Source organism: Eptesicus fuscus, chromosome 14, assembly GCF_027574615.1.
Source record: "Eptesicus fuscus isolate TK198812 chromosome 14, DD_ASM_mEF_20220401, whole genome shotgun sequence".
NCBI classification, from domain to species: Eukaryota; Metazoa; Chordata; class Mammalia; order Chiroptera; family Vespertilionidae; genus Eptesicus; species Eptesicus fuscus.
In genome coordinates this window covers 15,301,245-15,445,423 of record NC_072486.1, presented here as the reverse complement: position 1 = coordinate 15,445,423, position 144,179 = coordinate 15,301,245, and the positions used below count along the sequence as shown (strand labels likewise).

General features: G+C 39.1%; 1 protein-coding gene across 1 annotated transcript; it reads right to left on the bottom strand.

Moving 5' to 3' along the window:
- Positions 1–56,505: 56,505 nt before the first annotated feature.
- On the bottom strand, positions 56,506–120,748 carry MACC1 (MET transcriptional regulator MACC1). Its single transcript, XM_054726366.1, is given in 5 exon segments — positions 56,506–56,718; positions 72,906–73,094; positions 77,638–79,679; positions 81,403–81,525; positions 120,643–120,748. Coding segments are annotated over 4 exon segments (2,559 nt in total). The 5' UTR covers positions 81,518–81,525; positions 120,643–120,748.
- Between the last annotated feature and the right edge of the window lie 23,431 nt (positions 120,749–144,179).

Sequence of the window (144,179 nt, the reverse complement as noted above, 5' to 3'; positions counted from 1 at the left end):
CATTCTGCCCCACCCCTGGTCTCTCAGGGCCTCTGGGCAGCGTGGGAAGGTGGGGCTGGAGCAGAAAGAGGCGGCTCTGGGCCTGAGTGGAAAGGGGCTGGGTCAGAGTAGAAAGGCGGTGCCGGCAGCCAGGGAAAGGAAAGCCCATTCTAGCATGAATCTTCATGCATCGGGCTTCTAGTATTTAATATTCTTCAGGACATTAAGCTAAGTACTGCATGGATATCATCTCATTTATTTCTCACAACAACCCTCTGAAGAAATGCTCTTAGGTTTCCTATATTATAAAGAGGACCTGAGGTTCAGAGAACTTAAGTGACTCGTTTCCCATAGTTTACACAACTTTTAAATGAAGAAGTTGGGTCTTGAATTGGTTATATTCCAAAGACCATGCTTGCAAAAAATAATGTAGTGATTGTTGAAAAGTAAACTATCTGAACTCATGCCTGTATTACCTGAAGGTACTGACAACACATAATTCTGTGCAAGAATTTAAAGACTCTGCTGAAGGACATATAAATGTACTGCGAAAGAGTCAAGAATGGTAGTGAGGGTAATATTACTGGATTAGGGGGGTCAGAATAACTGGGTTCTAGTTTTCTGTAGGCTGCTGTCTAGTATTATAAATTGGAACTCAGTCTCATTTTCTATAAAGCAGGGAAATTATACTAAAATTAACGGTTCAAAAGTGAATAGTTCTAATTCAGTTCCCAGAAATGTTTTCTTAGGTTATCACTATCTTTCAAAGGAATCTTCTATGGTAGGGAATTTAGGAATTTGGTTTACTCCCAGATTGTCCCAAGGAGTTCCTTCTGTTTTTCGTCCAGGCAAGTTAACTTGTTATTATTTCTCACCCTGGAGGGCATTTGATTTTGTGACCTCTGAGCTAGAGTTCAAGGCAAAGCATGCTATCTATGAGAAGTTATCCATGGGTTAAATAGCAAAAAAATAATAATAAATAGTTGACTCATGGTTTTCAATTGTCAACCCAAGCATAAACTAATGCTGTTCATATCTTGCATATCTGTAGAAGGACAAAAGCATACTAAGTATACACTCATAATACATCTCTTCAAATATTTACTTTCAAACATCGTGGCTTGACAGATACATGGAAGATATGTAATTTGTTTCATTGCTGTCATTTTAAAATGGACTCTATTTTAAAGAATCATTATAAGAAACAAATGTTTCATATAAACAGCCAAGAGAATATGTCTGTGGTTGCAAAACATCCAGATGTCAACTGAAATTCAGTCATGTGACAGTTTCCGTACAGAATGCCAAACATCTGGAGGGTTCAGAGAACTTTACAATTACCTCAATATTTCATTTATCTGAATGTTTATTTTCCTGTAGCTTCAATCTAATCTGGTACATTGTGAGTAAGTAAGGGACAGGTGGAGTGAGTGTTAGATTCTAAGGAAAAATCTGAATTTTCCCAAAGAACTATGTAAGATATTGTTTTATTTATTTTTAAATATATTTTCACTGATTTCAGAGAGGAATGGAGAGGGAGAGATAGAAACATCAATGATGAGAGAGAATCACCGATTGGCTGCCTCCTGCACACCCCCATGGGAGATGGAGCCCACACCTGGGCACGTGCCCTCACCAGGAATCGAACCGTGACCTTCTGGATCATAGGTTGACACACAACTGCTGCGCTATGCTGGCCGGGCTAGAAGACATTCTTAATAAAACTAAAGAATTTCCAGGAATAGTTCCAGTGATGTAATCAGCATGTGGTACTTAAAAGAATTTATATGAAACTAGTCTTGATTGTTTAACTCACTCATAAAAATGAATGGTGCAAATAAATATTTTGGGAAATAAGTTTGAAAAAGAAAAATATTAGAAACACCCGAAGAAGGACTACCAGAAATTCAGATACCTAACAACTCAATCAAATCGCATTAACAAATATTATTGACAGAATTTTCTATCTTTTACCTAGTTCTTCTATTATAGTTAAAATGTGTGCTGTCAAATTAGACCATCTGGGTTTGAATCCTGCCTCTGCTACTATTTTTCCTGTGTGACCTTGAATTCTGAGCATATCCCTCAAAAGGAGATAATAAAAATATGGTTGTTGTGGTAATAAAATGACTAAACATGTAAAGAATGTAGAATAGTGTCTACTATATAGTAAGTTTGAAAACAGCTAATGATTGTTATTTTTTAAAGTTGCAGAAGCAATAACCACAAGGTAGAGATCATTTTCCATTACTAGTCTGACTAGAATTTAGGGTTCACCTTACTGCTCATAAATCCATCAAGAACTTGCCAATAGAATTACATGAGATGGAAATGTTCTCACCATAACATCAGAAATAAAATGGATAATGTGTGAGATGAAGGATATGCTACTTAATCTTACCATGGTAATCATTTCTCAATATAGAGGAATATCAAATCACTACATTGTACACCTTAACTTACACAACTCTGTATGTCAATTATATCTCAATTCCTACCTTATACACTCATCACAGATACTGAATGACTTAATATAAATAAAGTGTCTAGTGTTAAACGTCTAAGAAACAAAAGAATAACATGAGATGCTGTGTTTATAATCGCAGCCAGCATGCATGGTTAGATTAGAAATTCCTTGAGGGCAGAGACCTCATATGCCCATCATCTTCCTTTCTGAGGGTTAGAGGTGAGCTTAATCAGTCTAAGCAACTTAATAACTCAGGGATGTGCGGTGGTCCTATCAGCATGAGGAACCCAGGCACTGGGGAATAATCAGTAGGGGAACTTGAGCCAAGATGCTCAGCTCCCTGGATCAACAAGACAAAGATGATCTGTTAAATAAGGTAGAAGACTGTTGTCAACAGCATTTTACTTGGATGATGTAGATGGAGTGCTTAAAGCAGGATTTCATTCACTGGACCTTCACAATAGAATCCAGTTAAAAGCAAACAGGGTGAGGAGACCAGAGATATTAAAATCACATTAGTAAAACTAAGGATTGGAGTAAATGCTTCTATAGTTGTTTTTCTTTTTTGTAAATCCTCACCTGAGGACATCCTTAGGGAAGGTGGGAGGGAGGAAGGGAAAGAGGGAGGGAGGGAGGGAGGGAAACAGTGAGGCTACAGAGAAACATAGATAGGTCGCCTTCCGAATGTACCCAGGGATCAATCCCACAACCCAGGAATGTGCCTTGACTGGGTATTGAACTGGCAACCCTTCTATACACAGGATGATGCTCGGCCTGGCTCTAGCTATTGTTTTAATGCCTGATATTCCTCAGGCTGATGTGATGAGAATAAAGATTATATGTTTATCTGCCATAATGCCTAGTGCATATTTGTACATAGTAGGGTGTTAGTGACTGTGTTGTATTGAGCATGTGATGTGATAAGGATGAGTAGTGACAGTTATAGAAATGACACTCAGAGTCTCCCACTCCAGCTGTGGGAAAAGGAGAAAGCAGACAAGTAAACAAGAAACAGCAAATGAATAAAAACAGAGAGAAAGGAGGAACTGTCCGTTAGGCAAAAACAAGAGTTAATTCACAAGAAATGTGGTCTCTGTCTCAAAGGATTGAGTAGAGAGAGAGAGAGAGAGAGAGAGAGAGAGAGAGAGAGAGAGAGAGAGAGAGAGAGAGAGAGAGAGAGAGAGAGAGAGAGAGAGAATGAGACAGCCTTTGGCGACCAGGACTTCCTTCTTTAATCTGTTTGAGGAGAGTGCTCTGAAACAAGGGTATGAAAACACTGGATGTACAGCCTCCCGCGGCTGCCTGCGGCACTGGGTAGCTGCTATTTTTAGCCCAGGTTCCTGCTGATGCAGGTCAAGGTGGGGGGCATCTGCTGAGAGAGGCATGAATTCCTTGCAGTGAGACAAGTTTGATGAATAATTACTTGTGTTATAATGTGCAGTCAGGGCCTGCTCCATCCCACAGACTGAAAACGAAGACTTCCAGGAAGTAATCATGGGCAGGTCCTGGGTGGCTGCTAGGGCTTCAGGCATAATGATCCTTGGCAGCGTTGCCGGCATGACCAAGAACAAATTGATCTGTTGTGAACCCTGCTAAAGGTTAGCACCCAGGCTGCTGTTACATAGTGTAGCTACATGGTCGAGGCACGCCAGAATCATTAGTTACTTTTTTGTATCCATGTTCCAGAAAAATAAGTAAAAAATCCATTTTCTTATAATTCTGTTGTCCTTTCTACTTTTAATTTCGAAGCCCTAGACTTTCCAGCAAGTACAGAGGCTGGTTCACAAATCTCATGTCTCAAGTGTAGAGTAAGTAAAAATTTCTCCTGTGTTTATTCACTTACAGCTGTTTCCTGAAGCAGGTTCCCAGCTTCTTTCTTCCTCTACTTTCCTATAACCCACCGTTGCTAGCCCCTGCCCAGCTCTGACCTTGTCTATCAGAAGATCCTAACATTAGATTAGGTGTTTAGGTACTTCACTTCTGAATCTGGGTGCAGTTTTAGGGAATTCAGTCACAGCTTCTATTCCTTTAAAAAATATAACTCATTGCCCTGGCCACTGTGGCTCAGTTGGTTGGGCATCGTCTCATGCATGAGAGGGTAGCCGGTTTGATTCCTAGTCAGGGCACATACCCAGGTTTTGGGTTCAATCCCCAGTAGGGGGTGTTCAGGGAGGCAGCTGATTGATGTACCTCTCTTACATCAATGTTTCTCTCTCTCTCCCTCTCACTTCCTCTCTCTAAAAGTCAATAAAAAATAATTCAGTGTTTTTCAACTGGTATGCTGTGGCATGCTGGTGTATGGTTCAAATTTTTAAAACATGCAAATACCTGACTAGTTAGTCAGGGGCACTGACCTTGTTTCTCTTAGATTGTCAAACAAACAAACAAAAATGACAACAACCAACACAATAGCCATTGGTGTGAATAAATAAAAACCATACCTATTTTTTGTCAGATAAGCAAAAAATGTATTTCTTGGTGTGCTGCAGAGTTTAGATAATTAGTTTATGTGTGTCATGAGCAGAAAAAGGTTTAAAACCACTGCATTAATTGAACACATTAAATGAGAACCCACCAAATGCTAGAAATTGTATGGAATATTTGTTGACTTTTTTTCATTGTAAAAGCATTACATAATCCTTGCAAAAACTATTAGACAAAATATAGCCACTCAACATTTGGAAATATATCCTTCCTTTTTTTTTTTTTTCAGTGCATATATATTTACTAGAGACCTGGTGCATGAAAATTCATGCACTGGAGGCGGGGGGGGGGGGGCGTCCCTCAGCCCGGCCTGCCCCCTCTCACATTCCGGGAGCCTTCAGGGGCAGGAGGCGACCCGGCGATCAGGGTAAGGCGACACCCCCATCACAACTCTGCTGCTGCCACTGCTGGCAGCGCAAGCCTTGGCCATCCCTGGTTACCTGAGCCTCGGGTGGCCCTGGGCGGCTGGGCAGCTGACATCCGAGGCTTGCTTGTGCCTCAGGCTGGCCCTGGGTGGCTAGAGGGCTGAGGGCAGGTCCGGCCGCACTGTGCACTTACTGCCCCCCTGGGCAGGGCTGAAAGGACTGGGGGACTCCGGCGGGGCTGAGGGGACTAGGCGCCGCCATCTTGTGGCTATGGGCACCACCATCTTTGTGACGATGTGATGGTCAATCTGCATATTCTCTCTTTATTAGATAGGATATCGTGCCAAATCTTTTGAACCTGATTTCTTATTAGACATTTTGTGAGCTTTTTTACATATGCTCAAAATTCTCAGAAAATATGACTTTTTCTTTTTTTAAATAAATCTTTATTGTTCAGATTATTACAAATGTTCCTATTTCCCCCCCCCCGCCCATAGCTCCCCTCCACCTGGTTCCCACCCCACCCTCTGCCTTTACCGCCCCCCCCCCGCCACTGTCCTCATCCATAGGTGTATGATTTTTGTCCAGTCTCTTCCCGCACCCCCACACCCCTTTCCCCCCGAGAGTTGTCAGTCCACTCCCTTTCTATGCCCCTGATTCTATTATATTCACCAGTTTATTCTGTTCATCAGATTTTTTATTCACTTGATTTTTAGATTCACTTGTTGATAGATATGTATTTGTTGTTCATAATTTTTATCTTTACCTTTTTCTTCTTCTTCCTCTTCTTAAAGAATACCTTTCAGCATTTCATATAATACTGGTTTGGCAGTGATGCACTCCTTTAGCTTTTTCTTATCTGTGAAGCTCTTTATCTGCCCTTCAATTCTGAATGATAGCTTTGCTGGGTAGAGTAATCTTGGTTGTAGGTTCTTGCTATTCATCACTTTGAATATTTCTTGCCACTCCCAAGTAGGAGGGCTGGACCCTAACAAAGAGCCTGGCAACATGTGCCCACCTGTACTTCAGAATTTCTATGGAACAGTGACTGCTATACATGCAGATATCTATAAAAATATCTAGATGATACATACATACATACATACATACATACACATCCATAGGATACATAAGATTAGCAAATCAAGTTATCAACATAGGCAAATTAACCTCTCAATTTCACTCAACTTCACTTAAAGTGAGAAATTTCTCTTATTTAGTGATAAACAAGCTAGTCCATCATGCACAGGCTACAAATGCTCTGTGCAAGCCATGCTCAAATATGTTAGTTATTATTATGTCATCATTATTTTCACTATTGTTATCATTATTACTCCTAGCTCCATAATTTTGGCCAATTATACACTGAGTAGCCAGATTATTATGAACTCTGAACACATAATAATCTGGCTACTCAGTGTATATCCTATATAATAAAAGGCTAATATGCAAATTGTCCCCTCGACTAGGAATTCGACCACCAGGCAGGCTGGCCAACCGCCCATGTCTCCTCCCCCTGGCCAGGCTGGTCGGACCCCACCCATGCACGAAGTTCATGCACCGGGCCTCTAATATATACTGAGTGGCCAGATTATTATGCGCTCAGAGATCATAATAATCTGGCCACTCAGTATATATTCTATCTGTGTGGGTTAGAAGACATTTGTCTAGCATACATGTGAACATTTAAGTAATTATAAGCATGCAGTTGAATACTTACCATTACAGAGTTCTAAAGTAATTTTTATTGAAATAGGATGTTTAGATAAATCTAAAGTATGCTACAAATTTCCCTAACTTGTGAAAAGCACCAAATGTTATTTCAACTTTTGTTTACGTGTCAAGGTTAAACATTCATGTACAGTAGGTCCTCGGGTTATGTCAGAGATTCATTGCTACGGCGCAACATAACGTGATTTTTGCTGTAAGTTGGAACCCACCTACATAAACACCTACGTCACTCACATGGACACATATACAGCAGTAATGAAGTGAAACAGTAACAAAAATTTAAAAGAAAGATAACAATTCCTGACCTTTACTTGTGGTAAATAAATAATAAAAAAAACATAAAGCACATATGTATGTATATATGTTGAAATGACGGAACTTTTTTTATTTTTTAATAAATAAACTAGTGGCCTGGTGCACAAAATTTGTGCACGGGTGGGGGGGTGTCCCTCAGCCCAGCCTGAACTCTCTCCAATCTGGGACATCTCTCTCGCAATCCAGGACTGCTGGCTCCTAACCGCTCACCTGACTGCCTGCCTGATTGCCCCTAACCACTCTGCCTGCCGGCCCCCACCTTCCCCTGCTGCTGGCGTGCTCACCCCCAACTGCCCCCCCGCTGGCCTGATTGCCCCCAACTGTCCCCCACTGATGTCCTGCTTGTCCCCAACTGGCCCCCCCTGCCGGCCTGCTCACCCCCAACTGTGCCCCCCGCCAGCCTGATCACCCACAACTGCCCTCCCTTCTTGGCCCCTAACCGCTTCTACCCCAGCCCCACCACCATGGCTTTGTCCAGAAGAACATTCGGAAGGTCTCCTAGAAGGTCTCCCAGTCTAATTAGCATATTACCCTTTTATTAGTATAGATGGAGATGGCGACATAACCACACGTGGAGTCCAATGTAACCCGAGGACTGTCTGTACTATAATTAAAAAAATATTTTAGGACATATTAACTTGCCTTTTCAATAAACAACCTAGAGGACATAGCAACATTTCTCTGTGCTTTTGGTGTTGACTCAGTCTTCCTCCCAAAGGCTGGCAAGGTATATGGAACAGTTTATTCCATTCCATAGCCCATTGCTATGCATGTTTTCACGTCCTTCTACCTTTCTTCTAGCTATCTAGTTCTCTCAATGTTTCTAATCTGCCCTGATTCTCATTTTCCCCCCTTCTATTTAACTTTTCTGATCTCTTGCTCTACCCCTTATGTTCATTGCCATTCACTAGAATACAGCTCAGAATCACCTCTTCTCTTCAGGTTAGACATGTGAATTGAACAAAGGGAATTAGTGGTTTATTTTCCACATTCCTCACAGATTGACAAATCTCCACTTGTTTTGCACCTTTAATTCATTCCAAAGTGTTGTTTTGCCAAAAATTTCATCTCCCAACAAGTTAGCCATGTGATTTACAATATGTAACATATGTTACAACTAAAGAACAAAACTTATGTTAAGATTTTTAAAAATACAATACTGTTTACTACAAAGAGAAACTCATACAAGGAATTTCCACTTTAGATTCTATTCAAAAGTGTTTATTATGGAGATGCCAATATAAGTCCCTCTTTCTTGTACTGAATAAATGGCAAATTGTTAATTGATAATAGAAGGGATTTCTTATTTTTCACTACAATATTCAAGCCTGCTTTTCAAAGTACACTCACCCTGGCCGCAGAGCTCTTAGAAGCAAAAAAAGTGACTAACTACCCCTCATCTCCTTCCTTAGATTAAATGGTTCTTTTTTTTCCTTTAATTTTTTATTTTGAGAAAATTTTAGATTTTCAAAAGTTGCAATAATATTAAAAGAATTATATACCCTTCACCCAGATTTCCAAAATGTTAAATCTCTCTCTCTCTCAATATTCAACTATTTCAGAGTAAATTAATGTGACAATATGCTCATTTATCCCTAAATACTACAGAGTGTATTTCCTAAAAATACAAGGACATTCTCAAACATAATCAAAGTACAATCGTGAAAGTCATGATGACATAATACAATCTACAGACCTTCCTTGAGTGTTTTCAATTGTCCTATTAAGGTTCTAATAACCTAATTTCTTGAGATGGACCAATGACTTCTGTTCATTGCTAACTCACCATCAGGTATGTGCTGATTTTACTACTTTAGGGCTCAGAAAGGAGTCTTCATCTAAAATTTTTACAATATCTTTAATAACAATGGGAAAATGCATGCTATCTTGTAAAATCTCAGTGACTTGTTAACAATGATAGCATGGGATCAAAATGCCTCATTTCTTACTCTTCAAAACAAATCTGGGTCAGTAATAGTTCTGATTACAACACATTAAAAAAAAAAAAACTTTGTCAAATAAACCTTGTTTATTTTTGAAATAAATACGCCTAAGGAACTCACCGTGTATAAAATGTTACATCAGAGCATAACAGATATAGTTTATTAAGTATTATTTTACACAAAATATATAATAACAACATAAAGGAAGTCTCTTTGCCTGTGCTTTATAAGCAGTGTAAAAAAAAGCTGAGTTTATTGCTGTTAAAAGAGATGCTCCTTTGTATGCTTTCTCTCCAATGGACAATAAGTCAGTTACAGAAGTGTTTGGATTTTGACACATCTAGTTTCTTGCTGGGGAGTCAGATTCTAAATTGCCAGTTGCACATAGCAATTTAAATCAAAGCACATAGCTTCACTTTCCTCATAAACAAAAGTAATACTTCTGAGACTTTTTAGTTACCAAATTGAGTATTTATTGAGTCTTTCTATTATTGCAGGAGAGCATGTCTTGCCTTCCCTGTCTTTTGGTGGGGTTGGAGTTCTTGTGATATCCTCAGAAAAGGAATTTTCTGAGACTTGCATGGGAGGATGGGATAGAGTAAAAAGCTATCCCAATTTATTTCCATGGAATTACACCCCTGGGTTTTCAAAGTCCCATTTTTCTTAGTCCAGTCATAGAAGAACTGTAGCTGGGATTTCAGTAGAGCTAAAATCAGACCCTGTGTCCAAAGTTTCCATTCCATATTCGCATAGTCCAATATAGCATCAGGCTAGCTGCAGCCCATTAGTCCACTGTGCGTGGGGTCCACATAGCTGTGGGCCATGTGGGTGAGAACCAGGAAGCCAAGAGCAAGCCAGGAGCACATGAGCAACAGGAGTCCCAAAAGAACGAACCCCTTTGCTTAGGGCCATGGTCCGCAAACTGCGGCTCATGAGCCACATGCGGCTCTTTGGCCTCTTGAGTGTGGCTCTTCCACAAAATACCACGGCCTGGGCGAGTCTATTTTGAAGAAGTGGCGTTAGAAGAAGTTTAGGTTTAAAAAATTTGGCTCTCAAAAGAAATTTCAATCATTGTACTGTTGATATTTGGCTCTGTTGACTAATGAGTTTGCCGACCACTGGTTTAGGGGATTAGGTATTCCAAATATTTGCAAGTTTACAGTGGTCACATCCATTCTGGCCAACCATCTCTGTCCCCAGGTGTGACTGACTGGAAAATAACTTTTCTATGTCACCCCCAACTTTACTGGGCATGCATCTATCTTCCCTATGTTGGGCCCCTTCTCTACCTGGTAAGTGTGAAATTGCAGCTTCCTAGTGAAGGTGCCCAAATGTCATGTCTATAATATCTGGCTTTTCCTTTTTATTATGATTATTAATAACTAGCTAATTACAGTGATATCACTTACTACCTACAGAAAAGATAAACTATTTTTTCAATAAAATAATTTTCAATGAAAGCTATCCAGAGACATGAAGATAAGACCTAGTCACCAAGGAGATAACAAAAGTACAGGAGTTCCTTGGACACATTACTATATTTCAATTAGCTTTGTTCAAACAGATCAATAATATTTAATTATCTAATCCCGTGGTCGGCAAACTGCGGCTCGCGAGCCACATGTGGCTCTTTGGCCCCTTGAGTGTGGCTCTTCCACAAAATACCATGCCTGGGCAAGTCTATTTTGAAGAAGTGGCGTTAGAAGAAGTTTAAGTTTAAAAAATTTGGCTCTCAAAAGAAATTTCAATCATTGTACTGTTGATATTTGGCTCTGTTGACTAATGAGTTTGCTGACCACTGATCTAATCTGTGAGTTATTGCAGGTAGCCTACAGAGAACATCTTGCATATACCTACATATTTTAATACCATGCAGAGATCAAAACAATATCTCATTTGTATTGAATTAATTAGACATTATATTACTTTTAACTATAGAAAAGCAGGTGTCTATACCCTCAAAATAATACTTTTCTTAGGCATTCAAGTATGTAAAAACCCACTATGTTAATATTTGTCCAGAATATACCTCTAAATAAAAGTCCTAATAGTAGCTAAGGAAAGCAAGTTACAATGATCAAAGTGTTATAAAGAAACAAAACTATAAGGGATATATTTTCTTTGGACATGGTAGAATGAATTCATAATTAGAGAGAGGGCATGCACAGAGACTTTTGATTTAATTAGTTTAATACTTGAAATGGTAAAAGGAAAAGGTACAAAACAAAATTTAAGAGCAGGGCAAGTTGGAATCCTTGAAAAAAAATTCTTTGTTTCATCAAACTTGCTTGAATTTACAACTTTCAAAGTCTCATTGTGTGTAGCTATGAGACGCCAGGTGGCAAATATTAACTCAGTGAAACAAAGGCATAAAAAGTGAGTAACAATGAGTAAGCACTGTCAAGTATTAAGTGTTGCCCCTTATAGAGATGGTTTACTATTATTTGACACGTAATCTCCAGTAGCAGCTTCCAGGATTGGGAGAACATTTTCTCTTCCTTAAAGGGAGCACAACACAGAGGGTGAAGGAGAATACACTCACCCTGGAAACACACAGTTACAGGTAGCAACCACCTCCTCTTCCCTGTGCATTTATATTAAACTAGTGGCCCAGTGCACAAATCCATGCACATTGAAAGGAAATTAATTAGAAGAAATATTTTAATATTGCTATTTGCCGCCCTTTCTCTATAATAGAAGTGTGACCCAAATTCACAATCGACAATGACAGATCGAAACACACGCCAGCGAGAGCTTTATATATATAGATAAACTTGCTTAATTAGACCTGCTTTCTGATTTAGCTAAACGTTTTCTAGCCAAGTGAAGCACCCCAACTTCTCTTTCAGGTAATTGTCAGCAACACAGCAATAAATATCAACACGAAGTGGTTTATTGTTGTAGATCACATAACTGCAGCAGTGTTTGACTACATTCTACACAGTGAGAAAACCTGAAGTCATTTTCAAGGCTCACCATTTCTTACTTCTTTTCAGTTGGGTCAAGTTTCTAAGCTTTCTAAATCTCCACTTTCTGGCTAATGAAAAGAAAATAGAATTCCAACGAGTCACCTATGGTTAGCCCTGTGAAACTCTTGCTTTGAAATGTGGACAAAAGAAAGACCATGTTCAAGAAAAATGACTCTATTTCTCTACTTGGACTTTAGGATTAGAATACATAAGATTTTATGGATCTGACCCTTCTGTAACAGTTCACATAAATGAAAATCATTTTCAAAAGACTGCCATTCATTAGAGGTTAACAGTGAAGGGAAATGAAACATAATGTAATAAGGTTAAGATCTTTTAATTGTGGCTCTAGGTCCATCCATTTATGTCCAACAATGCCCTGGAATCACTAGTTAAATATCAGAAATGAGTTTTGAATTTCTCTTATTTTAGATAGTTTATGAAGTCAAAGTGTTAGCATTGGGTCTTAAGTCTTAACTCTGGTTACCTGCTAAATAATTCTTAGACATTTATAAGATATTTAATCTTTGTGAGTCTCATTTCCTCACTTTTGTCCAAAATGAATAATGCTAACTACGTGTTTAATAGTCATGAAGATTAAATGAAACAATGTTTGTAAAGTGCCCAACTCATAGGGAGGCTGAGAAAGATGAGTGTCCTTCCCTTCTACTCAGTCAAGGGAAATAGAATGAATATTTGTGAACTCAGAGACCAGAAAAGCCCAACTTCTGAATTCTGAGAAACAAGAAATACCATATTTTCTGGCATATAAGACACTTTTTAACCCAGGAAAATCTTCTCTAAAGTCGGGGGTCATCTTATACGCCGGATGTCATCTTACAGGACAGGTATATCCCAAACTCCATATTTTAACTAGAAAAGTTGGGGGTCGTCTTATACGCCCAGTCGTCTTATACGCCGGAAAATACGGTATCTTATTTTTTCTAAAATGGTCCCATAGATTGTATAGAAGGGATAGTAAAGAAAGTATTTATGTTAGCCCTGGCTGGTGCTGCTCAGTGGTTAGAGTGTTGGCCTGCACAACAAAGGGTCACAGGTTTGATTCCAGGTCAAGGGCATGCACCTGGTAGGGTGTGTGCACGGGAGGCAACCAATCGATGTGTCTCTCTCACATCAAATTTTCATGCACACACTCTCTCTCTCCTTCTAATCTCTCTAAAAACCAATGGGAAAATATCCTCAGATGAGGATTAACCCCCAAAAGTATTTACTTTAACCATTTAAATACTATTTCTTGAATAGAAGTTTGGATGAGAATGGGAAAAGCATTACACACTAATATGTACAACTTCAAAATGTTTCTTACTATCTAATATTCACACAAAACTAAGACAACTTGCTCCCTTTAAAACCTTTTAGCAATCTTATGAAGGACACGTAGTTGAGGCTTAGAAACAAACAGCCTACCCTTTTTTGAATTATGGGTAATGATTTCTGTTTTTAAGAACCACTCTTAGCTTGAGGAAAATTCTTTGTTTCTGATGCTGTGTTGGATGAAGCTACTAACAGTAAGATGAGGCAGAAACTTCCCTTGCCTTCACTTATGTACAGGCTTTTGATGCCAAGAAGTGTTAACATGGGTTTTCCCTCCATTTTCAAGGACACGTTAGCATGCCTAGGACTGGACTACCCAACAAAGGCAATCTGACATTGGTTTAATTTCTGGGGATTAACATATATTTTCTACTAGAGGCCCGTTGCAGGAAGATTCCTGCAAGAATAGGGCTTCCTGTGGCTGTCCCTGCCACCCCGCCTGCTTCCCTCCCTTCTCCGCCACCCGCCTGCTTCCCTCCCATCTCCGCCGCCCCACCTGCTTCCCTCCCTTCTCTGCCTCCCCGCCTGCTTCCCTCCCATCTCAGCCACCCCACTTGCTCCTCTGAAGCTTTGCTGCCTTCTGCAGTGCTTGGCTTCCTTCTATGCTGTCTTCAGTCTTCACTCTGTGCCTGGATATGCAAATTAACCACCATCTTGGTTGGGTTAATTTGCATACTTGCTCCTGATTGGCTGGTGGGTGTGGCTTGTGGGTGTAGCAGAGGTATGGTCAATTTGCATGTTTCTCTTTTATTAGTGTAGATGGTTTCCGGGCGTGGAAATGAAGAGTCGCCTGAACACTGTCCAATATGTGGACATTACAAATCTGCTCCTGAGTTTTGGCAACATAGTGGTCTAATCTGGCAGGAAATGAACCCCTTCTTACTAAAAGTATTTGAAATGCTAGACAACCAATATCAATAATAAACTTAATGGACAAAAGAGGAAAAGGTATGCCTGTGAGTAGGAGTATGTTGGGTACTCAATGTGAAGTGGGTAGAATTTGGCATTGTGACGTTCGTTCCTTCAATGTTCTCAGTTGACTGTTACAGAGGCTGGGGCCAGGATTGTAATTCCACTGAAGGTGAACTGAGACTCATGTGGGTGCTAGAAACCTTACTGCCTCTTCCAGGAAAGAGAAAGATTACGTAGTGGTTTCAAGCACACGTGGAATATTTATAAGGATTTGCCCAATACTGGGGCACAAAGGAAATCTGACCAATCGTTAGGAAACAGCAATGTAGATGCCCCCTTAAACCTTAAACTTACACAAGCAACACAATTTCCTTTATAAAACAAACATCTTGTCCCTGTCCAAACAGAGTCTATTGTCAATTTAACTTCCAAAAAGTATCTGAAAGACTCAATATATCACTCATTTAGGGGATAATTATTCATTATTCAGTACCTACTATTTGCCAGCCTCCTGGCTCAGAACTGGAGAGAATTAAAAAAAAAAAAGAGAGAGAGAGAGAAAGAGAGAGAGAGAGAATTTTCTAAAGTGACAAAAATTAAGGGAAATTATATAAATACTAGAGGCCCAGTGCACAAAATTCGTGCACTTGGGGGATCCCTCAGCCTGGCCTGCACCCTCTCGCAGTCCAGAACCCCTCAAGGGTAGGTGGACATCCTTGGTGCTGTTGTGGAGGCTGGAGAGGCTCCCACCACTGCCGCTGCGCTTGCCAGCTGTGAGCCCAGCTCAGGGCTTCTGGCTGAGCAGTGCTCCCCCTGGGGGAGCACACTGACCATCAGGGGGTAGCTCCTGCATTGGGTGGCTGCCTCCTGGTGGTCAGTGCGTGTCATAGCGACCTGTCATTCTGCCATTTGGTAGATTTGCATATTACTCTTTTATCATATAAGAGCTACCACATAAAATACAATGTAATGCTGTAAAATTTGTATAGATTGAGTGAAGAAGTAACTCTGGAGCTGGGACTGAAAGAACAGAGAAAATTGAACAGATACAGAGGGGGAAGAAGAAAGGAGAATTTTCAGATGGAGAGACTGGTAAGAGCAAATGTATGGAATCAGAGATTTGTACCTTTTTAGAAAAACAGCAAGTAATCCAACTTGGTGGAAATTTAGAGGGTGAATGTGTATTGAGTGGAAATTCTGAGAGCTTCAGATGCCATGCTAGTGGCTGAGTGGATGGGATAAGGAACTGCAAAACATCTTAAGGGAAAATGATGCAATCTAAATCATACTTTAGAAAATTTTATTTGGGTGAAGATATTTCTGTGCTCAGAACAGGGCCCATTGAGCTCGTGAAACACGTGGACACAGTGAGCATTGTGATGCAATGGGCTCCCATACAGGACCTGAGCGTCATTTTCAGTTAGTGTGAGGGAGCAGGCCACTGCAGAGGTGAGCTTAGGCAATGCCACATATTGGTTGTGGTCAGATGGTGTGAGTAGTCACCAAACACCAAATCATTCTTTAACTTAAAAAAAAAAAGAACTGTGTCTTATATAGGTCTAATGTCTAAAACACATTATTTTTTTAAATATATTTTTATTGATTTCAGAGTGGAAGGGAGAGGAAGAGAGAGATAAAAACATCAATGATGAAAGAGAATCATTGATTGGCTGCCTCTTGTAACCCCGGGCATGTGCCCTGATTGGGAATTGAACCATGACCTCCTGGTTCATAGGTCAACACTCAACCACTAAGCCACAATGGCTGGACTAAAACACATTCTTAGATTCTGAAAAAGATAAGCCACGTCATGCATTCCTGCCCACATCTCTGTGGCAAAGAGAAAGATATTACAGAGTCCCTTGTGATTTTACTAATTTCCAACCCATTAGAAAAGCTAGAGTGTGAGAACTCTTAGTTTCAGAGTAAATAGCTCCTGGCTTCCATCACTGAGAATAAAGAAATCTCTGTTTTCACCCCTGAACGGGAGGTCACTAAGTGAGATGAATAATGTTTTGCAATTACTGAGCCATTCCGGATATGCTGAGTAATATATTTATGTGCAATTTGCACAACTTCTTAATTAGTTTTAAATATCAGCCTTATCCTAGATGACATCTAAACTTGAATATTATCCGATTCAAGCAAATATGTGGTTTTGAATTTGCTTTGCAAATAGTATGTTCTTCAGGGTTGCTTATGCAGCAATATCCTGATCTCTGATGCCACATGATCTGTCTTAAGAATTTTGGCCAGATACTTCTATTTAGCTGCAAAAATAGAATACAAATCTCGGAATAGATCTGGTGAAATAATGATTCCAGAATATGATGTTCATCTGACTTTAAAAATTGCTAAAAATCTTTTCCAGATTATGATAAAAAGATCAAATAATCGTATGTAATTTAGCTTCCTCCAGAAAAAAGAACAACAGTCATTCAAGCTTTTGCAAAGGGAACTTAAAAAACATTCACAAAGAGGAGGTAAACAGCAGAGGGGCCCGTGGGGACCATGGATATTGTGTATGACAGAGGCTGGGAAGAGGGCCAGGGGATACAAAATCCAGCTCTTTACCCTGCCATCACCAAGTAAGACCTGTGTCTTCTGGAGGGAACGCTTTTTCTCAATCCACAAAAATAACTGGCTTAGCATGCCCATAAAGGCCCAAACTGAAGTCGGCAGTGGAGAAAACAAAGAACCAACATTTTTATTTCAAGGAGCACAGGGATCGAGCACTAAGTGGGTACTGAGGCGAGGGACTAGGATGAGTGCTATCTGAAAAGTTGGGTCCTTCTCCCACCCCATGCCTCGGGGGAAGTGACTCCCACCCCAGCAGAAATCTGGAGGTTTAGTCTTTGAGCAGGTGAAAAAGGGTCTCTGCTGGGGGGACCCCAGAGGAATTTCAGAGCTACATTTCTGACATGAGGATGAAGTGACCATTGACAGTCTAAACCCTGAACAGAGAACACCCCCAGCCCTTCTCCTTCAGTTGGCTGCCTGAACAATGTCAGTTTCAAGATGTTGATCCTAGGGTGTCCTCAGAAACAACTCACTCAGGTAAACCTAGAGGCCAATTTAAGCCACACAGAGTCAGCTTTCTGTCTCCCACTCATGCATGAGCATAATGCCAAGTCAGCTTTCTGTCTCCCACTCATGCATGAGCATAATGCCAAGTCTTAACTGACCTCTGAGGGATGAGATGTCTTTCATGTGGGCTATACAGTCCTGTACAAAGATGTTTGGGTCAACAAGGGACCGCATACAGTGGTCCCATAAGATTACCACAGAGCTGAAAAATTCCTATCGCCGAGTGACCACATAGCTGAGGTAACGTCATCGTGCTCCTGGCAGGGACCTGTAGTGTGGCTGCCACGCACCTGGTGCCTCGTATCTGACTTCCACTTAAGACTCAACCCTCCCTTCTTCCTTTTTCCTCCTCTGCCTCCTCCTCCCTACTTTCCTTCTCTCTCTGTCCTCACTGCACCAGGGCACAATCCAGGAGGAACCTGGAGCCCAAAGCCTGAAGTCACACTGCCAGGGCCTCAGACACCTTTCAGGGAACAGGTCTGGTAGCGCAATGTATTCACTACTCATGCGTTTGTGGTCATGTTGGCGTAAACAAACCCACTGCATTGCTAGTGATATAAAAATATTGCACTCACAGTGGTGTTACCATTGTCTACAGAGTTCAACCAGTAACGTGCTGTAGAGGTGTGCAGCCTAGGAGCAATAGGCTATCCCATGTAGCCTAAGTGGTTAGTAGGCTAGGGGTTTAATCACAAGGAACAACAACAGCCTGTAATTATTGGAATCGAGAGTCTAGATGAGTGGTCAGCAAACTCATTAGTCAACAGAGCGGCAAACCGTGGCTCGCGAGCCGCAGTTTGCCGACCACTGGGCTATACCATCTAGGTTTGTGTAAGAGCATTCTACGATGATCCCACTCTGATGAAATTGCCCAAGGACCCATTTCTCAGTATACATCTCTGTCGTTAGGCTATGCATGACTACAGTGATATAAGCAATCAAAAAGGAGACAAAACAAATTGGAAGAAACAGAAACTATGAGGGACAAGGAAGCACTGAATATGTACAGATATGAGAAGATATTGCTTATATTGCTTTGGGTTGCTTAAAAAAATTGACAAATAGGGATGCTTAGAAATTAAAATATATTATAGTAAAAATGAAAAATTCAAAAGAAGGTGGGTAATTGGAAGATATAATTGAGGAAATCTTCCCGAAGAGTACAGCAAGAAGACAAATAAATGATAAGAAAAAAAAATAAGAAATTAGAGAAGCAGACTAGGCAGTCCAACATCTGATAGCATTTTTATGTCCTCTTTCCTATTCCTGTAACTCTTTTAATGCTAACATGAAACAGCATATATTCTCTTTTGAAGAAACTTTGAAAGGCATATGTTGTCTTGGGTAGCAATAATCAAAGCTCGGAAGACCATCAGCCTAATGAGATATTCATTAGGGCCAATGCAATTCTTCTGTATAACCCTAAATTAGTACACACAGCATATCCACTTTCAGGAGCAGCACCATCCGTACTGCAAACCATCACTGTCACATACATGAAGTTCGCTCCTCCATAACTGAATAGTCTGATCCTGAGTCACTGCTGTCCCCATGTTTAAACTTGTATCTCTTGGCACATAATGAACACCTACTAACATTCTGAATAAACATTGAGTGCATTTCCATAAACCTCCATGTAGTGAAAGGATATGTTTTTCTCTGATATATATAGAGAGAAATTGAAGGTGACTCAACTTCAGCAGCTGCAGTTAATTAAATAATTACTGTTTCCTTCACTTAATGCCTCTGGTGAGGTCATGGCAATTTAGTCACAAAAATAAACAAATAAACACCAACCCGCTTTGCAGAATTTATTCACTGAGCTCTGCAGCTGTCGAGTTACTCTATGATGAATGCATTCAGCGTTGAAGAACATGGAAATATACCAAACTGGCCAGAGACAGGCTATGGCATTGATGAGGCCTGGAAGTTCTTTGGATTACTTAGTTATTATGTATTAAAATAATCAAGGGAAATCTGAGGTCCACCACAACTTATGCTGATGCCAAGAATAAAGTATTATCAAACTGTGGCAGCCCCAGAAGAAGCAGTAATTCTTCCTTAATGGAGGGGACTTCTGGTCTGGATATAGCTTCTCATTCCCTGCTTCTAGTTGCCACCATCAACATGAGAAGCTCACAGAATGGTTGAGCCACTAGTATGGGTCCCCACCTAACGTTGCCTCAGACAAAGGGACCCATTTTATAGTAAAGAAGTGGCAAAACTGGGCCCACAAGCAAAGGTTCTACTAGTGTTTTACTCCAGCAATTTACAAATAATCAACTGCAAGCAAGTGTGACTCAGTGGTGTCCCACCTGCACTGCTCGCTGGTGGCTCATTTTCTGCCCCCCCATGCTGCTCTGCTTCCACCACACAGGATGCATGCAAGAACTTGCTCAGCCATTCTGACACATGCACAGATCAGAAAAGGCAGGGAAGTTTATACCCGGGGGACGGGGGGAAGCATTTGACTGATGGCAGGAAGTGGCCAGCAGCCAGCCTGAGCCCCCACCCCATCCATCCTGACTCCTCTTCAGGGTATTTTTTTTTTTACATGGGTGATCTGCAGAGGTGGGCATCTGGAGGGCTGGAGGGGTGGTGAGGATGGGGACAAGGTGACAAAGGTTCACTCTCTGTCATCTGCCTGCCTGCCTGGCACCTCATATCTCAGCAGAGAAGCCAATGCTAGCCATTCAGCCTTATAAAGTCGGGTTTGATTTCTACAAAAATAAAAGTCTTTTAATTGTTCTCCCGAATTAAATGATTCATGCTGAATCATCCCTAACAAAAGTCCAAAGTAATCATGATATGGATTTAGAGGAAAATGATGGTCATTATGTCATAGACATATTATGAAATTAAAATAAAGTTGGGTTTTGAATATATCCAAGGAATCATTCTTATTATACTGAGATACAAATGTACCTGATTTATTGAGTCCTATTAATAACAGGCACTATTGTAAGCTATTAGGATATATAAATTAGTGAAGCAAACAAACAAAAGATCCCTGGCCTTGAGAAATGTACATTTTAAGGAAGGAGGAACACAGTAAACATTATAAAATTATAACATCTAATATTTTAACTGATGATATGTTACATCATCAGTAATTACTGTGAAAATACAGTGAAGGATAGGGGAATTGCAAATGCTGTGATGTAAGGGGAGGAATCATTCTTAAATAGGGTTTTCAGGATATAGGAGGTATGTGAGCAAAGTCTCAAAACTGGGGCTAGAAATAGCCTTGTAGATATTTGAGGGAAGAGTGATCCAGGGGGAGGAAATGACCCTAAGAAAACATGAACAACTTTAAGGAATCATAAGGAGCTAGTGTCACTGAGAAAACTGAGCAAGGGGAAGATATAAAAAGATAAGGTAGCACCCAGCAATACATCCAAAAAATCATACACCATGACCAAATGGGATTTATTCCAGGGATGCAAGGCTAGTACAATATCCACAAATCAATAAACGTGATATATCACATAAACAAGTTAAAAGACAAAGGCCACATGATCATATCAGTTGATGCAGAAAAAGCATTTGACAAAATCCAACACCCATGTTTGATAAAAACTCTCAGCAAAGTGGGAATAAAGGGATCATTCCTCAACCTAATAAAAGCGGGGGATGCAAAGCAAAACAACAATGAGGTACCATCTCACACCTGTCAGAATGGCTATCATCAACAAACAAGTGCTGGCGAGGATGTAGAGAAAAGGAACCCTCATACACTGCTGGTGGGAATTCAGACTGGTACAACCACTGTGGAAAACAGTATAGAGTTTCCTCAAAAAATTAAAAATGGAACTCTCAGTAATCTCACTTATAGGAATATATCCCAAGAAATCAGAAACACCAATCAGAAAGAGTATATGCACCCCTATGTTTGTAGCAGTACAATTTACAATAGCCAAGATTTGGAAACAGCCTAAGTGCTCATCACCAGATGAATGGATTAGAAAACTGTGGTACATCTACACAATGGAATACTACCCTGCTGTAAAAAAGCTCTTACCATTCACAACAGAATTGATGGACCTGGAGAGCATTATGCTAAGCTAAATAAGCCAGTCAGAGAAAGATAAATATCACATGACCTCACTCATTTGTGGAATATAATGAGCAACATAAACTGATGAACAAAAATAGACCCAAAGACAGAGAAGCATCGAACAGACCATCAAACCTCAGAGGGAAGGCAGGTGAGGGTGGGAAGTGGTGTGTGTGTGTGTGTAAAAGATCAACCAAAGGACTTGTATGCATGCATATGAGCATAATCAATGGACACAGACAGTATGGGGGTGAGGGCATGTATTGGGGGGGTGGGAATAGCCAGGGAGAGGTCAATGGGGGGGGGAAGGAGACATATATAATACTTTCAACAATAAGTAATTTAAATAAATAAAAAAGAGAGAAGGTAAAGCGGGTTAATTGGCAAGAGCAACTGAGAAGATGAGTTGGCATTAAATGAGATGGAGAAGGTTGCACAGAGACAGGAATATCATCAGTTTAGTGTTGTACATATTGATTTGTGATGTGTATTCCATATCCAAATGGAGATGTTAAATGGGCGTTTGGATATTATTACAGATTTGGCCAGAGATCGAAATTTGGAATTCAGTAGTGATTAGATAGAATGAGATCATCAAGTGTGTGGGTATAGGTGGAGAAGGGTTGGAAGAACTGAGCCTGGGGGCACTTCAGGATAAACTTATTGGGGAAAAGACAGGAATCAGCAAATGAGACAGTTAAGGAATGACCAGTAGGAAAACTAAGATCGTATGGTATCCTGGAAGGCATGTGAAGAAAGATTCTCAAGTGAAGGGTTGGTTACCTGTGCTAAGTATTGCTGAAAGGTTAACGTGTACTGAGAAATGAATGCTTAATTAAGCAACATGGAGATCTGACCAAAAATCCTGGTGCAGTGGTGAGGTGCAGAAATGTGATTAAGTTAAAAAGAAATTAGAAGAGAACTAATTTCAAATAGAGTATATAAACAGAGCTCACAAGGAAAGTGAATGAAGATTTTTTTTTTAAATATGGGGGGAAATAACAGCATGTTTGGATGCTGATGTGAATGATCCAGGAGACAGTGAAGTAGGGATAATGTAGGAGAGAGAGGAAAATTTCTAGAGATGCATCAATGAATTGACTAGAGGTGATGAGTCCTAATGCACAAGTAGAGAGATCACCTTAAGTTATGTCATCTACAGGAAGAGGCAGGATGGCAAATTAGGAAACTACAGATGCCCTTTTACGTATGTTTTGCTTTCTTGGACAAAATATTTTTTATTTCCTATTTAGGATTTATATATTACTTTTTCATGCTATTTATTAATAACCTTTCCATTGATGATGCCTATAAAAAACACCATCTATATATATGAAAACAATAAGTCAACCACTTCCTCCACCAACATTCTCTATTCCCCTGATGTCTCACACATAAAATGAAACCTTTAGAATACTGTAACTATCCCCAGTCTTTTAACTTCTTCTGCTTTCCTTCTCCCACCCCCCACACTCTTTCCTTCCACGCTTAGGGGAAATCTTTGGAGTCCTTTTACTTCTCTTTTTTCATCATGAGTCTAACCCAACTTTTAAATTCTACTGAAGTCACTTGACACTTTCAATTTCAAGCTATTATTAGAATCTCCCCACACAAGTTCAAGAACCTTTATTAAAGTATCTCAGGCCTCCAGTCACTATCTCTATCATTGTACATTCAGATGTAACCAGATACTGTATGGCTCCTTGCTAACCATTGTTCCTGTACTCCTTGTCTTTATCCTTTTTTGACTAGTTTCATTTATTTGCTCTTTGAGGAGAGTTTTTCCATTTCCAGATTAGGTAGTGATATATTTTCTAAAAATATGTTTATCTATAAATAGTCATTCCTTCACCTAAGCACATAGATACAAAATAGGACTGGCTGTGCATAGGATTTTTTTAAATATATATTTTATTGATTTTTAGAGGGAGGAAGGGAAAGGGATAGAGAGACAGAAACATTGATGAGAGAGCTGTCTCCTGCATGCCCCCCAGTGGGGATCCAGCCTCAACCTGGCATGTGCCCTGACTGGGAATCAAACCATGATCTCCTGGTTCACAGGCCAATGCTCAACAACTGGCCCAGCTGGGCATAGCATTTTGAGGATGCATTCCTTTTTCACCCAGTATTATATAGATCAGATCGCAATGTTAGTCATTTATTAGAAACACCCCGATATCTAAAAAAACACACACTAATTCTTTACTCACCTCCAGATAGTTTGATTTACTTTACCTAAGGTGGAGCATGACATCATCATTTTCCACAGCTATCCAACAATTCTAAGGTGCAGCTAGGATTAAGAACATATAGATGGTATTCTATTGTGATGTTCTGCTGTTGATACTGCTCTACTGTGGTCTAGCATGGGAGACCAGAAGCCCATATTCCAGTCTGCCTTTATAATTTACTAGAGGTCCAGTGCATGAATTCGTGCACCAGTGGGGTCCCTCGGCCTGTCCTGTGGGATCGGGCTGAAATTGGCTCTCTGACATCCCCTGAGGGGTCCCAAGAGGGTGCAGGCCAGGCCAAAGGACCCCACCGGTGCACAATCCGGGCTGGGAGAGATATAGGAGGTTGGCCAGCAGGGGAAGGACCACAGGAGGGCTCCAGGGCATGTCCAGCCCATCTCGCCCAGTCCCAATCGGCTAGACACCCAGCAGCAAGCTAACCTACTGGTCAGAGTGTCTGCCCTCTGGTGGTCAGTGCACATCATAATGACTGGTTGACCGGTCTACTGTCTGCCCCCTGGTGGTCAGTGCACATCATATCAAGCAGTTGAGTGGCCTTAGCATATCATTAGCATATTACGCTATGATTGGTTGAATGGCCAACCAGTCATTATGCTAAACTTAGCATATTAGGTTTTTATTATATAGGATTCTTTCCAAATAGAAACCTTAATCTTTTCTCTTCATGTCTATACTTTTGGAATTTTACCCAACTTAGGTATGAGGTGTTGTTTTTTCTTATAAATCCTGACTAGAAATGGGAAATTCTTTTAATTGGGCTTTTCTCCAACCCAGAGAAATTTTTCTTTATTATTCAATTAATTCATGTTTTGACATAATACCCTCCCCCCTTTTATTTTTCTTGAATTCTCGTTTTCTGACTATCTCCTTTATGTCACTTAGCTCTTTCCTTTTGCTTTCTAACCCTTTTATTCTGTGATATTTCCTTTACTTTTCCTTCTATGCTACTAATTTAGTAGTCAACAATAAACATCTCTTTCTATTGGCATGCTGAACTTTTAAACTTTTGAAGGTGGTGTTATTTAAGTGCCATAAATTGCTTTGTATTATCCTTAAATTTTACTAAATGCTTTTTATCATTTATATCCTCAAATGTCTAGCAGGTATGCCACAGCAGGAGTCTAGTTTGAGTGTTGATCAGTTACTTCTCTTTTTGTAAGGGAGTTGAGGTCTGCTTGCTCCTGTTGTAACAGATTTTGTTGATACTTCTTTCGTATAACCTTTGCCAATCACTTGTAAAGCTTGGTGCTGGGTAACATTTCATGTGAGTCTTATTGACAAGCCTGGCTTTTGTTATTTATTATGTAGGTGGAATGCCTGTACTTCCTCCTCATTGTCTCATGAGCTCCATGAAAGCAGAACGATGACTCTTTTATCTGACAGCTATATTCCTGTGATATGTCTTGGTTCTGGAGTGAAGGGTGCTCACTCTGGCTTGAATTAGCAAAGAAAAGCCTCTTTGTGTGGTGGACTGTGGTCTCACAGTTTACACATCTCATCATCTCCCAATCCTAGCCACGTGATTCACTGGCATTCAGCAGCACAGCTGCAGTTCATAAATCCATAACTTACAGATATATTTACAAGAAACAGTCCAGACAGATCGGGTACATTTGTTAAAAGCATTCCTAGTGACCGGGAGCTAGTGAATTTCACAGTCAATATTTGCAAGATGTATGGTTGGAGTTAAAAAAAAAAAAAGTGCCTCAGCCGTTTCCAAGGTGAAAAGGATGTTACAGACTCACTGTCAACATCTTCCTGTGCAGCACCTGATCAAACAGTCAGCCCAACAAAAGCAAACCTGACACAGTGGTGAGTGTCCCCAAGGGAAAGTGCATCCTGCTAGGAAGGGGAGAGCTGACAAGTCATGGGAGTCAGAGAAGATCTGTGTGGAAAAGTGGCATTTGAACTGAGAATTGAAGGCGACGGAGAGTAAGAGAGAGTTCTCCAGGGAAAGGAAATAGCATGTAGGTTGAGACTAGATTATGAGGATCAAGATAGACAATGGGGCAAAAATGCTTTCTGAGAGATCTGAAAGGGACAATCCATGGGTAAAGCAAGATAGATAAGTGATCAAAGAGAAACATTGCAGTAGTTTTAATGGGGGTACACAGAGAATAACGTAAGCATTGGAGGTAAGAAGCAACTGGAAGGAGATGGATGACCTCCTGCAGACATCTTAGGAGAGAGGTGATGGCATGAATTGGGATCATGTCATGTAGAGGAATGTGGTTTCATGCAAAAGATGGTTTGGAGGAAAAAGTGACTGAGTTGGTGATAGGTTGTATATGGAGTGAAGACTAGAGAGGTATCAATGACATCTCCGTGCTTACCTCCATGACTTGCATTAACTAGATGATACCATTCCCACCATAGGAAACGCTGGAAGCAGAACAGGTCTGGGCCACCATGGGAGACAATTCAAAACCAAAGGAGCCTATTCTTGGCCTCAGCACTCAAGCATGGTCGGTCTAGATGTGGGTTGAGGTTGTCCAGAAGGCTCCTTTGGGAAGCAAATTATGACTGCATTTTAAACAAAGAGTATGTGCAAGAGTGGAAGGTCAATGTTGAGATCAGCAAACAGCTGCCCAAATGTGAGAGAAATTAAACAGCAAATTGGTAATTGAAGTGTCATTGTATCTTTCATTTTATATATCTTCAAACAGCTGAAGGCTACTGGAAAGGAGGAAATAGGAGTGGGGTAATGAAAGCAGAGAGAAAGGGAGAGAATATTTTTGCTAAAATGTATGATACGTTGTGAGATATTGAACATTAAAGAGGGTAGAATGCCCTTGTTTTATATAAATAGGTGGTTCCTTTAAAAATTAATCACAAAGAAAGAAATAGCTATGAGCATAAGAAAGAGTAGGAGGGGTTTCCCAAACATTTGTCAAAGCTGTGCAATAACTCAGTTCTAGATCCCTAGCTGGCATGTCATAGCTATGTGATCTTAGACAAGTTGCTAATTCAATACGTGCTTATTCAGTAAACATTCATGTATTCAACTTTAAAATATAATTAATAATAGCTGTCCTATCCATATTAAATAAAATAGTGTATGAAGGTACTTTGAAAATTGTAAAGCAGTTTTATATTTATACATACATCAATAATTATAAAATACTGTTACTATTAGATATAATTATTAATTCTCAGAACTAACAGCTACAGCCCAGAAGAAGCTGAAGGAATGAACAGCAGATGAGTCTCTAGTTTAAACAGAGCAGGGTAAGTTCACAGTGGGAAATCCACATAAGGACAAATAAGGTGAAGTCAAGACTGTTTATGTTTTGGGAGGGTTTACTGGAAGTTCAAGTGCAGGAAAATTCAACTTTCAAGCAAATAACAAAAATCATGGAATTATCTTGCCAGGAATAAAATCTTAGAGGAGGGGACTTCCAAGTTTTTCTTTCTTTCCCAATTGTTTTTGTTTATTTAAAAAAGGTGTGAGGTCTGGGACAGCATACAATTTCCTGTAAATTGTGCAGAGTAAGTATGTGGTCACCTTTTTCTCCTCAAACTTAATCTACTGGATAGTCTCATGGATTCTTCAGTAATAAAGACATCAACAGCTAACCCTGGGAAGCTTTGAAGATCTGAGGGAAAGAAAGGTGGGTGTGTCATGAATGTGCAATATAGTCATCAAGAAAGGCTGGGTAGAAGGACTTAATGCATGTCCAGTCAATCATTTCTAAAATGCATTCCTTTTCAGTTTTTAATATTTTTGAAATTGGGATGCAACTTATGAATATTTTAGTGCATTATTTCTTGCACACATACACTCCTTCCACCATCAATAAAACCTTCAATTGTTAAATTGTCTTCATCTGGCATTTAAAACATATTTCAGCAAGGAAATACAATACTTCATATATTAACTTAGAGTGATCATAATTTTTAATGATCTTAGCAATAAAAATAAAACAAATCTTTCTTTTGCAAAAAAAGATATTTTGGAGAGGATTGTCCATCTTCTTTCATTCATTTGAAAAACTTCATTAAATGCCTACTATGTGCTGGCCCTATTCCAGAAAAAAAATTCGATAGGCTCTTAGAGGTGAGGAGGTCAGCTTATGCTGAAAAGCCATCACTCCCAGAGAGACCTGGGTTGCCTCTGGCATGTAGCAAGGAACTCACCCAGGAGGCATTTCTTTGCATCATCTCTCATTTCCTCATCCAGGCCTTTAATTCTCCAGACATGATTTATTTTAAGACCATGGAGTCTCTTAGAGGATACTCTTGACCAATTCTTGCCTAGGTTGAGATGAAGGTCATTGATTCTGACACTTCATCAGTAATCATGACCTACTGAGGTGTCCTTAAATAGGAACAACAATATGCTTTCTGGAAGATGCCCAAACAATTCTTCTAGTCATCAGTTCACCCCAATGATGTTCAAGATTAAGTGTTCAAGAATGGGATCCCCAAAGTCTACCTCAGATATAAGGAATAAATTTTATTTTCTCATCATGACATTTAAGTTTCTAAAAACTTAGTGTGAAAGGACATTTTCAACTTTTCCTTCCACTTACCTATTATATATATCCATCCAATCATCAAAATTATTTAATGCCTGATTATTTGCTTATTACTGCCTAACAACTTTAATAATTATATTCTTCTATTTCTTTAACAAAAGAGGAATAAAGTAAATATAGTTCAGTGCATAAACTACTCCATTTTTACTCAATATAAGTAAACCTATGTATTCACCACCCATTCCAAGGTACAAGGCATTTAAACACCCCATAAGACTACCTCATCTGCCTTTCCAGTTATTAACATCCTTAGAAATAATTATTTTTGTTGTGTGTTGCCATAAATTAGTTTTCTATAATATGGCATGACTTAATTATCTAACAAGAATAAAACAATGAAAGTGAAGGGTAGTATTGAAAGGAAAACATATTTCAGTTTTTTCTGACTGGTTCCCTCTTTCACTAGCCATTCTACAACATACCAAGAACCATGAGTTGAACCTGAGTTATCATTTAGCGATAGCAATGCCTCAAATTAATAAATACTGAATCCATAGTTTTACTGTTATCTTCATCTCTTCCATTATTTTCCCAGTAGTGTCTATGAAATAGGCTGACCAACATGTGATCCAGGAAAAAGAAAGAATTTCACTCTGAGAGAAGTGTCTTAGGAAATGATTTATTTTATTTCACATGAAGATAGGAAATTATAAAAGTGTGTTTGAAGAGATCATTAAGATTTTCCATGTTAATAGTATATTATTGAGTACTTTTAAATGATGATACAAACCAGCCTCTAGAATGCTGTTCTAATTTGTGCAACTCCAATAGAGAAGTTCCAGAATGGCATTCTAGCATGCTCTCTCACAAAATAGCTTTCCACTGAGCCATTAATCAAGAGACAGTCTAATTAATTGGTTCAATAAGCTATAAATCTACTTAACTATCCTATCACTGAGCTCCTTTTTCTTTGACTTTTATTTAAAGACCAGAGGCCTGGTGCATGAAATTCGTGCACTGTGTGTGTGTGTGTGTGTGTGTGTGTGTGTGTGTGTGTGTGTGGCGGGGGGGGGGGGGGGTGTTCCTCAGCCCAGCCTGCACCCTCTCCAATCTGGGACCCCTCGGGGGATGTCTGACTGCCAGTTTACAGGAATCAGGCCTAAACCGGCAGTTGAACATCTCTCTCACAATCTGGGACTGCTGGCTCCCAACCACTCGCCTGCCTGCCAGCCTGATCACCCCCTAACCACTTCCCTGCCAGCCTAAACAACGCCTAACTGCTCCCCTGCCAGCCCGATTGCCCCCAACTACCCTCCTCTGCCAGCCATCTTTTGGCAGCCACATTTGACCACATGGGGGTGGCCAGCTTGTGCAAGGGCATGAGGGTCAATTTGCATATTACCTCTTTATTATATAGGATATCATATAACAATTCATTGAAACTATGTGTATTATGTTTCTGGCATCTTCTGATTGACTTGTATAGTAATTCTGAAAAGAGAAGAGAAGAGAAGAGAAGAGAAGAGAAGAGAAGAGAAGAGAAGAGAAGAGAAGAGAAGAGAAGAGAAGAGAAGAGAAGAGGAAAAAAAAAAGAAAAGAAAAGGAAAGGAAAGGAAAGAAAAGAAAAGAAAAGAAAAGAAAAGAAAAGAAAAGAAAAGAAAAGAAAAGAAAAAAAGAGAGGGGAGGGAATAAGGTTAGTTTAAAAAAGCAATGTTCTAACCAAATTCCTACAAAACTTACCTCATGTCTCTTGAAAATCCACATATTCATTAGAAAACAGCTATGTATGAGGAACAACACCAAACAAGCAATAGGAAACAACTCCATTCTAAAGTCAATTATACTCCATGGTAGGGGAGATAAAAAATAAGAAAATAACTACTACCTAGAGTCATGTCAAGATGAAGACACATTTCTCTATCAAGAAAGACTGCAATCGGAGAGAGTGAAAGTTTAGGGCAGTTGTGCAGGCAGTCTGCAATAACTAAACTATGATTTAAGGGCATAAGTTGGGAACATGAGAAGGATAAGAGAGTCATTTTACAAAGGTAATAGGCACCGATAAGTATTCCTCAAAACCAAGTATTTAGAACTGAAGTGTCAAAACTCATAATTCTATTATTGCTGAAGCTCAGAACTAACAAACAAACAAAAAAAGAGGTGATAGCCCAGCAAATGCTGATGGAGCCCTGTGTGGAAATATAAGGAATCTGATCCCAAGGGTCACCAGATGCAGCAGGAAATAATATGCCAACTGACACACATCCTCTTTTCCCTTTGGTTGATAGGAAGAAACTTAGAAGTCATCCAATGTCAGTTAATATCAAATCAATCACTATTAATAGAAAAGTCCAACTCAGCATTGCATTTTCACTGGCCTGAAAAATTATGCTGAGAATAGTCTGGCTAGTATTAGAGTTTAGCTTCTTTGCTTCTTTGCTTATCTCTAGATTGAACAATTGCCTTGTGATATCAACCAAAAGTATAATGAAAGCACTGAAGAGGCTATCTATCCCACATCTACTCCTGATATTTTAAATGCACATTTTAAATGTATTTTTACATATTTGTCAAAGAAATCTGTATACACATCTAGCTCCTTATACATCTCACTTCATCTATTGCATGATAGCACATTTTATATTTGTTCAGGCATTCTGCTCTACAGATGGTTCTTGATTCATGGAAAAGGGAAAAAAAGATTTGTCAGTTTTCTTTGCAACCTATCTTTTTATATACTTGGTGGATATATAACATTCCCAAATGGTTCAGCGAAAGAAATAGTATTCTTTGCTCTTTTTTCCCTCTCAGCTGCTCATTTCTCTCAGCCAGTCATGTCAGTCTTATTCAATGGAGTGGAACTCTCTTGTCTTGACTATTTGAGTCAATTCAAAATTGTTTTTGAGAAATACTTGTTTGTCCATTCTTAATTTCTTAGAGTAGGCACTTTAGTATACCTGAGAGTTATTTGCTTTTGAGCAGAACAAAAGCAAAAATTCACCTTCACTGTAAGTGAAGACTATTTATATATTTATCTTTGCTGCATATTTCTTAAGCAAGTCATCAACCTTCTTGCCACCTATTTTATCACTGAAACTTAAGATGTTATAATGATAATAGTAATGAAAATTTTTAATAATTGGTGATTGGCATTTTATGATATTTTAACTCAACTTTCTACATACATCATCTTCTGCATTCTTTCTCAACTGGAATGCTTTATATAAAAGGGCATATAGACCTATCTCCAGGCTTCATGCTATGTGCCAGATGCCAAAAATACATACATGAGAGGATTCTGGAACTCTCAGAAGAGGCCATACAGAATATCAGTAATTCCTTTCTCTGTTTTCCTTGTGTGAGTCTATCTATTATTGTCACATTTGAGTTTTAGCTTATTTGTTTAGCTTTCTTAAAAAGTATTTTAGATCACAATAAGAGAATTCATATTATAAAGAAGGGTCAAATTCAACTCATTTCCACTATTGTAGTTACTGAATCAAATGCTGCCAGTAATGTAATACATGATATAAATGTAATCTCATCAGTCATTTTTAGCAACATTTTCATAGTGACACAACAGTTTTATTTCTAAGAGGCAAATCAGATCATGATGCTGTCTTCTCTAAAACACTTCAGTGGCACCTTATACTTCATTGTTGAAGTTAAAACTCCTTAGCATGAAATATAAGGGTCTTTGTTATTTTGCTTCTGCTTATTGCTCCATTCTTTGTCACTTATTGCCACAACCCACATTTCTTCTCTTTGTCTTATAGTTGAGGCTGCAGCCTTGCTAATCTATTTGCAGTTTTCAAACACAACATACTCTCAATACCCATGTGTTGCTTGGGCTGCATAGAGACTACCTCCACCTCTTCACTTTCCCACTGAGATCACTTCTCTGGAAATGTCAATCATCCAGAATATTGACTAATATGAGATGAAATTAAAATAGGTTCTCAAAAAAACTAAAATTGATGTTACAAAGACCAAAGAGAGACCTAATTTAGAGCCTGTTAACTCTAAATTTAGACAAGAACTATTATCTGGTTTCTATGTCTATAACACATTAGAAATAGCTAATTTGAAAAAAGATGTTAACTGATTGAGGAGGCCTGGTTATTAGCAAGAGTTGAAATAGGAAAAGCTGGAAAACATCAAAGGAAGAGACCAGAAAAATTTAAAACTTTTATAAAAGATTGCAATATAGAGCAATGTGCATCATTCAAAAAGAGCTAAATTATGCTTAGAATATATATTATGTATAGGAGTAATATGCACTGGTAGAAAATTTTATCAGACATTTTGTAAAAACTGTGATAAAATATTTAATAACATGAAAGGGGATAATAAAGAATGGGAATTTATTATCTAAACAGATTAAACATGTGGAATAATTGCATAATTATTGATAAGTATAGTATTTTATTTGGAAATCTTAACACATACTAATAAAGTTGTTCTATATTAAGGAAAGCTTCCAAATAAACAACCACCAGATTTTTTTTTCTTAATTGTATTGACTCTTGACAATATTTTTTCAAAGCAAAAAGAAATATTTGCATGGCATTCATAGGTTTGGTTCTCAGTTATACCAACTCTTAATATTTGTATTTAAAGAGGGTCCTAGGCACAGTTTCCATATAGAATAGCAGTTTGTTTAAAATATTAGTTTAGATGTTTCATGATATGAATACCTATCAGGCTGAGTCAAACAAGTCAGGAAAAAAAGACTTCCCAGGTGCCCCGGTAGCTATTGGAGTCCATGAAGTTGTAAAGAATAAATGATAACTTGATTGAAGGAAATGGTAGCCCAGAACAGTCCATGCTTCAGCATAGTTCCCCCACAAAGTTTGGGAAAAGGTACATTTATTCTCATTAATGAAAAAAAAAAAAACACAACACATTTCTGCAAAATAAATTCACAGGGTTTTTTGTATTGTGCCACAAGAAAAAGAGAAAATATTCTCAATGATGAAAGGTAACCTTCTTTCTTAGCAGTAACTAGATACTTCCTTATGGGCTGAATGATATCACTAGTCATTTCCTTCTGAGCTATAACTAGAAAAAATCTTTCATTTCACTGCCTATTACTAAGTAGGAATGAAAAGTGAATTTCCTCTAAATATTTATGATTCACAATCTCATTTCCATTTCTCCACTGTGACCTGCTTATACATTACACATTTCTGTGATTTAAGGTTCTTCTTGCAGTTCATTTTTAGCATCCCCCACCCCCACAAATACCATTTTGTCTGTCTTTTTTTTTTATACATGATGTAATATATGCATTGAAAAAGAGTGAAAATGCATATTCTCTTGAAAATACATATAACAACTTGCTATTTCTCTTCCTAAAAGAGTAAATCTTTTTAAAAACTTATTTGGGCATTAAAAAAACTGTCTAGTACATGACTAGGAAATTTAGAATATATTCAGAAAATAATCCTCTTATAATAGGTCCTCGGTCAATAGTCTGATACCTTAACAACTTTACTAATAATCCTTATAGCCATCTGATATTGAAAGAGAGTTGGGCCCTGGCCAGTGGGTCTCAGTTGGTTAGAGCATTGTCCTGTACACTGAAAGGTATACATACCTAGGTGGTGGGTCACTCCCCAGTTGGGATACTTATGATAGGCCACCAATGGAGGTTTCTGTCTCACATGGATGCTTCTCTCTCTCTCCCTTCTCCTCTCTCTAAAATCAATAAGCATGTCCTCGGGTAATGATTAAAAAAAGAAAGAGTTGGGAGCCTCGTCGCATCGGAGGAAGTGTTGCTGAGGCTAGTGTTGCTATTTCAAGTGGACCCTGAAACTGGGTTTGGAGTTTCCTTTTCAAAACGATCTTGTTCACACAATGCAAGTGGCACCTGGCAGCAGCAGCAGCCTTGGACAGACCACAGCCTTTTTTAAGAACACTCCCCAAATGTGGTTCCGCTGGAGTTAGAGTCCAAAGACTCAAGTTTGACTCTAGGCCCTACCGCTTAAGCTTACAAGCTGTGTGACCATGAGCTATTTAACTTCTCAGTGGTAAAGCCACACATGATAAGAGCCCTACAGCTCACAGGTGGGTACTATGCACATTAAGGCACTTAGTAGAAACATCTGGCCTATAGCTAATGCTTACTCAATATTAGTTATTTCTATCATTAAGGTAAGTAGCTGTGTAGAAAAGAAAGCACTGGAAAAATTAAAAATCCCCTGCAAATCCATTTTCAGTACCTTTTGCTGATAACATCAGAGAACACGCAATTAGATCCTCACTCTCCTGAGCCATATATGGAGTCATTGGGGTCATTTCAGGAAGTGGTCTGGAAATTTTGTGTTGTTTTAAGCCAAGTAGGGGTAACAGGAAAAAATACTTTAGTTCCAGCAATACGTCACTAATGGAAGGCTCTCAGATGCTCGGTGCCACTCTCCAAAGAGCTGCTTTCTGGCTACACTAAGAATACAGAGAACACCACGACGTGAAAACAGGAGTCAGTTATCTTGCTGCGTAGCTTCCATTTAGTCAAATGCATAGGACTCTCTGCTTGTCCTTCCTTGTGAAAGGTGACACAAAAGAAGGGATGGGAGAGTTTAAAAGATCTGAAAGTCTAAGAGCCTGCTGAAGTGAATAAAATGATTAGTATGAGACAAAAAGGAACACATTCACTCAGGCTGGATTCTAAATCAGCTTTCTGCAATCACGGACTTAGTTCAATGAAAACCCTCTTCGGAAAACAAAACACACACACACACACACACACACACACACGCGCGCGCGCGCACACACACGCACACGCACACACACAAAACAACCCCTCTTTGTTAAAAAATGTTTACATCAAATGATAAATTCAAATAACTATTTTAAAAAAGGAAAACAAAAACTTAGATGTTGGAAGGACATGTCCAAGGGCTTTAAGAAAGAAAAGCTGTAATCCTCATAGAAAAAAAAGTTAAATGTGCACAACAGAGCCTGGGCTGGGAAACACACCATACTTCCTTTCATGGCTGGGGTGGCATAAGAAATGTGTAACTTGCCCTGGCTGGAGTGGCTGTCCCATGTGCTGAGAGAGAGGTCGCAGATTCCATTCCTGATCCAGGCACATGTCCTGGTTGCAGGCTCAAACCCTGGTAGGGGGGTGTGCCGGAGGCAGCCAGTTGATGTTTCTCTCTCTCCTTCTTCCTTCCTCTCTCTTTCTTAAAAAAAAAATAAAAATGAAAGAAGTGTGATTCTATTCTGTTCATAGCTGTCTCCTCTCTTTTAACTAACAAAAGCCTTGAATTTTTATTTCAATTATTTGAGATTTGAATTTCCTCTTTACATTTTCTAGAGAATAAAATTAAAACACTAGATCTCACTATTCTGAAATGCAGTGGATTACTTGAATGAAAGAGTGGAAAAGGAAAGGTGATGGAAATTATTATGGATATTAAAATTTTATGTGCCACACAATTGAATAACTTCAATTAGTTTCTTTTTCTAAGTATGTTCCATGAATTATCTTGTTCATTCTCACAATAATCCAATAAGATAGATCTATCACTCTCCCTCTGCTATTTTACAAATCCTACCTAATAAAATAGTAATATGCAAATTGACCACACCTTTGCTACACCAAAGCCACACCCACCAGCTAAAGCCACGCCCACCAGCCAATCAGGGCGAGTATGCAAATTACCCAACGAAGATGGCAGTTAATTTGCATACGCTGAGGGAGGGAGGAGTGAAGATTGAAGACAACTTAGAAGGAAGAGGGAGGAAAAGCGGAAAGCAAGGTGGCTGCCAGAGGGAAAGCCTGGGCAGGGCAGAGTGGGGCGGAGCGGGGCGGAGAAGGGTGGCGGCAGTGGCACGAGGGTGCAGGTGCGGCTGCCGCAAAGGCAGCGGCAACGGCAGCGCACGCGGCCACAGCGGCCGCTTGCAGGATTCTTCCTGCAAATGGGCTACTAGTAAGGAAATAATCTAAGAGAAGCTAAGTAATTTGCCAAAACAAACTCAGTAGGTTGTAGAAAGTTGAGGCCAACCCAGATCCATCTGCCCCTGGGCCTTCGCTTCCTAGTTCACCACGCTCCAGTCGGCCAGAGAAAATCCACCAGAGCTTGATTCCTACCATGGACTACTGGCTAGCTCTGGAAGGGAAGCCAGGCCACCTTCATCCTGGGGGAAGGCACTGCCATGCTAGAAAACAGCGGTGGGCAGTAAGGCTCTGCTCCAGGCTGACTTCCTCCTTCCTTGGGGGTTGAATTATTCTCTGGGTTCAACCTAAGAAGCATAAAACCAAAGGCACTGCCTCATTGAGCAGGGTATCAGTAATGAGCGTGCACAGGATTCCTGGCAGAGAGGATTACAAAGTAAATAGCTTGTTTGGAAAGAGTATTTGAGCTTTAGAATGGAATGGAATTAATTCTCCTAAGTGAAGGAAAGTAAATATTGGCACATAACTTCTTGCTTAAGAAAGAAGTTATCAATCCATGCCCTAAGCTGTAAATAATTAAGCCAGATTCTTCCCAGAAGCCAGAGCCTTCCTTGTTAGTGATGCAAGCACTCAGGACTTTGTGATTCCATTTTATTAATTAGCACTGCATGGTTGACAAGAGACTAAGATAACAATGGGTCCTGAGACTTAGTGAGGGTCCCAGGTTATTCAGTGAATCATTTTTTGTTCCAGCTCAAACGCCAGCACTGCTGTCTTGTCCCTGATTTCCTCCTCTAGGTTGATGTGAACCTCACCATGTGGCTCTTCACCTCATAGAACCTTAAATGGGTTAGACATTGTCTCATATACTTTACCTTTCATATCTCAACTACATTGTTAACTCCTCAAGGCCCAGGACAAGAGCATATATGTCATTTCAATTCTCGGATGCAAGACATAGTGTGACAATACTTTACACACAATGAACCCAAACAAAGCATTTAGCATCATGAGCTTTCATAAGCCTTGGTTCTGGGCATCTATAATAATAAAAGCATAATATGCTAATTAGACCAGATAGTTGGATGTCCTTCTGGACAAAGCCATGGCAGCTGTGAGGGCCGAGGGCAGGCAGCTGCAGCAGGGTGATGGGGGCGGCGCCTTCCCCTGATCGACCCAGTTGCCTCCCGCAGAGGGAGGCCAGACTATGGCTTAGGAATTAAGCTGTCAATAGGACATCCCCTGAGGGCTCCCGGACTGTGAGAGGGGGCAGGTGGGCTGAGGGACCCCCCCTCCCAGTGCACAAATTTTCGTACACTGGGCCTCTAGTCTATAATAATAAAAGCATAATATGCAAATTGACCGAATGAACAAACAGTAGAATGACCATCCAGAAGACCTTCCGGACCACCACACTATGACACCCACTGGCACCAGGCCAGCCAAGGTGGGTGCAATGTGATTGTTCAGGGACCTGGCCATTGCCCCATGATCACCCTGCAGGAGGGAGGCCCAGGCTACCCGAAGGCAGCTCTGCAGTGGGTGGGCAGAACCTCCCTCTGCAGGGGTGATCCATCACGGAGCCCCATCCAGGTGGGCAGGGTCTACTTCTTTGGGGTGATCCATCGAGGAGCCCCAGCCAAGTGGGCAGGGCCTTCCTCTTTGAGGCATTCAATCACGGGGCTCCCAGACTGTAAGAGGGCACAGGCCAGGCTGAGGGACCCCGCCCCCCCACCGAATGCACGAATTTTGTGCACTGAGCCTCTAGTCTATCTATATAAAACCCTAATATGCAAATAAACCGAATGGCAGAATGACCGGGGGGTGGGGCCAGAGAGCAGGCGGCGCCAGGCCAGCCAGCAGGCAGAGGGAGGTGACTGGTGGCAGGTGGGGCCAGCCAGTGGGCGGCACCAGGAAGTCAGCCAAGGCGGGTGCCAGCAGGGGCCCCCAAATTGCCCTCTGGTTGCCCCACAGATCAGCCCTGATCGCCAGCCAGGCCTAGGGACCCTACCCTATATATTGGGAAGAGTCTCTTAGATTTAAAAATTAAAACCTGGCAAGGCTACTCTAACACTGAAAAAACAGGATGATGCAGTGATAACATGCATGGATTCTGGCTTGCACATTTTGTGGTCAGCCCTGATTCTGACACTTACAACTGTGTTACAAAGCCAATTAATTAACTTCTCTCTGCTTCAGTTTTTCCACCCATAAGGTGGGGAAAATGGTACTACTGCCTCAGAAGGATCATGTTATTGTACTACTTTTTATAACCAGGGCAAAAAAATGTAGCTGCCCAAACAAAAGCAAGATGCCTTTCACCTGTATGAAAAGTATGGTCACTGGTTCATGCAGCGTCTCAGATTGTGAGAGGGATGTCTGACTGCCAGTTTAGGCCTATAAACCAGCAGTCAGACATCCCCCCAGGGATCCCAGATTGCGAGAGGACGCAGGCGAGACTGAGGGCCCCGGCCCCTCCAATGGACAAATTTCTTGCACCGGGCCTTTAGTACAGTCATAAAAAGAGCTGAGCCCTTTTAGATTTGCTGGGCCCTGCAAATATAAAATAGTTATGTAAAAGAGCAAATCCAATATAGTTCTAACAGCTATATCTGGATGATTTAATTTAGTCCTCACAAGCATCCTACAAGCAAGGGCTGACAGTCCTCCCCAGTCTCACCTCAGAACCTACTTTCTAACACTCTGCTACTTTGCCAACTACTAAGAGGACCCAGAACTAGGAAGAATTTCAAATCTTCCGTTTACAGAAGGAGAACTGAAGACCCAGAGCGGGTAACTAGCTTGCCTATGGTTAACTACTATTAAGTGGCAGAACTCAAATAGACCCTAGTGTTCTGGTCCTAAGCTCAGTTCATCCACTACAGCATACTTCCCTATTTGGGAGGCAGTACATACATGTAATTTGTGTGCAGTTTTAATGTTTTAGAGGAAAACTGTAGTAATCACAAAGGTGATAAAGTCCCTTGCATACGCTATTCATGGCATATGAGTGATCTTTAAAAAACAGTAATACATAATAACTAATTTTTTGAAGGTAGCATCCCTAACCACTTAATGTCAAAAGAAAGTGTATTTATATATAATTGATTTTTAACAGAGAGGAGGGGAGAGGGATAGAGTGTTAGAAACACCAATCAGCTGCCTCCTGCACACCCCCTACTGGAGATGTGCCCACAACCAAGGTACATGTCCTTGACCCGAATCAAACCTGGGACCCTTCAGTCTGCAGGCCGATGCTCTAGCCACTGAGCCAAACCAGTTAGGGCAGAAAAGTGTATTTCTTAACTACTAAATGGAGAGGTCAGCTAGGAGTCCTGAGTGATTTGAGATTCTGCTTGATGAGAAATCCTGCTAGGATTTTTCCACGCAGAAAAACCAGGGGTTAGGCTTTTTTGTTGTTCATTTGTTTTAATTTTTCATTTATTTTTGGTTACCAAGTATTTCAAACATACTAGTAAAAGTACAATACATATTGTCCATCCAAGCATCTAGAGGTGAAAATAACTAGGTTAAATGCATGTTAATATTTTGCTGCATATGGTTCAAAGCTCCAAGTAGAAAAAAATAGCCAATGGGTGCACATGCTTCCAGACCATGTGTGCACACCGTTCTACGCAGAAGTAAAGATATTTGCCTTGCTGCCTGGCTCCCGAGTATGTTTTGTGTTCTACCAGTACCCCTGAATTTGGGGGCTCGCCTTCTTTCTTACAGAGAGTCCTGTTGTCCTTGGACAGCTGCAACCTGGCACTGACCAGGAGACTGACTGCTGATCAACCACAGAAGGCACAGTCTACCCTGGCTGGAGCTCACCTGGAGATGCAGCCCTTCCTCCCCATTAGAAGCTGCCTATTATCATGGAAAGATGAACAACGATGCTGCAGAAACCAGAATCGCCAGCCCTTTGAAGATCCCCAGCCCCTTTTGCATCCCTGCAGGCCTTTGCAGACCTCCAGCCTGCTTACCTGTTAACTGCCCATCTGGCACTCCCTTTGGCTACTTCCCCATGTAACTCCAGCCCCTGCACATCCCTAAGCTCTTTGAAGACCCCTAGTCCTTTTTGCATATCTGTAAACTGCCCTTTTGCCTACTTTTCCTTTGTGCTTTTGCTATATAAGCAACTGGTTTATGGTGAGCTGCAGAGCAGATTTCTGTGGCCAACCTGCTGGCAGCATTGGAATAAATGCTTATATATGATACAAACAAACAAACAAACAAACAGCCAATGACCCACTGCCCATCTGCTTCTTCATTTCTAAATGCGATCACTCTTCTTGCCATGCATTTCCCCTGTGTGTGTCTTTTATACTTTCGCTATATATAAATGAATGTAATCATAAATAACACAATGTATATACTTAAAATACACATGAAGGGTCCCTTTCTCCAGTGGGAAGGATGCTGGTGGCAAGGCAAATATAACTACCATGTCTTCCGGGGCTTTGACGAAACCTCAGATATGTAGCCTTATGGCCAAGCATCTGCGAATGCATGTTGTTGGAGCGATCACTGTATCCCTGCGGGGTTTCAGCTTTCTGCAACTTTGCTGTGACTGAACCAAGAGAGATGCCATACGCAGATTTCTACAGAGATTATGATCCCAGGAAAGGTTTTGAGGACACGAGGAAGGCTGGTATCTTTCAGAGTGCAGTGACCCTGGAATGTAAAAAGTATCTTTGGGTTGAATTCCATGGAAGTTTGTCACTGACCTGTGTTCCTGAACAATGAAACATGACTATTTGGGCTAAGGACTCTTTTTTTTCTTGATAAATAAACAATTAAGAAATACTATGGATAGTAAGTCTTTTCTTAGTTATTTTAAATATAATTCTGGGCACTTGTGTCAGAATTGGTTAGGGATTTAAACTGTTTATGAACCTTATGAAGATAATTTCAGTATTAAAAATCATTATTTTAGGAAAAATATGTATATGAAGTGTTACATATTGTATGAGTCTTTTTAGGCCTTACTTTCTTCATTCAACACGTGCTTTTGCTTTAACCTTTAGTTAGAAAGTGTTATCTGACTTAAGGTATATAAATTATAACCTTAGGTGTTAAGGCATCTGACAAGTATGAGCATAAGATATTTTGAAGGAAAAACCTCAAATAGCAGATCTCGTTAAGGTAAAGGATATTATATGCCTTAAATTATCTTGTAATCTTTAATGTAGGTGGTATACTTCTTAAAGGTGAAAAACTGACATAACAAAATTGGGGTGGAGCCCTGCCGGTGTGGCTCAGTTGGTTGGGCTTTGTCCCATGCACCAAAGGGCTGCTGGTTTGATTCCTAGTCAGGGCACATGTCTAGGCTGCAGCCCGATCCCCAGTGGGGGTCATGCAGGAGGCATCTAATAGATGTTTCGCTCACATCAACGTTTCTCTCTCTCTTGCCCTATCTCTCTCTCTAAAAATCAATTTTTAAAAATCTAAAAATCAAAACAAAAAACATTGAAGTGGAGATCCCAGTCCTCTCAGGCTTTAGGCCTTCTGCCTATTCACTACCTTCCAAATCTCCTATCCCCACCTGCCATCATCTCCTTATTCTCTCTCCACCCAGTGGAAACTCATCTTCCTTTCCCTTGAAAACTTGCCACCCAACAAAATCTCCTGGCAAGTCCCCCACCCCCTGCCCCAGGAGCTCTCTTGCAAATGTCCTCCCTATGACAAACTGTTTTGCATTTCTTGTTGTAGTATTCATGCTTTTAGTGGGAGAAAACTCCTCAAGGCATGTGACACAAATTTCTCATTTCCCACAACTGTTGTTGTGTGACTAAAGCATTCGCATTTATAAGTAATTTTAAGAGCTCAGTGGCTTCTTGAGTGATATTTCTCCAGGACTCCACTGTCGAATACATGGTGTTGACTTTATAAACAGGTAAAGAGATGAATAAGGCCATCTGAAAATTAGAGACACCATTTTGCTGGTCTCTAACTGACCTCAAAACTTGATGAAAGCCGAAACACCAGCACAGGGGCCAAATCACAAAGTAATGACTAGCTTATGGAGAAGTCACTTAATAGTTTTGCAAAACTCTCTTGCTTATATTACCTTATTTGATGTTCACAACAGGGAGATGTTAAAAAAAAAAAAAAAAAAAAGATTGATATTTAATGCTACAAACTAGACCCTGGCCAGGTAGTTCAGTTGGTTAGGACATTGTCCCTGTACACCAAGGTTGTAGGTTTGATCCCAGTCAGGGCACATACAAGAATCAATTAATGAATGCATAAATAAGTGGAACCGCAAATTGATGTTTCTTTCTCTCTCTCTCCCCCTAAAAAAATCTATAAAAATAATTTAAAGCTGTAGACTACGCTTCCTTCTAGTTTGCCTCTATCTTCACCTGTATCATCCATTATAGAGTACTGAGACACAAAGCTGGAGATAGGCTTGCCTTTTGGGATCCAAATCAAAGAGGTAAACACATAGCACCCCCTGAGAAAATAAGCATTTTTCTGACAATGTTCTCAGAGGGAGGGGCCTGCTTGCCCTCTGGCAAGGTCCACTTGGCTGTTGACATTTTGATGAAATACTGAAATTAGGGCTAATTAGCCTAAATATCTGTAACAGTATCTGGGAAGTTGTATACTTCTGCGCTGCATTAAGATAACAAAAGATTAGGTGAGGACGTCATAATCTGCACTTGGCCATTCTGTTTGTGCTACTGTGACCCCAGCCCCCTGTCCCTGAAAGGAGTGGAATGTGGTGCGGCCCATAATAAAGGTCTGTGTCTTAGCCACGTACACACTCTGGCAGCTGGAGAATGTTCTCTCGCTCCCCACAAAGCCTAGAGAGTACCTGGGATGTGAATGTCTTCTCTAGCCTATTTCACTTGTCTCTGGACGGCCATACATCGCAATGTTATAGGCTGAATTGTGTCCCTCCCTTTCTGCTGATAAAACCAGCCCCCTGTGCTATTTCAACTTTGATATACAGTGCATTCCAAGAAGTTTCTTGAATTGGTTTTGGGGAGGTTTAGAAAATTCATCTGCTCTCACAGTACTATACAGTTATATTTAGCATTAAATATATATCCTTACAACGGCTTAAATCTGATTTCTGAAATTACTTTGCAGTTTCCAGTTTCTTCTTCTTAGGGTACTAGTGATAACCAGCCACCAAGGTAACTTTATATTTGCATCCTGCCTGAATTCCTCTTTGTCAAGTTTCTGTTTTCCATGCTGTTCTTTTCTTTTTGGGAATTGTCACTTCTTTGCATCTCAGTCTTTACTTCTCAACCCTGGCATATGCGGTTCCCCAAAATGAATGCAAGAGCTTTCCGTATGTAAAACCTTGGCTGCCTACGTATTTATTGCCCTGGGAGTGATACCTGCCTGTTTTATTAACTCAACAACACTGCTCACCGACCTGAGAACCTGTGGCTTTTTCTCCATCATGTTGGGAGGATCACTGTAAACCCCTCATGGGCAGAGCCATTTCCAAATGCCTGAGCTGCACTCATGGGGGCAGGGGTGATATTTATAATATTTAATAACAAATAAGGCATGGGCACACACTAATCAATACTGATACTTAATATTATGTAGCAATAATGAATCATCTTCAAAACGATCCCTAAGAAAGGCCCAAAGGAATACTGAAGTCCATCAACTCTCTTCCTGTGGGCCTGGCCTTAGTAGGGGCATAGCAACATGGCTACATGCTAGTCACTTGAGAAGCCCAGAATCATGTCAGAACCATAGCCACCTTGTCCCCCATTCGACTGCCACCCTTTGTGATATCCCTGACGCTGTTGGCATCATTTCTCCATCACAAATTTATGGCTTCCTGAGGCTGCAAGAAACCATGTTCTTGTTCCTGCCTATTAAGCAGATGAATCTTAATCTACTGACACAAGGGGTTAGTTAACTATGTCCTCTTTCATGCCGTCACTCATTCCACTGAAGTTAACTGAGTTCCAAATATAGACCAGGCACTGAACTTATTTAAAAATTTAATAAATAAAATGATTTGAATGTGTGTAGGAATGAAAGACTGACTAAAGCCACTTTGTTCTCAAATTCTCTTTGTAGCACAGGTCTGAACTATACTTAAAATCAAAAGCCTTAACACAGAGCACAATGTGGGCAAGAAGCCTCCTCTCATTTACAGAAACTGGGAGAACAAAGAAGAGACACATATATCCAAGTCATCGCCGGTAAGACTGTTATAATCTCAGGAGCTGTCACTACTTGGTAGAAAGAGAAAGAAACAAAAATAAAATGTTATTAATTCATAATGGTGCCAATGTGTAAGGCTACTTAGTTTTATCATAAATATCTGTATGTAGTCCTTTTTTAATCAGTATTGGTTAGAAATCTATTGCTTTGTTAGAATTTAGCACAACCCTAAATAGCTTTATGTCACAAGGACTCCATTTTACATATTCAAAACTGACAGCTTTGTTGTTTCTCAGGTCTTCAGTTGCAGATTATTGGCTCAGCTCAGTGAATTTTGCCGTATTTGGACTTGGATCTTGGCCCACAACTCCTTAATTTAACACAAGAAGGGTTAAGTCATAAGTCTATGGAGACCCACTTCCTTATCTGCAGAGCCCAGGCTGAATTCATGGGAGGTGTTCCCGCAATTAGAGAAGCAGTGCCTTGTTTACCCATTCTGGAACTTCCTTTAGAACACGAACTTCTTGAAAACAGGAATTATGACCATATTTACATTTGTCTGTCAGGTGCTAAATAAGTGTTCTAAATGAATGACTAAATGGATTAGTACACTCTGGACAGATCTCTCCAAGACCATCAGGCTTAGTACTGGGCACACATTAGAAGAGGAGTATGGGCAAACCACAGAGAAAGTAACAAACGCAGGGAAGAATCTGGGAATTCTTTATTTGAAATGAAGGAAGTTGGGGTGTGTAGCCTAATAAGAAAATATGTTAAGGTTGAGGGAATTATAGTTGTCTCAAATGTCTGAATGTAGAATGTAGAATGGTGTTGGTGAAATAGGCTCCTCCCACTGATTACAAGATCCAGGAGAGCAGCGAATAGGTCCTTTTTATCATTTTATCCCCAGCACTTATGCCACATATTAGGTACACAACCAGAATTATTAAGTGATAAAGGAATGAAGGAACACATTAATTAATGACGTTCAGAGGTAGATTAGGGCTCAAGTATAGGCAGACCTTCATAAATGGAGAAATGATCAAAACTTAAATGACCTGCCTTTCTGAGTGGTGAGTTTTGCAGTATGTAGGCTGTTGAAATACAATCTGGATGATCATATGGTGGGTTTCTTTCAAGTGTAAGATTTTCTGATCTATTCTCTGGACTTCCAATGAGTTACCCTTTATTTTCTGGGTCAATTGGTTCTGACAACTATACTCAATACGAATGTGACTGATATTCACCCAAACATCTTGGAAATCATGGTGAGTTTATCCAAACCTCTTGGAAATCATGGTGGTTGACCCAAGAAACACCAGAAAAGAAGAAGAGACAGGAATTCAATCCATCATCACTGGCAAAGGAAGACACAATGAAATAACAAAAACTTTTAAGTAGATATTCTATTAGACTCTTTTTTTTGTAAAGCACTTCAAACAATTAAAAAGATATTTTTGTATGGAAAATAAAATTGTTTATAAAAATAGACAAAAACATAAAAAATCAACTGCATTACATATATGTATATATACTTTTTTTTTTATATTACTACAGTATGTTTACTGATTGGGATGGGCCACCCTACATAATCCTATATCATATACTAGAGGCCTGATGCGTGAAATTTGTGCAAGGGGCCCAGCCTTCACAGCTGCGCCCTCACAGCCCTGGCTTCATCCGGAAGGTCGTCCAGAAGGGCGTCCGGAAGGTTGTTCAGCTGTCTGGTCTAATTAGCATATTACGCTTTTATTATTATAGATAATTTTAGATAATCCTTTTACAGATGGCTTTGACTATCTACACTTTTATTCATTAGTGTTTTAGGGAGATATATCAACCCCTTTGCTCTAGGGATTCTTTCCAATTACCTTTTCCAATATCCAGAAAATATTTATTTTTTTATATCCCAAAATGTTTACCGTTTCTTTTCGAAAGACGGGAACAACTGTCAAAGCCACTTCTTCACAGCTAATTACAACCGAGCCTCTCTCAAGGTCTTTTCCTGTATGAAGTACTTAGTCACACAGAATTATTTCTACTTGAAATAATTCTGTTTAGACAGGGTTGTAGTTTGTCTACGACTTTTTTAAACAGTGGAATGTTTTGAAATACAATCTCCTTTATTAATGTAAGATCCTTGCCCGTAAACTTGAGCTAATTCTGTCAAGTCAGGAATTACGGATAGATTCCTGAATTTACTCAGAGCTTTCAATGCTGTGTTCCAAGTGGCCTTTGCCCCACGAAATCAAGAAGTGCATTAATGCAGTTGTCACTGTAATATTTAATAAGAAATCTTGTGTGCAATTTTTGAAACTTTCCATTTGAAGGTGTTTTTTTTTTTGCTCCTAAATAATACAGAAGCTATCAATATACAAATAGGGCTGAGAAAGCAGGCAAGCCGGTCGATGATGCTTACTCTGCATTCCCAGTACACAGAAAAATGGAATTTAAGAAGTCTGTAGTCCAGAGAGAAGGAAAGTCTCCAAGTCCTCTGTTTTTACTCTGTACACAGTTGAAATTAACTGTCAAATGAGCTTTAAATCTAGCTAAGTATAAACAGAAAAAATAAGAACTCATGGTTAACACAACCATGTCTGTTGTTATGCCACAAAACCACGGGGAAGCAACAGGAATGACTGCAGTAATGATGACAACAGCTTGTGCTATTTTTCATGTTTAATGTTTTGTAAATCCTTTAAGATAGTGAGCATTCATTTAAGGCCTTTCTACATGTAAATTGAACTTTTGACCAATTATTTTTTCTGCCTTCTCTGTAATTATTGGTTTGCATGCCTAGCTCCTCCACTAGATAGAAAATGAAGTAACAATGGATTTTCTTTGTTTACGTCTCATGCTGTGCGTAGTGCTTTAGACACGGATAGACAATGAACACAGTTTTCTCGGAAGTAGTTACTTCATATATAGTTCTAAGACTATTAGGTCTCCTTCTATTCTTTTCGCCAATGAGAAAAAAGAAGAGGAGAAAGAGGAGGATAAGGAAAATGGTGAGGAGAAAGGGGAAGGGGGCGGGGAGGAGACTAACATTGCCTGGATTGTCATAATTAAAACAATGAATTTCCATTCAAATATATTTGGATCATTGCTCACACACATGGTACTTGACTTGGCATAATTTAATGTTCCTTAAATGGGAATTAATGGTTAAGTCACTGTCACATTCTAGGGAATCTTGAGAAGGATTTCAAAAGATGCTTCACAAAAATTGCAAAGTAAACACTGTAAAGTTTTTTACACTTTCTCCATATTTTAAATATAATGTGCAGATGAATATGCCTAACGCTGGTCTTTGCAAACCAAAATAATGTTTGACAAGTACTTTTTCCATAAACTGGCCAGTAAAGTTGCAAAACTGTGTAAGTATGTATACGTGTGTGTGTGTGTATACATATATATGTATATATGTGTGTGTATATATACACATATAATTGAATTAAGCTAATAATTCAGTGTTTTGTAATCAGAAAAATTGGTAACCAAGTAACTTACAAATGTCCTTGCAAAGATTATCCACATCAGAGTGGTGTGAGCTTTATCAGGTCTGGTCCTCAGCCAAAATGTTAATTAGCAAGGATTGTTCTTAGTATATATATCTCCCTATCAACTTTTGCACCTTATATTTAAGTTTTTGCCCTTTCCTCAAAATAGTCTATCTTCAAGTCAGTGACACATTCTTGTTATGATACTTTCCATAACTCCCTTCACCTATTAAAATATCCCAAATCCCTTTGATAACACAGGTTTAACCACTGTGATTATTTGAGCGACAGTGCAAAAAGCCTGATAATGATTTAAAGTCTTCTCCTTCCCAGTTTTATTTTTAACAGTGATTTCAGTGTTTTGTACCTGGGGTGACCAACTAACTGTCTCAGTTTGCCTGGGACTTTCCTGGTTTTAGCAATGAAATTCCCAAGTCTCAGGAAATCCCTCTGTCCCGGTAAATTGGGAAAGGTTGCTTACCCTACTTGCACCGAAGAACCTAAAATATGAACACTGGGGAAGACTTTAGCCTTCTCTCTCAAATTGCAGTTCCCAGTCAGAGGTTTTGCTGACTCTTCTCTCATATCCTTGTTGTGGATAATCTGCTTGCCCCACTCAGAGTCCAGCAAATCCTGCCTCCTCGCCCCCCCAATCCCCCAGACAAATTTCCTAGATTTGCTCAGTGTACTCTGTGTGATCTAAGCCTTCCATTGTTTTGGTTGTCTCAGTAACAGATGATAATCCCAGGCATTTCAGTGGTCAATAAAATATAAACAAATTCATAAAGGGGTCCAGGTGCATGTCATAATCCCTACTCAGGACACCCAGTCTGTTCTTAGACAGTCTTCATAGTTTATGAAGAAAGAGCATTCTTTATCCGCAGCACTGAGATCCCATAGTGACAACAAAGAAAACCCAGGGGAAATTATCTATAAGTGTGTAGTATCTACACCAGTAGTTTTCATTAGTTCTAATAAGCAGAGTTTAATGATATATCTTGCCTGAGGTCAGAGGACAACGCAGTGAGAGAGTTCCAGCTGCCTAGGTCTGCCATCTCTCTGCAATTCTGCTCATTCTGTGTGTTTGAAACACCTACCACTTCTCTGGCCTCTATGAGTTAGTTGCCTGTGCTACAGAAGGAAACGCAAAAAAAGCTCATTGCAGGATTGTTCAAACGTCATTTGAACAAAGTAGTTGATTTCAGTAAATAAGAAGAAACAAAAAATGACCAAATCATTTTTGTTACGGGCTGAATTATCGTGTGTTTTAATACTAACCCCCAGAAGCTAGGAACGTGACTGTATTTGGAGATAGCAACTTGCAAGAGGTAATTAAGTTAAAATGAGGTCACCAGGGTGGGTCTTAATCGTGACTGGTGTCCATAAAGAAGAGAAGATTGGGACACAGACTCAGGTAGGAGGTAAAAAACACGTGAAGACACAGGGAGAGGATAACGATCACAAGCCCAGAGGCCTGGAACACATCCTCCCCTCATGCCCTCAGGAGAAACCAACCTTGACACAACTTTGCTCTTGGCCTTGAATAAAATAAATCTCTGTTGTGTAAGCCACCCAGTCTGTGGCATTGTGTTGTGGCAGCCCTGGCAAATTAATACACCTTTTCTAGTAGATAAACACGACATACTCGGGTTTACTGCGCTCTTATTAAGGACAGATTTGGAACCTTGCTCGAGGCAGCAACCCAGAACAGGTGGCTTCATTTCTCGAAGTCGGTTTGCAGCTCTCACATCTGAACTTGGACTCCTAGCCCTAAGCTCACAGGAATCTTCTCAGCAATCAAATGGGGGGAAATGCAAAGGTTCCTAAGAGAGCGAAAGGAGGACTTCAGATTTTTTTTTTTAAACTATCCGTGAGACCGTTGAAAACACCTTTAGGAATGTAACATCAAGTGCTCTTTCCTCCTCTTCTCATGAATAACCTTGATCACTAATCTTTTATTTGTCACAACCCACAGCATTCCACTCAACCCTGAAAAACATAATATTCCCTCCTGAAGAGCATTCCTCCACACGGAGTAAATCGTGAATATAACTGAATGAACATTAAACAGAAACAATGTTTTAAGAAAGGAAACGCGTGCCATCTCTGTATGTCCCTTTCATTTTGCCCTATTTTTCACTGTCTTAAGAATCATCAAATTCATTTAGCTCATGTTGCCGTTCCCCTTCCCCCCTTGGACAGGATTTAGAAGTTATTACAGATTCAAAAGGGCAGGTCAAGGTCTGCAATGAAAAATCAGGTGGCTGAGAAAGACAGGAATTGCTTTTGTAACTTCATTCAGAGAATGTTCAAAGGAGTTTTCCGTGCTGTTTTGCACTGGCTGGTCATGCCCTGTGATCTTAACTACAATTTTCCCATCTGGAGCCTCCTCCTCTATCCCTCTCTCCCAATTTCTTTCTGGCAGCCGGTGAGGTGCATCTACCAGGTTAGGGGGCCCGCTTGAGAGTGTGCAATTAAGGATATCTGTCCCTGGGCCTTCTGGGCCAGGTGAACCCATAGTCTTGACAGGGTTTTAAATGGCTCTGTCATGTCATCAGCAACTTATTAATGGTTTATAGAAGGCAGATATTGCTGGTCAAGTTCCACTTAGTTAGTGTTTGATTTATTGCAGAAGTTTATAGAAGCTGGCCCATTGCCCACTCTCATTAGAAGGACTCATATGACTAGTTTCTTGAATTACACGTGAAGCAAAAAGGTTTCCTAACACAGAAAATAGTGCTGAGTTTAAACTCACTCACATTTTTAGTGGAAAATTGCTGTTGGCCTCCCCAATATCCATCTCTTCCCATTTCCAGGAACAGATCTTGATTAGACCTGGTGGTCTGGACCGGGTCAGAAGGAAAGAGCATGTGACCCAGATCTGACCAATCAGAGGGCCACTGATTACAGCCCTCAGTGATTGGCTGAGGGATGAACACAAAACCTAAATGGTCCAATCATAGGGACTCTTTTTTTGGAGTCATAAAGAAATAGTCTCTTGCCCTACCTATCAATCAGGGTTCATTCGTAAAAGCTGAGTCTCCTGCAATGATGTACAATAGGATTTATCACAATGATGTGACCAGACATATTTGTGAGAGCTTACCTGGCGTTTTCTTTTGTTTCTGGCGCTGAGCCAGAAGTTATAGGTCTGCTTGAGTGAAGGAAAAATGGGCGTGGGCTTGGGCAGGGACAACTAGCATCTGTATTTGTCAGCCACTGAAACCCATGCTGGTCCCTCCCTGACGCCAAGCCTGCAACACAGCTGCTGTGGATAACCCACAGGAGAAGCGGTGCTCTGCCGCAGACTCACACCCACACGTGGCCAGGATTTGGGGAAGGGAAAGGCGGAGAACCTAGGGAAACTGGACCTGCAGGCCAGCCAGCTGCCTCCCCCACTGACAAGCTGAGTCAGGGGCTGCAATGGGGCCTGACCTACATCTACCTTCCAGGAGCCACAGTGGCTCCTGTTCCACTGTGGCCATCCAGATCTTCCGTGGATTTCTCTTGAGGCAAACTCTAACCAGAATACTCAGTGGAGAGAACAGAACTCTGGGAGACACAGTTTAGTTTGGCCAAGGTGACACATTGCAAAGCCATGACACCTGAGACTGGAACACCTGGAAAGGTGAGGCTGAGCTGCTGCAAGCATCGGGCCGCATAAAGAGAGCACAGAACTGCTGGGCTGCTTTGGGGAGCCTGAGGGTGAAACATGTAATTAAAGGCAGAGAAGGGGATGGGGGCGGGGGAGACCCAAACAAGCAATTTGATTACACCTCCAAGTCCTGGAATTCCTGAAACTACCCCTGGAGTTTTCAGTTGGGAGAGACAATACATTCTTTGTGCTTAAGCTGATTTGAAATGGGTTCTCTGACACCAGCTCCCGAGGACTGCTAAGTCAGTCTCAGCATAGGGTTGCTGAGTTTGCTCTAACTGAAGTTTCTTCGTAATTTTGAAGAGCAGCCTTAAGTTGCATTAAATCAATCCTGGAGAAAACAAAGCAACAGTTATTTTGTATCTTATTATTAATTAGTTAAGGAGAAAGAATAAAATATATATTCCATTTTTTAAGAAGATCAGCACAGAGAGGAAGACAATGTCCCATTGTCTCTGGATAGTCTTCTTTCATTAGAGTCTAATGATTAGACCATTAGACCATAATCAAACTCTCTGCTATCTCTCCCCGAACACTTTCCTCACTTCCCACCATGAAGTAAGGGGCCTGGGTGAGCACTGAATAATATTTTCTGGGAGTAAAATCCAACAGAATGGATTTTCTGATTATGACAAAGTGTAGTAACTAATTGCATATCATTAAACTTAACATGCTTACAGTCAACATTACATGGAACTTGCCAATCTCAGATACTCCTTATAACACTGAACTTGGTAGAATCAGTATAAGTAAAGCCAGTAACTTCATCATGACTAAGTTTTGATTTTCAACTACTAGTCATATATTTATCTGAATATATTCAATGTCTCAGTACATTCCAAAGGTACAACTCTGAACTTAAATATTAGAAACTATTAAAATCTGCTTCCTGGCAGTCTCAAATATCTCAGAACAGAAAGAAAGAAGCCATAGATCCTCCTACTCACCCACAGAAGAATAACCAAAAAGAGAACTATAGAAGCAAAATGAGATATAATACATTAAGGTCAAAGTGAGGTTGTTCAGCTCGTCACCCCTCCTCAGAGTCACTAGCCTTTTAAATGTAGAACTACTCATTGGAGAGAGAATACCTGACTGTCATTTTAACAAGTGCCTGTAATCCTTTGTAATTCTACAATATGAAAGTAAGGCATAATTAAGCTGATCACATTAATTATAAGCATATTTTTCAATGGGGAAAATTAATTCAACATGAAATTTAACAAATGACAAATCAGTAAAAAGAAGACTTTCTCCAAAAATATTTTATAGAAACAAGAACATCATTGAATATATTTGCAAAATCATCTTAATACACTGATAAGTGTCTCAAATTCTTAATCTATTTTATTTTAATATCTTTACATTTCAAATAGGCAGATCTTAATTATTTTAATTAGTTTTACAATCAAAATGACTATTTTCAGGCTCTTAATAATTCATTTAGAACATGTTCAGCTTATCTAAATAAATTGAGCTATTATGTAATGTGATTTAGGTGTGTATTTTTACAGCTTAAAAACCATTTCTCTGGTGGAATGACAAAAATTTGTTGTTTATCTAAAAGTATGTTTTTCCAGTTTAATAAAGATTCTCATCTTTCTATAGAAATGAAGGAAATTAATGCAGTGGTTCTTGACTGGGGTCCCTGGACCAGAAGCATCTGCATCACCATCCTTGGGCACCACTCTGGACCTGCCCAATCAGAAATTCTGAGGGTGGGACCCAGCAGTCAGTGCCAACAAACTCTCCAGGTTGTTATTTTATTCTGAAGAATGTCTTTGGAGTAAGCCCACCTGGTATAACGCCAACATATGATCTTGGAACTTCACTCACTAAGCTCTACAGCAGCACATGGGAAAACACTCCATATGGAAGAGCAGGAAGAATTTCTATGTATAAGAAGAAACAAGATCTATTTTCATTAGAAAAGCCTCCAGCAACATAATTTTTCATTATTCTCCTTTTCCTTTGAATTGCTTCAAATATTCCTTAGGCATTACAAAAATTATAGAAAATATAATTTACATGAGCACAGTATGAAAATTCAAGTTTTGAAGTTTCCAATTACAATATTATATGATTTTGAATGTACTTTATTGCATTTTCATATCACATATTCAAAGCTGTTTACTAGCGGCAACATTTTTTAGACCAACACCACCCATTAATGTAGATCATTCTGCTCCTTCCAGGAAACTAGTCATCCCCCAGTTCAAAACTTCACATGGTATTTTCTACAAAAATGTGTTGTATCCGTTATTGATATGAGCAGTTAATGACCCACTCTGGCAGGCACCTCCTTAACTGGCCTTCATATTAGGGCTTTAGCAGAAGGAAGTAGAGGACTGGGGCTTACACAGAAATTATTATGTTGCAAGCTGAGCACTGAACTAAAATCTCATCCTGAGGCATCATTAGAGGAAAAGCCTAAGGAAATGAAAGAACTGTCTATGCTTTTAAACTTCCAAAATACTTGAAGAAGTTTTAGATTAATCGTTTTTGATGCTTTTAATGTTATCAAGGATGGGATTTAAGTGCTTTATTAATTCCCTTGATTTGCTGCCAAATATTAAAGGCAATTCATGATTACTGAGTTAATATTTTTTGATTATGAAAATCCATTATGAAAAGAAAACTAGAAATGATTTATAAAATATTAGAATATATTTATAAGAACAGAGTTTGGATATGGGTTTAAAATTTATCTGAGAGCATTTATTACAAGATTATAAAATATCTTTGTGTCCATTAATTTTGAAACCATTGCTTCATCCTTAAGTTACAAAGATCGTGTTTTTCATTTTTTAAACTCTTAAACTTCCCAGCCACAATCACAACACATGATGCTATGTAAACCTGAAGAGACTTATTTCATCTTACTTCCCCAACCAGCTAACAAAATCTCTGTCTTCTCAGACCCTGGAGCCTGGAGAAACCCAGTTATTAATTCCTTACTATCCCTTCCTGAAATTCTCTGATTGCTGACATGTTAATAAGATTCCAAGAATGTTCTAAAGAAAGCAGAATTACCACTCAATGATTGTGTCCTGAACTTCCAAGTCATTTTTTTCCCTCTCCCAGAATTTAGTTTCAACTAAAATAAATTCCATCCTTGAATGTGTGTATGTAACTCCTTGGGCAGGCTTTGTTCTGTTATCATCAAATATAAATATAGAAAGCCATAGAGATTGTTCTGAAACCCTAATTCAAGTTACCTTTGCCAGCATACCAAATGCCCCAGCGTGGATGTATTAAAAGCTCTGCAAAGATTCTGCTTTTACTCTTCAGCCAAATGGACATGTTTTATTCAGGATCCCCAAACAAAATCCTTATTCAGCTCATCCACATCACCTTTGAAGGTGTGTCTTTCTTTCCTTCACTCCTTCACCCTTTCAGGCATTCCCTGCCTCACCACACTCCCTCCCACCAGAGGGCTTCAGTGGTCTGAGGAACTCTGTCTCCCACCATCCCCAGACTGGGGCTCACCATTTCTTTCCCAGGGAAAACTCACTTGATCCCCCTGATTCAGATGATGGCCTCCTACCTATATCTTTTGGCATTCTAGCTTCTCCATTGCAGCTATTATTCCAGATGCCATTTACATTTAACTGTATAAATTGTTATTATTATTATCTGTATCCATCACTTGGCAATCCTGATGTCAGAGATCATGCTGGTTTTATTTTCCCATTATTAACCTCAAGAACCTATGTGCCTACCACAAAAAAAGGAACACTCACTCCATCTGTCAATTGAATGACAATAAATGAATGAGCATCCAAAATATATAAATACTGGCAGGTGGCCAGAGGGTTGAACCCATGAGTAAGCACAGACCATTTTTTTCTGAACTCTCTGCCAGTAGTTCGCCCTTATACTGGCCCAGATTCCTATATAATCTTTATAAAACACTCTGGTACACAAACACACACATGTGTTTGCATGAGCATGTGAGCATGCACACACACAAGTATCAGTGTTTTGGGTGGTTAAGACTATTACATTCAACAGTGATAAAGGAAGGTTTTATTTTTAAAAATAACCCTTGTTATTAAAAATCCCTGAGACTTAATGAACTATTCGACATTAGGATCCTGAAGAGAGGTCAAGGAATAGCTGGTCCCAAGATGCTGGAGGAAGGTGGTGGAAACTCGTGTCCATGTTTGCAGGCAACTGATTTCTGATAACTCACACATTCCCTTTGGCAGTCTTTCAAGAGATGGTGAACAAGAGCAATGAGTTTCAATTAGAATGAAATAGCTACCATTCCCCTGTAAGTTTTAATATGTATTTACTATTACATTCTAAATTTAAAAAAAATAATAAAACCAGGTTTTTCAAAGAGAAAACCTACTTCACACTAGCTTTTAACCCTGAGCATCCTATCCAGTTCTTAGTTTCTTCCTATGGAAAATGGGAATAATGCTGGCAAACTCCACCGAGAAATAAGAGATCTGATATAGGAAGCCTGCAGCCCTGTGCACAGAGTGTGTGTTTGCTTCTGCTCTCTCCCTGTCTGCCTCCTGGTAAAACTGCATGGTTCACATTGAGAGCGTCTAGCTTATCTGGGTATCTGGGTGATGTGATTATGCTAATAGTCATTTGTTTTAACTTAAAAAAATTAAAAGTAATTTTGAAAGGGAGAGAGGGTTTTTCTTTCCTTTCTCAACAACAAAGCAGCCCAAATTTGCATCTGAAATAGATACAAAAATACATGTCTGGTTATAAAACCCATTTTGGATTTTGTGTTCTGCTTTGGATTTTGTGTGCTTTCACATGGGAAATATTTTTTCAAATGGGAAAAATATAAGTGCTATTTTTCTGAGGACTTTCTCTTACACACACACACACACACACACACACACACACACACACACACACATTTCCCCCTATTATTCTCTCTCCTCCACAAGACATACCCTTCATTTCTATACTTCTTCGGAAGTGGAGAATGCAGTTGCTCTCAAAACCTCTAAAGAATGTACTAGTAGTAAAGCTCCAGTTAAGTCTCGCCATTGTTTGGTCACAGGGTTTTTCATTCTGTCCAAAGCTGATTGCAGGTCTTGTAACACATCTCTGTAGCTATTTCCATAGTGAGCACCCCAAGTATAGAGAAAATCGTATGCAGGTTTCCACATCATCTATAAAGGGGAAAAAAAAGACTGGAGTAGTGTGGAAGGAAAACAGGGAGTAAAACAGATGCCTAAAAGGGTTTAAAAGCCTCCTAAGACATAAAAGAAAATGAAATAGTAATTATACATGGACTTATTTAATGTCATAGAAAACATGTTTTAATAACTATCAGTTTCCTATTATAGCCTTGTGACTCTAAACCAAGGACTACAAGCAGGGTCTCATTTCCTCTTGATCCACCATCTATGCATTGCACCTTGCCTTGATGTGAATATAAAATTATTTGTGCAATATTTTGATGATAACATGTTATTGAGATAATCTTTTCACTCTCTGAGACACTTTTAGGCTTAAAATAACAATTCTTTTACTGTTATATGTATCTGTGTTGAGCTTTATGACCACATATCATAAGAGGGAGATGTACAGTATTTCAATGCTTAAAGTCATTTTATTCAAGCAAGTCTATAAACAAGGGAAAATGTAGCTTCATGACCACGTCAAAGGGAAAGCAAAAATCTAATTAAAAATGTAATTTAATAATACATTTTATGACCAAAAGAAAGATCAATATTTAACACCTCATTATGCTTTCCCTCATTACCCACCCATACCAATGACATCATTGTTTCCATAGAAATAAATGCACGTCAAAGAGGATCTTCATGCACAGGAGAATATGTAATGGTAACCAGGGCAACCAGGCTGAGAGAGAATAGAGACAAAGGCTGACCAAATAAGACAAATTGTATAATACTCACACACACACACACACACACACACACACACACACACACACACAAACACCTTAAAATAAATTTTCTCTAGGAAAACAACAAAATGAACCATGCAGTTATAATTGGAATCTTTGGAAAATAAACTTTATTACTTGCTACTTATTTGGGCTCACTAAACTAATTCATTTGTAATGTTATCACTTGCAAAATGCAGGAACACAGACTGAGCTAAATATTATGCAGAGTTGCCTTCTTAAAATAGGGCCCCCATTGACAGTAATATTAAATAAAGTAGGGCCTTAGGATATAATTGTTCACCCTCCTCTGATATCCCCATATATGCTACTATGTAAGTTAAAAGAATGAAAGACCTATATAAGGAGTATCGTTATATTTCAGTCAATCTATACAAAAGGCCATTCATCAGGCTCAAAAGATCATTTGAAGTTATTTGTCCACACTGGCATTACTTGGGTGTCATGAACATCCATATATTTACAAAATGTGATTCTGCAAAGTAGAGAAGGGAAGACAATTATCAAAATTATATCAGATCAAGGTGGTCATGATGCAGCAACAAAAATCTTCCCAAATTTTTGTATAAGTTTTTACCCAAACCAATCTACCACTCTGAAATAATGTGAATGAGGTGTTCTCTCATCTATTTATCATTCTAAGAACTCATTGAAATCAAACCTAAAAGTACTGGCCACCACTAATAGCTCAGCAGTGGAAGATAAGTTGAGGCACATAATAGAGCCTTTTTGCCAGACTCAATCTTGTCTGTTACAGCTCAGAAGCAAAGAAGCACTAAGACAGCAGATTACTCTGTAGTTGGTAACCCTTTGTAAAAGATTTCACACGTGTATTCTATGTTGCATTCACTTAATTTTCCCTGATGCTCAACTAACTGGTACATTATTTTTCAATTTGTCATGTATTGTTTAAAATAATGGTGTTTACATGTAAAGGCATCTAAGACATTAACCTAAGTCCCTTAGTGACAGAGTCTGACAAAAGATGTATTTGAGGATATTTAACAGTAAACAAATAACTGAGAGCATTTCAGTACCAAGGTGATAGCAGGGTATCACAGAAAACCGATGTCTCTTAAGAACTGTGGACACAGACAATGAGGTGGTAAGGGTCTGGGGGGAGGACGGAAGCAGGCTGGAAGAGGTTAATGAGGGGAAAAGGAGAACCTATGTAATACTTTCAACAATAGATATCTTTAAAAATTAAAAAAAGAATCACAAATAGGTAATTTTCTGGTTGTTCACTATTCTACAGATTCAAAATACCTTCACAGTCAAAACGGCCCCACTGACTTCTCAGGGAGAAAGCTCCGCATCCCATGTCTTGCTGCTGCATGTGGACTGCTCTCTATAGACAAGCCCAAGGGATTCTTAACCAGGAAGCAGCCCCAGTCTGCGGGGAACAGGAAACACACCAAGGTGATGCCGGAGTTGGAGACTTCTAATTCAGAAGTCCAGTGAAACACCTATCTACTCAGGCAGAGGGCAAGATAACCTCACTCATTATTCAATTTGTACTCATAGCAGGACAGTGTGGCCAGCTCTTACAACTTAGAAAAATTTGGATAGATTACTTCATCCTGACCCTAATTAAGACTTCTGAAAGTGTAAAAAGACTTCTCAGAGGTCCCCTCAATGTCTCTGAGATGCAAGGAGGGATATTGTCCTAAACTCATTGGAGATTCCCTAGAGTCTAAGCCATAAGCGGCCTAGAAATGGATACAATTGCAATGGGCTGAAAACACTAGGAACATGGTAAACTTCATGATCTGTACTAAAATATGAGCATATTTTGCATCCTATTTTTTTCCTCTTTGCAGCAAACTAGACTTGAATATTTCTTCAGTGCTAAATTTGATTTTCTATATCTAATATCATTGGTTGCTTGCAACACAGATGAAGAAAAGCACTATTGTAGCACAGATACAATGGAACTATTCAAAATACATTGCCATTCATTATATAATTATTTCACTTTTTAAACCAAGAATTATTGAATACCTAGCAATATTAAGTGATTTTGTTACATGAAGGGATAAAATTATTACGATAGTATGGCTCTTGTTTTTAGAAGCTTATAACATAGAAGGGAGATGGGTACTTGAACAAGTGCCCAATGTATAAAAAACAGTTGGTAGTTAATAACAACTAAGAAAATGCAAAGATTACTTGCATATTTTAGTTCAGTGTGAGCTAGAAATGATAGTTCCATTAACTGAGGACCTCTATGGTGTAATAGAAAGAGAAATGGGTTTTGGTGTCATACTACCAAAACCTGGCTTCATATCTACATTCCATTGCCTATTGAATGGGTCAATGTGAGTAAATTGATCAAATTATCTGGTTATTTTAATCCATAAAATATGGGTACTAACTTCCAAGTCTTGTGTCCAAGATACTTCATGAAGTGTCTGGCATATAGTAGGAATGTGAGTACTTTTTGGGTGAGGTCAGGATAAGAAGTAAAGGAGGGGCTATCTGATAAGAAACTGAAATTTGGAGATGACCTCCGGAGAGCAGTGGAGGGTTTAGCATCACTCATGATAAAGTAATGATAAAAGGCATGAGAGTAGAAGAAAATGCCAAGGAAGAGGATAAAGGGATGAAAAATTTAACTCTCAATTAAGTCTTTAATTAGGGGCACAGTATGAAATAAAAACAACAAAAAATGGAGAGAAACTGGAGCTAGAACGATAGAAAATGAAACAGGGTGCTACATATTGCAAAAGCCAAGGCCTAATAACATTCCAAAAAAAGATCGGCAGTGATTTGCTGGAGCCAGGTCACACCAGCTCCCCAGAGCCCACTATTCACATAGCCTCCCAACTCCATGTTCAGTGACATATTGGGAGACTAAAATCATCCATGTTGGAGTATTTACACCTTGGAAATTGGCAACAGCTACAATTGAAAAATAGGTTGTTAAATATCTACCAACATGCCAGTCACTGAGGACATCCCTTTTCTGTTACCTCCTCTGCTACTCCTAACATCAAGTAATGTGGAAACATGAAGGAAAACTGAAAAAAGCCAGGATTTGGGCAATTAGTCTTTGGAAACTTTGGAGAAGGCAGTTTAAAGAGAGGTGTAGGGAAGACTTCAGGAATGAATAGGTGTCAAGGAACTAAAAGGCACACAAAAAATGGGTCACATTTGGAATTTGAAAGTTAAAGAGACAAAGCTAGAAGGAGAAGCAGTGAAAAATAAAAGTATTTTTAAAAGGGAAAATATATAAAAAGTAATATTCTACAATGAAAAGGAAGGCTTAAGTCCTAACTTTGCTAGATGGAAAGTTTAGGGTTGTTGAGAATTAAAGTGACAGCATATATAAAACACTCAAGAAAAAAAGAGTTAAATTCCTTTAAGCAGAAAAACCAAAGGGAAATATTAAAACTATTACGGAGCAGGGGTAGGTAATTAGGGGGCAAGTATCAAGAAAAAAATTGAATGGGAATTGGATCAAAAGTAAATGTTATAGTTATGTATCTTGACACACTGATAAAAAATGTTAAATTTGGGGAACTATGTTTTCCTTTAATAAGCAAATGTCTGTCAGATATGGTAAAAATAACTTTTTCTTTATTGAGATTTGCCTTAACAACGCTTGACAAAGTCCAGCTTTCATCAATGCAATAAACAGTTATTTATGATATAGATATGACATTTGACCTCAAGCCCTTAAATACTTATATTTTATTTCTTTTGGCATTTCTAATTATCTTAGGTCATTTTAGTTTTCTTGCTCAGCAAGTAAACATATATTATTAAAGGCAAAGACACAAGAGGTAACTTGAATGTATTAATTAACTATGGACTTTATAAAGCTATGTTAAAAAATACATACACATCAAGGCCACAAAGAATTCTAAACTGTGTGGTAAATTAAAGAGAAAATGAAATAATTTTCTCTGGAAATGTTTGAATGGATAAAATGAGTAAAATAAACAATATCCTTTCCAAGATAACCCAAGTTACGGCCTCCAAAAGCTGGAAATGAGAGGTGGACTGCCAGGACCTCTTCCAGGTTTATGTTATCATCTGTCTATTCAGTGGTTTTAAAACAGTTCTTCTGCTCTTGCTCAATGTTACGACTTAAGGGAAAATATTCAGAAACTGCACTAATGCTTCAACAAATCAAAAGGAAAGCATGCTCCTGAGAATTTGCTTTAGTAGAATTATTCTTAACCACAAAATAATTCCGCTCAGCCGTCTCACTTCTGTCACAAATATTGGACACTCAGTCATCATTCTTACCCCTCTACTCTTAGATTTTTAAATGGTAACTTCATGGTGTTACCGGTTCATCTTTGAATCGGAAGCGTAAGGCTGATCAAAGTGCAGAGTTGTTAATTTCTCATTTCTGTGCTTTGATCTCTTTATGGAAAGGGCAGCAGCATCAATAAGCATTTAATCTATCAGAGTTGAGCAGTTTTCCGAAGTCCCAGCATTTGTGTGGGAGGAATACATGTTGCTTTAGTTTATCTTCCAGGTACTAGAGGACAAAGACAAAGGTACAGGGGCAATGGAAAAGTGATAAATGGAATAACAAAAGAAAAGAAACATGGATAGAGATTTTAAAAATGAAGTTTTCCAAATTTAGAGTGCTTATTCCCAGAAGCCAGTAAGATTTTATATAATAGTCTAGATAATGAAATGCAACATGAATAAAAGCAATTCAGATTGGAGTATAACAGCTATGTATTTCTTTTGAGCTTGTAAAATATGAATAGCATGAAGAAAGCAATTAGTTTTAACTACCTTTGGATAATTACATTTTACTACATTAAAGGATTAATAATCCACTTACTTTCCTCATAAAACTATAAAAGCAATGTTCTATTTTTAGTACAATTAGTTGTAGAGATATTAAGGCAAATTTGCCTTATTAATGATTATTTATCATTTACAATTTCCAGGTAGTCCTTCTAGCACCTATAATTGGTAAGTTCATAAATGTTGTTGAATAGGAAGTTGCCATTATCTTCAGAAGAGAATATTAAGGGTCCCTATTTCCTCAGAGGGAAGATGATATTTGCTTAAAACTTGACATAAGATTCTCTTGGAAAAGACTCTAAGACAACCAAGCTTTGTTTGTTCTAGGAATAACCAACCACTTGGAATGCCAGGGGTTAAGAATGAGCCAGAGGAATATGGAAGAGCCATTCCTTGTTAGTACATTTGCTCAAAATAGTATAACATCATAAGAAAATGTGCTGGTCAAACCATTCTCACAAATTCCTAGTTAGGAAGATTCCAGGCTGCTTCCTTGTCATCCAACCCTCAACCTCCACCACAACTATATATTAGTAGAAACTCTGAACATCATAGTTTAAAGAAACTGGCCTCTCTAATCCAATCTTTCAATGTGGAGGTAAATGAGAGAAAATACAGGGTGTGGCAAAAGTAGGTTTATAGTTGTGAGTACGTGAAACACAGTTTATTCTTATATTATTATTTATTAGTTATTGCATTATTTTCCATACAAACAACTGTAAACCTACATTTGTCCCATTCTGGATAGTGGTAAGAGCTCTGGATTTAAAGAACCACATTGTGGGTTTGAATCTAGACTTCTGACTTATTAGCTCTAGGATGTTGGATAAGTTTCAAAACATCTCTACACTCTTATTTCCTCCTACTGAAAAATAGGGGGTGGAGAGGAAGGGTACCTAAAGCCATAAAAGCACTGCCAAGTGTACACAGTAAACAGGTCCGAAAGGTCCTGGCACATACTAGGTGCTTTATTAATGCTAATTGGAGTTTGTACCTGAAATGAAGTTAAATAACAAAGTCGTGGCCAAACATCTAGAAAAGGAATCCAGGTCACCTAGCCATAAATTTAGGGCCATTTCACTGAAGTATTACCATGAATCTACCTCAATAGTAAGCAGTTTCAATAAGCGCTGATTTGTGTCTTATACTTAGGTGGACTTTGGTTTTCTGAAATTCATTATTGTTTGTGTTCCTTAATAAACCTTGATATAAAAAATCTAAATCAAGTATTAGTGTCTCAAAATCCATTCTAAAATCTCTCCATAATGTTTAACCTAATGTGATTATTATTTCTACTTGATATTCAGAGTGGTAATGAGACATTCAATGTATAATTAAATAAAATATTATAGGAATATAATGCTTAACCCCCTTAATTTTACTGTGATCTCTTTATTTCTTTGTTCCATCATTCCAAATAATGGGGCCTTTTTGGAATTAAAGACTGCAGCAGCAAGACATAAAGTATTGTAAAAACTAGACAATAGTAATCTAAATATTATCTCACTATGCCAAATCTCTAGTACAAACAACAAAGATTTAGTGAACTGTTATGTACACTGGTAGGTACATTTCCATATAACACTTTCCCCCTTTTAAGGAAACTGCAAATATATGTCTTACTGAGAAGAACAGCAAAGTATAGATTTAAGTGCCACGGCTAGAACTGAACCAGTTTCAGCAGACGCAGACAATGCCACGTGTTTGTAAGCAGAATCTGGGAGTTGCCACGTGAGCCAAAAAAAAAAAAAACTATACGAGTCCAAGGACATTCCTTTTACTTTTTGCAAGAGATATTTTCCAAGGAAAACGAAATGGTGTTAAGCCAGTAAGAAAAAGCTGATCAGCCAAGACTTTTTCTCATTTGTTTCCGTGCATAACCATCCTGCCAGTTTCTCAGAAGACAAGCCTTGAAATAACTGCTGACTTTTCCCTTACCTGCGTTCTTTCTATTGTTACTCTCAGCCATTTTACTAAAAATTACCATTCAGTACCTCATTCTCTTTCCAAAATCACTCAACGTCACCCAGTTGCCAAACTCACCTCTGCCTCTTAGTCAAAATAACAGATAATAATGTATTTTGTTATTACAATCTGCAAAGCATTGTCCCAAATATTTCACATACTAGGGGCCCGGTGCACGAAATTCGTGCACTGGGGGTGTGGGGGGGGGTCTCCTCAGCCCAGCTTGCCCCCTCTCACATACTGGGAGCCCTCAGGGGATGTCCTACTGACGGCTTAGGCCCGCTCCCCATAAGGAGCGGGCCTAAGCCGCAGTCTGGCCTTCCTTTGTGAGAGATAACCAGGCTGATCAGGGAAAGGCACCAGCCCCATCACCCCATTGCTGCAGCCACTGTCAGTCACCGCAGCCACCAAGGTGTTTTCATCAATACGGACTCCAGTCCCTTCACCAAGAAAAAATGACAACTTTCTTTAGGCATTTTCAAGATGTGTCTCTCATAGAATATGACATTTCTTTCTTTCTTTTATTTTTTTATTCTCACCTGAGTATATGTTTCCATTGACTTTTAGAGAATGTGAAAGAGAAAGGGAAAGACAGAGAGAAACATCAAAGTGAGAGGAATACTTAGATTGCTTGCCTCCTTCATGAGCCCTGACCTGGGCCCCAGCCAGGGAGGAGCCTGCAACTTAGGTACATGCCCTTGATCAGAATCTAACCTGGACTCTGCGGTTGGCAAACCTAGGCATTATCCACTGAGCCAAACCGTGTAGGGCAGGTTATGACATTTCTTAGCCCTCCAGCAGTGGACCTTCATTTTTTTTCTCCAGGAGTGTGGTGGAAAAGCCTTAGATCACCTTTTTGGATTCTTATACCCAAGTTACTAAGAATATTACCAGTGGCATACAGGGAGCTTAGTCAATGAGCGGTCAGAAAAGGTATTTCCTCTGTAGTTCACACCTATCTCCTGTGATCTCCGGCTCCGCCCCAGGCCAAGGCCTCAAGCCTCTGTTTGAGGCTCGGGCCCTGGGCAGGGACCCCCAGCTGGCTCTATCGCCCGGCTCCATCCAAGGCCAAGGCCTCAAGCCTCTGGCCAAAGCTTGGGCTCTGGGCAGGGACTCCCAGATGGCTCCGATCGCCCTCAGGGGACCCCAGCTGGCTCTGATCGCCAGGCTCCGCCCCAACGGCCAAGGGTGCAAGCCTCTGGCCAAGGCTTGGGCTCTGGGCAGGACCCCCAGCTGGCTCTGATCGCCCTGCTCCACCCCCAGCCAATGCCGCAAGCCTCTGTTTGAGGCTCGGGCCCTGGGCAGGGACCCCCAGCTGTCTCCCATCGCGGGGCTCCACCCCCAGCCAAGGCTGCAAGCCTCTGGCTGAGGCTCGAGCCCTGGGCAGGGACCCCCAGCTGGCTCTGATCACCTGTGGGGGACCCCCGCTGGCTTCGACCTTCCCCTCTGATCTTCGGCTCCAATATCCCAGTTCCAACAACCACTGCTCTCCGAGGCTGCAGCCATCTTGGTTAGGTGTATTTGCATATTCGCTTTCTGATTGGCTGGTGGGTGTGGCTGGTGGGTGTGGCTTGTGAGTGTAGCGGAGTGATGATTTGCATATTACTGTTTTATTAGATAGGACTAGGAGCCCGTTGCACGAAGTTTCGTGCAATAGACTTTTCCTTCACCTGGCTGCCGGCACCAGTTATCCACCAGCAGCAGTTTTCCTCTGGCCACCCGCTGATCAGAGCACCTCTTGCCAGCATGATCGGCCACCCTGAGAGGAACTCCGATCGGGAGGCGCTCCGATCGGGCGGGTGGCCAGAGGAAAACTGCTGCTGGCGGAAAACTGGTGCTAGCAGCCACACAATCGGCCACCCCGAGTTCCGCCACCAGCATCTTCCGCAGCACCGGCCTAAGCAGCGCCGGCCGTTTAAGCGGGCGGGAGGAGCGGGGGTCTGGGACTCGCGAGTCCCCGCCCCCCGCTCCTACCGCCAGCCAATCGGCCACCCTGAGTCCCGCCCCCCGCACCTCCAGCCGGCCCAATCGTGGGCGTAGCTGAGTGATGGTAATTTGCATATTACCATTTTATTAGGTATGATATCTTTTTAAATTTTTATTTTATTTATTTTAGAGAGAGAGAATGAGGGAGGGAGGGAGGGAGAGAGAGAGAGAGAGAGAAAAAGAGAGAGAGAGAGAGGGAGAGAGAGAGAGAGAGAGAGAACATTGATTTGTTGTTCCCTTATATATGCATTTATTGGTTGATTCTTGTATGTGTCCTGACCGGGGATCAAACCTGCAACCTTGGTGTGTTAGCATGAAGCTCTAACCAAATGAGCTACCTGGCCAGGGACACATATATTACATCTTTTAATCTCAAGACATCTGATGAGTAAGAGAGTATTATTTGCCTCAATTAAAAAAGTTGAGTCCTACAAAAATTAAGTAAATTTCCCAAGGTCCTAGAGCTAATAGATGGTAGAGCTGCAACTTGAATCCAGACAAGAAATCTTAACCTCTATGCTGTGGCAATCGTTAGAGACTCCTTCCTCCACCAACATCAAAAATATATATCTAACCACATATCCCAATAATTATTAGGATAAACTCTACCCTCTAGCCCACATATCCTCCTTAGTGGTCTTGAGAAGTCACTGAAGTCCCCATCTAGTCCTCTCCAATTATTCAACTGCTTCCCATTCTTCAGGATTAGGCTGTGTTCCCTCCAACTTTGATCTTTTCCATTTAGTTAATTCTGAAAGGGATTATCAGTAGAGCACAGTGGAAAGGACTGTGCATAAAATACCCGAATTTGAATCCTCATTCTGTCACTTATGACCCACGTTACTCTGAATCACTTACACAAATTCATTCTCTTAGTTTGCATTCCTATAAAAAGCAGATGGTATAATATCCTCTTTAGAAAGTTTGTTGAAATAAATGATATTGTAAAGAAAATGTTCATACACTCAGTTCACACACAATAAATTGCACAACTATTATCATTCTTATTCTTAGTTTCACTTTTTAAAGCAACTAACCATATACTTCTTTAAAATATAACAATTCAAATATAACAGTTTATCACAATTCCCAGGACAAATAAAACTTGGCTTTAGAGAGAAAAATCATATTTTTCATTGTTTGTGTTTTCTGTAACTCCTAATGCTCCAATGCTGAGAACTGAAGTCCCTGGGGATGTGTTAAGTATGGATGAATTAAATATTGAGAGAAAATATACAGAGGGAAAAAATACCAAACAAGCAGGAAGAATTCCATATAGAATTTTTTTTTTTTTACTTATTGAACAATTAATAAAATTAGCTGGCTGAGGTTGACCTACTCTCCCATTTCTTATTTGGACTTAGAATAAAGGGCTCTGAACGCTACGGAAGCCAGGCATAAATGAGGAAGGGCAGATTCCGGCTAGAAGATAAAACCGAGAATTAGATTCTCCCTGTTTGTTGACCACAAAAAGACATAAACATACCTTGCCAGTTCTAAATCTCTAGGTGAGTGGCTTCTGAGAAGGAAAAAACAAAAAACAATTACAATTAGAAATACTGACTGTGTTGGGGGGCTTCCGTAGGGAGGGTGGCCCACTCTGGCAGGTCAGATAAGAAATCAGCCTCAACTGACGGGTGCCTGTGGTTGAAGCGAGCATTGGTAAAAAGTATCTTAAAGGGGGGAGTGAACTTTTAGTGTCCTTGGTGAATAAGTGTTCATACTGAATAAGATGGAAAGCGCATTGATCTATTCTTAGGCAGGGGGCCAATGGAAGAGTGTTGCTAGGATATGGTCATAATCCCCGGAGGGCTAAGTGAAGAATACCTAACAGGCCTGTGAATATCCAGGGGTCCTCAAACTTTTTAAACTGGGGGCCAGTTCACTGTCCCTCAGACGGTTGGAGGGCCGGACTATAGTTTAAAAAAAACTATGAACAAATTCCTATGCACACTGCACATATCTTATTTTGAAGTAAAAAAAACAAAACAGCAAAAACACCTGCATTGTGGCCCGCGGGCCATAGTTTGAGGACGCCTGAATTTCTGAAATCCCCAGCACTGCCCCTTGTAAAACCCAACCATTTTAAAAATATGCTATTTTTCCAATATTTTATTGATTCCTATTTTGTTTAAATATCTTCAGAAAAACTCCAATTTTTACTAACTTTCACAGGAAAACCTTGGCAACAATTAAACATCTTTGCATAGCATAAGTGTCTAACAGTCATAGTTCAACTTTTATAGTTCTGTTTTTATGTAGGAATTGCAATGTCATTAGAAAAATTGAGTAATATTTATTAAAATTTAATTTAGGGAGATGATTAATTTAAAAAGTGACTTCTCAGAAGTCCCCAGAGAGAGACTTTTTCCCCCCATCTTATAAAAGAGTAAGAAATGGCCAAAATACTCAACAAAAATCTAATAGACATACTATTAATAATCTCCATTCTTTAATTGGCCTGAGGCTTGATGAAGATGTTCAGGCAAATTTTAGTAGTATCATAACTTGAAAAAAGAAGAAAAAAGGTGAAATGAGATGCTTAAAGCCCCATCCTAACCACATCTACCAGCTCTGTCATTCAGCCACCACACTGGATTGGGAGTGGGTGGGCAGAGTGTAAAGCACAAGGACTCCAAAGCCTGCTCTCTAAACCTGGTTCCATAACTTTCTCACTACGCATGCTTTTAAGCAAGTAACAGCCACCCTACATTTTAGATAATATTAGTGCCAACCCATAAGTTTTTGTTCAAAGGATTAAGTTAATCTTTGAAATGTTACCAGAAGAGTGCCTGGCACTGAGTAAGTGCTGGATAAATGTTAGATACAATAAAAATAGAACAAAGGGAAAAGAGAAGTTGAAGAGAAAGGAAAGTGAGTGAAAGAGTCGGACTATAGGCATTGGAAATATTCGGAATGTGTGGCCTCTGAAGTGGTGAGATAAAGGAAATAAGAGACCTTATTATCTCCCCAGCCCAGTTCCACTTTCCTTTCTCTGAGTCCCCTACCCAGAACTAATATCAGTCTGTTTTCAAATCAACTACTTGACTTGTAAATGATCATATTTAAGAATCATCTCCTTCCTGAGAGAAAATATTATACAGCCATGTTTTTTTCCAGGGGGACGGAAATTAGCATAGATTTACTCTTTAGTTTAAGTGGCCTAACAGGTAAAGCTTCCCACAGATTATTTGGGGTGGCTTTAGGCCAATATACTATGGGTTATTTTTAAGAATTTAATAACACGGATCAGAATGATGACTGTTAGTATTAACCACAATAAATTAAACATTAGCCCCTCAAAAAACACCTAGGGGCTTTCCTTTCTGCTTCTGAGAATTTATTAGCTTTGGCACAGATTTGGTTATTTGTGATTCAGGCTGTGCAAAAGTAAATAATGGAAAAGTAAGCTGTTTGGCCTCCATCAAGATTTGGGGAAAGGCAAACTATAAACAACCACAATTAAAGAGAATTCAGATGCGTAACAAAGCTGAGAGAATAAATAACTCTTTGATAAATAACTTTCAGCAAAACCTTTTTAAAAACAGGCTTATTAACAAAAAAAAAATCCTGCTTTCAATTAGACAATTTTTAAAAGTATTTTTTTAGAGACCTTTTAGGTTTAAAGAAAAAGTGAGAGGAAGGTGCAGAGATTTCCCATATACTTCCTGCCCCTCATATGCATAGCCTCCCTATTATCAACAACTCTCCCCAGAGGTGGTATATTTGTTACAATTGATGAATCTACAATGATACAGCATAATCACCCAAAGTCCATAGTTTACATTAGGATTTACTCTTGGTATTGCGCATTCTATGGGTTTGGACAACTGTATAGTGACATATATCCATCATTATAGTATCATTGCCCAAAAAATCATGTGCTCTTCCTATTCATCCCTCCCTCCCAAACCTTGGCAACCACTGATCTTTTTACTGTCTTCATAGTTTTGCCTTTTCTAGAATGTCATATATTTGAAATCACACAGCATGTAGCCTTTTCAGGTTGGCTTATTTTGCTTAGTAATATGCATTCAAGGTTCCTCCATGTCTTTTCATGGATTGATAACTTGTTTCTTTTTAGTGCTGAATAATATTCCAAGTTCATTTTTTAAGAATGTACACTGAGCTTGCTGGCATGGATTCCAATTGCTAGCCCCCCAAATATCAGGGTTACATTGGAATTAGCCCTTTTTAGCCTTCTCAGTTTCTTTTTTTTTTTTTTTTTACACAGAGGAAGAGAGAGGGATAGAGAGTTAGAAACATCAATGAGAGAGAAACATCGATCAGCTGCCTCCTGCACACCCCCTACTGGGGATGTGCCTGTAACCAAGGTACATGCCCTTGACCGGAATCGAACCTAGGACCCTTGAGTCTGCAGGCCGACGCTCTATCCACTGAGCCAAACCGGTTTCGGCCCAAGTTCATTTTATCCATTCACCTACTGAAGGCATCTTGGTTCCTTCTAAATTTTGGTAATTATATATATTTTATATACATATATATATATATATATTACATATATATTACATATATATACATATATTATTTTATATACATATATTATATATATTTTTTTTTTTTTTTTTATTTATTTTTTTAACCCTCACCCAAGGGTATTTTTCCATTGATTTTTAGAGAGAGTGGAAGAGAGAGGGAAAGACAGAGAGAAATATCAATGTGAGAGAAACACATCAATTGGTTGCCTCCTGCATGTGCCCTGACCAGGGCCAGGGCCAGGAAGGAGCCTGCAACCTAGGAGCCTAGCCCTTGACCAGAATCAAACCCAGGACCCTTTGGTCCGCAGGCTGATGCTCTATCTACTGAGTCAAACTGGCTAGGGCTAAATTTTGGTAATCTACCTAATAAAAGAGTAACATGCTAATTGACCGTACCTTCGCAACGCCCACCAGCCAATCAGGAGTGAGTATGCAAATTAACCCAACAAAGGTGGTGGGTTAATTTGCATACATAAGCACCAAGCAGCTGGGGCAGGACACTTGTGTCGTCGCCATGGCGATGATGCAGGTGTTTCACACCACCCCAGGCGCTCCAGGCCTCTGGGCAGCATGGGAAGGTGGAAAGGTGGCTCCGGCCAGAGCGAAGGCAGTGCCAGCAGACAGGGGAAGGAAGGCCCATTCTTGCTCAATTCTTCATGCATGGGCCTCTAGTTATAAATAAAGTTGTTATAAACATTCATGTGCAGGTTTTTGTGTAGACATGTTTTCAATGCCTTTGGGTAAATACCAAGGAGCACAATTGATGGAGGATATGATAAGAGTATGTTTCATTTGTAAGAAATAGCCAAAGTCCCTTCCAAAGTGGCTGTACCATTTTGCATTCTCACCAGCAATGAATGAGAATTCCTGTTGCTCCATATCCTCAACAGCATTTGGTCAATTTGAATTTGTCAATTCGAATAGGTGTGCAGTGGTATCTCAGTTAGACAACTTTCTAATCAGTTAACTGAAATATCAGAGCAGCATATCCCTCTAAATGTTGTTGTTCTTGTTTCTTATAAATTCCTCATCTTTTAGCTCATTCAGTAAAAAGTGATTTATAAGTTGTAAAGCACTTCTTAGGGTACAGAGGTAAATGTAGTCAAAGAGGAGGGAATATGTCAGCCTCCAGCTACTCTTGGCTGAAAGGTCTTGTTTAAGGGAGAGGTAGGCTCTAGGTTCCAGGAAGCCATGCTGCTGAGACCTCCATTGCACCTGCTGGGATTCAACTGACTTGACTCTTGTCCCTTCATGGAAAGGTTGTTTTGTCCTGCACACCCAGCTGGCACAGTTGCTTCAAAGTAAGAAAATTTTCTCCAGCTCTATGCCCCAAAAGGAAGTGGAGAACACAGTTTCTGCCTCTTATCAAGTCATCACTAATAAGAGAGATAATCTTCCCTTAACTAAAATACATATCTTGAAAATGCTTACACTCATGTGAAAGAAAAAATACAGAACATTTTATAGGTGCTTATCATTGGAATATTTTTATTTAAGTCATACTAATTGTCACAATTTATTTGCTAAATAGAGCAAATATGTATTAACTTATGCCTAACAGTATACATTTAATATTAATAAAAATAAATTTTATTTAATTTAATATCTGCAATGATAAATATTTACTTTGTGTTATGTGCTGTCATTCTGTATTTGATGTCTATAGTTTCTATTTTACACAAAATTGTCAAAGAGACAACAAAGCTCTTAGAGATCTTTATCATTACCATCCACCCTCTTAATGCTTATTGTCACCAAATATTGTTTATCACAAATTACTAAGTCTATGCCTAATATTGATAAATGCTTATCATTATGTAATTTTCCCTTGCCCTGACTGGGTCCAGTCTCCTTCCATCAAAGTTGTGTGTTCTCTGCCTCAAGTTCTTCTAGGCCTGCCTAATAACTGGCTAGCTATCCAATTTGGTCAATTCATTTGATCAAAGACCATGTTAATATGCAATCCAATAAGATAAGCATCAATATATTTTACGGGCTTTCAATGCATATTTTAAAGGCCTTTAAAGAGTCATATGTGCATATTTCAGATAATATCAATGATTACAGGAACTGTGACTTCAGTTAGGGGTCCTCTAGAACACAACCCCAATTTATCCATGTAAGGGGTTCAGGATTGATTACATTTGATTTACTTGGTCTGCAATTTTTCACTACTGAATTAGACAAACAGAAATATTACCTCCGCAGCAACAGCTCCAGCTTTTCCTCGGTGAGGAATTTCATATGCCTCCACTTGTTGCTTTGTGAATCGTACTAGCTTTTGAGCTAGTTCCCTCCAGCCTTTTCCCAGCTTGACAGCTGAAGTCAGGAGCGCAGCCTCTTGGATGATATGTGCTACTATCCCTTGGCAATCCATCTTCAGCAGGGCCTGCAGCAATAATTACATGTCACAATTAAAAGCAACTAATGTGGGCTTTTTCCTAGAAATCCAATTTTTCATTACATGGTCTAGAAACGGGCATCCTATTTTTTCACCACACATATATTTGAGTTTCCTAAATTTTAAAAAGTTGATTTACTTTTAAGCAAATCCAACCAGCAAAGTACAGAGGACACAGCTGGACCAAAATTAGAGGAGATTTAGGACTAACTCAGTGGCTAATTACAGGGCCTTGGGTAAACCACTTAACTAATATGTTTCTTAATATCTTTAACTGCAAAAGGAGGATGTTGAACTAGACACTTCTAAAGACATCCTGAGGTTCTAAGGGTCTATAATTGACCAATTCAGGAATGATAATTCACTCTTCAAAAAATAATTCCTTTCCTTATCAGAGGATTGACTACAGTATTTCTCTGAGGAATGAGCACAGTGGTGCCGATAAACATTCGATTTTTCATCAAAATGTGATTTAAAAATTCACAGAATTCTGCCATTGCATGAAAATGAGACACTACCACAACTTTGAACAAAGCTATTGATAATAATAACTTAAAAAAAATTAACCCTCTCCCTTCATCACCAGTGTAATTGTGCCTAATAGAAACCACAAGGTATTAAAGTTAAAACATTTAGTCTTCTATAATGCAATATGGAAAATCATCAGACTTTTTCTTCCTTAATTAGGCATCTGAGCCTTGTCAATCATTACACATTTCAAACAAGTCCATGAGTTTCTCTTTTGCCTTGAATATATTTTTAAAATATGGGTTTAAATCTATCTATATTTCTTTTTTGTTCAAATAAGCAAAAAAAAAAAAACCCAGAAAACAAAAATACCCAAGAAAACAAAAAAAACTAAGAAAACATGTTGGGTGGCCCCTCATCATTTAATGGCACTTAAAAACATTGCCTATCTTTATGAAACAATAAGTAAAAATGAATGACCAAATAAGTCAACTATTAAAGTCCATAGATGGTTCTTTCCCATGGAACCATTAGGACTACCCACGGTCTTTATACTAGTACATAGAGTACATATTGGCCCATACATTTATAGTGAGGATTTATAATTACAGGGAGAAGTAGTACTGAGCCATCAGGCCCCTAGGGTTCTTTTACTAAACTGTGGAGTGGGATTAGCAATGCTTATCCCAGTTCCTTGTTTCAAAGGGAAAAATCTGCACTTAGAATTGCAAAACCCAAGTTTAAAGACCAGCTCCACATAGTACAGGACTTTAGGTACATCTCAAAATATCTCTATTTAGTGATTTAAAAAATAAATATAGCATTAATAACACCCCATCTAATTTCCTATAATCATTATGAAAGTTGAAGCAGAGGCTCAAGTACTTTGTGGAGTATCAAGTTTCAGGTATATAAGGACAGTCAGTCTCAATGTCTAGAGATGACTAAAGAGTTTAGAACTCACAATCTTTATCAGCTCCAATTCAGCTACCCCAAATTAGGAGACAATCCAAGCAAAATGTATACTTATTTGCAAATTAAGTTTCAAGAGGTGGCCTCTATACCATATATTCCATCATCTTCTGGTCAGACAACCACACCTAAGCCCCTTCCATTCGGAAATCCTGAAGCCTCCCCTGGGGCACCCTGGGAGTTTTTAGGAACTACACCCTTGAATAAGCTCTCCACCAGTACTGTCTAGTTTGTCATCAAAGCTATTCATGATCATAAATCAACACAGTCAAGTTTAAACTTTCAGACCATTTGGCCAATATTACATTTTTTGCCACTAAATTCAACAAAGCTATTTTCAATTCAAATTTTCCAGCAGTACATGAGCTTTGAGAGGTAATGAGCTACTGCAAAATACATGTGCAGCTTTGACCTTGTAGATCAGCCAATGACTCTAAATGCCCCAGATTAAGTGATACTGCAGCAAATCACCATAAAACTATACATTCAATTGCATAGGGGGCATTTAAAATTTAACCCTTTCAGTGTCCCTGTAGAACCATCAAAATAATTGAAAGAGAAGAAATATTTTAAATATTCCTATTTCTTTATTATACACTGAGTGGCCAGATTATTATGATCTCTGAATGCATAATAATCTGGCCACTCAGTGTATTTGTATCTCAAATGGGTACCAAAGGTATTCTAGACTTTTGCTGGAGATCAACCACCTATTTGCCCCGAGCTTTCTATCAGCCAGTGCAAAGGGGAAAACTGATCAGGTGCACAATTTATAGTATCTTTGATATCAAATAAATGAGGTACTCAAGAGAAGTACACTGAGTAGCCAGATTATTATGCGTTCAGAGATCATAATAATCTGGCCACTCAGTGTATAAATTATTGTTAATGTCATTGAATAAACTCCTCTCCAAAAATCTGTCTCCTAATTTTGCATCTTGATTAACTTTGCTCCTCTATAAGAACCTGCCTCGTCTACATGACCCACTCATCTCTTACAGGGTACCAACCTTACACAGTCATAATGGTATTTACTACACTCACCAACACACATACTTAAACGTTTTTACACACACACAACTTTGTTCCAGAAATACACAGTGGATTTAAGCATGGCTTTAGAATCAAAAGTGTCTAAATCTCATCTCCAATACTAACCAACTGTGGACCCTAACTCCTCAAGACTCAATTTCCTTCATCTGCAAGATGAAGACTAGCTATACCTACCCAAAAGTTGTTATAATGACTGAATTAGATAGTGTTGATAGAGTGTTCAGCACAGTGTCAAACATATAAAGAGCCTTAGAGTAGTGTTAACTATTATTATTATTATTATTATTATTATTATTACTAGTGACCTAGTGCACGGATTCATGCACATTGAAAGGAAATTAATTAGAAGGTGGCCGACGGGGCAGAACTGGGCGAGACGAGCCGGACATGCTCTTGAGCCAATCTCCTGCATTTCCTCCCTGGCCGGCCGCACCTGGGGTGGCACTGTGGCTCGAAGGGCGTCTGCGGAGTGAGCGGGGTCCCTCTGGCATGTGGGGTCCCTTAGCCTGGCCTGCAGCAATTGGGCCAAAACTGGCTCTCCAACATCCCCTGAGGGGTCCCACAGTGTGAGAGGGCACTTTGCAAAGTTGCTGTTGTATTGGGTGTGGAACGCAAACGCAAGTGTGCAGTAAAGCAGATTTGGGCCTGACATTGCCCCAGCAACAACATAACCCATGGCTGAAGGTGGAATCATGCAGCCCTGTGAGGAACTGGGCTCCCTCCTTTCTGGTTTCGGCGTGCATCATCTGAGAAACACTGCTACCAAGTCACTGCAGCTCGGCAGCTCCTGCATTGAGCACCTGCCCCCTGGTGCTCAGTGTGCATCATAGTTACCAATAGGACAGACACTTAGCATATTAGCCTTTTATATATATAGACCAGAAGCCCAGTGCACGAATTCAAGCACCAGTGGGGTCCCTCGGCCTGGCCTGCAGGTTTGGGCTGAAACCAGCTCTATGATATCCCCCGAGGGATCCCAGATTGTGAGGCCAGGCTGAGGGACTCCACCAGTGCACAATTGGGGCCAGAAAGGTACCTGGGAGATTGGCCATCCTGGGAGGGATTTTGGGAGGGCTCCAGGGCATGTCCGGCTTGTCTCGTTCATTCCCGATCAGCCAGACCCCAGCAGCAAGCTAACTATGGGTCAAAGCATCTGCCCCCTGGTGGTCAGTGCATGTCATAGTGAGCAGTTGAGCAGACTTGGGCTGTCATTAGCATATTATGCTTTGATTGGTTGAACAGATGACTGGATGACTGGACACTTAGCATATTAGGCTTTTATTATATAGATTATTTATACTTTCACATTTTAGAAATTTTTAGAAGTATGCTCTTGATTTTTTTTTTTGTATAAAATACCAAATTTTCCCTTTAAGGCAAAATAGTTGATCATCATTATAACTCTCCATTGAGCCTTATACTAGGTTGATTGTTATGAGGAGAAAAAAAAATGATCCTGTGAGTCCTACTAAAACATGAGGATTAAGAAGAGAATAAGCAATGTTATTTTGGGGTTATGATGAATCACATACAGAAAAATATTAAATTGCTAAAGTAAAGGACATTGATTATATGTTTTTTAAAAACCACTAAAAAGCAGACCTATTGCAAAGGCCAAGTTCATTAGTTTTGTTTCAGTTTGCTCTCATTCATGTAATTGGAATTTCTGATATTTTAAGAGTTATCCAAATATTTGGGAGAGAAAAAGAATCTCTTAACTATTATGCTCTAGCACAAACAGAAACTATAATCTTCCTTTAAAAGATGATCCTATGGGACTAGTTTCTGGATCTAAGAAACTAATTATATGGTCTTACAGGAAAAGCTATATATATATATATATATATATATATATATATATATATATATATATATATATATATATATATATATATACATATATATATTGTAAAGTGACTTCAAATTATTTGAGAATGCTAAGAATTTTTTATCTTCTTTCATGAGTTTGGTTATAAATATCACCAAATTAATAAAGTTTTCTATGGTAAATTAATTACTGTGATCAAGTAATACTCACCACAACAAGCTCATAAAGAAACTTTCTGGTATTCTTGTCTCCATGGCAATCTTCCTTTAATTTCTTTAAAACATAAGAAACTTTTTCTGATTCTTTGTCTGCATGTGTTCGTTCAAAACCTTCCAGAGCCAGATGTGAGTAACCCAGGACATCAGCTAAAACTTTCCAATCATAAACTTTTTCTGACACCAATGTCAATATAACTGAATAGATATAAGTCAGTTTTTTAAAGGGCAGGACAATTTGTTCAAGAAGGTTCCTGGTTGTGAAGACACGATCTGACATTGATATTACTTGCTCTTTTGCAATCACCTTGACATTTTTGCAGTGTACAAGTCCAATCCTACCTCTCAGGACTCCCACATACCATTCTTTCACTCTGGACTGCCCAATGGCTTTTACCTTACCTTCTCCAAGAAGAGCTATTGTGTCCCCTTTGATATATTCAAGTAAGTAGTCAATCTTGTTTTGTCTTAGCACTGTCTTCAGAGTCACTCCATATTTGGTAAAGTTTAATTTTTTGTCTTGAAATGTGGGGTATTTAACATGCACTCTTGGTAATGAAGGAGCAAACTTGATTTCCTTCTCCTTCTGCAAATTACCTGGCAGACTTAAGTGTCTTTTTAGGTTTGGGGCTGGATCAGGTGTAGTGATAAAGAACTGTGTCACTGGTCTACCATTGGGAGGCCCCAACTGAACCTGGAAAACAAACAAGTGCATTTTTCTGGAGTCAACTAAAGAAAATAAAAATTGCTGATGAACTACTTGACTTGCTTGCAACTGCTTTTGTTTAAGTTCTTTTCTTTTTCCTTCCGTCTTTACTTCAAAACCAGGATCACATGAAAAAACAGAAATACTTAAATCTTGTGGCTTGTCAAGTAAGAATGAATGCTTCCCCCAGAGCTGAAACACAACTGGAGAGGTGTTTTTTCCACCCTTCTTAATGTCAGAGATTGTAAGCTTTCCCGGCATATAACTGTGTCCACAAACTGTGAAAACAGTAGTGAAACTGGGATGGATATATTTGGGCCCATAAATTCCAATTGAGGTAGTTTTGTGGATATAATCCCAGATGGTGGCAGCTGGTGACTGAGTAGCTTTAGCTTGTGCAGCAACCACTAGATACATCACCTGACTCAAATCTATTAGCTTGACTTGGATGGTGTCTTTATAAATGTAGCAGTTGTTTAACACTGTGAAAGGGCCTTCTTTACTTGGGCTGTGCAAACACACCATTTCTGTCATGACTTGGCTGAAAGGATCCTTTCTCACTTCAGCCCCGATTTTCATCTCCAGCAAAATGGCTTCCATTGTGTTAAGGTTGCCTAACATGATTTCCAACAGTGGGCTTACAGTGCATGAAAGATCATGATTAAGCATTTGTGGAGGATCAAGAAAAACCCTTAGCGATACCTCTTGGAATTCACCCACAGCTACATGACCTTGGGGCACATGAACAGTGATATCTGATTCAGGTAATTGTACTGACCCTCCTTGGTGGTTTAATTTACAAACTACCACAGTCTCCGCAACTTGTGTTTGGGCCCATCCAGGACTCTGATTAATTATATTCAAATCCAGGCAGGAGCGGGCCAGCTGGCGTTGACTTAACCAAGCCATTTTATAAGCCTCTCGATCATTTTGAAGCCATTCTAAGTCGTGTTCCAGGATCTGGTCAGAGTTACGTATACTCTGATGGGCATGTGCTGTGTCATCTAACATGTCCAAAAGTTCTGAAACACTTTTAGATCTCACTGATTTCCTTGAGAAAGACTGCCTACACAATCGATGCACATCAAGTTCATCACCAGAGGAATCCAAAGAATTTCCAGTTTCGAATTCTCTTAAAAAAAGAAAAGGATCTTCCTTCAAGATGGAAATATTATCTTTCTTCTGGTTATTTCTTAGCTGAGTTACATCATCCAAAAATGGGTTAGAAGCAGACAGTTCATTCCAGAATGGATTTGTAGCTTTGGAAACATTATTGCTGTGAAGTGTGAAAGCATCTGGCCAATTGAGAAGCAAACTTGAGTCTGGACATTTGTGGCATTTTAGCAAAAACAAAGGAAAAACAAAAGTGAGTGTCATTCTGAGATACAACCAAGATTAATTTTTATTATAACTTAAAAATTCAAGACTTTTTATTTTGCCTTTTTATTGCCAGTATAATAGGGACTGCAAGATTAATGTTAAATTTGGATAATTTTTCATGCTGTGAGGAAACAGCACTATTTCTACCAGTTCATTTTGACCATATGTCATGCTATTTTATCTTAAGACATAATGATTTTTAAATAAATAAATGTTTAACAATTTAGATATCCATTTAACACACTTCCTTCAGAAGGACCCAGACTAGATATACTTATTCCTTATAGTTTTGTGTTTGACTTTCACAAAAGAAAACCTCTCAATAAACAGAATAATTCAGTCAATTACCCAGATTTTTTTCTAAACATTAAATAGGTGGTCTCAATATATCTAGATTATTCATTAATTTTTTCATTTCTGATAATACTCAATATGTGAAAAATATCAAATGTATCTGTTAATAATTAAAATAATTTAAAAATAATAAGCCAAATAGACTGCATTTTTCAGATTATTTCCTGACAACTTTGTTGATAAATTTTAATGACATCAAAGCCCGGCCAGCATGGCTCAATGGTTGAGCATCAACCTATGAACCAGAAGGTCTCGGTTCCATTCCCAGTTGGGGCACATGCCCAGGTTTTGGGCTCAATCCCCAGAGTGGGCATGATTGATATTCCTATCTCTCCCTCTCTCTTCCTCTCTGAAATCAATAAACATATATTTAAAAAATTTTTCATATACAATAAACATCAGATTAGGAATTCATTCAGCTTTGATTTTCAAGTTTAACATGACAAAGAACAGTTTTACCACTATTAAATAAAAACATTACTTTGAAAAGAGAGTATTTTAAGAATCAGCAACACATTAAAATGGTCACATATCAACTGTAAGGAATTTCTACATATCTCACAAATATTGAAGTCCTTTTTATGTTGAGAGCTACTCAGACTTGGTCATTTATCAATAAACAGTGGTAATGATTCTGTGGACTTTGTGAGGCTAGTACTGCTTTAGGGAAAAATGAAAGCCAAGAGGCCAGCCAAAAGAGAAAAATGAGTTCGAGTAAACTGTCAGACTTTCTTTTGTTTAATATATATATATATATATATATATATATATATTTATATATATATAATACATATATAATAACCTATTTAGATCAAGGTAATAGTTCTCTAAATGTTAAAGTAAAAACTTTAACATTTATAGAACTATTACCTTGATCTAAATAAGTTATTAGTGGCATATATTAAAATTTAGAAGATGCATTTTGAAAAAAAAGTTGTATTTCTCCTATTTCCATACTTTCATCAAACCAGTTACATCTAACTCTTAAAACTACTTTTCCTCTAAGGATAAATTTAGTTCTTTTATGCTCTATAAAGATTTAATAGCTCACTCAAACCTCTAGAGATGTCCTTAACCCCCAAATTCATTATATATTTACTGTATATTCCACTCATTTAATAATGAATTTTGCCTCCCCATAATATTTATTGTAATTTGTTGCCTCTACTATTTTGCTCTTTTTAATGATAGAGTAAATATTTCTATGATACTACAGGGATTTTCTAATTCTTTTAATCTTTTGTAGCACTTTTCAGAGGTAGACTTGCAATAGCTGCTAGTAATGGATGAAAACATCACAACAATTATTCATTCCCATACCTGTGATATTGCAATTTTTTGATGATTTTTGGGCTTCCATGTCAATCAAACTTCCTTCAGATATGCTTCGTGAAATTCATACTAACCAAAAATGGGCTCTTTCACTGGTTAACATTTTTCCACCTACAAAGTGAAAAACAGACTAATATGTAAGCATATACATGTTGGCAGAGAAACCAAACTCAAGGTAATCACACATATTTAAATAGAAAAGTACATATAAAAATACTGTTCTTAGGCCCTCTCTTTCTGGTAGGATGCTTGAGTAGATAAGTATCAATACTCCATTGAAAAATACTCAGATCCTGGATTAATGCAAGAAGGAAGACATAGAAATGCATTTGTAATCCTACAAAAAAGTAGTAATAAAAATCCCAAGGATAATTTTTTTAAAAGCGAAGTGCAAATTTCAGTAGACATTCCCTGTTTGATGACTGGAAGACTAAAAAAATCACAAAACTGGAATTCTTCCCCAAATCCTTCTATACATTCAATTCAGTTCAAAAAAAAAATCACAATGTTATGTGTATATAACATATGACATATATATGTGTGTGTGTGTTTGTAAGTCCTTATGCTATTTTAAAATGTATATATTATACCTTGAGAATATTATGCTAATTGAAATAAGTCAGTCAGAGAAAAAGCTAAGAATCATATGACTTCACTCTTATCCTACCTAATAAAAGAGAAATATGCAAATTAACCATCACTCCACTATACCCACCAGCCATGCCCACCAGCCACGCCTACCAGGAAACCATCTGCCGGAGGCTTTTCTGGCCTTGGGCACCAGCGGGGAGCCTGCGATGGGTTGCAGGCAACTAGGGGTCCGCTCCTGTGAGGCGGTCTGCTCCTGTGGTGGATTGCAGGGAGCTGGGGTCCCCTGCCCAATGGGTGGTATCTGCAATCACAGGGAGCTGGAGGTCCCCTTCCCAGGCCTAAAGCTTTGGCCAGAGGCTTTAGGCCTGGGCATGGCACAGCTGGTGATTGGTGTGAACTATAGAGGAAACACCTTTTCTGATTGCACATTGGCTAAGCTTCCTGTAAGCCACTGGTAATATTCTTAGTAACTTGGGTAATAAGAATCCAAAAAGGTGATCTAGGGTTTTTCCACCACACTTCTGGAGAAAAAAACGAAGGTCCGCTGCTGAAGGGCTAAGAAATGTCATATCCTGCCCTAGCCGGTTTGACTCAGTGGATAGAGCCTCAGCCTGCCCACAGCAGGGTCTGGGTTGATTCTGATCAAGGGCATGTATCTAGGTTGCAGGCTCCTCCCTGGCCGGGGCCCAGATCAGGGCTCATGCAGGAGGCAACCAATCAAAGTGTTCCTCTCACTTTGATGTTTCTCTCTGTCTTTCCCTTTCTCTTCCACATTCTCTAAAAGTCAATGGAAACATATCCTTAGGCAAGGATAAAAAAAAAAAAAAAAAGAAAGAAAGAAATGCATATCCTATGAAAGACACATCTTGAAAATGCCTAAAGAAAGTTGTCATTTTTTCTTGGTGAAGGGACTGGAGTCGTGTTGATGAAAACACCTTGGTGGCTGTGGTGACTGGCAGTGGCTGCAGCAGCAGGGTGATGGAGCTGGTGCCTTCCCCTGACCAGCCCAGTTGCCTCCCACAAAGGGAGGCCATACTGCGGCTTAGGCCCGCTTCCCGTGGGGATCGGGCCTAAGCCATCAGTAGGACATCCCCTGAGGGCTCCCAGTATGTGAGAGGGGGCAGGTTGGGCTGAGGGACCCCCCTAGTCTATATATATAAAAGCCTAATATGCAAATTGTTCCCTCGGGAGTTTGACCAGGAGACCGGGAGCTCGGTCGCTCACTATGACATGCGCTGACCACCAGGGGACAGCACAGAATGAAGGAAGGCCCCGATCGGTCCTGATCGCTGGCCAGGCCTAGGGACCTTATCCGTGCACGAATTTTGTGCACGGGGCCTCTAGTGTGGGATATAAAACTGAAACTCATAGACACAGAGGAAGGGGGTTACCAGAGGGAAGGGGGATGGAGGAGTACTAAAGGGTAAAGGGAGCCAAATATATGGTGACAGAAGATTATTTGACTTTGGGTGGTGGGCACACAATGCGATATACAGATCACATAGCATAGAAATGTACACTTAAAAACCTATATAATCTTATTATCAGTGTCACTCCAATAAATTTAATAAAAAATAAAAATAAAAAAGATCACAAAACAGAAAAAAAAGAAAGCAAAAGGCTAATACTCAAAATAATCCAGAAGAAGATCTCGAAAGTAATGTGTACCACAGATACTAGCATTCACTGTAAATAAGTGCTGAAAGACAATATGAAATTGGAACAGAATTAGGCGAAGCACACAGAATACTCCCAGAAGTAGAATCACCCTCACAAGGGAAAAAAATGGGAGAAGATATACCCATTACATATGACTAGAAAAGAAAAAAAGGACTAAATTCCAAAATATATCAAGATTTCTACAAATCACTAAACAAAATAAAAACATTATAGAAAATTTTGGAGGGAAAATATCTGAACAAGCATTTCTCTCAAAAATTAAACACAATTACCCCTAAATATATAAAATATGCTCTATTTATTAATAATAAGGGAAATGCTAAGTAAAACCACATGAGATACAATTACCACCAATCAAATGTGCAAAAATATTTAAATCTGGCAGCACCAATTATTGGCAAAGATGTCAGGCAAAGGGGAACCCTATACACTCCTATTGGAAGTATCAATAGACACAACCACATAGAAATCAATCTGGCATTGTCTAGGAAAGATGCTTACAGCCTAGCACCCACAATTCCAATCCCACTTATTTGTTCTAGTAAAACCATGTATATGTTCATTAGAAGAGATATACATAAGTGTTCATTATATTATATTAACAGGAAAGTGAAATCAACCATAATATCCTTTGTTATATGAATAGATAAATAAATTGTGTCTTAATATACAGTAGTAACATGTAACTATGAACATGGACAAATTACAACTAAGAGTATCAAAATGTACTAAACTGAAACTTAGCCTAGGTATTTTATGCTTTTGTATGCAATTGTAAATGGGATTGTTTTTTAATTTCTCCTTCTGGTTATTCATTATTAGTGTATAGGAATGCAACAAATTTCTGAATATTAATTTTATATCCTGCTAAAAAGTGTTTTTAAATTAGATTTTATAAAGTGCAAAAATGAATAGCAGCAATGAGACATAAGTGACCTATAAGATCAAACAACTGGTGAGTGATTACTCAGAAATAATTACTCATACACAGTACAGCTACCCTATAGAGCTATAACTCTGGATGTTATAACCCCTTGTCAAACTCAAGTATATTCTGAGACTATCACCTTCTAATTCAAGTTTACAGTCATGCTAATTTCCTCACCTCTTGTTCTCCTTCATGTGTTAACCACATGTCTTTCAATGTTGACTCTTCTTTTTTGTCATATTCATCTTTCAAGTGTTTGACATTTTATTTCCAAGAAGTTTATTTCATTTTTAAAAGAAATCAAGCCTTTTCTTGTATAAAGAGCAAATTAAATGAAGAGAAGATGGAAAATGGAGGAAAGAAAAGGAGAGGAAAGGCATATTTTCCAAACATGATGAATAAGCAAATGCAAAACTTATCTCAGAAGGTGCCATACTTTAAAACATCAAATGGGGCAATAGCAGTTTTTTTTCCTTTGATAGTTGAAACTACACGGAAAGATAGGGCAAAAAGCCGAATTATGCAATATACAATTTGCACTGAAACCTCAACTTTCCTGGCAGATCTTCAAAATTCTGTGGTTGATTTTACCAAATATAATGTCAAAATCTAAGAGTCCTTAGGACACCATAGGTAGCTAAGACTTTGAGATAGGAAAATTAAGTTCACATCCTTCAACAAAATTAAGCAAATAAAAGATGAAAAAAAATTTTAGATGCAAAAGTATATTTCAAAAAGAGAAAGTACATTTTCAATTGAGATGGATCTACCTAAACTCTAATTTCTTGTGGAGAAACAAGCAGAAAGAAAGTTTATACCTAGCATTCCTTTGAGACAAACAACCCTTGATATAAAAAAATAGTTATAACCCAGTCAAAATAGTTAGGAATCCTCACCCACATAAGCACCAGGAATGGTGCCTTGTGGCAGCTATGATCCTGGAGAATCATAACATCTCAGAAACGAAGGCTCAAGTTGATGATTAGCTAAAATTCACTTTGGTCACCCAAGCAGATCTTCACTGTCCTTTAAGCCAGTGGTCCTAAATCTCAGCTGTACCAAAATCACCCAGAGCACTTGATCAACACCGTTTGCTGGACCGATCCCAGTGTTTCTGGTCTTGCACCCAAGAATTTGCATTTGTAACAAGTGACCAAGTGGTGTGATGCTGTAGTTCTGGAGGCCATGTTTTGAGCACCACATTTTGAAAACCCCCATGTTAATTTCTTTCCGTGGCTAAGTGGATTTCTCCCTATTCTCTGGCTGCTCCCACTAGTCTCCTTCTCCCAATCTTTTTATGTACACACACACACACACACACACACACACACACACACACACACTTCACAGGACCTCATCCTAAATCTGATTTTTTCCCCTATGAATACAGGGAGAGCTGGTATAAGAGGAAAGCCCTTGACCAGAAGGCCCACCTGTGAAGGGCAGTGCTTGTTTACACAGGTGCAAAGAGCCAACCACATTTATCATCTCCCTGTGTTTTCTTCCAATTAACTTGATATTCAGTGGCAAATGCTGTCCTAAATAGAAATGTTTAAAACTTTGTCTAAAGAAGCATGAGTCAGTCTTTGTTGGAATGAGTAAGTGGGAAAAGAGCAGTCTACCACTCACTTAATTGTGAACAACATTCTTGACAATATGCCTTTTACAACAAACTTACTCTGATTCTACATGATTCATTAATTTTTTCCATAAAAAGATGAATAAAATTTTGCTTTTCATTTAGTTTACTGTTTAAACTAGGCCTTAAATAACAGAACATTCATTAAGTGTACAAATTAGCAAAATATCTCAGATTTTTTTTGGGGGGTAGGGGTAGTGAGTTTACAAAATAATAACCAGGGAAGCAATACTGTTTAATATAATTATTTCTTTAAAATATATTATTTTGAAGTCATGTTTATGGTGTTTAGTATATAGTGAAAATTGCTATTTTTAGCTATACAGTAGGTTCGAAGTATTTTCCAAATAGTCCTTGAATACCTCAGATCTCCTTTATGTTTCTAAGATGTGTACTGTTTTTAACTCTTGACCTATGTAATATTAAAAGTACCTCCATGCAGGCTATACCTCTTTTTAAAAATATGTTTATTGATTTCAGAGAGAAAGTAAGAGGGAGAGAGAGATAGAAACATCATTGATGAGAGAGAATCATTGATCTGCTGCCTCCTGCAGGCCCTCCACTGGGGACCGAGCCTGCAACCCAGGCATGTGCCCTGACCAGGAATCGAACTGTAACCTCCTGGATCATAGGTTGATGCTCAACCACTGAGCCATGCTGGCCTGGCACAGGCTCTTATAGGTGACAGCACATGCTAAAATGTCAAAAGAGCAGTTATTGGACAGGTGGACTCCTTAATTTCCTGAAGGCCAAACCTAACCAAATAGCTTGGCATTCCCTTATATATGTAACTGCCCGAGTGGATCACAAAGGAACTATAACCAACTGATGATGCTCCTCTGGTGTGATTTTACTGGATGTTATCATGGTGTGTATGGTCTCATTGGATGTTACTCTAGGCTTTAGGGCATCTAGGCTGATGGGCAAGTGGCACTCTCTGATTGGTAGTGTATATACCCACCACCAGTTTATCACTGGTCATTATTACTAAAGATTTTAAATACCTAACAGGAAAAATGACAGAAGTCACTTATCTTTTTTTTAAAGGCTTTATAATATTCTCCAGGGACCCTGGTGCATTAAGCTGTATTAGTAATGTACAATAATTTTGATGATGCCTCCAATCTTGGTAACTCAGAACATTCTGTCAATATGTAATCTTGTTAATATCAGCATATCAAACTGTCTATCACTTCCTTCATACTCAAGATCTTTCCATCACTGGCAGAACTGAAATTTGGGAAAATTATAATAATTGTGCAGGATAACATCATATTAGTGGGCACAAATCAGAAACAGAGAAATAGTAGATCAGAAATTATTTTATGTCCAGCTTAATGATGTAGCCAAAGAACCTTCCCAGAAACCTCACTCTGGAAGGGAACATGTAAGGACTCTAACCAGATTCACAAAAGGAACATTTCAGGGCTATAAAATAGCAAAAAATATCCATCCTAAGGGCTATTATTTAGTGAGTGCTTCCTATATTCCCAGTACCATGCATGAATTTTCTCATTTATAATTTGCAACAATTTTAAAAAGTTTGTTCTATCATTATTCTCCTTTTAAAGGTAAAGAAATCAGGTTGAAGGCATTTATTTGCCCAGGATTGTTTGGTGTTAAGCAGCAGAGCCATGGTTTCAATTTAGAGATACCAGACTCTAGAGAACAAGCTGTTGAAACCTACACTGCGCTTCCTACGCATAGGTCAGCCCTTCCCTTCCAAAGGAAGTGAGATTTGGGACTATGCTCTGGGCTGATTGCTGGGGAGCATCAAGCCTCATTCGTGATCCCAGGAGATCTTCACCAAGTTCACAGCAGGGCCCACAACATGAACATGTGATCTGTGCAGTCACACAGGGTCGCATTCTCACAGAGGCTTTATGCTTGATGCAATGGTCTGCTGTTGCCATCTTGAAATACTTAATATTGTGGTTAACAAGAAGTCCCATATTTTCATTTTGTACTGAGCACGGCAAATTATGTAGCCAGTCCTGGTTGATGAAGTTGGAAACCCTTAGCCTTCAGACCCAAGGGAAATGACTACAAGTATAAGTGCTCATGGAGAAAAGCAAAAAGCATTACTATAAAGATGAAGAAGGCTCACTTTACAGATGACAAAGGGAGCTTCAGAAAGACTAAATGAATCGCCCAAGGTAGCAGGTTCAGAAATCAAACTGACATCTCCTGCACAGAACTTCTTAAGAAGGAGGATATGGGAATAACTAGTTCTACCCGTTCCACGAATTCTGTAAAGAGTAAAATATGAGATCCTTTAAAACTCTGATGCTATTTCATGTCACAAGTAATAATAGCTTAGATTTTAAGACTTTGAAGGAAAAATAATGAAACATTGAACTCACTGAGAGTGAAATAAAGTGGTCTCCAGCCTCATGCTCCCCTAGAATCATATATCCTACCAAACAAGGACTCTCTCCTCTTCCTCACTCTTCAGAGAACATTTCAGCAGCTATTGACATTATTTCTTGGGACAAGAGTGACAAAGGAGGCCCCGAGGTGCAGTAGGAAGAATGCAGGCTTTGAAGTCAGACAGATACGGGTTCAAAGCAAAGCTTACAAAGGAATTCACTGGTCTGAGCATCACTTTTCTCATCATTAGAGTATAAAATATCTACTTCAAATAGTTGTTGTAACGGTATGTGAATTATATCTCAATGGAGCTTTTTTTGAAACAAAAATTACTGTAAAGATTAAATTAAATACCATAAATCCCCAGCTAACACCAAATAGCTGCTTAAAATGATAATTCTTATCTGTTTTATTTTTCACATCTGTGCCAATTCTGTTGATTTTAGCAAGAGTAATGAGTGGCTACTGACAAAGATGGTTAAGGAATATTGTAAAAGAGGAAGAAGAAAAATCACTGTGGAATTTTAATTGCTATTTTAGCTTAATTGATTGTTCAACCTGATAATGTTCTTTTCACTTCTCTAAAGAGGTTAATTGAAAAATTACTTTATTATATGATAACCAATCTTTTCAGTCAACACTTTCCCCACTGCTACTAGATAGAAATAATTATAAGATTCTCAATAGGTTTTGCCAAGAGAAAAAAAACCCTCTGACAAACATTTTGTGTACACCCACAGTCTTCCTTGGTTTGAACTTAGAACACTGGTGTGAATGAATCATTTATATGTTATCTGGCAAAAAACCTCTTGACAGAGGATAAATATGAATGGTGAGCCGCTATTAAATGAGAACAGAATGTTCATGCACCAGTAATTACTGTGGGAAGGAGCACAGGAAAAGGTTGGTTGAAACTGATAAGATTAAGGAAAGGAACACACATTATGCCACATCATCCAATGTGTAAAGCAGGCGTTTCCCTTAAATTCTCAACAGCTTATTACATCTAATTTTTAATGTTTCAGGGAATCACAGTGGGTTTTTGTGGTCAATTTTGTAAACTGAGAATTGTGTGCAAATTGTCAACTGTTTATCAAAGCAAAAACTGAAAAAACACTAATATGTGTTCATATCTGAATATATAGTCAGAGAGATAGGTAGATGTAGGTATAAATGTATGTACATATATAACTTAGCTAAACAAGAATATTTTATTATTAGTAATGCCTCACTGTTCCGAAAATTGGGAAGTAAAAGATTACTTCCTTCCTGAGAGATAATTAAGTCTTCAAAATTTCACTTATTTGAAGACATTATCACGTATTGATGCAAAAGAAGTCTGAAAAAGGAAACTAAGAGAGACCAAAATTTTCCTGTGTAAGAAAGGAAATTGACCGAGGGGCTTGGAGGTTCCAACTGTGGGTGACTGCAGCCTAAAAGGGAAAAGGGCAATAAGATATAAGCAAGGAGAATACTCTCAGTGGAACACTGAGAGGTATAATTTGTCAACCCTACCATCTACTTGGCCCATACAGTCTTCAGAAATATTCATATTACTTACTGATGCAAAAAAAAAGTATAGTGAATAATAAGAGTTGTTGAGGCCTACTCAAAGGAATGAATAACAGGAAAACACAGCTGCTCAAATAAATGAATACAAAACAAAGGGGGATCATCCATCAAGCTGAATTTGCCTAGGATGGCTCCATTTTGAAACTAAACTCTCTCAGCCCAGGGAAAACCAGGCTAATTGGTCACTGTGATTACACATATAGGGTAAAAATACATGGCCCCACATTGACAATGTGAAATAGTCAATGTAAATTCCTTCTATTTGAACAAAATTTTTAAATATTTAAAACCACTATGTAGAAATACAGACAGATATATTTGAGTTGTACAGAAATAACTAATTTTAATGTTTAAATTACAATTTTTCATTCTATTTCAGGTGTTAAATTCTAATACAGCAAATTAAATACAAAGGAAACCATTCAGAATGAAATAAATAAAACTATCACTGTCTTCTTTATTTATTAAATCAGTCTGAAAGATTGAGCCCTCTCACTTAGCAGCCCAAAGGAACTTCCATTCTTTCAGAAGGAACTCTGCCTTTCCCTTCATCTCCATTTCCCCTTTTTATTTAAAACAGTGACATAGTCAGGTTGGGAGTAGTGTGTCCCTCTGCTGAAACCCACACTGTTCTATGGGAGCTGGTGGGATCCTTGTGTTCAGCTGGAGAAACTTGGAGGAGCCTCAGAGTTGTGTCCACAGCACCACCTGGTGCCAGGGCGGGACCTCTTGGGCTGCTGCTGTTACAGAACTTGTGATGGTCTTGCTTCCAGCCCTCTAACCAGTTGCCCTAACGAGTTTAGTGTTAAGTAGTGGTCCTCTGCATCAAAATCAACTATGGAACTTAAAAAAACACACAGATGTCCAGTTTTATCCCAAGACCACAGTGTGGAACCCAGATACTATTTTTATAAAAATTACCAGGAGATTCTGATGTCTAGCAAAGACAGAGAGTCATTAAATCTATATATATAAAGAGCCAGGGTCTGTAATGTTCAAAGCGACCTAATGGACGACCAAACACTGGAAGTCAATCCTGTAGTCACGACCCAGCACTGACTACTGCCGCTGCAGGTGTGGCGACCCAGCACTGACTGCTGAGGAGGATACGGATCAGGCCCAGAGAGAGACCTGGAGAGAGAAGCAGGGTCTGATCCGCAGCCTCCGAGGCAGCTGTTGATCATCCCTTGCCTCTCTTTCTCTCTGGGCCTTGCCAGCAGCCACAGGGGCTTCTGATCAGCCCTACTTCTCTGATCAGGCCCAGAGATAGGCCCAGAGATGCTGACTGGCATAGAAACTGACCAATCAGAACCAAATCTGGGTGAACTGCGAGGAGCCAATGGCTGCCTAGGTGGCAGAGCTTTTGACATTGACTGGCATAGAAACTGACCAATCAGAACCTAGTCTGGGTGAACTGTGAAGGCAGAACCTAAGGTGTGGGCTGAGGAGGGGTTTTAAGGGCAACAGCTGTTTGGTGTAAGGTGTAAGAAAGCGGTTCAATTTTTTAATGACTGGTTTGACAGTAAAGTGCATATGGATGGCTATCAGTCCAGATATAGGGATTATGTATTTTTGTCTGCCAAGAGCATCTCCTCCTGATGGAAAAGCTCCTCCACCCCCATTAAAGCAATCCTATCCTATATAATCTATCTATACTACTAAAAGAGTAATATGCTAATTAGACTGGGTCAACTGGCTATCTTCTGGATGTCCAACCTCCTTCTGGACAAAACCATGATGGTGGGGGCCAAGGCAGTTAGGGGTGATCAGGCCAGATGGGGAGGACAGTTGGGGGCTAGATCAGGCCGGCAGGGGAGGGCAGTTAGGGGTGATCAGGCAGGTAAGCAGAGGCATTTAGGGGTGATCAGGCAGGCAGGCGAGCAGTTAGGAGCCAGCAGTCCCAGATTGGAGAGGGTGCAGGCTGGCTGAGGTACGCCCCCCCCCCCCATGCACGAATTTTGTGCACCGGGCCACTAGTCATAATTATAAAGTGACGGAATATATTTGTTTTGTTTGGTTTTAGACAAACATATTACTAGACATAATAAAATACATGGCAGCTCAAGATACCCATCCCTATAAGGCAATCCTTCCAGGTTTAGGGACAAATACTATCTCTCTCAGTATAATTTCTTGGCTTCATTTTCTCCTTTATTCTTCTTTCTCTTAGAATTATAAGATCTAGATGAAGGCACTTTGGACATTAAGACAATGTAAAAACCCACTTTTAGCATAAGCCTTGGTTCTGAGTGTAGCTTAGGCAAAAAGAGTTTTCTTATGCTACAGGTGGAAATATTTTAGCTCACTAAATAAATAAATAAATAAATGCGCGTGTGCGCACGCACGCACACACACGCGCGCGCACACACGCACACACACGTATATCCCAAAGAATACCTCCCTAGTAAAAGCATCTGGGTTTTTAATACATAAATTTTATATGGTATAAGTATCTCTCTCTTTAATCTATTGGCCAATATCTTTCTAGGCAAAATAATCAAAATAAAAAATTCCTATAAACTCAAAGGAACATTTTTAGCTAAACAATATTAAGAAAACTGAAAGTTTCCAAATCTAACAAGTAGAACATTAGAATTATAATTAGTCATGTCAAAATCACAATAGTATAGACAAAGGAAATATGAATTTTGAAGCTATTGGAACTAAGTACTATATTTTCTTATATAACTATATTAACTGTATGGTAGTTAGTGTGTGGGGGCTGTATATATATATATATATCTATATATATATATATACATATATAAATGAAATTGCACTATATATATAAAAAATTGAGAATCTGAAATTAAAGAACAAATTATTAATGCATGAAATTTCTGAGTCCCTTTGTATCTGTTAGATGAAGTTTTAAAACTGCATTGTTCAAGTATACACTATAATTATTTTACACATTTGGTTATAAGTTTAGGCTCTGGGTGTGATAAAATTTCCAACCATGATTTTAAAATTATAAAATCAACTTTTCTTGTAATTTGCTCTATTTTTGCTTCATAGGCTCAGATCTTTGCTGCTAAAACCATATAAATATGTAAAGGTTATGTTTTCTTATTGAGTTTTCTCTTTATTTTCTGTAGTATTTCTCTTTATTTCCACAAATGTTTTCTAATCTAAATTATATGTTGTATTGCCATTCCAACTTCATTTTTATGATTGTATTTATGATTGATATGACCTGAGTGGTATGATCTGTTTGAAGGAGAAAAGAGTGAAAGGCTGTACTGTATTTGTTGATAGGTCAAGTAAAATTGGCAATAATAATTTACTGTAGACTTTGGCAATAGGAAGTCATAGGTGACCTCAATAAGAGCATTTCTGGTGGAGTGGGAGGTGGGAAAATGATCCCATGGCATAAAAGAGAAAGGCATAAAGGTATTTTTATAATTGTCTAATGTAGATTAACTTAGATTTGCAGTAATTAATAGTAGCTAACAATTACTGGGCATAGGCAGGGTTATAAGTACTTTACACCTGTTATCTCTTCTCAACAGCACAATAGCGCTGTTGGGTAGAAGATATTATTGTCTCCACTTGGCAGTTAAGAAAACTGAGATACACAGAGATTAATGAATTTGCCCAATATCACCCATCTGGAAGTAACAGCCAGAAGCCAAAGCCCAAGAATCTTGCCCTGATGTCCATACTGTCAGTGACTACATGCAGAGTAATCAGTGTCCCTGAAGACACTAATGTGAAAGGCCTTGAAGATCTTCTGAGGGAACAACTACAAGAATTACCACCATGTGACCCGAGCTCCTGTTACATCCATAATGAGGTTCCAATTCCTTAGAGTCTTGCTCCTTGGATGCACAGGTTGCTTTTCCTCATGTTTCCTCTCCAAACACCCTGGAATCTTAAAGCATTTTTTATCCTTATAAATGCAAAGCGACCTGCTAACTTGGATGTTTTGTGAGTTTTTCAATATAAATGAGTCATTTACTGACAATATTCTAAATGGTCCTGGAAATTTTCAAAATAAAATATTGGTCCATAAATATAAAATATTTATTCACTAAACTAAGTACTTAAAATAAATTATTATCTTAATAAAACTATAGGTTCACTGAGTGAATTTATGGCTGTGGTCATGGTGGAGCACCATAAAAAATGTAGCATCATATTGTAAAATAATATAAAGAGGAGCCCAAATACTGAAAATATAAAATTAGTCTGCTGTGCTTAAATCCACTGTGAAAATAATTAAAATATTATGTGGAAATTTTGAAAGGATTCACATAAAGAGAAAAAGATGTCTGAAAATTGGTTTGCAGAATTTAAATTATCCTGTTTGAAATAGGAAAGAATAAACTTATAAAGATTCCTTAGGGAATCCAACTAATAATTTTTAAAATTATGCATAAAGAAATATAATAAGCCAAGTAAAATATCCTGTAATGTGGACAAAATTGAGTAAATTATTAAACATACCTTTATTGGAATATTATGCAGTCAGTAAAGATAATCTTGATAAAAGTATGTAACAGCATGAATTATACTTATGAGACTATGGTAAGATGAAAAAATTAAACATGGTACAAAATTAAATGCATAGAATGATTACTATTGTGTTTTAATCAAATCAGAGAAGGAACCAAGATTGGGATGACATATTCAAAAATTACTAGTACTGTGTTTAAGTGGTAAGAATCTTTATACTTATTTTCATATTCTTTTTTATATTTTCCAACTTTTACTGAGCAGATATATTTGATTATAAAAATATTATTTTACACAGAGAAAGCAATCATGATTAAATCATAGGTAGTTTTTAAAGAGGGAGACATTTATAGAAAACCAGGATAAATAGGAAACCATAATGGGAACAAAAGAAAATTCTTAAAATGAAGATGAACTCTAATATGAATTAACATTTCTTGGCAATCCTTTCACCTTATAGGACCAACAACCTATTAACCCTATGACCTTTTCACTGCCCCTTACCTGACTTGCCTCCCTGCTAACTTTCTCTTTCTATATTCACAGCATAAATGACAGGAAGTCAAATCACCTTCTTGCATGCCTCCTTAACTTTCTAAATACTATACAACTTTCTCCTACGTATTAATGAACCATACATTGGTGAAATCTAACATTCCACCTACTTGTCCTAACACAGAAAGCTGTTGATCTTGCTTCATATTTTATTAACAATTTTCAAAAGAAGCCATCAGAGAGAACTTCCACCTGTTCACAATACATGCCTTGAAGTATTTGGAGCCATGTATTTAGATTTCTTTCCTACTAGAGGCCTGATACACAAAATTTGTGCAAGCGTAGGCCTTCCTTCCCTCGGCTGCCGGCACTGGCTTCCCTCCATCACCCAGGACCTGGGCTTCCCTTGCAGCCCCAGCTTTGTCCAGAAGGACGACCTGTCTAATTAGCATATTATGTTTTTATTATTATAGATTACTGTGGATGAGCTTATGGCACAGCCAGCCAAGTCTTCCCTTCTACACGTATGCAGGTCCCATTCCTGCTGACCTATGCAGAGAAAATGCATAAAAAACACTCTTCCATCTTTCCTACATTATAAGTCTACTAGAGGCCTGGTGCATGACATTCATGCACTGGGGGGAGTCCCTCAGCCTATCGCAGTTCGGGACTCCTAGGGGTCCTCAGTGCTGCTGCAGAGGTGGAAGAGGCTCCCGCCAGTGCCACTGCACTCCCCCGCCGTGAGCCCGACTTCTGGCTGAGCAGCACTCCCCCTGTGGGAGTGCACTGACCACCAGGGGCAGCTCCTGATCCCCCCGGTGGTCAGTGCATGTCAGCGACCAGTTGTTCCACCTTTTGGTCGATTTGCATATTAGGGTTTTATTATATAGGATTCCCCTCTATTGCATCTTTCCCATAAGCATAAAAACATGCTGATACTTCTGACATCTTAAACAAAAATTCAACCAAACCTGTCTTGATTTTGTTTCACCTCATTGTACCCTTCCCTTTGCAGCCAAAACAGACATACAAAAACAAACAAAAAAAACAAACAAAAAACTTATCTCCTTATCTACAAATACTTTCTTCCTTTCTTTATACACCATGAGGTCATTTTTGCCCACCTGCCCACTCCACCAGAAATGTTCTTGTTGAGGTCACCTATGACATCCTATTGCCAAATTCAACAGTAAATTATTATTTCTAATTTTACTTGACCTATCCACAAATGCAGTACAACTTATCACTCTCTTCTCCTTCAAACAGTCAGATCATACCACTCAGGTCATAATATTTATCCGTGTTCAAGACCTTGACTTCTCAGCCAAGTAAAAGCCAAAGTCACATGGCCATACTCAATAGCATCTGGCCCTGTTGCCTGCCTGGGGTCTTTCTCCTTCCTTATATGACTCCAGCCACTCTGGTTACTTGTTGTTCCTTGACTGCACAGGGAACATTCCTGCCACAGGGCTTTTACACTTGCTGTTTTCCCTTTCACTAGATATTTCATCAACATCTCAGATATTTTTTAAAATATCACCTCATTAATGAGGAGTTGCCTGACCTCCTATTTAAAATTAATAACTCAACACTTATTTCTCTGCCTTATTTTTTTCCATACCACTTACCATAGTTAAATATGCTATATATGTGGCTAATTTATTTTGTTATGTCCCACTTTCCCCATATTAGAATGCAATCTCCTTAACGGTGAAGATTTATTTCTTTGCCTATTTTGTTCACTCTTGCATCCCCAAAACCTAGAATAGTTTCTAGTACATAATATCTGTTAAATAAATAATTATACAGTAAACTAGAGGCCCAGTGCACAAATTTCGTGCACTGGGCGGGGGGGTGTCCCTCAGCCCATCTTGCACCCTCTCCTATCTGGACCCCTTGGGGGATGTCCAACTGCCTCAGGGATCGGGCGTAAACCGGTAGTCAGACATCCCTCTGGCAATCTGGGACTGCTGGCTCCTAACAGCCCGGCTGTCTGCCTGCCTGATTGTCCCTAACCGCTTCTTCCTGCCAGCCTGATCACCCCCTAACTTCTCCCCTGCTGGCCTGATTGATGCTTAAATGCTCCTCTGTCGGCCCGATTGCCCCCAACTGCCCTCCCCTGCCAGCCTGATCGCCCCCAACTGCCCTCCCCTGCCAGCCTGATCGCCCCCAACTGCCCTCCCTGCCAGCCTGATCACCCTGGTGGAAGCCGCGTGGAGCAGCAGCCGGGACCCGCCCCCCCCCCCCCCCCCCCCCGGCGGGGCTGAGGGAACTCCAGCAGAAGCCTCAAGGAGCAGCAGCTGGCCCTGCCCCCGCTGTGCGTACTGCCATCTTGTGATGGCATTATAGCATGAGGGTTAATTTGCATAATACCTCTTTATTATATAGGATGTTGAGTAAATTTTATTTCCCCTTGAAAATTGAGAAAGAAATAACTGGATTAACAGACCAAAATTAATGTGTGACAAATCAACAGAAGTCTGTGAAGGTGTTCTAGGTAGTTTGTGAATCTACTGCAAATCTGCCATACAGGTAGTTTATATGAATGGCTGGCTTTTGTTTAAAAAAATGCTAACAACCCAGCCAGCATGGCTCAGTGGTTGACCTAAGCACCAGAGGTCATGGTTCAATTCCCAGTCAGAGCACATGCCCAGGTTGTGGGCTTGATCCCCAGTGTGGGGTGTGCAGGAGGCAGCCAATCAACAATTCTCTTTCATCATTGATGTTTTTCTCTCTCCCTCTCTCTTCCTTTTTGAAATCAGTTTTAAATGCCAACCACAGTGCAAAAGCTCTGGAAAGACTAACCAAGAAGAGACAGTTAAATTATACCATCTATCAGTTCTAGACCAAAGTGAAGGAGGCTGCCTGCAAATATAAGATAGGGGAAAGAAACAGGGACAAATAGCAGACAGACAGAAATCCAGGGAAGACTCTGATGTCTATCCTTCTACCTTCTAATCTTATTATAATCAGTGCTATATTAGAGGGTTAAAGTGGCTCATTGTAAATGAGTAGAACAGACAATCACTTTCCTAAATTATCTTCAGATTCATACTTTGAGAGCTAGCAAATGTCTACATTCTTTAGTCCAAGATCTCATTCTGTGAATATTTGAATAGCTCACTCTTGATCTAGTTTGGTTATTAATTTCAAGCATTTATTTGTTTTATAAGCTCACAGAGACAGTTGCATGAAGTGATATTCTAAATAAACCCCAACTAGCTTTAATAAATAAGATCTTACTTTGATGGAGGCTAGTCTTTTGCATCCCAAAGTGACTTAATAATAAAAGAAGGACATCTAGGACATGGACTAACAATAAATAAGTGGTACTCTAATATAAGTGGTTTGCTCAGATATATGTATTCCAAATCACTTTGTTGTCTAGTGAACATCAAATATAATTACAGTGATGCTAAATTGAATGTTTAATTTTAAGGGTTTCCACTTAATTTCCTTTATCCAAAACATTTTTTCCTAATATTTTAATTATTGTTTAGCATAGTATATTCAAAGCCAAAAATTAATTAACAAATTGTTACTGGGTCTTAACATTAAATAAAAGTTTTTCCTTGGCACAAATTTTTCAGAGCTGACAAGTGAGTATAAGAGTCAAGGCATAACAAATAAACATTCCTCTTTGTTGATTCTTTTGTCAAAAAAGGAATTGCCTGTGTCTTTTTCCACCCCACAGCCTGCAGAGATAATTCTAAAGCATGAAAACTCTGGCGAAGTTCACAGCTTCAAAAAAGCAACAAAGCCAAAATCTGTTAGGTTTTTGTCAAACCAAGAAGCATGAAAGGGTTTTCATCATAAGCTCTTTTCCTAATAATAAGCACTTTTTCTTTTTTGAAAGCCTGCCTATGAACTTCTAATGACAGAATGACCAATAGACCTATTCCTATGGCTTCTGCTGATATAAATGCAATTTGACATTGACCAAACCACACACACACACACACACACACACACACACACACACACACACACACACACATTACTCCCAATAATGTTTGTTTTCTGTTTTATGACAATACAGTGTTTCCTTGAAAAACACAAATTACCCTATAAACACAAATCCAACATTTGATGAACAACCTGCTCACCTTTCTGTCACACCAGCTTCACTTATCTGAACATTTTCCCTTAGTGAACATTTTCTCCATCTCTGCAAATGACTAACAGCAACCCAGCACCTACTGTAGCACTCAGGGTCCAGTAAGAAAAAATAGAAACCACATGAGGTCTTTCTATCCACGAGAAGTCAAAAGCTGAAAGGACAAAAAGCGAAAGTGAATTAACCTAGCTATGGATACCTGCAGGAAGCAGCTACTACCCCCACGACCAGGGAAACAAAAGGGAGGGGGAGGTGGTAGAACCCAGAACCCGTTTGCCATTGTATTTCTAGAGTGCCTCAAGAAGTACTGAAACTCTAAGCATGGGGTCCCTAAGTCTGATTTGGACCATGGATGAGGGCCATGCAGTAGGTTCTTGGATAGCTGGGACGAGGAGTCTTGAACACACTCGTTGGGAAATACACTGGGACCTACAGAACGATGCTGGAACTGCTGAGGAGGTACCACTCAGCTGGTACCAAGGGGCTCTGCTGACAAGTGCTGGTATAGCCAAGGGGAACTCCACGTGGCAGGTGCTGGGGTACCTGAGGAGGCACTAGTGCTGGATCCAAGGCAGAATTCTGTACTAGAGCTACTGGAATGGCCAGAAGATGCTGGCGTTCACAGCTTTTTGCTGCTGTGGATAGAGGCCCTGGAGCTGAAAACAGAAAAGGAGTCTTTTTCCCCCTCCTTCATTTCTCAGTCTCTTGCCAGGACCTCCCATTTGTAAGACCAAACTGGAATCTTTCTGACAATAATAACCTGCAAAGGTAATCTGTAGGGTATGGAAAATCTATAATACCTAGAAGAGCATCAACTGGTAGAAATGGAGGCTCAAGGCAAACAAGCAGATGGCTGGCACATCTCCTCTTTTCTATGTCAATTTTTCTGTAGTATTTATTTAATATGACTACAACTAAACTTGCGAATGAGAATTTGGCATCTCATTTTTATCATTTAACTAAAAGAGAAAAATAATAAAAAATAGAAGATGAGGATATAATATATATAATACATAATATGCATATATATATTACTATAAACTGTTTTTATTTAAGCCTACGATTGAATAAATTATAATTTTTCAAGTTTACCAAGGAACATTTAGTAATTTTATGCAAGTTATTAAATTATATCTATCTTTTCTTACTGTCATAAAGCCATGTTAATGTTCTACTCAAACCAATAGATGATGTTGTTGAGCAGATAATTTATACCAGAAGTATACAAGTAAGAAAAAATTCATTAGCCTGTGGTATATTAAATATGACCTCTAATTCAATTCTTTGCTATCCTCTTATTGAGATTCCCCATGAATCTAGATTGGCCTTAGTGATTTGCTGGACTAATAGAATGCAGGAAAAGCAATGTGTTGGGATTTCCAAGTCTATCATGCAAAGCCTTGGAGCCTTGACTAGGTCTCTTGGAAAACTTGCTCTAGTTGAAACCAGCTGCCATTTAAGAATTCCGACTGCCCTGAGGCCACCAGGCTGAAGAGTCTACATATAAGTGCTCTGGTGGACAGTCCCAACTGAGCCCCGACTTCTAGTCACCCCTGCAAAGTGCCAGAGGTGAATGTGAAGCCACCTTGAACCCTCCAGTCCAGCCCACCTGGAAGCCCAGAGCCACAGTCTATACTATACTGAGCATAAAACCACCCAGCCAATCCCGACCTAAATCTCTTAGCTACCTATGTGTGAGACATGCTAAAATGCTTGATCTGAGCCACTGTTTGGGGGTAATCTGCTTATGTGGCAAGAAATAACAGAGTATGCTCTTCTTAAGGAGCAAAGAAACGCACACTAACTCAAATGATCCCTGCAAAATGTAACCTGGTTATGCTAGCTATATGAGCTGAAAATAATTAAATCCAACCACAGTACTAACGAAGCGTCAGGGACAGAGTATGCTTCTATATTACTAGTGAAATTGAAAATAATTACCAGGTTCTCACACACTGCTCAGTAATGATAGAGGCAGGGAAACCAGCTTTTCTTTTTTTTCTTCAAACTGAGAAAAGAAGGACAACAAAGTCATGGCCCCTTCTCATTTTCTTTCTCCTTAGTTTTTATTGGAGAGAAACAGGGAGAGACACTTATCTGGCTTCATGGAAGAGGTGTAAAGAGCCTCTTAAGTAGGCCTCACTCCTTTCACTGCACCCAGAAGCTTATCCCTGAATCACTCAGGTGCTCCCTGAGAGCCTGTGCCATCTCTGGCCAAGATCCAGTGAACCACTCACAGCATACAGTTCTTGTAGTCTCATCCCCAAATCAATTCCAATAAAAAATAAAGCATATTGCTCCAGCCTCCTGACAAAGTGGCCTTCACTGAGTGATGGCTTAGCACTGTCTCCTTGGATTTTTCTCATGATAAAGATGAGATGCCACAATATATAAAATTTCTCTATTATTTTTGTAAATGTTTAGTCAGGGAATTTGCCCACTGTGTCATAATATAAAGCCATGTATAGCAAATTATTCTCATAGGTTAGGATAGGAAAAGTTTCTTCCTCCTAATGTTTTCTCTTATAAAAGACTAGTACCCTCTCATGCTTTGGGTTTTACCTTGGCTACTAAGGAAACTCAGGCTAGGTTTTTATGCATTTTTTCAGTAACTTTCCATATCCCAGTTGTTTATTTGTTGCATACTTAATTTCCTCGCTAATCACCATACCTTGACATTATTATAATATTATTAGCTTTATTGTTAATGGTTTTCAATTTTTCAAAATATATTTTATTGATTTTTTACAGAGAGGAAGGGAGAGTGATAGAGAGTTAGAACATCAATGAGAGAGAAACATCGATCAGCTGTCTCCTGCACACCTCCTACTGCCTCCTGCACACTTCCTACTGGGGATGTGCCCGCAACCAAGGTACATGCCCTTGACCAGAATCGAACCTGGGACCTTTCAGTCCACAGGCCGGCGCTCTATCCACTGAGCCAAACCGGTTAGGGCAATGGTTTTCAATTTTAATGTGTATGTATTTATATGATTGGGTACTTCAAGTTATATTGGGGAAAGGTTATATATAACAAAGTGTGTTGATGTATGTATGTGTGTGTTATATGCAATATATATTATCATTAATGGTCATAGAAAACTGAAAAGACCTAGCAGTAATTTAGAACTGAAAAGACCTTAGCAATAATTTAAGTGAATGGTTGTAAACATAATTCTCTCATGCATGACCAAATTTCTTCAAAACCTAAAGAAATACAGTTGGAAAATGAATATATAAAGGCAAAGTTCATCTGGTAGAAAGGAGAGGGGAGAATAGCCCCCACCCCTCACCTATTACCACCACTTTCCCCCTAATAAGGAGCTCTGCTGTCACTCCACAGAGCTCATAGCTTTCCATGGTACATATTTGAATATTATTGATCAACTTCAGTTTCTCCTTTAATAAATATAGAAAAGTGGAACAATGGATCTTCTAAAAACACTTCCATGATTGCCAGATGTTTATTTTTGTCACAGTTGAGAAGTCAACCCCACTATTAGTTTAAAATTAAAACTATGGTATTTGAGAAGGATTCAAAGACTTGGTATTTTTTTAAGAATTTTTAAAACTCAACAATGATGCAAACATTATTTTCTCTTTCCTACTTCTCCCAGGCCTATCCAGGGAGGTGCTATACTTTATTCTTTGCAGATTTGCTTTCAACTGGTTCTATCCCCTAAAATATCTCAATTTTTTTTTTTTACCTCTGAGTAAAGAATTATACGGCCCTGCATTTTTTATATTTAATAAGCACAGATAAGATAAAGAGTCTGTGGAATCTTAGTGATAACTTGTTTTTCTTTCTTAGCCATTTTAAAATGTTGGCCTTACTTTGATTTTTAACTTTATACATACCAAATTCTATTGTCTGTTAGTAAAAGCTGCACATGTCTTTGTGTACCAGCAATCAATAAATTGAGGAATGAATAAGCTTGAGAGCATGGTTTATTTTACAAATGTTTCTAGACAAAAACTAAGAAATATAATGTAACTGTATGATATTTCTAAAGATTTGTCTAAAGATTTCAGATGATATGTCTAAAGATTTCAGACAAAATGCAGACACATCATATAAAGTTTTTTAAAGCCACATTTGAGCTAAAAATTTCAAAGTCACAATTTTTCACATTCAATTTTCAGATGGGACAGGAAAGTACAGAAAGGTTAGAATCAATTTTTGTAGACTGAACATTTTGGCTTTTATGAGAAACTAGAGGCCCAGTGCATGAAAATTCATGCATTGGAGGGGGGAGGGTCCCTCAGCCCGGCCTGCCCCCTTTCACAGTCTGGGAGCCCTCAGGGGCAGGAGGCAACCCAGCCATCAGGGGAAGGCGACACCCCTATCACACCTCTGCTGCTGCCACTGCCGGCCGCTCAAGCCTCGGCTGGCCCTGGTTACCTGAGCCTCGGGTGGCCCTGGGTGGCTGGGCAGCTGCCATCCGAGGCTTGCCTGCACCTTGGGCTGGCCCTGGGCAGCTGGAGGACTGAGGGGTTTGGGGGACTCCGAAGGCAGGTGCCCCGGTGGGGCTGAGGGGACTACATGCCACCATCTTGTGGCTGTGGGCACTGTCATCTTTGAGGGCATGGCAATCAATTAGCATATTCTCTCCTGTTCGCGCCACCATATTTGTCATGGCATGGCGGTCAATTAGCATATTCTCTCTTTATTAGATAGGATGCTTCCAAAGCTACAATTTATTGTTCGTTTTCATTTTTATATGTTACATACATAGGTTTATTTTGTCCACTAGAATATATAGATGATGTTATTGATAAAAATATTTAGTAAAAACCATTTCAACATTAAAAATTTCAAGAATCATACGAAGATAACACCACTCTCTAGTGGTGAAACCCTGAAGTAGCAAAGTCATTAGGGCAGATTGTCTTCCAGTTACCACACTGGCTCATCCAGGTAGAGGAAGGAATGGGAAGGTCTGAAGTTTGGATATTAGCAAAGAAACCTCAAGAAGACTATATATATATATGGATGTCCCGAGAGCACTGGATACTAGGGACATGGAGGAGAGTGGTGGGGGAAAAAGCAAACCATTGCCAAAAAGATATTGATCAAAGCAATGTCTGATTCCCTTTCATGAGTGTTGGGAAAAACCTGGCACTAATTAAACTAGTGCCTGAGTAAAGTCCCAGGGGCTTTTCTGAACTAGAATTAGGCGTTGGATGGGAGATCAAGAGGAATAAAGAACTCAAGTGTATCAGCCTAGTTCAGGATATAAACAATGAACAAAGCAGGACTGCCAACAACTCAAGTTTATTGGATGTTGGTCTCCTAGAGGCCAGGAGGGGATGAAAAGGGATCAGTCGGCCAATGTAAACACTGAGGCTTATCCAGACAAGTAAATACTGTGTCCAGGCTCCACCCTTTGGTTATGTAGTCATGTCTTTTTTTAAAAAATATATTTTATTGATTTTTTTACAGAGAGGAAGGGAGAGGGATAGAGAGTTAGAAACATTGATGGGAGAGAAACATCGATCAGCTGCCTCCTGCACACTCCCTACTGGGTGTGTGCCCGCAACCAAGGTACATGCCCTTGACCGGAATCGAACCTGGGACCCTTCAGTCTGTAGGCCGATGCTCCATCCACTGAGCCAAACCGGTTAGGGCATGTAGTCATGTCTTTTTTTTTTTTTTCCAATTTTTTTTTATTAAGGTATTATATGTGTACATATCTCATGTCTTGATAAGCTCCTGAAGTCTGCCCCTGGTCCTAGCCTTTATCCTGGAGTTCTCCATTCTGAGATCAATCTCATCTTTAATCTCTCCAGTTCCCTTTAATGAAGCAAATTTTTATAAAGATCACCAATTGATGTCAAATGACATGTAGATTATCTGATTAATTCAATTAGAAGAATAAATCCAAGCCACCCCATACACCTCAAGCAGTCTTGATATAGAACAAATCTTTCAAATGAGAGACCAAATAGGATTAAAAGATAATAATCTGAATTGGCAAAACAATGAAGAGATCATGACAAAGAGAGATCTACAGAGGACTCTTAGTGAATCCTTTGTACATAGAAGTATGATGATGAGACTATGCAGAGAGAGGTTTTCTAAATTATTAAGCATTATAAAATACTTTAAAAATGCAAAGCCCTCTGTAGATACCTGATTCTACGTGAGTTATTCTTCTGGCAGTAAAAAGGGAGGATGGTAATAATAGTAATCTGAATTTATGAAGGGCCTATCACCTTAGACACTTGTGCTTTAGAATGCCGGCTTATCAATCCTCAGGACTATCTTATAGGAAAAGTAGCCAAAGCTATTAGCTCCTTTTGCAGATAAGACATTGAGACACAGACAGATTATGTGGCTTATTCAAAGTTTGCGCAAGGAAACTGGGAGTAGAAGGAAAAATCATTAGCTATGAAGGTGGGAATGTGGCCCACAGATAAAGAGTTGGCAGACTTGACCTTCTCCTGTTCAGACGCATGAAGAAAGTAGGCACCATCCCAGCTAAAGATATCTGAGGCATAAGGGGATTACACCATGAAGAGATCTGGCAGTGTGTGGAGTATTGGAGGCGGCCGTTTAATGCAGGAGATACCAGCGAAGTATATAGGTGAAAGAATTGGCTTGCCTTGCTCAGCATAATGGCCATTCTGGCACCTTCTTGGCCTGAAGACAACCCCTTGCTCTCCCACCACACCCTCCAACAACACTAGGAGATCATCACATAATCATCAGGAAGCAATCCACTTCAGAACCATGCTCTACTAGTAAAATGAAATGGCTCAAGTTAAATTGGAAACACCCAGCAACAACAGAGCATTTATTAACATGAGAAGTAAACAAAACAATGAATGAAGAACTCACAGAGGTGAGTCAAGAGCACATAAAATGTCATTCAAAAATCATCCGACAGAATCTACTTTCAATCCTTACCATCTTCTTTTAATAATAAAATACTGTATTTTTAAATAAATAATTCTTTATATTATTATTATTTTATTGTCTAAAGTTTTACATTTGTCTTCTTTTTCCCCAATTGACCCCCATCCCCCAGCCATTCCCATTCCAGGCAAGCCCCCACCGCCTCAGTGCCTGTGTCCATTGGATATGCTAATATGCATGCATACAAGTCCTTTGGTTGCTCTCTAACATCCGCCTCCCCTTCCCCTACCATTTGTCTCTGGATCTATTCTTGTTCTTTTTAAGAAAATATTTAAAATAAATTTAGAAATAAATAACAGTAGGAGTTCTATAAAATGAATCAATAAGAAAGCTGTGAATTATATATATAGTTTCATAAAGGAAAAAGGCCTTTAGAAAAGAGTTTTATAAAGCAGTTTTGATTTAACCACATCCTATACACTTATTAGCAAGATAGTGAAGGGAAAACAAATGACTATACCATTTTGTATGCACACACACACACACATGCATTTACACTCATATACTCACTTAAAAGATTACTAGAAATGGAGATCTACAGATAAACATAAAAATATCTTTCATTAACAAACACTAAGTTATATTTCAAAATAATAATAATAAAAACTGAAGAAAAATATAACATTCAAGAAAAAAAGAAGTTACTGGGAGACCTCTACTATCAACAATCTCAATCAATTTACTCATAACAACAAATCCTGGAAGAAAAAGTAAATTATTGTCAAATTGCAACAGGCAAAAGTGCATAGGTTAATTACAGGGAATTTCAACTTTAGGAAATGACTTAACTCAACTCAACACATGAGAGATCAAGCAATTACATAAAAGGGGAGCCAAAACAATACACTCAACAATCTGTACCCAATTTCCTATTTTGCTTGAGCCAGGAGAAATTCCCATCGCTGGGCAGCTAAAGATATCCCTTGCCATGCTAGTCTAGAAACATGGGTCTAGCCAATGTTTGCATGCCTATCCCCTGCTTCCAGGCAGAGTGGATATTCAGTGAGAATACCTGGGTACCACATACTGGCTAGCATCCATTCTGATAGGTCAGTGGATGTGCTATATCCTTTTTTGAATATTTGTAATTTCACTCTGCATCTAGGAAAGTGTCAACCTAAGTTGTTTAGCTCTTTTTTTAAAGTCTTCAAAGATGACTGGGTATTATTTGTAATGATGGATTTCTATTATTATGTTTCCTTATTAAAATTATATATTCTAAAAGGAGAGATGTGGCACAATGTCATCTGAATTGATAAATCAAATATAAAGATGATCTTGATGGGTACTGGTCAGACCCAGAGGAAGGTGGACACAATCTGCAGGTATAAAAAAGAGAGGGATGAAAGTAGCAGACGGGATCATGATATACAAGAGGACAGGCGAAGCTTTCCTGCCCCATGGTGTCATGTAGTGTTTATGAAATGGGCTGTGAAGGTTGAGCTGTCTGGCTTCAAATGCCAGTTCCACACTAAGGTTTGTAGGAAGAAGAAGGGTAAAGAGTGCTTCAAGTAAAAGGAATGTGATACACAGGGCATGAACACAAGAGTGAACATTCGGGAAAAGAAGTAGTGGAGGAAGGCTGGGCCATAGCAGTGGGGTAGGAACAGAGGTGGGAGGTCTGGGGAAGTAGCAAGAGGAAAGGATGCAGAGGCCAACAGGGACGGGTCCTGAATGGTCTTATGAGACATCCCCAGGAGCTTGAACTTTAGCCTACAAGAAAGAAGACAGAGGAGTTAAATTAAGGGAGTAACATGATCCTGTCTATGATTTACATTTTAGAAAAATGGAAAGCAAAAGGTGGAGCAGAACTAGAGGCAAGGAGAGGTGGCAGCTGCCTGAATTAGGAAAGTGGAGGTGAGAATGGAGAAGGGTCAGGGCCCAACTCATTCATCATCTTCTACTCCTGAGGCCCCTAAAGATTACAAGCCATCCCTTGAGGTCTTATACTCAGGACCTACTTACATTCCATTTTTGAGCTTCAGCCTCTAGGGACACACAACTTGGAGGTCACATCCTCGGTCCATGCACCAGTTGGACCTCTCAGACCTCCTATTAAGGAAGAGGGGTGGTGTTCACAATTCACTGACTGCTAATCATCTTTAGTTTTGTTTTTTTAATTGCTCCTGTATTTTCTCTCTCCAATAAAACAGTTATCCCCATACACTGCTAGATGTTTAGTGTGAAGCAATAGTGGTTTTTTTTTTTTATGAATTTCATTTCTCTTCATTTGTAAAAGACAACAGAAAGTAAATCTGGTCTCAAAGCAATCTGTGCATAACCAAGCCAGTGATTACTTTCTTAGAGAACCATATACCAAAGTGAAGAGATAATATAGATAAATGTTGTTATTTAGTACTTTGCTGTCGCTAATAAAACCTTTGGCATTCACTAAAAGTCTCTTAGTCGAATCTATGTCAGTGAATAAATTTTATGTGTTATCAAAGAGGAGGTATTAGAAACTAGATACAAGATTGTGCTTCCCACAAATCCAGTAATGATATGGAGAAGAGCACAGCCTCCTTAGGGATTCCTAGATTTCAGAATATTCCTATATGCATTTTGTAAGTATAGTGAAGTCAATGTTATATTTTATACTTGCCTTGAGGGTTGACCGATGTGGCTTAGAAGAAAGAACATGGGGCCTGGGATGAAAGAACCTGATCACGTTTCTAAACATCTCTGAACTTTGATTTTTACATCTATTAAGTGGGAATAATAACTATCCCTTTTCTAGCATGTTTTGTGAGAAATAAATGGTGTAATGCCTGTGATTAGGACCAAAAGTTCTGTGGTTTGGGGAATGTTCTATTTCTGTTTTGTCAAATCATATCATCAGTAGCTACATGCAGCTATTGAACATTTGAAACATGGATAGTGCAAGTGAGGAGCTGAATTTTTATTAGGTAATTTAAATTAATTTAAAATTTAAAAGACAGGTAGCTAGTGGTTTGTGTTTAATTTGTTCCTACTGCAAGCTAATTAACTGCTGTTCTGGAAATCCTTTGATTAGTATATTGTCCTTGTTTAAGAATGAGTTTCTCTGCCTGGCAGCATGGCTCAGGGATTGAGCACCGATCTATGAACCAGGAGCTCAGGGTACAGTCCCAGTCAGGGCACACGCCCAGGTTGCCGGCTCAATCCCCAGTGTGGGATAGGAGGCAGCCGATCAATTCAATGATTCTCTCTCATCATTGATGTTTCTCTCTCTCTCTTTCCCCCTTCCTCTCTGAAATCAATAAAATTAAAAAAGAATTTAAAAAAAGAATGAGTTTCCCTTATATATAGGCAAAGATAGGTATGTAACTATTTTAACACAATTTGTGAGACAAATCAGAATGCAATTATATTTTTGGCCACCACTTTCCTTTTAAAAATGTAATCACTTTTGGGGAGTTTTTTCTAACACCACTGACGAAAATTCCCCAGTTGGCCCCAGGTATCTTATGGCCACTCTTAGATTTAAAGAAAATCCTGTGGTTACTTTAAGTTGCAAAATGCAGTTTTGATTCATAAATTAGAATGCCCCATCCAATATTTCCATCAGCATAGCAATTTTCCAGTGTAAGACAGATCTCCCTGCGCCCACACCCTGTGAGTCTACAGCCTTCTGAGGAGGGTACAGCGCAAGTCTCTTTTTCTTCCTCACCTCCTCCATCACCCAACTTGCAAGCTCCTGTTATTGAAGCCTCTGAAGTTGGAGAATGATGAAGAAAAGGGAGAAATAAAACAGAACATTTTTAATCTACTGCTCTGATTGTAAGCTGGCTTTGCCTCTGCAATATTTATTGCTGATACTGTGTGTAAGGGGTGTATGTGTGTGTGTGTGTGTGTGTGTGTGTGTGTGTGTGTGTGTGTGCACATGTACATGAATGAGTTTTGGAATATCCTCACAAACTTACAACTACCTGTACATTGAGCAATGCTTCTAATTCTTCTGTCAGCTAGGACTCCCTCAACTCTCATTTTCTAACAGAAAACATACCAGCTTTGCAGGTTCCAGTTTCTCTAAGCTTCAGGTATAAAAAGCAACCTCTCTCATTTCTACCTCTCTACATTGGGTTAGCTGTCCAAAAAGCATTCTCACAAAAGCCTCTCAGTGTTTTGTCTCTTTATTTTTCTTTAAAACCAGGGAGTGGGTGAAGATATCAGGAATAATGAAAATATCTCCAGTTGGGATTTTAGTCAGATATATCTTTTTGGTATCTGACATCTATTGTCTTAGAATCTAAGATAAATTTTCCAATTTAACATCTTTGATCACTGCAGCTGTGTTAATAGCAGCTAAAGACCGGAAATTACTTTTAAAAATCATCAATATGATGCTCAGTGGTTGAGCATCGATCCATGAACCAGAAGGTCACAGTTCGGTTCCCTGTCAGGAAACATGCCTGGGTTGCAGGCTCAATCCCCAGTAGGGGACATGCAGGAGACAGCCAATCAATTATTCTCATCATTGATGTTTCTCTCTCTCTCTCTCTCTCTCCTCTCCCTTCCTCCCTCTGAAATCAATAAAAACATATTTAAAAAAATAAAAATCATCAATATGAAACCAATAAACAAACGAGGGCATATCCATAACCATGTGGTAAAGAACAATGTGGTCTCTTCATATGCAGTGATATGAAGCAATCACCATAACAGGAAACTAAAGGACATCCCATATGCTTAGAATGTTTATTACTGGAAGCTTTCCAAAGAAACGGAAAGCTGCCATGCTGTCCTGAGGAGAGGACTCAGATGGGAGTCTGAAACCAGGCATTTCAGCTTACTTTATATACTACTAGAGGCCCAGTGCATGAGATTCATGAACTGGGGGAAGGGGGGAGGGTCCCTCAGCCTGGCCTGTGCCCTCTCACAGTCAGGGACCCCTCGTGGGATATCTGCCTGCCGGCTTAGGCCTGATCCCCAGGGGGCAGTCAGACATTCCTCTCGCAATCCAGGACTCTCACATTCCAGGACCCCTTGCTCCTTACTGTCTGCCTGCAGTGGAGTCAGGAGAGGCTCCTGCCACTGCTGCTGCGCTCACCAGCCATGAGCCCAGCTTCTGGCTGAGCAGCGCTCCCCCTGTGGGTGTTCACTGATCACCAGGAGGCAGCTCCTGCGTTGAGCTTCTGCCCCTGGTGGCCAGTGCATGTCATAGCAACCAGTCGTTCCACCATTCAGTCTATTTGCATATTAGGCTTTTATTATATAGGATATGCTTTTATATTATTTGGATTTTTTATGATATGTAAGAATTACTTTAAGTTTTTATTTAATATCTTTGTAAATATATTTAGATACATAGATACATATTAAGGCCTCCAGTCACAGTTCAATTTTTAAAATATTATATTAAGTCTCTTTATTGGGCACAACTTTTTTTCAGCACAGACATCCTGACACAGCTATGTCTAAACTCCAGTCCAAGTGAAATGCACTTTTCAAATCATTGTCTAACTCATTTATAACAATTTATAACATGAACCTTTGGAAACTTGCATGAAATATCAAAGACAATAAATGTATCTGATTTTTCAGTAAATAGGTGACCTGTAACAAACATGCTTTCTTTTCCCAGATTACAGACAAAACATAAAACCACATTCATACCTTTTACAGATGGAAAATGATGCCAGATATTAAAAAGCAAGTAATATTTTTATTGAATTTTCAGTTTATTAAGATCATCCACAAAGAGAATAGCTCAGTGAGTAGGACCTGCTCACTTTGCTATTTTTAATTAGCAAAGGATAAAGTGGCTACTCCTAGCACCTTAGTCTGAAGTTCTAGAACTAAATTTTTCAAGGAGAAAGATTCAGCAAATAAAAAAAGTTTAATATATGAATTAACACAATTTATTTTCTTTAGAATAGGAAGGAGAAGCAGAAGAAGCAGAAGAAGGAGGAGGAGAAGAAAGAAGGAAGAGGAGGAGGAGGAGGAGGATGAGGGGGAGGAGGAGGAGGAGGAGGAGGAGGAGGAGGAGGAGGAGGAGGACTACGACGACGACAAGAACAAGAAGAAAAATCCACATAGAGTTGTACCTCTGATAAATTTTCATGAGTTCAAAATTGGGCTACTTTCTAGAAGTGTAAGAAGTTTGGTCATAAAATATTTCCTGTCATCTAGTCAGGAATAAAAATTTAAAGCTATGTTATGGAATTAAACAAAGTTAGGTACTTCGTTCCACACAAAAGGAAAAAGAAATTGTGAAAACAAAAACTTACAAGACAACATAAATCACAGTATTTCAATAAATATTTTAAAAGTGTATTTTTCAGGACAAAGCAAGAGTTGAAATTAGCCCAGATCCCAAAGGTCTTCCTTGTCCTCTCCCTGCGTGTCTTGTCTGTGGCTGATTTGGTCATGACCAAGGCAACCTAAAACTGCCCCTCCTCCACTTTTTGAATTGTCCTAGTGGTTTGCCTACTATTGCTTTGATCATTTCTTCCATGTTTTCTTCAGTGTTTCCACCAATGTTACCTGTTTATTTAAACATTCCCTATGGGTTTCTTGTTCTTCTCACTCTCAGTAATCTCTTTGAGCTATTGCAGCCTTTCCCATGATTCCACGCCCCCTCCCTTTTTTATGGGAAAAACTCAGTGATCTTCGTCTCCAACCTAGATCTCTGCCCTGAGCTACAAAACCATAAAGCCATCTTCAGAATGTCTCCATGTGAATGTTGTCATATCCTATGCATCACACATCAGCATCTCCACGGTAGAACTAATCTGCTCTTCCTTTTCTCTACCAACAAAAATGCCTATTTCTTTTCCTTAAATCTGCCTTTATTGTTGGTTTTATCAGGCATATCAGATCAAAATTTTGGAGCCCTCTTGAACTTCATCCTCTCCCTCATACATTATATCCCTGTGCTTGATAAATCCTACTACCACAGTCAGTCTTGTTGTGCCATGGCAGTGTTCTGCATTCACCCTTATTACCTCATTTCTGGAGCCCAGTGCCCTCTCTGTTGCACTGGCTTCCCATTTTCTCATCTCTTCCTTCCCTAAGCCTATTTACCCACCACCTCTGAAGTCATCATATTGAAACACAGCTCTAATCATGGTATTCAAGTGCCAGTCCCTGACACTCTACTGAAGCTGTTCCAGACAAAAGTTCCAGTGAAATGTAAAAGACAACTTTCATTCTTATTAGGCCTCTTTGTGACATGTGACACTGTTAACTTCTTCCATCTTGGAAAGTTCTTTTTTGTCTTCCCTCACTCTATACTTCACTGGATTTCCTCCTATTTCTCTGGCCTCTCCTTGTCAGTCTCTAGTATGGCTATTTCTTCCTCTGATTAAACTTTAATGCTATTATGTCAGGAGGCACAATCATGCGCTCTTCTCTTCTCCTGAAGCAGTCCTCAATACCTCTGGGAGAGCCCATCCACACCCATGACTGTAGCAATGCCTGGGTATCACTGACTCCCACAACTATCTATTTTAACCTATATGTACTCCTGACTCCTGGACCTGTCCAACTGCTTAAACAATTTCTCCATGTGGATGGTAACAGGCACGTCAAAGACTACTAGTCTCAACTGAACCTGTTTCTCCTATCTTCCCTATCTAAGGGAACAAGGATACTACGATCCACCCAGTTAGTTACCTATGTCAGAAACTGGGAGGTAATCCACAATCAATTTTACCCCTTTCTTGTCCCTGAGACACTGTCTCCAATCTATCAATTTCTGCAAAATTAATTTCTCTAAAATCTTTTGCAACATTCCATCAATAATGTGACTTCATTTGTGCAGGTTCTATTTTTTTTTCTCACCTAGATTTTTATGATAAATCCTACCTAGTTTGCTGCCTCCATCTTTTCTATTCTCCCTTCACAATATTTTTAGGGTATATTTCTAAAATGTAGGTTTCATCAGTTCAATCTCTTACGAACATTCCGTAAAAGCTTTACATCTTTTGTATGGAGTAATATGATATATAATTCAAATTCTAGAAATTTACCTTTAAAAGTAATCAAAAATGTCTAAGATGTTTGTATAACAATGTTCAATGTGGCACTATTCACAATAGCAAACATTGGCTACAGAAAAAGATTAACAGTAGATAATTGGTTAAGTTATAATATCATATATAATGAGCAATTTAAAATTATGTTACAGAAGACTATATAATTATATGGAAATGTATATTGTGAAGTGAATTAAAATGATCCATAACATTTTTTGTAATTTATTCATCATTAATATATATTACAGCCACAAAAAGACATAAATGTATACACTATTTCTCTGGCCTCTCCTTATATATCAAAGATGTACATCCTCCATAATTCTGATTGTGGTTCTCAAGTTTTCTAGAGTGAACACACCACATTTTAAAGTCAAAATAAAACAGCACATAGTTGCTATTTTATAAACGACTAAACTCAGTTGTCAAATTTCTTCAAGCCATTTTATTTATCCCCAAAAAAATATCTTGGAAGATCTCTCACCATGGTCATCCCTCTTCTTACCACAGTTCTCCAGCCTGGGTTAGGAATCTCTGTGTTGCACAACCACTGCCTTGTTTAACTCATGGCATTATCAACTTTTTTTATACGTATTTTTCACTTCCTCTGTAATAGGAGCTCCTCCATCCCTACATCCCCAGCACTAAGCAAAGCACAGGTAGAATAAATGTTTACTGAATAAGTAAATGAATATTGCCACTCACCACACAGTGACTCACACTGATTCCTCAGTGCCTTCAGAATAAGTGCACACTCCTTAAGCTGATATTTCAAAATCCTTCATAATTACAGACAAGCTTTTTTCTCATTCATATTTTTGGCCCCATTTCCTAAATTCTACATGTCCAAGTATATCCATCTATGGGGAGAGATGGTGTCTTTCTTGTTCATATTATATCCCACACTTTAGCTCACACACAGATGTTCAGAAATTATTTGTTGAGTTAATGATTGGATAAATTAACTTTACCAAATATATCGTGTAATTTTCAATTTCCCATATTTTCTAGAAAGCTACTCCCTTCATTTTTTTTTTTTTGCCTCTTTAACTTCCTTTCTCTTGTCTCCAAGGCTCAATAAAGTTTGATCACGTATAAGGATTATTTTCTAATCTTGCTACAGAAATTAAATCCCCCCAATACAAATATAGCATTTACTTGACATTTCCCATTACTGAATTATGCACATTTGATGTTATTTAAATATTAACTAGATTCTAAACTTTTGGAAACTAAGTCTCCATAAGTTCAGAAACTAAGTCTCCATAAGTTCAAGAAGATTGAAATCATATCAAAATCTTCTTGGACCACAATGGCATGAAACTAGAAATCAACTACAATAAAAACTCTCAAAAACATTCAAACATATGGAGGTTAAATCGCATATTATTAAACAATGAATGGGTTACCAATAAGATCAAGGAAGAAATCAAAAACTTCCTGGAAACAAATTAAAATGAAAACACAACAACCCAAAATCTATGTGACACAGTGAAAGCAGTCCTGAGAGAGAAGGTCATAGCATTACAGGCCTACCTCAAAAACAAGAAAAACTTCTAATAAACTAAAAAAACTTCTATAACTTAAAGAATTAGAAAGAGAACAGCAAGAAAAGCTCAGAGAAAGCAGAAGGAAGGAACTAATAAAGATTAGAGCAGAAATAAATATTATAGAGATTAAAATATATATACATATATATTTTAGTAATCTATATCTATATCTTTAGCTATATCTATAGCTATAGCTATATCTATAGCTATAGCTATATCTATGATCAATGAAACCAAGAATTGGTTCCTTAAAAAGATAAACAAGATTGATAAACTTTCATTTATTTTTTAAAATATATTTTTATTGATTTCAGAGGGGAAGGGAAAGGGAAAGATAGAGAGACACATCAATGATGAGAGAGAATCATTGATCTACTGCTTCCTGCACACCCTCCAGTGGAGATTGAGCCCGCAACCTGGCATGTGCCCTGACTGAGAATTGAAACGATCTCCTGGTTCATAGATTGACGCTCAACCATTGAGCCACACTGGCTGGGCAAGACTGATGAACTTTTATCTAGACTCATCAAAAAACAAAGAGAGAGGAGCCAAATAAACAAGAGCAGAAACAAAAGAAGTGAAGTAACAACTGACCTCATAGAAATACAAAGGATCATAAAAATAAAAAAAATGCCAACAAATTGGACAACCTGGATGAAATGGACATATTCCTAGAAAAATACAATCTTCCAAAACTCAATCAGGAAGAATCAGAAAACCTGAATATGCCCATAACTTCTGATGAAATTGAAGCAGTAATAATAAAATAAAAAAACTCCCAGCAAACATAAATCCTGGTCTGGATGACTTCACAGGAGAGTTTTACCAAACATTCAAAGAAGAACTAACACCTATCCTCCTTAAACTATTCCAAAAAATCTAAGAGAAAGGACCACTCCCAAACCCTTTTTACAAAAGGCCAGCATTAGCCTAATTCCAAAACTAGATAAAGACACTACAAAGAAAGAAAATTACAGGCCAATATCCCTGATGAACATAGATGCTAAACTCCTCAACAAAATATTAACAAATTAGATACGGCAATAGATCAAAAAGATCATACACCATGACCAAGTGAGATTTATTCTGGAGATGCAAGGCTGATTCAATATTCACAAATAAACAATATCCTCCATAGAATACACAATGACCCTCCTTTCTAACTATACACAAAAACAGCCTATTCAGTTTCACTTCTAATTTCTGTATTTGACATTGCCTCACCTTCAATGTTTCTCAAACTTCAGGCCTTCTGATGCCTCTTCATGATATTTCCATTACCAAGTACCATCTGAACTATTTTTACCTACTATTTTCTGGAAAATTCACCCTCATTTTAGCTCAGATAAGTCTTTTAATAGCAAATTTCTATCAGTCACATAAATGGAAAAGTCAGTATCTACTGGAGTAAATAGTCAATAACTATAAGAATAAATGTTTTTCTGAAAGTTATTAAGTTATAACTAAATTCATTTTGCCTGCTGAAATCATTGTGCCTGTTACTACTCTACTGTTATAAAAGAGGATTACACACATGTTAGAAGAATTTTAAAGTCATATCAACAACAAAAACGCTCTGTTCTTAAAGAATTAAAAGTAATTTAAAAAATATAATAACTTTCTCACTGTGAACTCAAAGTTATTAATAGTTATTGATATTGCCTAGTCATTTCATCCATAAAAATTTAGGGAAGCACTGCTATACATGAGATATTCTCTACATCTTTTCCTGCTCATTTCAACTCTCTACATCCTTCCAGACCTGGGTATAGGTCCACCATATCCCAGAGCATCCTCGTGATATTTATACAACATGAACCCCCTTCCACTGGCATGGTAGGTATACATTTCTTTGGTATTTTGGGAAGTCCCTCCACTCTGCTTGTGAGAGACTCATATATAAATTTTCTAACTTATTTTTTTCTGGTCTCTAATGATTACAATTCAAGCAAAGATTTATGGAGGCTTCTTTTTAATCCCATTATACTGAACATCATATCTTCTAAGGAATGGGAATTAATCAACAGTGATACCAGAAATGGCATGAGTGATTGATGGGTTAGCATTTCCTCTCTTTAAGTTTTTATGAGTACATATCTCCTCTAGTGGACCAGGATTCCCAAGAGGACCATGCCTCAGTCACTCTTTAACCCCAAGTCCAGTGGAAGAACATTTTAGGATTGTTCAAAGTAATTGTTAAATTAATAAATGACATTTCCTAGAGAGAGTAGACCATAGAAGTCATTCAACAGCAAAACCAATACTGCCCTCTCAAATAGTAAACTGTATTTCTCAAGTGCTTCTGCAGCTTTCCTTCTCCTTGTTTTCATTCTAATACTACCCTGGACTTACTTATATTGCTCATCAGAGAGTTTTCATTTAAATATATCACATGCAAAATGTTGCACACTCATCACAAATAATGGTTGTTGTCACCAAATACCACAAAGGATACTTAGTTTTAATAGACAGTTAGGCATAAGAGTGGTTTTTCAAGAAAAGGTTTTCCAAAAAGTCAATAATGACATACTTTAATGTTTAAAATAAATAAAACTTAAATTGTCTTTTGTACTCCAAATTAGTTAATACAGTTTAAAATAAGATGGTGTTTCACAGATCCTGTCTTAATAGTCTTTATTATCTTGGGGACACAGACACAAAGATAATCTACACTAATAAAAGAGAAACATGAACATTAACCATCACTCTGCTACACCACAAGCCACACCCACAAGCCAATCAGGAGTGAGTATGCAAATTAACCCAACCAAGATGGCGGCTGGCCATGGAGCGAGCAGGAGGCTTAGGATTCCCCAGCAATGGAGGAAACCAAGCTTTCCGCCCGCTCTGGCTGGCCCTGACCTCCGCTCAAGGCTACAAAGTTTCAATTATAGAAGATAAATAAATCCCAGATACCAGGGCCTCTGCTTGGGTCTCTGGGAGGTGTGGCCAGCCTGCAAACCACCACAGGCCCCTCGCCCAAGCCGCCCCACACCCCAAGGAAACCCCCACCCTGATCCGGGACACTCTTCAGGGCAAACCAGCCAGCCCCTCCTTGTGCACCAGGCCTCTATCCTATCTAATAAAAGAGTAATATGCAAATTGACCATCACTCCAACACACAAGATGGCTGCCCCCATATGGACACAAGATGGCCGCCACAAGATGGCCAGCAGAGGAGGGCAGTTGGGAGGGACCAGGCCTGCAGGGGAAAGCAGTTGGGGGGGACCAGGCCTGCAGGGGAGGGCAGTTAGGGGTGACCAGGCCTGCAGGGGAGGGCAGTTAGGGGCAATCAGGCTGGCAGGGGAGTGGTTAGGGGTGATCAGGCTGGCAGGCAGAAGTGGTAAGGGGCAATTAGGAAGGCAGGTAGGCAAGCAGTTGGGAGCCAGCAGTCCTGGATTGTGAGAGGGATGTTCGACTGCCTGTTTAAGCCCGATCCTACTGAGATTGGGCCTAACCAGGCAGTTGGACATCCCTCGAGGAGTCCCAGATTGGAGAGGGTGCAGGCTGGGCTGAGGGATACCCCACCCCCCATTCATGAATTTCGTGCACCAGGCCTCTAGTCTGTTTATAAATAAGCTACAGGCAATGTGAGAAAACTGCAATAAGTAATACATTTGGTTGTATCTAAAGTTTTTAGGTAAGTTGTAACTAATAATTATGACTTCATAATTGCTATATCTATCAGTATCCATGAAATCATATTTAAAATAACTGTTATGAATTAGAGGTAATCACGTAATTAAGTTAAGGAAAGTATAAAAAGGATCACCACAAAGGTCAAGACAACTTTAAGAATATACCAGAAATACATCATAATCACTATTAATTATTATTATGTAAAAACTAGGCATAAACATAAATGATCCAATATCAATCCTGAAGTTAGATCCACTGAAAATAGTCTTGAACATTTTTTAAGGAGTCAGTGACACCTTAATAAATGGGAGGCACGAGAATTTTCACTATATTCTCTGTCTTCTTGTTAAAAATTGTAGTGAAAATATATATAATACAAAATTTACTATCTTAACCATTTATAAGTGTACAGTTCAATAGTGTTAGTTATATTTGTGATGTTGTGTGACCCATCTCCAGAATGTCTTCAAATTGCAAAACTGAAACTCTACACTCATTAAACATTTCCTATTTTCTCTCTCCTCCCACTCACTGGCAACCACCATTCTATTTGTGTTTTTATGAATTTGCTACTATAGATATCTCACATAGTTAACTCATACAATATTTTTGTCTCTTTAATCTGTTTCTGGAGTTCAATTGAAACTTAATTAGGAAGAAACCAAGTTTATCCTCTATCAGTTATTGTCTAACCATCTATTTAGTATAATGCACTATGCTAATTTCACTCTAGTAACCCAGTGAAGTAGGTTTTATGCCAACTTTACAAATGAGGAAATTTGTAAATTGAAGCAGAAATAAAACACACACACACACACACATGCACACACACACACACACACATAACTCCCAGCAAACATAAGCCCTGGTCTTCAACAAGGTGAAAAATCTTGTCAAAGGTCACATATTTCAAGCAGAGGGGCCACTGAATCCAACTTCACCTGACTTCAATGCCCACATTCTCTTCAATACAGCTGGCTGTCTTTTGAAATAGTTAAAATTTTCAGAGGTTTTCAACCATCTACGTATTTGAAGCAAATCAAAGTGGGTTTTTTTACATTTGATTTTGGATGTTGCATGTCTCCCTCCTCCTTTTATAAATTATTTTATTTTATATCATGTCTCAAGGTATTCTATTCCATGTGTCAAAGTTTATTCTAAACCATGTCCAACAAACTCACAAAATATAAAGCTGTGCTTGGAAAGGAAGAAGCCTAATAATTTCTTCAATTGTTCTGGAAATGACACAATTTCCTATGTGTATTATATATCAATAGTGAAAAGAAGATTAATTTTTGAAAACAACACTTACAGTTGTGGAAATGAACCCAAGCCTCTTCAGTTCAGGAACATCATGTCAGTGAATGAAAGTCACTCTGCTTAAGCCAAGGGCTCTCTTCAAAGGTGTCTTGCTCTGCGTGTGGCACCCAAACTGCAGCTTACAGAGCCACCTGGGACTAGAAGTCCTCCCAGTGTAGCTCCAGGCTGCCCAACCAGAAACCCTAAAAGGCAGAAGACTACAACACCCACAATTCCTAAGTCCTCACCTGAAACCAGGAGAAGAGGGTGGATGGCTACAGTTTCACTTTAGGAAGAAAGAATAAGTAGATGGAAAAGCAAAGCACTAAGTAAGAACATGGGAAAGCAACGCAATAAGTAATCAGGTGGGCATGTCTAAGAACAATTTATAAATATGGTCCTATTTCTCAAAAGGAAGCAGAAGTAGTTTGATGTTTGCCAAGAAGTACGAAGGCACCCTCAGTGTTGGCAAGAGCTAAAAGGTCTTCATGCCAACAAAACCTCATGCAGCTGTGGAACTGGCCCCACCAGATTCTCTGTCAGTGATTCAGAGCTGAGGATGCCTCCCAGCCTATGGGGCAGGTGAATGAAGACTTACTTCCCAGGGAGGACTAAAAGCCTCTGCATCAGCCCTAATGACTGTCACTCAGAGGCGCTACAGGCATAATGAAGACCTTCATCTTCCAAAATAGCCTCGATTTTGTTAAATGTGCTTTAAAAAATGTGAGCAAAATAGAACCCTTGTTGATAATTCCCTTCCATTTTCCTTTCCATTTCCTCATATAATATTTTCCTTCTGTATGATCCGGCATTATTTCTTATTGCTCAAAGCTCAGGAACAAGAAATTTGGAGGGGGAAAAAGAAAAAATAATTTTAAAACGGGGGTAAAATGAAAGTTGCAACAATTGTTTCACTTCTTTGCAACATCAGGAACATAGAGTATTAAAAACAAACCAACAAAAACTAAGAAAAGGGTTTTCATACAGGATCTGTCTCTAGCCTTTATTTTCTGTTGGACACAGCCCAGAAAAATGGATACAGACAAGGTATTGGCTTGGGTTGGGCCCAAAAGTGTAATGGAAGAGACTCCAGCTAAAATAGCATACAGAATAATGACACAGGATAAATTTCTTTCCCTTTTGTGTACTTTTCTCTCCTTCCTCTCTACATGCCACCTCGCCACTGGGACTCCCTGCCGCCCAACCTACGTGATCCACCCAGAGCCCTGCTAACATTTCCCCTTGGGTCATCCTGCAAGCCAAACTGAACCATTCTTTTTCCTTTGTCACAGGTCCTTCAATCTCCTGACCAGACCCCAACGCTCCCTTATGTCACTGACACTCCTTTAAAAACAAATGGTTTTCTATTTCCACAAACCCCGCAGATTTGCTTCTCCGTGCTGTTTCTTCTCCCTGAACTACTTTTGCCCACCTTTAAATGTTCGGGTCTTTTCTTTCCTTCAAAGCCTAATGACAAAAACTCTGCTCTGAGAAGCCCTCCCCAGCCGGCCCTAATCTGAATTATTCTCTCCCTCTTAATAAATTCCATAATACTTTATCTAGTCCTTTCCTAACAGATGTTATACTTTGTTTCATTGTTGTGAGTATATGTGTGTGCACACAGGCAAGGCTACTGCCCTATTTGAAGGCAAGCCCTTATTTTATTCCCACCTTACTAACTCAGTAATTGACATGTAGCTGTTTCTGATAATCAATGAATGAAATAACTGAGATATTAACTCTAAGCTGGATTTTAGCACCCAATGCCATCGTTATCTCTCTCAGAGAACGTTTTCACTTTAAAAGCTCTATGTATACTATTTTCAAAATCCCTGTGGAGTAGTCTGGTGTGGCCTCCACAACCACATTTAGGAAGACATTTGCATAAAGGTAAGGTATGAAATCTGACAGTCCCCGGAATGAAGGCTCGCAGGGCAGTACTCACTGCTTCACCAGCTCTGCCTCGTGCTGTGTGCTAGGCTTTCTAACAGCTTCCCAGTGACCTGCCTCAGGACCATGACTGCATCTTGGAGAGCTAGCCTTGCCTCCATCTATGAGTCTCCGATCACCAGCTCCAGCATCTCTGGTTTCCTTCCCCTTTAATCTAATCTCCTAGCTCAGACATGGAAACCCTGACCTTTGTACTTCTTTAAATAGTTCTTAATCACTGATCTCTCCCACCCAGGGAAGGGAATTCTCTCAGCAGTTAGTTCCTCACACCTCTGCTTCTACAGGATTCTCCTGGTCCCCACACACTAGCTGTCAGCCACTTGGGAAGAAGTGAACCTTCTAGATACTGCTGACACACAATGAGATTTCTATGGGCCATCAGACTCGAAGACAGGCAGGGGTAGGTGACTGTGGTCTGGACAGTCCTCCCAATTCCTCTCTGTTATATCATAAGGAATGCTAGCCCCATAGCCTGTCTGTGAGAGTATAACGTAAGATCTCTGAAAGTGGGTCCGGGATTCATCCTCCACCCATAGTTTAGGGTTGCTTCCTTAAGAAAATATCTTTTTTTTAATCCTTTACCCTTTCCTTGCCTCGTGCATGTTTCTGGTACTGATTTATACAGCGGTCAGACTGGGTTGATATACTTTGTTCATCTCTGCCCTGAAATCATGACCATTTGCAGCCATGAGATTTATTGTTCCTAAATAACATGCACATCTGCTATTTCTTGACAGGTAGAAAAAGGGCGTGGGGAGAAGAAAGCCAGAGGCTGTGTGAGCTCTAAGGGGCTTCAGTAGAAACACACAGTAGGTTCTGAGAGTGAAATATATCGGGAGCAGGCCTCAGCGTTCAGCCAGGCAGATACACCATTGTTTTCTCTATCCAGTTGGGAGAGCTTATCAAGGTCTAATCCCATCTGTCAGTGTGGGAATGTGAAGGTGCCAAGAGGTCCAGCGAACCTGCAAATGCCAGGGGTTAGGACAAAGAGGTTGCACTATGCCTTTATGGCTCCAGAAAAATTGTAAGACTCATCCATCAGTGGATGCCACGCTTGTGCCATGTTCCAAAAAGGCCTGTTGGTCAAGCACCAGAATCAAACCAGACTCCTCCACAGCAGGCGATCAGCCGGGACCCAGAGGGCATCACACGGACTTCAGACCCCCTTCTTTTCTGCACATAATGTTATGTCTGTTCTCCTACCATATACTCAGGTACCGTGTTGGAGAGAAACCCGTTAAGGAGGGAGGGAAAATGAAAGACTGAGAATTAAAAAGGAGTCACCCAAAAGATCACTTAAGCCAAAGAAGACTGATGTTTACAATCTGCTTCACCCATCCACACGCTAATGGTGACAATCAGCATGGAAGTTGAAATGCCAGTGACTTACTGTCAGGCCAGCCTGGGAGATAAGGGAGAGGCAAAGCACTCAGAATGGCTAATCGGACACAGCTATCTGGGACCGAAAATGGCACAAAGCAGCAGAGACAACAGAATCCACTATCGTGGTGAACAGAGGCAGCTGTTCAAACAATGTCCTGCTTGGAAGTGGCTGTCGCAGCCATGGAGAGCACAGTCCGAGACTTTCAGTGATGGTCACACAAACTGTGGTTTCTGGGGCTTAGCAAAAACAACTAATTTACTCACTAGCATGAGTGCATTTTGGCAGCTGCTTGTGCCTGATTCTCCAGCCTTTCCAGCAATTGTGGAACTGGGGTTTGGTGGGTTGTTCTCCAATTTATACTAGCCAAAGTCTCTTACTATTGCTTGGAACTAAAAACTGAGACATCTAACACAACTCTTATCTCACTATAACAGACATCACTTCGGCCTACCACACTATATTTAGACTCCATCGGATCAAGGACTGGATGTTATTTAATCTCTGTCCAAAAGCTCCGCAGTGCCTGGCCATGGTACATATTTGTTCATCTCAATTGGAATGACCAGTAAAATGACAAAGCCTTGCTCAAAATTCCTTCTAACTTAAAAATTCTCCAATCACAGGGAAGCTCTCAGTTGCTTATTAATGCAGAGGTAATTTTCTCTCTTAATGCCACAGTGCATTGAAAATTTAGACTTTACCCACTATCTGTATCTAGTAGGGGGCAGGACTAGTGACTATTTGTACCCAAAGGGGGAAATCAAACACACAAAAAGTGGTTTAACTATGCCCAGGCAGTTAGTTAATAATCAAAAGGGGAGTTTCCTGGTATCCTTCAATGACCTATGTTAAATGTCACTCATAGTCAGTCCCTATAGTAAAAATATACCACAAAAGAGTAATAGGAAACAGCCATATTCCCCATAAGCTCAGATTTTTCCCAAAATGAGGCTATTTTGGAAAGAGAAAGGCCACATTTGCAAGCTTATAAGTTCCCCCTGGAGTTTTTCTCTGTCCTGTTTCAGTATGTACTGACTCTCAGACCCTAGCCTGTCTGTCCATGACATCCGTTTTCTGGTTCACTTTGTCCTGAGTCATGATCACACTGTAACTTTCCAAAAATAGTTCATCGCTGTGCCATTTACCAGTTAATTTCAGTGAGTGGCTCAAATCATAGTAAAATGTTAGAGCCAAAGTTAATTTAGGTCAGATTGATCTTATTTCCCTAGATTAAGAAAGTGAGCCAACTTTTTCTTACAATTTTATATTTTCTTTCATTACATCTTTCTGGCTCTTTACTCAAGCATCAGATGAATCATCCATAAATTGACCTCCATCCACCAAGCTGTAGTTTAGAGTTCATCCCTCTTTTCTTTCATTTGTTGCTTTCAGGATAACACAAGGAAGTATGTGCCAACTCTGAATGACCATAGGTGTTTCCATGCTGCCCTTTTGCTACTAACCAACAACAGAATCTTCTGTGCAGCTTTTGCTAGACCACCTACATCCCTATACTCCTTAGCTGGATCCCCTTCCTCCAGCAGCAGCAGGTGGAATCCTCTCAAGTCACATCTTTCTGATCCTGTCCTCACTGTTCTCTCTCTCTCTCTCTCTCTCTCTCTCTCTCTCTCTCTCTCTCTCTCTCTCTCTCTCTCTCTCTCTCTTTCCCCCTCCCTTCCTCCCTCATTCTCTTCCCTCCTCCTTCCTTCCCTAACAAACAGCTGAAAGAGCTGCTATGCACTGATTGCATTGGGACCACCTCGTAACCCAGACCATAAGTCACATCTGCAAAATCCTTTTTGCCATGCCAGGTAGCATATTCACAGGTTCCAAGGGTCTTTGAGAGGCCCTTATTCTGTCTGCCACACTGAGTTTCCACCACAGGAAACCCTCTATATAGTATTCTAGGAGTAGAGTTGGGTCTCTAAAAACTTCCCATTGGAGTTGAGCAAACATATTTTTATTTGCACACAGTGTTAGAGGAATATATATTATGGGAGAGGTATAAAGTAAGGCCCTGGGTTCTCCTTACATCACCTGCCTCTGAGTTGTCACCCATTCATTATTTCATTATGAGAGACCTATGATTCGGTTCCAAAGGCAATATGCTCTCAAGAGCAATTCAATGAAATTAATTAAATATGATGATATTAAAACAGAAATACACCTTAGAAGGGTTCCCATTGCAAGGATTCATCAACCAACAATTTAGTAGAGATTAGTTTATGAAATGGGCAGAGTAGGGGAAGGATAAAGGCAACATTAAATTGAGGAGTAGGAATTTGGCTGTATCAGAAAGACTATATGAAGTGCCTCTCACACCCCCATGAAAAAGGAGTGTGTTCTCATCTCATGAAAGAATCTAGTAATAGATATAATTTCTCATGCCTTAAACAGGACTCTACTGCATGGATGATTAATCACAGATGACTGGACTGAAAATGAATGTCCACATCAAAGTGGGCCAAATGCAAGGTAGGCCAGAATTTTTTAAACTCTATGTTAGACCTGTTTGTTGGTCATGAATCAATTCATCAATATTTCTAAGTGAAATGGAATATTTGAAAATGGAACCGAACAGAAGGGATAAATGGAACGAAAAGAATAAAATACATTAGATTAGCTCTATGTGCATTTGAATAAAAAGGGTCAGTGTTGTTTCATGAAGGGTTCATTTCAGTGTGTGTGTGTGTGTGTGTGTGTGTGTGTGTGTGTGTGTGTGTGCATGTGTCTGTGTATGTTTGAGTACTGGGTCAAATACAAGAATTTTTTTTTGTTTCTGTGGGCAAATATGAAAGCTATGGAACTAAATAGAGGTCTTATGAGGTATTCTGGCATGAGAGCTATGTGCTGTCAATTTTTTAGTACTTTTTTTAATATAGGATAGTAACTAACTAATCAATCAAATAATCTCTTATGACATGCAAATAAAAAACTTCAAATAGAGTTACAGGCTCTGAAGTGTTGCAAAACCAAGATAAACACCTTGACAAGACGGAAAATAGAAACCACAAACCAGTCAAAAACTTGAGTAATATGCAGAGACCGTGGGAGGAGAGAGCAGCAGGGTGGAGGGTTGGTGATTGGTGGTAACAGTAGAAAGAGACAGAAAGAAGCAGAGTAAGAGAAAGGCTAGTCACAGGAAGGGCAGAATCATAGGTTTCAGAAGTATTAAACACCCATTTATTAGGCAAGGCAAGATGAGCTGTAAGTTATTCTCACATTTGGTGAATACTGAGTGCTTACTATGTGCCAGAGACTGTGCTAAGACCTGGTGACACTGCAGTGAAGAAAACAGACTCAAATCCATGCCTTCACGGAGTCTACTCTAAAGTATGTTTGAGTTCTATTTCACAAATGTCACAGTGAATTCCTGTGCTCACTTACTTTGTTCTCTGTCCTTTCAACACCCTCATCGTTGTATTTCTTGCAACATGAAAGAGCTTAATTAATGTGGCCCAAATTAAAAATGATGACTTAGAGTTTTACCTAGGGCTGGTTCTAAATGTACAAAACTCTCATTCTAAAGGGGATGATGTAAGCGCATGTCTCTTGCAAATAGATAGCTTTGGGAACAAGAAAATGAATGAGGTAAATTTAATATGATAAAGGTTTCATCATTGTTTCTGGTTTACTCATTTGTAGGATATTTATTCATTTATTTGTTCATGTTTTTATCAATTAACTTATTTTTGTTCCAATAAATGATTATCTTTTGAAGGAACCAAGACCTGATAGTCAAAATTTGCCTAACTCTGTTAGCAGCTCTTATTGCATATCCCAGTGGTCGCCGTTTGCCGCTCTGTTGACTAATGAGTTTGCCAACCACTGGCATATTCCTTCTGTCTTTTCAAGAAACACTCAACATCACCCTGGCTGGGTAGCACAGTTGATTAGAGCATCATCCCACTATGCCAAGATTGTGGGTTCAATCTCCAGTCAGGGCACATATAAGATCAACCAATGACTACACAAATAAATAAGTGGAACAACAAACGAATTCCTCTTTCCCTCATTCTATCTCTCTCTACCACTCTCCCTCCCTTTCTCTCCCTGAGGGATTAAGAACTTCTGAGAAGCCCCTATTCTGAACACTGCCCATTATCCTGGTAGAGAGTCTGATAAATTTCATATAGGTAACGATAGAGTGTGCCCAGAATCAACACACGTTCTTTTTGCTCATAATTCTTCAGCCCAAACAGCACACATGGCCACACTCCTCCGTGATCAGCCAGGAATAGTCCTCTCTCCATGCTCACTGTCACTACCTTACTCCACACTACACACATTCCTTGCCTGGAATTACACAATAGCCTAACTGGCCTCCCCTTATCCACTTTTAATGTTCTCAAATCCATTTTTTGCATTGAATATGGACTGTTTTTTCCAAAATGTAAATACAATGCCCTCACCTTAAAATTATCATAGAGCTTTCCCTGCTGTCACAGTAAAGCTAAAATCCCTATTTGGTCAGTAAGGTCCTCAACCTGTCCATTCTCAAACTATAAACTCTCAATAACTGCTCCTCACTGGAGGAAATTCCTTTGGGTTCCAGAAATTTTCCAAGTTTTCTTCTACCAAAAAGCCTTTGCACATTCTCTCTAACTTGAATAATCTCTTCCCTCTTGTCCATCCACACAAAAGCCTTCATTTGAGTATCTATATGAAGTTTTTACTTCCATAATAATTTTTGTGAATAATTCATGTTAGTTGTTCAGGTAAGCTCCATGAAGCCAGAGCCTGTGTTTGTGTTTCTCCATCATTATTTTCCCAGCTGTTAGCATGGTGTCTGGGATATAGCAGATGTGTGTTAAACATAGTTTAAATGTCTGAATGGAAATTTTTATATTCCTTTGTATACTCAATTTTAGAGGAAACAATATTTATCTCTTTGTTCAAAGTTGCTCCAAAAAACCAAGGAGAGAATGAGGTTCTTGTCACTGGGAACATTTATAAATAAATATATTTTTAGGACTAGATGAGAATTTTCCTTAAACATTACTTGTTTATGAGAATTATTAGTGATAACCTCCCTAATAAAAGAGGCACACTTGCTCATCTTTTTCCCATTATCTTTCATGGACAGTATCCTAACACGATACTTAGCGTAGAGACTAGATACACACCCAGATGGCCATTTCTATTAAAAAACAATGAAACAGGACACTGTTACAGTGACTTTCCGCCTTTATATTTCAGAAGAAATTTATGAACTTCCCAAATGAGTTTAAAGTCATGTACATAATAAATACAGGCCTGCAGATTTCCCTGAATTTCTGGGAAATGAAATGAAGTAACCCCACGCACTGTGATTAAGGCAATGTGTCACCCAAAATCCAAGCTGATAATTTAAGACAGTCATCCTAAGAAATGAAGCTGCCAGTATAAAGAAAATAATTTATCTCAATTTGGACTCCTTTAAGTCATTAAGGTTCCTCTGGTAGAATTTTAAATGCTGTTCTACAAATATGTTCTTTCACAGTTAAAAGGTATAATTTGCATGTGCAATTGAGTGATCAATTTCTCAATAATGGACAAGGCACCAGAAATTTTACATTTTTTCAGATTCAAATCCATATTTAAGGTATATGCATGATTAATAAAGCAATTTAAATGAACATGACTAAATAGGTCTAAGAAAGACAAAATGTCAAATATGTTTGAGACTAAAATCAGAGAACTGTTACATTAATTACTCAATATAAAACATTAACTTCTTGGAGATACCTAATTAGTGAATTTCAGTACTATTATAAAAAATTAGTTGCTTCTGTTATTTATACCTAAAAAATATATATTAAAATGTATAGAATAGATGTGATTCTATTCCATTCATTTTTGCACAAGACTATTAATAATTTACTCATTATCTAGGAAAGGCCCTAATGAATAAGAAGATTTTAATGATATTTAAGTCATTCCTAGGTATCATGAAACTTATTAAAAGGTACAAAGGTACAGTCTAAAGAGATATTCTTACCATCAAAAGGTTACTTAGAGTTTCTCAGGTTTGAAACTACCTTCATTATGCAAATTCATCCCTTATTTCTTTATATAACACACAACAAACAATGAATGTATCATGCATTGCAAGAAAGTGAGACTCAATGGATTTATGTGCATGCTCTTAGTGGATGAACCAGACTGGACCTAGGGTCCCTGGGCTTTTAATTCAGTGTTTTATCCACTTTGCCATAATGACATCCTATATAATAAAGAGGTAATATGCAAATTGACCATCACACCCTCACAAGATGGCTGCCTACAACCAGGCTGGCAGGGGGGTTAGTGAGAGATGACAAAACAACTGAACAAGCAGTTGCATGGGGTGACTGGGTTGGCAGGGGTGTTAGTGAGGGACGACCAAACGACTGAACAAGCAGGCTGCGTGGGGCGACCAGGCCAATGGGGAGGGCAGTTGGGGGTGACCAGGCCGGTGATGGGGGACAGTTAGGGGCAACCAGGCTGGCAGGGGTGGCAGTAAGAGGTGACCAGGCCAGCAGGGGGGGCAGTTAGGGGTGACCAGGCCAGCGGGGGAGGTGCAGTTGGGGGTGACCACACCAGCAGGGGGGGGTAGTTGGGAGCAATTAGGCTGGCAGTGGGGGCAGTGAGGGGTGACCAGGCTGGCAGAGGGGGTCAGTGAGGGGTGACTAGGCCAGCAGGGGGGGGCAATTAGGGGTGACCAAGCTGGCAGAGGGGGGAAGTTGGGGGTGACCAGGCCAGCAAGGGGGGCAGTAAGGAGTAACTAGGCCGGCAGTGGGGGGGCAGTTAGGGGCAACCAGGCCAGCAAAGAGGGAGCAGTTGGTGGTGACCTGGCCGGCAGCAGGGGGGCAGTTAGGGGCGATCAGGCCGGCACGCAGAGGCAGTGAGGGGCAATCAGGCTGGCGGGAGTGGGGGAAGTTAGGGGCAACCAGGCAGGAAGGCAGGTGAACGATTAGGAGCCAGCAGTCCAGGATTGTGAGAAGGATGTCCAACTGCCGGTTTAGGCCTGATCCCCGGGTTCAGGCCTAAACCGGCAGTTGGACATCCCCCAAGGGATCCCAGATTGGAGAGGGTGTAGGCTGGGCTGAGGGAACCACCCTGTGCACAAATTTCGTGCACTGGGCCTCTAGTTTAATATAATCTTTTTTCTGGAATCATCAATGTTCTAACACTCTGAGTATTTTTAAATAAATGTTTTGTATAAGTAGCTAAAAGGAACCATTTAGTAAAAAGGGAAAAATAATTTTCAAAAGAGCATTTGAGGATCAAAAACACTTTAGGGAAATGGTTTAGGATTCTTAAGAAGAAATTAAACAGAGAAAAGTCCCTTTTATATTCACTGGTGGGTAGATGAAAGTAAAAGTTCTGAAATAGAGCTCTGGAGCTCATTTGGGTACATTTGCCTGTAAACTGTGTAATATTAAAGAATGTTTCTGGACAATTTAATGGCCTTAGGGGGATACTTTGTGGGTCACCTTTTATATTCATGCTGCTGGTATTGACTTGCCTATGGGTCTCCTGACCAACTTTTCCAACATCATTGAGAATGTGGAGGTATCAGAACAATACTAGATTTGAAAGTGATTTTCAAAGATTCTTTTACACATAATTTCTTTGGGGAGGGGGACTGTGGTGGTAACATTGGGGAATGGTCAGATCCCTATCTGAAAAGACTATCATGCTATTTTTTTAACAATTAAAAATTGTAGAGAATATGACTATTGTCACATCAAAATTGAAAAATCTATGTTGATTCTGCTGTGACATTTTTCAAGGAGAGTTAAAATGCAGGCATTCCCTGACCAACAAATGACCCATTGAATACAGAGGGATTCTTCTTTATAGTCACCCTTCATCTTTCCTTTTCCAGCAGAGCACTGACCCCAGGGCTTTTAGAGCATCCTACAAAGGAAACTCACCTTACATCAGTCCAGAGTAACTAAGAACCATTAGTATCTAATGGCTTCCATTAACATTGTATTCTCACACCCCTAAATGGTAAGGAGACTTTTGTCAGCTGGTAGTATCAGAACCATTATATCTTTGAGAGACTGCATTCCCAGTTCCAAAAATTTGACTTACACTCTGTTGATAAGATTTTTTGTTGTTTTTAAAAAATATATTTTTATTGATTTCAGAGAGGAAGGGAGAGGGAGAGAGAGATAGAAACATCAATGATTAGAGAGAATCATTGATTGGCTGCCTCCTGCATACCCCCCCACTGGGGATCGAGCCCGCAACCTGGGCATATGCCCTGACCAGGAATCAAACCAGTGACCTCTTGGTTCCTGGGTCGACACTCAACTGCTGAGCTACACCCGGATGGGCTAAGGTTTTGGTTATTTTTTTAAGTATATATGGGATAAGCCCAAGGCATCCTAATATATAAAGACCCAGGGTCGTAACATCCAAAACAACTGAAGGCTCAACCAACCAGAAGTCAGTGCTGGGTTGCCATGGTGACCTAGCTCTGACTGCCCACTGCTGCAGGTGCCACAACCCAGCACTGGCTGCCAAGGAGGCTTCGGATCAGGCCCGAAGAGAGGCCCGGGGAGAAAGAAGCAAGGTCTGATCTGTAGCCTCCATGGCAGCTGTTGATCAGCCCTTGCCTCTCTCTCTCAGGGCCTGGCCAGCAGCTGCACCTCTTTCTCTCAGGCCTCCACTGGGGCTGCTGATCAGCCTCGCCTCTCTGATCAGGCCCGTTGATAGGCCGGGAGATGCTGACTGGCATAGAAACTGACCAATCAGAACCAAATCTGGGTGAACTGTGAGGAGCCAATGACTGCCTAGGAGGCGGAGCTTTTGATGCTGACTGGCATAGAAACCAACCAATCAGAACCTAATCTGGGTGAAATGTGAAGGCAGAAACTAAGGTGGGGGCTGAGGAGGGGTTTTAAGGGCAATAGCTGTTTGGTGTAAGGTGTAAGAAAATGGTTCAATTTTTTAATGACTATTTTGGCAGTATAGTGCATATGGCTGGCTATCAGTCCAGATATAGGGATTATGTATTTTTGTCTGCCAAGAACATGTCCTCCTGATGAAAAAGCCCCCCCCCCCATTTAAGCAATCTTATCCTATATAATCTATCTATACTACTAAAAGGGTAATATGCTAATTAGACTGGGTTGACTGGCCATCTTCTGGATGTCCAACTTCCTTCTGGACAAAGCCATGGTGGTGGGGGCCAAGGCAGAGGCCATTAGGGGTGATCAGGCCAGCAGGGGAAGGCAGTAGGGGGCGAGATCAGGCCGGCAGGGGAGGGCCATTTGGGGCAACCAGGCTGGCAGGGGAGGTCAGTTAAAGGTGATCAGGCAGGCAGAGGCAGTTAGGGGTGAGATCAGGTCAGCAGGGGATCTCTCTAACTGCCTCTGCCTGCCTGCCTGATCGCTACAAAGTCAATCACTTTTAATTCCCAGATTCAAATAGGATATCCGACTGATCCAAGCTATTTCTTCAGAAATCTAAAGTTTTTGAGCCTCTGTGGACTGACTTGCTGTTGAAGTCACAACAGGCTGTTTAACCTTTTCCTGAAAAGGAGGGTGGAGTGCACTCTGCTTGTGTTGGGGTTTCTCCTGTGTAACTGAATTACTGTAGTGATCAGGTATTTCCTGTCTTTCTCCTCACAGGATGGCTGCTATGATGCCCCCACAAAAGCCTCTGTCCTGACTGCAGGGCAGGAAAATGGGAAGTTGATTTCAAAGCTCACTAAGGATTTAATTAGCCAAGGAATCAGATCCCTGTCCCATTTTTAGCCTAGCTCTCCAAGAGAAGCATATTTAACCTCAAAAGCATTGTCTGAAAGAAGCCTTTTGTGTGCCTGAAGGCTGATTGTAACATTGCATGATTTACAAAATGTGCCTCTTAGCAGTCTGAGTGAATTCCAATTTCCACCCCTAAATTATATAGCAAAAGTTTTACAAAGCCACTATCTGAGTCCTATTCTTGCCCTTTTCAGATATTTTGATGTATGCAAGAAACACAAAAGTGTTGTGGCTGGAATCAGAAAGAATATATATATATATTTGTCTGTTTATGAGACAAAATAAGATGGTAATAGGCTGGATACAAATCTAAATTACTAAATGGCTGCAGGAATTTCAGGCCTATTACATTCTTAGCTTTACTTGAGAGACATACTTATCATAAAAATATTTAATATTTAAGCTACATTCTATGTGTCCTTTAGCCTACTGGTTGAATGTCAACTCACACAGGTTTAAGTTAGAATCCAGGCTCCCACACTGACTGGTAGCTGATGACAAATTCCCAATCTCTCTAACCCTCATTTGTCCCACCTGTAAATAGAAATAATAAAAATACCTACTTTATGAGACCATTGTGAAGGTTAAACTACTATATTTATAAAGCACTTAGCATGTCTAACTCAAAGCTATTTGACAACTATCTTACATGGAGATACCAGGGTTTCCTTAAAAACATATACCAACTTAGATTTTTTTTTTACCTACTATCTCTCTTGATATTGTTTAAGATCCTAAGGACAAGAAAGAAAGAAACTGAAAGTCAACTGAATTAACATGAATAAAGAAATTTTAAAATAAACAGCATAATTTTGAAAACAAAAAATTTAAGTTAACACAGAAATGTTTGTTGAAGTTCTGAAAATTCAAGAGGTCTCAGAACTTGAAAGCTTTAAGTCTTCAGCCCTAGAGAATCCTAAAGACTAGATGGGGAGGAAAAAACAGAAAGAAAAGTACACTACAAAAAAAATTAAGGAAGTTACAGAATTCTTTGAAAAGATTTAGAACAAAGTGGCATAGAGATTTGAACAGATGAGAGATTTTCAAAAGAACATTTCCTTCATCCATTTAAATAAGTACTCATTGAGTGTGTGACATATGCAAGGTTCTAGAAAAACAAGGTGATGCAACATGTTCTCTGTCTTTAAGAGAATTTCAACACCATAAGAGGGTTATTATAGTGGAAATACATGCCAGCAAAGGGGAGGGAGCACAGAGGAGGGACCACCTCCATCTCCTGGGCAAGGGGCTGGCAGTCCAAGAAGCCTTAACAAAGGAGGTAACTGGTAGATTGAACTAGAAGGGTGAGTAGTAACGGGCTGGGTGGAATGGACAGGGCATCCCAAGCAGACAGACCTGTGTGCACAAAGCCACAGAGGCTGGTAATAGCCCGGCATGCTTGAGGAGCTGCAAGTCTGAGGTTGAGTTGACGTGGGCAGTACTTCTTCCTCTAGACTAGGGCCTTTGCATGCTCCATGAGCTCTCCTCAAAAGTTCACTTGGCTGTACTTCAGGTATGTGTTCTAGTCATTCACATACTCGGCTTAAATGTCACATCTCTAGAAAAGATTTTCAAAGCTTACAGCTTAATTTAGCCACCCTGTCATTCTCCAACAAATAACCCTATTTTTATTCTATGAACACATTTTATTAATATTATAAACTTTCCCTTATTGGTGTATCTGTTTATTTGTTTACAGATGATCTGTTCTTAGTAGTTCCTTGAAAGTAGGCACCTTATCATGTTCACCACAGTATCCTCACTGCCTAGAATTCTGCCTTCCACAAGTAGATAATAAGTATTTGGTTAAATAATGAAGTAAGTTGGACATGTAAGCAAGGGACAGAGCATGAAGGGATTTGTAAGCTGTCTTAAAGATTGTGTGTACCCCTACCCGGTTTGACTCAGTGGATAGAGCCTTGGCCTGCAGACTAAAGGGTCCCAGGTTAGATTCTGGTCAAGTACACACACCTGGTTGTGGGCTTGATCCCCAGTAGGGGGCATGCAGGAGGCAGCTGACGAATAATTCTCTCTCATCATTGATGTTTCTATCTCTCTCTTCCTTTCCATTCCTCTCTGAAATCAATAAAAGTGTATTCTTTTTAAAAAAGATTGTGTGTATTTAGTAGTTGAAGAGGAAGCACTGATGATTAATAAATAGGAATATATATATATATATATATATATATATATATATATAATCAATTTCCTGTTAGAAGCTACTCTGATGATTATGTAGAAGATGCATTTCAGATGAATGAGACTAGTTTTAAATCTACTGAAGTAACCAATCCAGGATATCTACTGTAAGGGAGGTGAGGCTTTTACTGATTAAAAACAAATTTTTAATTGAAAGGTTGTAAGGGTGAGACTGGAGGGTGAGGGAAGAGTCTACTTCAACTCTGAGGTTCATGACATGTCAACAATAGGAGTACTTGAGAATTGAGTTTTCTAAGTCTTAAAGAAATCCATGGTGCCAAATGAAGGAGAGCACTAAAAGGAAATGAAAACAGAGGAAACGCTGTGGCAATGTACAAGTCATTGGTGACATCCCAGAGCACAGATGTGGGAATAAGTCTCATTTGCTACAAACAGTAAATTAATAGTGATAGCTGTAGGTGGCTGCTTCTCCTTCCAGCTCTGGTTGCACCTTGCCACAAGGAGATTCTCACAGACATGTGTGAACACACAGCCCACAGGAGCAAGCTTTGTCCACACCAGCTTCCCTTAGTTGCCACTCAGGCGGATAAGTACACATCCCAGCGGCAGCCAAAAGCTCTTCTGGAGACAGCCCAAGAATTGCATAAGAAGGCATGGGGTCAACTGAACAGAGAATTCCACAGTCCTGGGTCCTGAATAAGGGGGTGTCATAGACTCTGCCTGGTGAATCCCCATTGTCTTGAAGTTTCCTTGACCAATGGGAAGCAACAGAGCTGGAGGAGGACATGAGCATGGAGTCCAGAGCAGAGGTCACTTCTACCTGAGTCTAAAGGCAGGATAGATTGCAAGAGAAACTCCAGAACTTACACCCGGTCATCTTAAAAACCCCTGAAATAAAAGTAAAAAGTCTCCCTTTCCAGAAGTCCCAAACATATCTGGTTGTTTTTCATTCATTCTAAGTGGTCACAAGCCATACTATTGTAGGCACCAATCGCTTTGGCCAGGAGGAATGTGATCAACTATTTGACTTAACCAGGGTAGGCTGTACCCTGAGGGAGGGGTGTTGGACCGCATGGTCAGAGAAGGGAGGAATGGTGGATGCTAGATCAGATAAGGTGAAAGGATGCTGAGGGACAATGGCTTTTATGTGTGCACCACAGGTGGACATGAACCCAGATTCCAGGGTATTATGGAGCAAGAAGGAATTAGAAAGTATGCAGCAGCATGAAAGACTGGCCATGAAAAGAAAGGAAAAACATAGTTATAGCAAAGAAACAGAGGTAAGGTCTGAGGACAGTTTTGTAAGAGGGAAAATTTGAGCATGTTTGAATGTAGAGGAGAGCTTAAAACTTGAAAGTACACATAACACTTGCAGTTGAAATGCAGATTCTGATTCAGTAGGTCTAGGGTTGGGGCTTGAAATTTTGCATTTCAGACAAGCTCCCAGGTGATGCTGCTGGTTTATGAGAAGCAAGGGTATGGAGAATTAAGTATCAGAGAAAGAACCGGATTGAGATTGTGTCAAAGAAAAAGATGAAAACCAGAGGTTTCCAGACTGTGCTCCTCTTTGGCCCCTTAGAAGAGCCATTTCCCCAGCAGAGAGGTAATCTGGGCACATTCCAATGATCTTTAAAGAATACTTTGAAGAATATTCTGACTAGAGGCTCACCTATTATAAGCATAAAGCAGGAATGATAAGCCTGTTACTCTTTTGTCCTTTCTATGCCCTCAATGAAAGCATGGCTTTCGGCCCTAGCTGGTTTGACTCAGTGGATAGAGTGTCTGCCTGCAGACTGAAGGGTGCCAGGTTCAATTCCAGTCAAGGGCACATGCCTGGGTTTTGGGATCCATCCCCAGTAGGGGGCGTGCAGGAGGCAGCTGATCAACGATTCTCTCATCATTGACGTTCCTATCTCTCCCTCTCCCTTCCTCTCTGAAATCAATTAAAACACACACACAGCATGGCTTTCCTGTGTGTAAGTGTCCATGCATGTTCATATGTGCGTGCTTGTGGGCATGTGTGTGTATACGTTGAATTATTTTGACAACCTAGAAGCTGACCACAAAGTTTCAATCACGTTGTTAGTGGTCTCCCATGACTTAATTTTCAGTCATATAAATAATGAAACTAAGTTAGAACTTTACAATGTCTACTTTCTATAACTCAGAGATCTGAAAACCATATAAATTTGCCAAGTAATGAGGTGTCAGAACCTCAGGGTAACAATACTAAAAAGTACCTTGTTAAAATAAGGAAGTATTCATTAGTGAAAATTTATTTCTGCAATTTTTGAACTGAAACAAAAATTATGTCATTTTTTTTCATAGATATTGACCTCAGCAATGACTTTTCTGAAACATTAAGCAGGGTATTGTCTTGACAAATATTTTCAATGAAGCCTTTTAATTGAAGTTTCAAAATGCTTTTTTATAACAAATTTACCATCCCCAGTGTCTCAATTTACTGTTGGAAAATAAAACATTCTTGCAAATATAGAATGTGTATCCTAAGATTTTACCTTGGTATATTATTCTTTGGAGAACATTCTGGAAATACAATTGGTCCCTTAGTATCTTGAGTACCTGATAAAATTTGATTAGAATTTTTCCCTCTTACCTCTTCATGGCTCTTCAATCCATTTAATGCTCACCTCATTGTCTTGGAAACAGGAAAGTAGAACAGGCATCATAGGAATGTCTCTAAAACTTGTTGTTTTGTCTCCGCAATTAAATGTACAGTTTTTTAAAAATCTATCATAAGTCACTAAATCCCCCTCCTTCTAGTTCTCCTACTTCCCACGTTAAGTCTTTCATTTCCTTTCTCTGGACTTTTTTCTGACTGGCTTTCTCAATGACTGTCTCCACCTCATTTTCTCATCTCAGCTTAGATGTCGCCCCTTCAGAGAAGTTTTCTTAATCTCCCTCCATAAAGGACATTCTGTTATCCTATTTCATAGCCCTCTACTTAATCCCATAATAGTATTACTAATAGTTTATCTGAATTTGTTTATTTGATTACTTTCTGTCTCCTCTTTAGAATGCTTAGTGCATGAGCTCAGCTACATATTTTCCGTTGATATTGGTTGTAAGCCTGAAGCAAACATATATCACATATTATTTACTCTCATAATTTGTGTTAAATAATTATGGGAAGAAGGAACATCAATAAGCTTTTTTAAATCAGAAATTCACTCTTTAATTTTTATATATTTCATAAAACTTGTATCTTCATACTTGACCTAGAGTAAGTAGATGTTCAATAAATATTGGCTGAATTAATGAATGTGTAATCAGATAAATGTTTACAAATGTGAATAATTTCACTCTTAGCAGCCACAGGAGAAAGAAGAAGCAGTGACCAAAAATTCATGTTATAAAGCCCATGTATCCATCAACCACAATTACCCTTTTGATTTTGGTTGATATTTGCAAGGCTTTTCCCTGGTCTTTCCAAACACTACCTACAAATGCTTTACTGCAAGTAATTGTCTAAAAAATTCCTGCAATGAAAAAATCATCTAATTTTCTCCAAGGTTTCAGTTTACATCAACCTGTGCTATTACATTCTATAACTTCTCATGATTACGGGGATCACTCTCAGAAAGAATAGACAGATATTTAGAAAAACCACAATCTTTCATCACACTAAATTGCTTTCCTATGATCATGACCAATGACCTTCCTCAGCCATTTTGTGCCTCATGCCATGCAGTTCTTTTTTTTTTTTCTTCTACTTTTCATTTAGAACCTGATCCACAAGTTTATTTTTTCAAAATAAAAGACTCATGCAGATGGCTGTGTTTAAGAGTTGAGGCCTTAAGTCCAATCACTAGGTTCTATGTCTGACCTTGAGCAAGATAGATGTTTAACCTCTTTAGGTCACCTACCCACAATATGAATATAATAATGTTTAACTCATGGGATTTTTGTTCTTGTTAAAGTAAATAACTCCTGTAAAATACTTTGTACATGTACTATACCAGGAAGTTATTAATGATTAGTACTTCCTAGTGGCTGGCACATAGTAAGGGCTTGATACCAGCTTTTATCAATTTGATATTCTTTTTTCATTTATAGAGGAAAACTCCCAGGTATTTGAAAAAAAGTAGAGGAGGAAGAAATAAAACATTTGTCACTTGTCTCAAGGCCATTGAGGAGCTATGAATACCATCATTACTCTTTCCTGAAAAAGCAAGGTGAGAGGGAGCCTAAGAGGGAATTTAGCTCTCTGCAACACACTGGAATTCCCCAGGAAGAGGAAAAACTTCTTCACAGCTGTACTGAGAACTCCACGTGTTTGCTGTTTTGCTAAGTCATTCGGTAGTATTTTTTCTATATCTTTTGGCCTTTCAAATTTTGCATCAACAGTTAGATGCATTAACATTGTTAGATGACAATGTCTTTGAAATAAATTGGAGTAACAGAATGGCAATGCTCACAATGAAAAAAGATAAATATGTATTTAAAATAGCATTTTAACAATTCATCAGAAAAACCATTGTCACGGTAAGCTCACTAACACACTGTGTGTGTGTGTGTGTGTGTGTGTGTGTGTGTGTGTGTGTGTGTGTGTGATGTGTTCATGAAAGTGTAAATATACTGAATTAAGTCCCAAACCAAGAAGGATAATAGCATCCATCCATTCTGTTTATACCTTCCCCCAAATGTCTCAATTCTATCTTCACTTTGAAAAGAAATACAGCCAAACAACTCATTCATAAAGTTACTATATAAAATAATTCATCTCCTTATCCTGCTTTGAATACCTATTATTAAGTTATAGATTTATCAGTTTATTTATTGTCTATCCCTTTATTAGCATTTAAGCCCTGTGAAGGCAAGGAATTTGTCTAACTCTCCTTCACAGCTATATCTCTAGCACATAGTAGATGCTCAATAAATATTTGTGGAATGAATAAATATAACTTAAAAATCTGTGAAATCTTGAGGCACTGTATTTATATGCAGAACACAGACTCTAGCCAAATCACTGGTTGAAGTCAGTCTGAGCAACAGTCTGGTGCAACATACATGTTAGCCTAAAGATCTAGATTTTAGACTTGGTTCTGCAAACAAATGTGAGAATTTAGGCAAAAAAGGGTATGGCTTTTATATCTGCCAAATGACATAGGTGATAAGGGAGGCCTTTTCTCTGCTGTGCTTGATTCAGTCCACTAAAAAGGATACCTTGTTAACTCCCTATTAGAAGACTCAGATTGTTTGCTTTAGGGGCTAAGGTTATGTAGGGATGAAAAGCAGATGGGTAACATGGAAAGATGATCAGTTTCTTTAAACAAATTTTTTACATTGATGTTATTGATGACTCGCAGAGAGGACAGGACAAGCAGTGAAGTAATTTTGTTATGATATTATGATAAAAAAATGAGTTTCCTCATTTGATTATCTGTTCTGCAAAATAAAACTGGTAAGTATTCAAGGCAGAACCTAATTGAAATTATAGAAAATAATGAAGTTGTTTATAGTACAAATATTTAAAATATTTGGTTACTAATTTATAATTTGAAACATTGCTAATTTAGGCTTTTTTATTAAAGCTGATGGAAACATAAAAATACAGACTTAATTCCTTCCATTCATTATTCCATTGGTTCATATTATAATTTGCTTTCTGAATAAGCTTCCTTCACTAGAAAGCTCAATGAAAAGCACAAGCTGCCATTTTCTTGATCTGGAGAAAAAAGAATGGAAATCAGGGTAACAGATGCATGTTTTAAATTTTTACACAGTATTCCATTGTTGAAATGCCAAATGCAATGCATTTTAATGCTTTGATATAAAATTATAACAGCCCCAATTCGTTGTGTTTTTCTCATTGTTTTTTTTTTAAATATCAAGCTTCACAATAGTTCCAGGCCTGAATATATTCTGTTCTAGAACTGAGTTTCCTTACAGCAATCTCATGTTTGGACAGCAAATACTGTTTCATGATATATAAAAACTGGAGTACAGTATACTTACTACATGAGTACAAAATAATGTCACATTTCTGAAAGACTTAGTAACCACAAAACATAATAATTTAAAAGAATAGAAAATTAGAAGAATTGTGCACCAGGGTCAAATAAGGCAGAAAAACGGACTGTTCACTCTTGACTTCCTTTCACACAAGAAGAAAAGCATGTTTGTTACACTGAAGGCCAAAATAATTTTGAAAATTGTAATTTCTAACGAGTAGACCTAGATGTCCTATACAAAACAGCTCTAACAAGCTTCACAGCCTTGGGAACGAACTAGAAATGAGATATAGACAGTGAAAAGTGAATCGCAGTTACAAATACACAGGACATGCCATGGAGACAAACAGCAATAAGAAGATCATGCCAGAAGTGTTATCATTTAAAAAATGGCATCTTCTAGTTAACTTTCCTGGATTATGCTATCATCACTAGCCTTGAACATTTGTGTGAGGCAACATTGCACAGAAAAAGAGTAGGAGTGGACATCAGAGCACTAAGTTCTAAACCAGACAGACTATGCCAGTTTCTAGTGAGGAATCTGGGACAAATTACTTCCCTTCCCTTGAGATCCATTTTCTGAATTAGCAAAAATAAAGGCGATATCTTTTGCCCCAAGGTTGACTGGGAAGATTAAAGGAAAAGCAACATCCTAGTACATAATGGACATTCAATAAATATTAGTTTCTCCTTTTCTTTTTCTAAAAATACAAAACAGTCCAAAAAAAGTCAAGTGTTTTCCATGCTTGTTGCATAAAAATGTGACCATTTCATGCAATAAATAGCTTGAGTTTGGCAGCCATGGGTAATCTTTAATCAGAGAGCTTTTAAAAAACAACAACAATCAACTGAGAACTTTTTATGGAAGTCACAATAATAATCACTTTTAAATTCTCAGTTTAATGACCTACAGCTACATAAATGACCACCAAAATGGATAAGTACTATTTTGTTCATTTATGTACGTATATGAAATACTACAATCCAAAGAAATTCTATAAGTTATCTTAATACGAAGAAGACATAATAGAGTTTTTAGGCAGAAAATGAATTCTGGCTTTAGTTTTGTATCATGTGAGTATATTCTTTTGAAGTGATAATGACTTCAATATGGTATGTACATTTATTTATAAGTAAAGGCAGAATTGTAAAGGCTTTATTTTTTTTCTTCAATTTCACCATCCATTCTAAGTATTAGTGTATATTAAAAGCCAAATTTACTTTCTCTTCCAAAGATCCATAATGTGTTAAGGTTGAAAGCTATCACCATGGACAGCAAGACTTAACATCGGGAAATGCATATCTCAGCTTCTCTCTCCCACTCCTCTCCACTTCTCTGAGCCCAGTATACTCTAGGTTCTCAATAAATGCTTGTTGGATGAATTAAGAAATGAATGAATGATCTAAAAATCTTCCACAAATTTAAATAAAAATCCATGAAGATAGAGCACTTGACTGATACTTATTGATATCATAATTAAAGAAACCATAATAGGGCAGTGCAGAACTGTGCCAAAGGGGATAAATGTATTTGTGCCTTTGAGGAAATGGATTAGATGTTGTAAGTAATATGTCCAGAAAAATAACAACTACCTAAAATCAGTGTAAAAGTTACCAGGTGAATTTGATATAAGGACTCTGCTACAGGCTGGGAATACAAAGATGAATATAACAATTGTTTTCAAAGAGTTCACCATATGATGAAAGAAATTAACCCATAAACAACAGGAAATAAATGTATATGTAAAATAGAGGTGTATATAAACATATGCATATATATATATATAAATAAATACATACAAACTACTAAGATACACAGAAGCAGGAATAATGAATGGCACTGGGGGTACAGGGTGTAGGCAGGAAGGGGGAGCATTGAGATATGCCTCTGAGGGAACAATTTAATGGATCTCAAAGATGAACCGGATGTTATCAGTCATAAAAGGTGGGAAGAACATTCAGGCAGCCAGCCAAGGTCTGGAACAGCAGAGAGGCCCCAACCAAATGTGGCCGGTTTAGAGAAAGGCAGGAAGATCAATGTGATGGAGCGCAGGTGGAAAGCTGGTGTCAGTACCTGGAAGGTAAGATAAGAGGGCCTTGTTTGACATTTAGAAGAATCTGTATTTTACACTGTAGGTCAGTTGTTTTCAGATTATAGAGTCCCCTCAGGGCCTGCTGGGAAAGAAAAGCTTCTTAGCTTTTATCTGTTTAGGCTTTCACTTAAGATTTTCTTTATGGAGAAAAAGTTGCAAAATCTGTGTTATAGGTAATGAGCCTCGTAAAGGTTTTTTTGTTTTGTTTATTTGTTTGCTTTTGGGGGGTAATGAGAATAGATTTA